The following is a 144,179-nucleotide window of genomic DNA, read 5'->3' as shown; positions in this document are numbered from 1 at the left end:
TTAACAAAAATATCTTACCAGCATTTAGCAGCTTTTGTTGTTCATCTAGGGCCATCCCAAATTTTTCAGGTACCGATTTGCCCAAGTGGGGCATTACTCTATATTACGAAGAGTAAAACATCACAACCTGAAAAAGAAGAAAACTGTTATAAATAATTGATTTGATATTTTGATTCGGTATCATTTCACGATGAAATAAGAAAAAAGCAAAATAAAATTCTATTCAGTTTGTGTTTTTTTTAATGAAAGTTTGCATTAAAAATAAATGATATTGTTAAAAACGTATAGGTACGCCTAAAATATCCGAATTATCGTTTTAATATTAAAGAAGTGTATGTGAAGTTAAAACTCATATTTTAGCAGAAAATGGTTTTGCTCATTTGAAGCACAGTTGAAACCCTTAAGTACTTTTACTATTTTTTTTACTCAAAAATTGCTTCGAGTAATGTATCATTAAGAAGTGTTGCATTGGGGACTGACTTTCTACGTATCTTTCTGGCATGATTTCATAATGCTGAAAAAGAGGTATTCTTGTTGAAAATTATTGAGCCTCTAGCTACTGATTCGGATTACCAGCGGACATCGAACGCGCATCGATTCACACTCCGTCCCACCGGAGTTTCCCTCACTACCGATAGATGCTAGGAGATGGTCCGTCAAAATTATATTTAACCCTGGAAGATCACACCTATTTTTTTTTACATAAACCTCACACATGGGTGTCAGATACCCAATGATTTTTTGTGAAGAAATAAAAAAAAAGTAAATATTTTATGATTTCCAGAGACTCTCTAATCACTATTGAATAGTGCAATACATACGAATAATTAAATCAATAATTTTATTTTCTCTCTCTTAATTGTAGTAACACAAAAGAACAAAATATTAGAAATACCTAAAAATAATTAAAAAACATTTTCTAAAAAACCGCAAACATAATTCAAAATATTTTAATTTAATTTAACAACAAAATGGGCTTTCTAACTAAAATATAACACCTTTTGATTATAGAACTCATATTCATTCTTAGCCAGGTATTTAAGTTTCACTCATTTTAGTAACTACACTAATAAGACAGTGTGGCTCTATGCTCCATGCATTATGCTTTATAGCAAGCCGAGTATGCACGCTTAGCTTTTCCATCTTTGCCTTTGCAGAAATAACACCTAGTTTTCTTTACTAAATTTGTGGGATGTTGTGTTGTTAGGTCATTAACTTGAACGCACACTTGATCGCAAACCTCACACATGGGTGCTACATACCCTAGCCTGTATTTAATAAATTCTCGTGATTGGAAATATTGCTCAAATGAGACCGCAACTACACACTCGTCCTTGGCAGACTAGAGACTGAATTTACATAAAGCAGCATTACCATTGAAATGCAGCTGCGCAAGCTACATGCAGTTAAGTGTCGGAACGGGTATCTCACACCCAAGTGTGAGCCTACAGGGTTAATAGAAAGCGGATCAACACACTTACTTACTAGCCAACGCCCACCCTTGGCATGTTAGCCATTTGGTGGCGCGCTTACCAGTATAGACGAGCCGTTTCTCGTAGGCGATCTTCATCCTTCTCGGGTGGGTCTGTTATCAGGGCTGGGCACACTGGGAGGTGAGCAGCATCCATCTGTGACTGATTACATAGTTGGACAGTTGTCATTTCGCGGACGCTGATACGATAGTTGTTCTGAACACGGCTACACTAATGGGTCTCGGCAAGTCTCGGCAGCACCGGCTTGTATTTGCTGCTCTTTTATCTTCTCTTTGATTCCTCTTCTAATGGTGGACTTTGCTGATGTGTACGATTGGAAACTAGGGGGCTGTGGAAGAGTAGTGCCTTCTTTTGCAAGTTCATCCGCCGCTTCATTCCTTCAACACCGACATGACTAGGGATCCATTGTAAAGTAATCAGCCACTTTTTTTCCAGCAAGTTCGATAGCTGGATGCGGCAAGATATTGTTTTGGCACAGTCATTATATCGATTTGTCGACAGGGCGAGGATTGCGGCTTGGCAGTCGATGCAGAAGGAAACTTTTTGGGGTGTTGGAAATTCTCAAGATTTTTAGCAGCTTCGTGTATAGCGGCAATTTTGCTGTCGTAGTTGGTGAGAGGGGCACCCACAGCTATGGAGCCTTTGGAGAACGTTGAGACATATCCTGCTCCTATTCTTCCCGAGTCCAGCATCGAGGAGCCATCGCAGTAGATGTGAAGCCACTCATGCGCTGGGTACTTGGTGTGTATTGTTTCTAGGGCGGCTTTCCGGACCAACACAAAAAGTTAGCTCTAGCTTAATAATCGATATGGCAGAAACTCATTGGTCACCAGCCGTTGGCCAACCGGATTCCAATAACTTGAGTTAGAGAAAAAACGGAGTCTTACGAGTCGCTGGTTTAAAACATTGGATGCCACGCCGGAACCTGGAGTTTTCCCGCGCCAATCGTTTACTGAGGTGCAGAGCGTAAGTTTACTTATGACGTACGAAAACGTCACCGGCGCTAGACAATGGCAAATTATGATGTTAATTAACGTCATTGGCACTGAATGAGTTAAGCTAGGGTATTGAGCTAGTGGAAACCAATTGGTCCGAGTCGAAGCCAGTCTCGGAGCTATTCCGAATTGATGAATCGCTCGCGACGTTTGTAATCGTGTATTGAACGATTGCTTCCAATTTCCTTTTGGGGATTTGTTGATATGTGTATATAGATATACTAACATGATTCAGAATTAATGAATCGCTTGCGACGAATGTAATCTTGTATTGAACGATTGCTTCCAACTTCTTGTAGATACTAACGTCACCGAATTTTAATATTAATAAATACAATTTTGTTTTTATTCACAAATAACTGCCAAGGCGACTTCCTTCGAACCGGAGCGAAGAATAGAATATTACCAAATGTATCTAAAGAAGTTCTTAGATACCTGTACCAAAGAGTGTCTTAAGAAAATCGTAACTTACCTGGTCTATTTTACGGTTAGACAATTTTCATAAAAGCATTCATGACTCTTTAAATCGCATAAAATTTTAAAGTCTTCATAGCGTATTTCGATCCTTATTAAATAAAAACAAAACCAAAAAATAAATTCAAATCGGCTTTATCTGTAAGGTCTCATTCAGGATAAAAGATCTCTTTGATATCCCCCGGTGTAAGGCTTTGCCGCAGCCGTCGCCCTTAATTGAACTCTTAGTAGGTAACATCAGTTGCCAGTTGCACGATACATTGACTGTGAAAACCACTCGAAACCCTTGAAATCCTTTAGCTTGTTATTTCTCAACTGTGATAATGGCTCTTATGTTTTTTAGTGTCCTCTAAGCCCAAAAAGAACACAAGCACGTTCTTATAGTATTTCTTTCTAGATATTTCGATTGCTGGCTTGGATTTCGAATGATGGATGATTTACACAATACATTTGTTGGTTTTACTGGACAAATATATTGAAAGAAAAGACTTGTAGAGAACAAATGTTTGTTATTATAGGACGATATTTCTGTTAAAACTTATGAGCTTCGTAATAGAAAATGAGGTGTTTGTTCTAAAAAAATTTCAGTTGGGTAAAGCGTATATGACTCTATATCTTTGTAGAATAACTTCTTATTATTAGGAATTATAATTTTACTTTGCAGATACTTCAAAAGATGGGCTACTTTTTTTATTAAATTTGTGAAAAAATTAGAAAAGCTCATTTTTTTCCCTTTTTCGTTGCTATATCCTATATCCCGGCAGCTATGATTGTAGAAAAATTATGTGGAAACAAAGAAGTTTCGCAATTAAATTCCCTTCAAGATAGAATTATTGATCACAAATTGACAAAATAATTATTATCGTTGCAAAATTAGCCAACTCTATTTACAATCTACATATAGAAATAACAAATTGTTATAATTATCTAACTTTCATTTATAAATGGATTGTTTGTTTTAATTTCCTTTGTTTTTAATAAGGAAATAATCTTCTTCTTGCAGTACCGTCTCCTATCGGAGGTGGGCTACCATCACAGCAATCTTAACTTTGTTGGCTGCAGCTCTGAACAATTGTATTGAACTGCACCCGTACCACTCCTCTAAATTTCGCAACCAGGAAATTTTCCTACGTCACACATTTCTCTGTCTCGAGATTTTTCCTTAAATTATGAGCCTTATAATTCAATCAAATTGTGTTTTGACTAGGAAAGTTTTGGTGTAGTTCTGATTTCTTTCATTATATAATACATATTTTGGGCTGCTGAATCCGAATATGAGGTTTGCGGACAAAATTTCGTTACGGAACATTGAGGAAATCGAGAAAAAAGCGAAAAAGTTCTGCTTTTTCCCGCTTTTTTGCTTAAATCTCGGAAACTATTAACTTTTAGTACATGGGCTGTTAACACAAATTAAAGTACTTAAAATTCTCTACAAATGTCACAATTTTTGAAGTTATACTTCTTTAGACGCGATTGAGAGTAAAATTTCATAATACTGCGCGCATCCGCACAAACAAAGTATGGCGTTTGGTTGCTAAATCTTTCTAGTTATGTATAAATATATCAGTGCAAGAAAAGGTGTGAAAAGAATATATTAGTGTTTTTAGTAAATATATTTATTATAATTTTTGTGTCTTTGGATTTGTCTTCCTCAGGAGTAAGATGAGTATTATTAAAACATTTTATTGCATATTTATTCACCTTGTTTGTTTGTTACCGTGAATTGTCATTAGGTACGTCCGAACCGATATAGACACAGTCCTCGTAGCGCATTTGGTATAGCATTCGGCCAGAGATCGAGAGGTCTTGAGTTCGAATCCAGTGCAATCCTATACTTTTTTTATTTTTTTTTTTTTTTGAAAGCGGCAAGCACAAAATTAATTTGGTGTTTAAAAAAAATTAAAACAAACTGTTTAAAGTATATTTATTTTTAAGAAATCATATAATAGAAGCATAGTTTCTTACGTGCGTACAAAGTACACACACATTCTTTAATTTTTCAGGCGAACCTCTCGGTTTAAAGTGCAAGTTGAAAATTGCCAATTTTTAACGGTCTCTGCAAAACCTACTTTTTACATTTCAAAACTTTATTTTTTATTAGAGTGCTGTCATTTGATAAATTTACATCTTCCATCCTGTGGAGGATGCTGATATTATAATTATCACAACAGCTCTTGAGATGGCACCGTCTAATTAACATGTGACAGTGGTGTAGTCCTAATGCAACAAAATTATTTTCTCTAAAACCAGGAAAAGGAAAGGTTTCGTAAAGCTTCTACAACCCTTATTTGGCTGTTGAAAAAATCATAATGGACCATATCTTATTCCTACTTACTACTTCTGCATTGATGCTACTTCTGCATTGCTTAATCAGGGGAAACTGAAATTTCCTAAAGTCCTGCAGAAGAACACAGACTTGCAACCAACCATGATTTTAAAAACCCCAATGCACATCAGGATGAGGTTGCCACAGCAGGAAACATGTTTCTTATGGCTCTATATGGAAGAAAAAAAGAGACCAGTCTGAACGAGTTCAGATACAGACAATACGTATCTTCATCATACAAAAATAAGACCAACATTGCCTCATCACCCCTTACCGAATCTGCTGCACGAGAACATTCACTTAGAGTTTACTATCAGGTGCAGCAATGGTTATCTTTATATCAAGCCACACTTGACGAGCACCTAAAAGGTTCAAGTGAGTGGGGTTGAAAAAAAACTACTAGTAGTCTCGTGTCAGTGCCAACCACTTTGGACCCTGCACCAAACTCACTACTACGGTATATTTCTTGTAAATGTAAAAAAGCGGCCAACGCAATTGTGGATGCAGGAAGGTGGGTCTACATTGTTCCCCAATTTGCACATCATGCGAAGGCCTCTGTGACAACGTTGAGCCCCCGTAAGATAGCCTCGATGTAGACGTAAAAGAGACTGAAGTAAGAGGCAGAGGTATGTAGAACCTCCACAAGTTATTTCGTAACCATTCATCTCTTCTTGATATAGGATCACAAGTCAGTATCTCACTACCTCTTTTATTTTTCAGGAGAATGACCTCTGACGCTGACGATGGAGCAGTCAGACCCTGAGCCAGGACATGATGCCATCGAAGAACCTTACCACAATGCGAAAGGTATGTTTAATCTAACAATCTATTTTGCAATCGTCATCTCTCCTTTAGAACTGACACCATCTCTTTTATTTTCCAGAACAAGCAGAATATATCGGGACCGATCTCCACCGGAGAACCACAGCCAGGACCTTTTGAAAGACAACGGTTCATATAAATTTAATATTATAGAACATTTCGTATTTTAATTTTTTAAATTGTAATATTAATAATCACGATATTTTAAGTTTTATTTTGTTAAAGTCCTACTTTTTGTAATACCGAATTTGTACAATTTCGACTTTTTTTTTAATTATTTGTGCAGAAAACTAGAAGAAATTTATCAAATGGCAGCATTTTAATAAAAAATAAAGTTTTGAAATGTAAATAGTGAGTTTTGCAGAGACCGTTAAAAATTGGCAATTTTCAACTTGCAATTTAGACCGAAAGGTGCGTCTGAAAAAATGTAAATATTGATATTTGTAGAGAATTTTAAGTACCTACTTTAATTTCTGTTAACGGACCATTTACTAAAAATTAAAAGTTTTCCAGATTTAAGCAAAAAGCGGGAAAAATCAGAAATTTTTCACTTTTCTGACGATTTACTCAATGTTCTGTCAGGAAATTTTGTCCGCAAACCTCATATTCGTATTCATCAGCCCAAAATACATATATAATGAAAGAAATCAGAACTACCCCAAAACTTTCCCACTAGGGGGTCGTGGAGTACAAATTGACTGAATTATTAGCAGGGTGTACGTTTCCCCTCTCATTATGTGGCCTAGATATTCCAGTTTTCTCGGTTGTGTGGTTTTTATGACTTCGCATTCCTTCCCCATCTTTAGAAAAACATCTTTAGTTATTACTCTCTCTGTCCATGGTATTTTCCACATTCTCCTGTATCACCAAACTCGAATGCCTAAAGGTGTTTGATTTTTATTTTCTTCCAAGTCCAAGAGTCCATGTTTCCATGCCGTATATCAGAACGGAGAGAACATAGCACCTTAACCTCTCTTTCTCAATTTCATATTTATATGTTCGCCTCTTAATTTTTATTGTCTGGTCATAATTATCAATTAATCAAACCCCTAAATATTTGTAGGACGTAACTTTCTATTTGCTTATTATTTATGATTAAATTCACATTAGTGTATAGCTAATTTGTTACAATCATAAGTTTAGTCCATTTCATGTTCAGTTTTAGACCATACTTGTTGGTATGAGTGTTTATGTTTTTCTGCAAATACTGTAAATTTGCTAGGTTATCTGTTACTATTAGCGTGTCATCAGCGTATCATATATTGTTAATTAATTCTCCGTTAATGTTCATACCAATGTTTTGTTCTAGGAGCGCTTCCTGACATATTGTTTCGCTATATATATATATATATTGAATAGTAGTGGAGAAAGCACACAACTTTGACGCATACCTCGACGAATCTCAATTTCTTCGGTTAACTATTTATCAACCTTGAGTTTTGCTGTTTTGCTCCAGTATAACCTGGATATGATGATAAGGTCGCCACTGTCGATGATTTTGCTTCTTAGGATTTTATACAGGGAATAATAAAACACTTAAATTTTATTCGAACCTTCCTACAAATTGCTATTGCTAATTACCACTTTAATAAGTATGAAAATTTAGACTATATTCATGTTTACTCTGGCTATAAAAGTTTTCATTCAGAGAATATGCGACGTTTACTGTTTTCATATTCTGGCTGAGATCAATCCTGCGACAATAAAAGCAATTCGATCGTTGAACATCATCAACCCCAACAAAACAACAATATTCGCGGAAATTAAGCACTGGCGACAATTCCGAACTGGCACTATAAACAGATATAAGTTAGTCTGATTTTCACGTCAGTGTTCCCGTTCGTCGGAAATTAAATCTAAATTAGTGCAAAATATCCAAAATTACTTTGAATATGAGCGACAGAGTTTACAAACATAATTATTGGAAATAAAAATACAGAAAGGTTCAAAATTATGGAATAAACTCATTTTTTCGGGAATCTGCCACTGTGGAGAAAAATCCCGAAACAGGTCGATTTTTATTTTTAAATTATGATTTCTGACATAACATATGATATAATAGTGACGTCATCCATTTGGGCGTGATGATGTAACCAATACTTTTTTAAAATGGGAATAGGGATCGTGTAGTCGCTCATTTGAAAGGCTATTCAACTTTCTATTCAGTAATATAAACATTAACATCATTATTTATACAGGGTGGCTGGCCAAAAAAAATAATTTTAAATTAAATTAATTAACGCAAAAAAAATAATTTATGTAATTTTTTTAACTCAACATACATTTTACTGCTGTCAGAAAAGAAAAAAAAATGTTTATTTGTCAAATAAACATTGTTTTTCGCTTAAATTAAATGTTTAAACTGCCAAAAGGCAGGTGGGTGACTGTTTGGCTTTTAATTTAAGCAAAAAGCGATCCATTTATGAAATAAACATTATATTTTATTTAACATAATATACATAATAATAAACATAATATTATATTTTGTGCCAGCAGTAAAATGTATTTTGAGTTAAATAAATTAGGTACATTCTTCTTTTTGCATCAATTAATTTAATTCAAAAAAAATTTATGGTCACCCTGTATAAACAATGATGTTAATGTTTATATTACTGAATAGAGAATTCAATAGACTTTAAAATGAGCTACCATACGGCCCATATTCCTATTTAAGAAAATCATCGTTGACATTAACATTATGGCATAACCATATGTCAAAAAATCATCAGGTAAAAATAAAAGTCGACTTGTCTCAGGCTTTTTCTCCAAATTGGCTTATTCTCGAAAAAATCAATTTATTCCATAACTATAAACCTCCCTATATGTAGTGCTATGGTAATATTTTTTTATGGTTATTTATTTTTTTTTTATTTATATATTGTTCGTTGAAATCACATGGGTTATTAGTGTGAGACCACTTGTTTCAGTCCATGCTTCTACTACGTCATCATTTGCGTCCGATTCTATGTAGCCCCAAAATAAGTTGTAACTGTTAAAGTCTCTCATTATAAGCTGATTGGGTTCTGATTGGAACTTATATGAGGGTGAATATACAGGGTGGGCATTACTGTGACAAAGTCCAATTACTCGTTTGTCGTAAGAGATACGAAAAAAGGTATCTAAGTAAAAGTTGGGGTACAGATAAGACCATAACTTATAAATATTTTCAAATATAGGTAGAGGGCCACTCGTATTGACAGGGTGACACAAACCACAAACTTATGATTTGCTAAATAGAACACCCTGTATATTTTTAGATGTTTGAATTCTCCCCGATGCCTTCTTTAAAAAATATATTGGGTTTTGTAATATTATACGAGGTAGTTTAAAAGATAATTACGTTTTTTGTTAATTTCGTAGCAATATTCACTCCCTGTATAATTGTATTGATTTGACATAAAAATTTCTATTTATGTTCAAACGATTTTAAATATAGTCTACCATTTTTAAACATTACTAATATAGCGAAATGTTTAATTTTAGTATACAGGGTTGGTCGAAACTCGAAATGAGTATTTTCTGCGTTGTCTTAAATAGAACACCCTGTATTTTAGTGTCGTAATGAAATGATATTTTATGGTACTTTCTTATTTCTTAAGCATTCCCTATACCTTAGTGCTTTAGTTTGTAAGTTATTCGTAATTCCTTAAGCTAGGAACTATAAAACTATTATAATATCAAATGTTTAAGCAAATTTAGTGTCATAGCCAACTAGATTGAATATTGTATGTTTTTATTAATATTTTACGCACCGACAACGTAACAACGTAGGTATTTTGATATCTCATACAATATTAATAATGGCCAGTCTAGATTGATATGTATTTTTTTTGACAAATTATTTTTGATTGAATATTTTCACGGCCTCCTAATAAAATTTCACGTAATTTTTGTTGTAACGAATGTTTGGCTTAAAGAATCACGGATCACTCACAAATTAAAGCACTTGGGTATAGGGAATGATTAAGACATAAAAAAGTAATATAAAATAGCATTTCACTATAACACTAAAATACAGGGTATTCCATTTAAGAAAACTCACCAAAATGCTCATTCCGAGTTTCGAACAACCCTGTATACTAAAATTAAACATTTCACTATATTAATAATGTTTAATAATAGTAGACTATATTAAAAATCGTTTGAACATAAATAGGAGTTTTGATGTCAAATCACTACAATTCAACAAGGTGTGAATTTTGCTACGAAATTAATAAAGAAAACGTAATTATCTTTTAAATTACCTCGTATAATATTACAAATCCCTATATTTTTTAAAAGAAGGCATCGAAGAGAATCCACAAATGTAAAAATATACAGGGTTTTCTGAAGCTATTTTCTTGTGGCATTTTTATAATCAAGTATATTCAAATGGGAAATAAGCCACAATTTTACCTAAAAATGATTTTATTAACGTTTCGACGCCCAAGTCGGGTGTCGTTGTTAAAATACAAAATAATACTAAATAAACAAAAATGTTGTTGCTTAGTAAAAAATTCTTCTAATAATTTATTTAATCTGACTCATTTATATCGGCAATTCAGACACGTATTATACATTTTAAAGTAGACGACTTTAAAATGATATTGCCAATATTGATGAGTTGCATTCCTGGGACGACTTTACTAAAAGATAGTTCATTCAATTACATGAAATCAATCCCAACTCAAGAATATCCGCCACAAAAAATCATAGCATGTGATCTGTCTTTAAAAAGACAACCAAATGCAACGGTGGCACTGAAATTCTCGCCTTAGAGATTCCATAGTAAATCAAATATTCATATAATAAATCCATAGTAAAGCAAATATTCCACTTAGACCTATTTGTAGTACCATCAATTCTCCTTGTAGTGAACTATCAAAAATTTTTATTAAATATTATAAAACCATTTGCAAATAATAATGACACATTTATAAACAATACACAACATTTTTTAAACAAATTCAAATCCAAATAATATTTTAGTAAGTTTTGACATAAACAGTTTATTTACAAATGTGCCATTAGATAAAACTTTAAACATAATGAAAACGAAATTAGAAAATGATAATACATTAACAACTAGGACAAGACTAAATGTATCAGCTATAATGGAGTTATTGACATTATGTACTAATAATACCTATTTTCAACTAAATAATGAATTCTATAAACAAAATTTTGGTCTCGCAATGGGCTCTTCTTTATCTCCATTATTGGCTAATATATTTATGGAGGATTTCGAAACTAATATCATTTCTAAACAAAATTTAAAACCCACAGTATGGTGGAGATATGTAGATGATGTGTTTTCCATATGGCCTCATAGATCGGAATTGTTGGATACTTCTTCTTCTTCAGCCTGTGTTCGTCCACTGCTGGACATAGGGCTCTTCCATTTGCTTCCATCGATTTCTACTCTTGGCAATTCTTGGCAATTCTGCGTTGTTGGATACGTTCCTGAATATTATAAACGATCAAGAAGAGACAATAAAGTTTACAATGGAAAAGGAATACAATAACACCCTACCTTTCCTCGATGTTTTGGTCTCAAAGAAGGATACTGGATATGAGACTAAAGTGTATAGAAAACCAACACACACCAACAGATATCTCAATTACAAATCAAATCATAACATCAACGGTAAAAAGGGAATCATTAAATCCTTATATGATAGAGCCGAAATTACTTGTTCTAAAGAAAATTCATTTTTAGAAGAAAAACAATTGTTAACATCTGTTTTATTAAAAAATGATTTTCCCATATCGTTTATAAATAAGGAATTGTCAAGATTGGATCGAATGGAACAGAACAACTTAGAACGGGATCCTACAACATTCACAAGAAATAATACGAGGAAAATATCAATACCATATGTAAAAGGACTATCCGAGAAACTTAAAACAATAGGAAATAAATTCAACATATCAACAACATTCAAAACAACAAACACATTGAGATCTATTCTATCTAAAACTAAACCTAACAGTGAACAAGAAAGAACAAAGAATTTTATTTATAAAATACCTTGTGAATGCGAACAATTTTATATAGGTGAACCGTCAAGACCATTAGACGTTAGAGTAAATGAACATCAGTCTTATATAAAAAATAGAGAATTTGATAGATCTCAAATATGTCAACACGCATGGGATAATGAACATAGAGTTCAGTGGAGAGATTCAAGTATAGTCCTAAAAGAAGCAGATAGTAAAAAGAAAAAAATCAAAGAAGCGGCTCTAATTATGCTAAATGAAACCAATTGTGTCGCAAATTACTCGGTAGAATGCAGTAGGATGTGGTTACCCATATTAAAGGAGGAAGTCAATAGAAAGAAAATACCACAATTAGTAAATCAGTAACATCGAGTTAGTACATATTTAGTATTTTAGTATTATTTTAATTTTAAATATCAAGTCAGAATTTGGTATTAGTTTTGAGAGTAAACTAAATGTAAACCCAAATACTTACGATTTCGGGATAGTATCGCGAGGTTTTTCCTGGTTTTCCCTCGTGATTTACTATGGAATCTCTAACGCGAGAATTTCAGTGCCACCGTTGCATTTGGTTGTCTTTTTAAAGACAGATAACATGCTATGATTTTTTGTGGCGGATATTCTTGAGTTGGGATTGATTTCATGTAATCGAATGAACTATCTTTTAGTAAAGTCGTCCCAGGAACGCAACTCATCAATATTGGCAATATCATTTTAAAGTCGTCTACTTTAAAATGTATAATACGTGTCTGAATTGCCGATATAAATGAGTCAGATTAAATAAATTATTAGAAGAATTTTTTACTAAGCAACAACATTTTTGTTTATTTAGTATTATTTTGTATTTTGACAACGACACCCGACTTGGGCGTCGAAACGTTTATAAAATCATTTTTAGGTAAAATTGTGGCTTATTTCCCATTTGAATATACAGGGTTTTCTATTTAAAAAAACATAACCTTGTGTCACCCTGTCAATACGGGAGGCCCTGTATATTTCAAACTATTTTTAAGTTATAGTCCTATCTATACCCCAACTTTTACCTAAATAACTTTTTTCGTGTCTCTTACGACAAACGAGTAATTGGACTTTGTCACACTAATGCGCCACCCTGTATAATGGGCTTGTTTGGGAGTTTATATGCCGAAGTTATAGTGTACTCTTTAAGCTCAATAGTTATCATGTCTTTATCATTTTTGTTCGTTGTTTCTACAGATACTTTGAGTTTTCACGAATAGCGCGCTTCCATGCTTGTAGTGTTGTAGGCCCTCCGCACATGGGTCGATCGAAGACACGTCTCGAAGTTCGCGCGTCTTGCTCGTCTTGTACAAACCCTGCGACACAAGTGATTGCTCTCCGCACACTAGTCGATTCAGTTTGCACATATCTTCCAACCAGGAAGAACGTATTTTTTATAACAAATGGGTGATCAACTTCTGTGACAAAGTCCAATAAATCTGTTATTATACAATATATGAAAAAAAGTTGTTAATAAAAGTTATAGACACCTTTAATGTACACATTTTAAAATTAGTGAGAAATATACAGGGTCCTCCATAATACTTTGCCAAACCAAAGTTATGTTTTTTAAAATGAAACACCCTGTATTTTATTCAAAATCTGGTGTCTCTACATTTTTCTGATTCTATAAATATAACACTTGTCTAGGATTATACTGAGTGTTTCAAAGTTACGAGCACTTTTATTAAAAAATCATACTGATTTTATTGCCCTATATCTTTCGAACGGTGTAATATAAACTTATTTTTTTAATGCTTTTGACTGTCAATATTAAAGTAGTTTTGCAGCAATGTACAATTTTTTTTATAACTACACAAATTGTATACAGGGTAAGTCAAAATGTAAATACAAGATTTTCTTCATAATTTTAAATGGAACACCCTGTATTTTATATTATTATCGAAAAGTTCTATCACTATACTTACATATCTTTTAAATATTCCCTATACCTAAATTTATTAGTTTTTGAGATATTTTAGTTTTATTGTTGATAACAACATGTATTACTTAGTTATTAATATCAATACTTTAATTTATCAAAATTTATTTAAAAAACTAAATTAAATAAAAAAATGTTCATCGTACTTCTTATAGTATAAAAGGTGTTCAAAATGACCTCCCATAACGTCTACACAAGCATGGAGACGAGTTTCGAAAGACCTACTGATGTTTGTAAGCATTTGTTGTGTGACACTTTGAAAGGCGTTTTGAATCCTTATTTTCATATCGTCAACTATTGTTGGAGGTTCCCTATAGACTACGTCTTTAATATAACCCCAAAAAAAGAAGTCACCTTCGTTTAATTCTGGTGATCTGGGTGGCCAGTGAACTGGCCCATTTCTTCCTATCCATCTTTCAGGAAATAGTTCATCGAGTTCATCATTGACAAGTGCGTTGTGGTAAACAGGGGCTCATGTGTTGGCGGATGTTTAATGGTACATTTTCAAGTAGAATAGGTAAATGATTCACTAGAAAATTTAAATAAACCTCACCACTTACCGATTCCTCAAAGAGAAAAGGACCTATAACGTAATTGCCTATGATTCCACCCCAAACATTTAAGGACCATTTCGTTTGACTATGTGTCTGAGCACAGTACGGATTGGTTGTGAAATAATAATGAAAATTGTGTCTGTTTACACTACCATTTTTGTGGAATGTTGCCTCGTCTCCAAAAAAAAGGACAAACTCAAAAAAATCTCTCAGTATAACTATTTGTTTTTGTGACCATTGATAAAATTGTACTCTTTTGTATATGATATGGGTGCATGTTGTTTTTCTTGAGTATATTCTGGATAGATCCATAACATATCTTGCTCTCTTGTAATATTTTGAATACTTGTATGAGGATTTTCTGTAACAGGCAGTAAAACATTTAATTCATTTTCATCCGTAATAATGATTTTTGTTTTTTCCTTTGCTTCATAAACAGAGCCAGTACGATTAAACCTATCTAATAAGTTGTCAAATGCTCTCTTATTTGGTTGCTGATGCTATGGACACCGTTCCTTATAAATTCTTGTGGCAACTAATGAGTTTTTGAAACACTCTCCTAAAATCCATATCATGTCTGTCATTGCTTCACGACTAAAATTCATTGTTAGGTAACAATTATAACAATATGGCAAACAATTACAATCAATAACAAAAGTAAAAACGTACAGATAATTAAAATCTTACATCTGACAGTTCTTGTGTCAATTATTTCAAAGCCACCTTAAACAAGAACTTGCAGCAATTTATAGTCCCATTTCTTCCCGAAAAATTAATATCATTTTGTTAGTAAATATAAAATTGTCGTTATTGTATAGAATTTACCATAAAATTGGAGAAAAAATGAAATGCAGTCTAATTTTAATTACCATTAACAAACTCATTGGAGGTTTCTAATATTATGGGTAATTAATTTACTGTAATAAACGTATCTATGAGTTATCGACAATAAAACTAAAATATCTCGAAAACTAATAACTTTAGGTATAGGGAATATTTAAAAGATATGCAAGTATAATGAAAGAACTTTTTGATGGTAATATAAAATACAGGGTGTTCCATTTAAAAATATGAAGAAAATCTTTTATTTGCATTTTGACTTACCCTGTATACAATTTGTGTAGTGATAAAAAAATTGTACGTTGTTGCAAAACTACTTTAATATTGACAGTCAACAGCAGTAAAAAAATAAGTTTATATTATACTGTTAGAATCATACAGGGCGATCAAATCAGTATGATTTTTTGATAAAAGTGCTCATAACTTTGAAACACTCAGTATAACCCTAGACAAGTGTTATATCTTTCTAATCAGAAAAATGTAGAGAAACAAGATTTTGAATAAAATATAGGGTGTTCCATTTAAAAAAACATAACTTTAGTTTGGCACCGTGTTATGGAGGACCCTGTATATTTCTCACTAATTTTAAAATATGTACATTAAAGGTGTCTATAACTTTTATTAACAACTTTTTTTCATATATTTTATAATAACAGATATATTGGACTTTGTCACAGAAGTTGATCACCCTGTATATTAACCAAAACGACTATTTCGACCTGTGAAAAGTACGGTATTATTAATACATTTTTATAGTCTGGGCTGATTATCGAAGAATAGGCCATTTTTGGGAAAAGTTATTTACCAGCAATTTTATTGCTGGAATCGAATTATAAGATCCTATATATTAATAATATAGGTATTCAAAGTCCTCAGATAGTATGCTACTTTTTTTATAAACAAAATGGTGCCCGAAAATCGTGTTTTTTTCAATTATTGCTCTATAACTCCGAAGATTTTAATTTTACAACAAAAACACTCAAATAAAAATTCACCACGATTAAATTCTGCATAGAGGCGCGTTTTTCCCAATCTGCTCCGATGAAAATTTTCCTCGGAAAATACGGGTTTTCCCAACAAAATCTTTAATTTTCAAATAAAGTTTTAGGTAAGTAATTATCTACCAATAATTAAATAATTTGGTCACTTAAAAGCCTTTTTGGTTTAGATTACAGTTCCAGAAGCTGATGAAAATTAAACGAATATTTTAGCAACAATTCAATTGTTAATTAATAATTTACGGTCGCAATAATAACCAAAATAATTAAGATACACTGATCAAACTTTGAAATCTTATAAAAATGAGATGCCTATTTAATATTTTGTTGACAAAATAATATTTTTTTATTTTTTTGCATAATCTTTAAATGTTTTAAAAAAATAGTTATAAACAAATTAACGTTTCTCAGAAAGTTTTTATTATATTGTAATTTTAGAAAATAGTTAAAATGCGCATTTCAAATATATTGAAAATGTATGCTTTAAAACTTTTTTGCAACCATTTGCAAAAATGTTATGAAACAGCAAAGTAAACATACGATTACTATGGTGTTTATAATTTTTTTTAATTCTTTCAAAGCGTAGAAGTGAGTTTAAAGTACAAGCTAATTATTTACAAAAAAATATCGATTATCTGTTTAATGGTTATGTCTTAATTAAAGATTATAAATATATTTTTTTGTAATTTACACGCGCGAAAGTAGAATAATACAGTACTGTAGCTAAAAGTTTCACTCGGAGCGACGACCGGCCCCCGAGACGTACACTTTTATAAATAATGTATGCTGCGTGTCAGTCGCTTCGAGTGAACATTTTAGCTACGACTCTGTATCAGGCCTACTTTTGCGCTAAAAATTACAAAAAAAAAGTATTTTTAATCTTTGATTAAAATATAACCACTGCACTAATTTTTGACATTCTTTGTGAGTAATTAGATTGTACTATAGACTCACTTTTAAGCTTTGAAACAATTAAAACAAATTATAAACAACGGAGATATCGTATATTTACTTTGCTTTTTCATAACTTTTTTGCAAATGGTTGGAAAATTTTTTTAATGCATTCATTTTCAAGACCTATGAAATACGCATTTTAAGTATTTTATAAAATTAGAATATAATAAACAATTTCTGAGAAACGTTAATTTTTTTATAACAATTTTTTTTAAACGTTTAAAGATTATGCAAAAAAATGAAAAATTTATATTTTGTCGACAAAATATTAAATAGCCATCACACCTTTATAATCTTTCTAAGTTTGATCAATGTTTCATGATGATTTTGGTTGTTATTGCGACTGTTAATTGTTAATTAACAATTGAATTGTTGCTAAAATATTCGTTGCATTTTCACCGGCTTCTGAATTTATAATCTATAGCAAGAAAACTTTTATTTCGCCAAGCTATATAATTATTGATAAATAATTACTGGCCCAAAAAATTTATTTGAAAATTCGAGATTTTGTTGGGAAAACCCACATTTTCAGAGGAAAATTTTCGTCGGAGCAAATCGGAAAAAACATGCTTCTATGCAGAATTAAATTGGAGTGAATTTTTATTTGAGTGTTTTTGGTGTTAAGTTAAAATCTTAGGAGTTATAGAGCAATAATTGAAAAAAATACAATTTGTCGGCGCCATTTTGTTTATAAAAAAAGCAGCACACTATCTGCGGACTTTGCATACCTATATTAATAATATACAGGATCTTATAATTCGATTCCAGCAATAAAATTGCTGGTAAATAACCTTTCTTTGTACTTTACTAATTAGACCAGCGTATTATAACTATTTTTTTTTCAAAATTTAAAGATTATGCAAAAAAAAGAAAAATTTATATTTTGTCGATAAAATATTAAATAAGCATCTCATCTTTATAATCTTTATAAGTTTGATCAACGTATCATGATTATTTTGGTTATTATTGCGATCGTAATGTGTTAATTAACAATTGAATTGTTGCTAAAATATTCGTTTAATTTTCACCGGCTTCTGGAATTAGAATCTATACCAAGAAAGCTTTGATGTCACCAAGCTATTTAATTATTGATTAATAATTACTTACCTAAAACTTTATTTGAAAATTAGAGTTTTTGTTAGAAAAACCCGCATTTTCCGTGGAAAATTTCCGTCGGAGCAAATCGTGAAAAACATATCTCTATGCAGAATTTAATTGCGGTGAATTTTTATTTGAGTGTTTTTATTATAAAGTTAAAATCTTCGGAGTTATAGAGCAATAATTGAAAAAAATACGATTTGTCGGCGCCATTTTGTTTATAAAAAAAGTAGCACACTATCTGCGGACTTTGCATACCTATATTATTAATATATAGGATCATTTATTATAAACACACACATAGATACCTCACTCAAAGGTAAAAACGAATTCAGTGTTAAACTCCGCCTACTTACACCTCTTTACCCCTCAAGCCTAAGTACTACCTGACTGTATGGTGGCGACATTAATTGAAATCTTTGCCAAGATCGAAAAATAAATTTGAGTTACCTGCTCCAGCCATTGTCCAGTGCAATAGACGACAATATAAGGGTGGCATTCAGCATTTTCACAAATAATTTTAACGTGCTTGTAATCTATATTATGGAATTCCGATTTTACTTCAGAAAAAACGCTAAAAATTGATTAATGAAAACAGTAGAGGATTTTTAAAAATTATTTATTTATCAATACACTACAAAGGAATAACAAAATATAAAATACATAATAAAATTAGCAGTGATAAATTACATGTCATGTAAATTACTTTTTTGTAACTTTTCAAACAAATTAATTTCCAGAATTGATGCAAACTAAAATATTTCAAGCTAAGATACATAATTTATTTCCAGATTTAGTCCATTCACTCACGGTAAAATATTGCAAAAAACCTCCTAATTTTAAAGAATCGCTTGGATTGACATGAAATTTGGCTTACGCCTAGCTAAGATGTCAAAGAAAAACAAATGATGTACCGATGTGTGCTTTGGCCCTATGGTTCAGTATCACCCCTTCTCGGGAGTGAAAAAATATATGTTCAAGATAAGTTCAGAAGTGCCTAAAATCACTAATTCTAAGCAACTTTTGTTCTATAGAGTTTTTTTCACTACGTCAATACTTATTTCGAGTTATTGAAAAATAAGTTCTTTTTCGTCAAATTCCATGTTGAATATTTCAACGTGAAATAATAAAAAAAATGAAGCACTTTTCGACGAAAACTCATTACAACTTTTTTTAAAGTGTTTAAAAAAGGTTTATTTATATTATTTTTGTTAAGTTTCTAGCGTCAAAAGTAAGCAAGTTATGATCAAAATATATTTGGCTCTTATTTTTTTGTTAAAAAATCGTGAAAATCACCCCCTAATTAGCATCCTAAATGAAATTAATCGTTACAACTTCACAAGATCACAACTTGCTTTACTCGTGCATGTATTGTTTCATCGGTTCAAAGTGGAAATTTTTGAAGGAGCTCTAGTTGAAAGGGCTTGAACTAGTCAAAAATCACGAGTGTATGCAAATTTTGAACAGCCACATCTTAACCAATTTTTGCCTTACAGAAAAACAAAAAATCCAAAATATTCAGAAAAGCAAAACCTACATTTTTTTTACTCTTTGTGTTTTTGGGTGTCACTAATAAATTTTAAGTTATTTTGAAAAAAAACATTTAAAAAAAATTGTTAAAAAATAAGCCCTTTGAACAAATGAAACTTACAGATCAGTATAAATAATACATAAGTAAAGTAACTTGGGAAGCGGTAACGATTAATTTGATTTAAAATGCTAATTGGGGGCTGATTTTCCCGAGTTTTTTTGACCAACTTTATTTTGAGCGTAACTTACTTTTTATGCTAGAAACTTATTAAAAAACAAAAATGAATATTTTTTGAACACTTTAAAAAAGTCGTACTGAGTTTTCCCCAAAAAGTGTAAACTTTTTTGGTTATTTCACGTTGAAATATTTGCTTTGAAATTTGACAGATATGAAACTATTTTTCATTAGTTACAACTTTGCTTCTACTGGGTCTAGAGAGTTCATACATACACCATTTTTTTCTCTTTTTAGAAGCTATGTTTTTACTGGAAACCTTTTTTTCGGTAAAATACATATTTACTTTTTCAGTTATTTGCAAAAACCCACCTAAAAAGTGTTTTTTTTTTGTTGAAAAATGAACATATTTACTCGCAAATACCTCGAAAAGTATTAACTTGCTTAGAATTACTTTTCTTCTTTCCTATATGTATTCCAAAATTTCGTGTCAACCCAAGCGGTTATTTAAAATTTGGAGTAAAAACCGTGATTCAATGGTATTATTGGTTTCTATTATAGTTTTCTACTGTAGTTTTAGCTATAGTTTTATAATAGTTAAGATTATATTTAGAAAATTGTATCATGTTGTGACTGGCTGTATGGCATTTACCAATTCCAATTAAATAAATAAATGAAAATGTTATAAAACTAGACAATAATACTACTATAACTACAGCTAAATTAATCGCAATAGTTGAAGTATTCAAATATCTACATTATTAATTTACCGAAAATAAAACCTAATATATAGCTATAAATTTTTACAAAATAACTGCAAATATCTAGGAACCTGGGTAAATAAAAACGATGACCAAAATGTATCTATTAGAGAAATCAGGACACGCATTTAAATTGCAAGACAAGCATTTATAAAAATGAAAAAAATGTTTGTTAATCGAGATCTTCCTCTGTAGCTGAGGATAAGAGCCTTAGGATGCTACGTGTTCTCGACTTTGTTACATGGAATGGAAAGCTAGACACTAAAAGTAGACAATATAAATAATTTGGAAGCATTTGAGATGTAGTGCTATAGAGGGATTTTGAAAATACCTAGATCTAACGAGTTACAAATGCAAAAGTATTAAGAAGGTTACAATGTTACAAAAGGATTGCGAGGTGATAAAGAACATCAATACAAGAAAGCTGGATTTAGGCCAAATTACCAGAGGAGCGAAATATGAGATATTAGGCTCATAATGCAAGGTAAAATTAAGGGTAAAAGATCCATAGGTAGAAGAAGAATTTCCTGACTGAGAGACTTAAGAGAGTGGAATAGTTGCAGCTCAATAGATATTTTCAAAGCAGGCGCCAATAAGGTACGGATAGCTGTAGTGATGGCCAACCTTCGATATGAGAAGTAACTTCGACAAGAAGAAGAGGATATAAATGTTGTTCTGATAGTAACATTGTACTACAAAAAATTGACAATTTATCTAGAAAATGCAATATAGAAGTCTGTGCAAAATAAGAAATTGTACAGAGGTGAACTAAAATCAATATGATTTACTGTTCGATCGCATACTTTTTACATTTAAAAATTATCTAAGGACTTTCTAGAATTAAGACATCGATGTTTTAAAAAAAAGTAGTGGTGAGTACCAAATACAATAGATTATTATCTTTCTTTGAAAAAATACCACAAATTCCCAACGTTCAAAATGAATAATGTAAGTACATACATATCTTGATAAAGTGACAGGGAATTTCCAACATATAAATAGTTGAAGGCCATTTGCCTAGGAACAATAGGTAAAAGCTGGATTAAACAGACAGGATTAGAAAGTTTAAAACATCACTAATGAGATCATATTTAAAAACAAAGTAAATAAGTATATTTGAATGTTAATTCTTTTCAAACTAAGATCACAGTATAAAGAGGGAACCTCTATATACTGTGATAAGATTGTAAAATTAAAATATTGGGAAAAAAAGATATATATTTATTATTTCTTTTTCTGAAGAAGTACTTTCATTGTTGACAATATTGAAACATTTTATTATTATTAAAAGTCGAGAACAATTAAAAACCACGTTAATATTTATATGAAAGCGCTTTAAAAATGAAGGTATATGACTCTTGAGAAGAATTAATATTTTTTAACAAACTTGGTATACGACTCATAATATCTGACATCTGATTCTTTTATTTTTAGTTTTGAGACATGCAAGTTTTTATCAATAATACATTTTTCCCTAAACTTAATAAAAAAGTTTTCTATATGATTCCAAGGTTTTAAGACATACTGATATTGTTTTCCTGATATTATAAAATACTTGTTAATATCTACTGTATATAGAGACTAAAGCTAATAGTGTAGTTTAACATACAGTTAAGTCCACGGTTATTTACCCGTGCGTCATTCATACCCGGCGAGATAAAACATATACTTTTTATCTAGCATCATTCTCTTCCACGCATGAAACTAAAGACAAACCAGCTACCGCCTGTTATTAAGTAAAAACACATGTTATTTTTATGAACGCACTAAACTCAGTACATTGAAAAGATCTAGGTAGAAAAAAAGACGTTTTCATATTTTAAATACAATTTGTGACGTTTCTGGTTTGTTTACTTTTGTGGCTGTCAGTCTGTTGAATTTTTTGCTGTTTATTTGTCGAATTTTTGCATTTTGATGTTTGTTTACCTTTACTTTTATCGAAAATAAGTAATTTTCTGTGAATCTTTTCCCTTTTAGTTTTCTGTTTGCTTTCATTAACGTTATACCACTGACAAGTTTTAAAAAGTTTGATTTTTACCAAAAATTTTATAATTTTCCTTTTATGGTCTTCGCAGCTTTTAAGCCAATTAGTAGTTAATAAAATATGGTTAGTCACATAGGTTTCAATTTTTTCGAAAACTGCATTATCTACTTTAAATAAATTAAAAGCCTCGTGAACCTTTTCTAACAATATTGTAGTAATAGTAACAAACAAATCTGATGGTCTCTGAAGAAACTTTATTTCTTCATTTGCGCCATAATCTCTGAAAAGTAACATTAATTCGTGTTTCTGTAATAGAATTTTGTTGTCTTTTAGCAAGTCTTCCTGGCATTTACCACAATTCAAGTTCTTTATAATCTTATAGTAAATATAACCAGCGACATATGTAACAGCACACGTTTCTAAATTTGTTATGCTACATTTGCTGGAATGTGCCGTGCTTAAAATTTGGTTGTCATTATTTTCCTTTTGCATGTCTAAAGATTGTTCTACATGAACTGTTTGGGTTTCAATGGACTCGTCAGATATTTCGACGCTGGTTACTTCGTGGGTTAAATCTAAATTATCAGTTTGTGCTATTTCACAATTTCCATTGTCTAAAGCAATTTTTAGTTTAATATTTGTGTTATGCTTAATGGCAATTCTTAACTGACTAACACTAGGTGTTGGATTGTAACCACCCCGATTGCGCACAATAGAGAAAAAATTTTCTAGAGGATCTTGGTTCAGAAAAGATGTTAAAAGATATGACACATTATATTTTTGAAGTTCTTCCCACAAACATAAAACTGACAAAATTGTCCACTGAAAGCCGTGTAGACAGTGAATATTATTTCTCTCTTTCTGATTTTCAAAAACTTTAATTTTTTTAAAATATTCTAAACCTGCTTTTAAGTTTTCAGTTGACTTGCTTAAAGTTGACATTGGCTTTCTGTTTGGGTTACTATCACTACAATATTTGCTGTTAAGACCATCAAAAATATTATTTATAATTTTTAAAAATTCGGCAGTATGAGGAGCCGTTTTGGTGTGTAACTGGCCTACAGATTTTGCTGTTGATATTGCTGAGGCAACTGAGTTGGAAAAAATTTGGGCTGCTAATTTTACACGCATTTTTTGGAAATTATTAGGGTTTATGTGAACGTCTGTTATTTTCACCATGCATCGTGCTCTCACATTGGTTCTATCGATGTTGTATGTGTATTCAATATCTTGCCACGATATCTGGTTAGAATCTGCAAAAAACGTCAACTTTTTGTTAAGAAAATTATTTCTTAGACTTTTTAATAAGTGGGGTGTATCAAAAACAGTGAAAATCCTCTGATTTCCTATTTCTATTGCAGGCTGATCCTTACATGCGCCTAACAGCTTAAATAAAGCTCTATTATTAGATGCTTGATCACACACTAACACTTTTGGTATATACCCAATATTTTGTAATTTTGAAACAACTTCAACTACAATGTTTTTTAAGTTGTCGCTATGTATTGGACCACCTGTAACAAAATAGCAAATCGGAATCTTCCAGTTATGTAGCAAGCCGCGCATCATGAAAACCAGACCTGTGTTGGCAAGTTTGTTTGTTCTTCCTAAAGCACCTAAATCTTGAAACCCTTCTATAATGTCATCTAATTTATTGTACTCCAATTTTTTTTTCAAAGAAATTTCATCAAACATTAACACACAAATTTTTTCCAACTCATCCATTGTCTCTGCTTTTTTCTTCAACTTGTCAATTAAGGAAGTGTTTAAACCAGTTCTTAATTTTATGACACGCAACCAAGTTTGAATTGTTTTTACTGAAGGTAATATAAAGTTAAGAGATCTAATTAAAAATTTGTAACAACTAGGAGACTTATAATAAATGGCCAGAGCTAAATCCTTTTCATTGTGACTCCATTGTGAACGAGTTTTGTGTGAAAACTGCATATTAACAAATATGTGCACGTATTTGCTTTTATTTTCTAACAGTACCTGTAACATGAAATTGGTTGCCGATTTTTTGTTTTTTGTTGTTCTTCTACAACGCTGACTGTTCTTCTGACGGCACTTCTTCTTTAAAGCATTTACTTGATAGTCCAATTTTTTTACCTTCTCCGTCAATTCAGTTTCAAGTTTTGTGGGCAAATTAATTTCAAAACTGGAAATATCACTGAGACTACTACTTGATCTCTTAGGCGATGGAGTTGACCTAACCATACAATCGTCACTTGTAGATCTTTTACGTTTCGTACCGCAATAAACGTATGTAGAGCATACTGGTGGGATATCACCTAAAATAGGTGTAATCATTGAAATATATGTGTAATTTTAATTAAAGCAAAACAAGCATCATCATTATTTCTGGAGTGATAGTAACAACGCATTCATATTTAAAAAAAAATCTCTTTTGATTTAATTGTATAAAAATATTTAAATCATTCAATATCCACTGATATTATATAAAATATATTTTAATAGTAGTATTCTCATTGACAAAGCGCATTAGGCAAACATAAAAATATTTATAAAATTGAGTACTGACCTAAATCAGTTGTTAACTGTGTAAATTTTAGAGGAACAGCATTTTTCCTTAATAACTTTCTTTGGCCACTTTGGTAAATATGTTCCACTGCAAAATGATGCTGGCAAATTACCCTCTGTATAAGGTCAGTGATATCCATCAATAAAATATCAATGTTCCCGCAGTTTTTTTGCCAAATTTTTGTACGCTCTACGTCTTTCAGTGGAAATTTAAAGAAAGATATATTATTATTTGTTCCATCGTTTCTTTCAAAACATCCCGCGTAAACACACTTATGAGTTACAGAGGCCATTTTGTCTAAAATATGAGTCCTTTTTTTATAAAATTCCGCTCTAATTTGTCACAACACCTGCCTGTCACAGATAATACACCTATAGGGTAAGTTCGGCCCTGACACTACTCCTACCTCCTCGCAAGTCAGAGAGAGAATGAGAAATCTCGATACGGTTTTCGAGTAGCGCCATCTAGTTGTTGATACGTCTTTCGGTTACCAAGAGGTGAGCTATCTATGGGTTTTTTTAATCAATGATAGGATCTTATAATTCGATTCCAGCAATAAAATTGCTGGTAAATAACTTTGAATTTTGCTAATTAGCCCAGGCAGAGTATTAGTATAATTTGTATAAAATGAGCATTATACAGTTGAGGGTATTTTTCTACTTCCTCGACGAATTTTATAACACCCAGAAACAGAAGTTCAATGTTTTCAGAATTTTATATTACAAACAATATATTTCCACAAATCTAATGGTACTACAATCAACGAACATAACATTCACCGATCTTAAAAAAAAATCTAAAGTATAATTTAGCGCAAAAATCAACAAAAAACGAAGGAAACACATAAAATAATGACTGGAAACGTGCGTCTCACTCGAACTTTCTCGTGCACTTCAGATCGCACGGAACGACAGTCATGCAAGACGAGTAGATTTGCAATCCTAAACGCTCCGTGTACGGAGCTCAATGCCACAACGAAGGAACTTGAGTGGCAGGGAGAGATCTGCGCGACTGGAATCGGGTCGATTACTTCGAGCGTCGCCCCATGTGCGGACGGCCGTAGATATCTTCGCAGTCAGTTTCACATCTGAAGTTGTCGGTCTCGCTGCAGTTAGGTCTCTGTAGGTTTCCTGGAAGCACAATACCTCACATTTTGTCTTCTATTTGAACACCACATCTTCTTTGGCTGTAGTCATCTTGCTCAAGATATTTATGTTCGCTACTATCAGAGTTGGTTCTGAGAAGAATCTTTGTAGTTTAATGTTTGTCATCAGCTTTGGTTTTATCCCGATGTTGAAAGAATTGGTCATCTATTAGGAGACGTTTCTGGGGAACGCCGGAAGATACCGTCTTTCATGTAATTCATTTGAAAATTAACTAAGAAATTTCTCTGTAAATAGTTTTTGGTTTTCTCTGTCTTATTTGGCAAGTACTTGTGATATTCCCGTGTGTTTTAAATTACTGCATTTTTAACTTGTTGAATCCATTGCCATAATCCTTTCCTGCGTCTAAGTCGCAGCTTCTAAAAATACAGCTCTGGTCTGCCAACAGATCCCGCTTTTACATCCCCGAAGGCTTAGTGCCGTGTAAGCACTGGATGAATAGGGAACTTGCACTAAAAAATTTTTTTGCATAAAATTGTTAATTTATGTTTTAAAACGTTATATTCAAAATATTACGTCTTAACAATGAATAGTGTACGTACAACATCTGATCAAAGTTCCGCGCCTAAAATTGCCGTTTCAAACAACTTCAAAATCGAGAGCTGGGGTCTGACGTCATAGCATATAATGCAGTTTGCCCATAGATAAATAATATAGTTGAAATATCTTGTTTTACTCTGGGGCAAAAATGATTTTTTCTGTGAGAGGCCAAATATTAACATTTTTTCTCTGTTGACATGTATCAAAAAGTTCTTTTTTATGAAATTACTTTTGTCGTTTCTTGTGTTGAAGAACAAAGAAGAAACAAGTAACTTAAAAATAAACAAAACTTTTAGTAATAAAAGTAAGAGTAACTAATAAGTATTGGTGCTACTATAGTATGCGGTCTACAGTCGGGTTTCTACTATAGCTTGCGGTCTGCCGAGGGATGCGGTGTAAGTATAAGCTGAGATGATAAAGATATTAACTTGTAAAATTACAATAATGATACTTATTATTTATGCATATTATTAACTTTGTAAAGAAGGATTCTGTTGGCTATGTACACGTTCTATTGGTACGTCTGCTAATCACCATAATCTTTTCTCAGAAGGCTTTGAACACAATACTGAACGGCTCCAGTAGGTACTAATAAACATTACAATAAAATATAATCTTTGTTATAATGCAAATTACACCGTAATTTTTTCCAGGATATACGAAATCCTTCGATTAGAGGTAAGTAGATCAAACCCACGGGGTAAACCTTATACTATAATATAATTGTACCAAACTATAGTTATAAACGGTTTAAACATGCTTATTAACAACTCTTACTTATTTGCCTTGACACCTCGCATTTCTCCAATAGAATAGCTTTCACTACTTTTTATAAAAGTTGCCACCATGAAGACATCAACGGTAGGTAAATTGTCAGACTTACCCTCGGTCGTCATATTATGCGTTTTAAACTCTTTACAAAGTAGCACTCAACTTTATCAATTTCAGTTTAAAACTAAGCTGATTGGGGAACTACTTATTACAATATACAAGATTTTTTTTGTATTAAACACAAGCTGTGTTTAGACTACTGAAATCTGGTCATCAGTTGACCAATTATCAGTTCTTCTTTAACTTATATTACTAAATGATACATAATCTAAGATCTTAACCCTATGGTGTCCTCTTATTTTTTTTAACAAGTATGAAATTTTAAAACTAAAACTAACACACAATACAACACTATGCTCGACTTTTACACTAACACTTTACACTAACTCAAATGGTTTTCTTCGTTTGAGTCTTCTTTCTAGCCCAGTATTATCGAGGAGCTGGATGGCCTCAATGTTTACATGACTATGGAGCCGTTGTTCGTGACTACCTGCCATCTTCTTGATAACTTTGTCTACATCTTCCATCTCAAGATCCTTGTGGAGGTCGACATTTCGGATATACCAAAGAGCATCAACGATATTCCGTAATACTTTATTCTGGAATCTCTGGATAATCTGAATATTACTTGAATTGGCACAGCCCCAGAGTTAGCAACCATACATCCATACTGGTCTAAGTATTTGTTTGTATAAAAGTATTTTGTTATATGTGGACAATGCAGAGTTTCTTCCCATCAGCCAATACATTTTTTTGTAACGGATACCTAATTCTTCCCTTTTCTTTTTAATGTGGACTTTCCAGCGAAGCCTTGCATCAAGTGTGATACCTAAATATTTTGCAGAAGATGCATATGGTATTTGGGCATCATTTATTCTAATTGGAATGTTTTCGATTTTTTTATTTGTAAAATTGACATTAATAGATTTAGATTCATTTAATTTGATTTTCCATTTTTTAGTCCAGTTGTGTATTTTATTGATTGCCAACTGTAATTTTTCTGCTGCTTCTTCGCTGGTATCACCTACTGCTAAGATAGCGGTGTCACCTGCAAATGTGGCTATAGTATCATTTTCCATTTCAGGTATATCGTATGTGTATAACAGGTAAAGAACAGGACCTAATACGCTTCCTTGAGGGACTCCTGCTCTGATTTCTTTTAGATCAGTTTACACGTCTTCTTGCTTAATTCTGAAATATCTGTCAGATATATATGATTGTAAAATTTCTGAATATTGTTTAGGCATAAGAATTTTGAGTTTGTAGACTAAACCTTCATGCCAAACTTTGTCGAAGGCCTTAGCTACGTCTAAAAACATTGTAGAACAGACTTTCTTTTCTTCTAATGATTTCTCAATTATGTTAGTCATTTATGTACCTGATCAATCGTAGAATGTTTATTTCTGAAGCCAAATTGGTGGTTTGGAATCATTTTTTTCTCTTCTATTATTGGTTTTATTCTTTTTAGCAGAAGTTTCTCAAAAAGCTTCGACATCACTGGTAAAAGTGATAATGGTCTATATGAAGACACTTCATTTGGTGATTTTCCTGGTTTTGTTATCATTATAACCTCAGCTATTTTCCATAAATTTGGAACATATCTCAATCTAAATGCAGCATTGATGATGTTGGTCAATTTGACTATGGCTTTACGAGGCAGGTTTTTTAGTAATTCTCCAGTAATTAGATCATATCCTGGTGCCTTCTTAGGATTTATATTGTCTTTTATTTCATCAGCTACTTCCTTCGGGGATGTTGGTCTGATTCTCTCCTCTGTCTGATTAGGCTCTATCGATATTTGATCATTATTTTGGTCATCATGCGGTTTAAATGTATTTTCTAAATATGTGGCAAATCTCTCTGCCTTTTGCTCATTACTTCTAGCCCAGCTACCATCTTCTAGTTTAATGGGTGGAGAATGGGTTACTGGTCTTTTTAGCCTTTTTGTAGCTTTCCATAGAGAGTACTCTGTGCTACTATTATCCGTCAACTCTCTCAGGTAATAGCTGATTGACTCATTTTTTATATTTTGAATCTCTCTTTTAAGTTTTTGACTAGCATTGTTTAAATTTGTTTTATCTTGGGGTGCTCTGGTTTGTTGCCACTTCCTTCTAAGTTTTCTTTTCTCTTTAATTAACTTTTTAATTTCTTTCGGATAGTTGTTTCCCTTGACGTTTGATCTTATAGTAGGAGTACTTTCCCTTGCTGATTTTTGTATATTTTGTACAAGCAACTCAACTTCCTCATCTAGTTGTTCAGGTTTTTTTAATGGTACTGCTAGTTCAATTCTATCTTCAAGGATTGATCTAAAACTTTCCCAGTCTGTTAGTTTATTTGTTAGTATTGGGTTACAATCCTTTCTGATAATCGTGTCACTCACAGTGAGTATTATGGGTGAATGATCTGAATTCATATCCCAACCTTCATTAATATCTACATAGTTGGATGAAATATTTTTAATAACAAAGAAATCAATTAAGTCCGGTATTTTGTTTGTATCTGTTGGCCAATAAGTCGGTCTACCTGTTGATATTACCTCACATTTCTGTTCTTTTATGGCTGCCAGTAACTCTTTTCCTTTAGTTGTTGTTAATCTTGATCCCCATTGGGTGTGCTTTGCATTAAAGTCACCTCCAATGATATATCTTTTTCGCAAACTTTTCAAGTATTCTACATACTGTTCTTTTTTAATGGAATGCCTAGGGGGACTATAAATTGAGCTTACATTAACTTCGCAATTAGTTTTGAGTTTGAAACATACCGTAGTTGCTTGTATGTGTTCTGTTTCATATTTTAGCTCCTCATAATGTTCAATGTTATCTTTTATTATTAGTGCGCTGCCTCCTTTGGCTGCATTGTCAGGATGTATAGTGTGGTATACCCTGTATCCTCTAAGCTTTATAAAAGATTGTTTCGTGAAATGTGTTTCAGCTATGAGACATAAATCAACTTCTTCTGTATCTAGGATAGTTTGCAGTTCATTTTTATGTTGTAGAAGCCCATTGGCATGTCATTCCATGATTCGTAGTTGCTTAGCCATTTCGAATTTTCGGTATAGCTCCTTTAGCGCTATGTTCCAATCTAGTAACGCGTATATCTATTTGTGTTATTTTGTCATCTATCTTAATTAGTTTTTCTAATATTATTTTCAATGTATTCTCGGTTTCCAATTCTTGGTCCGTTTGTTTTACATTATTAACTACATCACTGTATTTTCTATTTGCAGTGACGTTTTGTGCTTTTGGCTTTTCCTTCTCATTGGCCCTTTGTGGTGGTTTTGGTAGACTGGCCTTATTTGTTCTCTGATTTCTCAGCTTTTGTATTTTTTTGGCCACATAACATCCTCGGTAGCTTGCAGGATGATTTTCACCACAATGGATACACTTTGGTTCCTCTTTTAGTGGTTTCTGACAATCTTTGGTAAGGTGCTTACCGATGAATTTAACACATCTTGGTTCCTTATTACAATATTTCCAGGTATGACCATAGGCCTGGCATCTTTTGCACTGTGGTACCAGCTTCAAGCTCTTCAATTTCTACTCTCATGCTCAAAATGTCAGTTATTCCAAAGATTTTGTTTATATCTTCATCTTGTCTGAACGTCAGGATGAACATATCAAGAGGTTTTTTAGTTCTCCACTTCAATTTCTTATCAGCTTGTATAGCTTTATATCCTCTTCTTTGTAGCTCCTTTACTATGTCATTAGGCTGATAGGAATGACGTAGTTTCTTAACCATTACTCTGATTGGTCTTTCTTGTTTATTTTCATATGTGTGATAGGAAAGTTTACTCGTGTTTAAACTGTTTATTAGTTTTCTATACTCATTACTGTCGGGTGTATTGATTTTTATGACTTCACTGTTTATTATTTTCATGGTGAATTTAATACTAGCATCGACTAGAGTCTTACTTAAGTTGGCAGCATCTTCGAAACCTTCTACTACAACCGGAGGTGGCAGTTTTGGCTTTTGAATTTGCTTTACAGCTGTTGCTTTCTCTGGAGAGGGAGGTGATAATGAAGTATCCATTTTGCGTTTTTTGGTCCTCCTGTTCTCTTGTCTTATCCACTCCGTTTCGTTGGCTAAATCTTCTTCATCGGTAAAATATTCAGATTTGTCTGCTTTGGTTTTTGTTTTATCGGCGCTTGCTGTTGACCCTATATCTTGTTGGGTATTCTCAAGCTTTGCTAATCTTTGCTCCATTGTGATAATTATTTGATTTAGGCGCTGATTATCTATATTAAGTTTTTGAACATTATTTTCTGATTGAACCCATGCATTATATAATGCTTGTTCATTTTGCGAACGTTGTGCATTTTCTGAAAATAAAACGTTCTTTTCCTGGACTAATATTACCTCAGTTGGCGTCTGATTAGGAAACACTTTAAAATAATAATTGTTCCTTTATTTTTAATAAAAATAAAAGTAAAAACTTACTTATTAATCGACTTTTGGTTTCTGGTTTCGTGATAACATAACGACCATTTAATTGGATCGTCGGACATCACTCACGATAAATAATATCCTTAATAATATACTAATTTAACTACTCGTTGATAAGAACGTCTCGGATACAACCTTACCGTTCGGAAGTCTATTTGTTACTAATATACAAGATGAACATAAATAATACCCAGGAATTTTCCATTAAAGAGGATTAAAATGTAATATACCCGTGATACCTACCCTAATAGCGTTGTTTCCGACTGCTTAGCCCGGTTGACCGTGGCCCGTGACGTCGGACCAATAGAAGGATGTTCAGGAGCCTCCTAAGATATTTGAATTTTATAGCATTTTCAAAGCGTCGTAATTACCGTACGAGTTAAAAATATTTGTTTTTTTCGCATGAAAGCGTTTTAAGATCATGCTACCTTACGTTTTTTAATATCATTTTAATATTTAAAAATTTATGCAAGTTCCCTATTGAGTACAACTGACGAGAGAAGGCGAAATGTGAGTTTCTGGCGTCTGTAAAATGTATTATGGAATGTTTTAATGCAATTCATATTAAACAAAAATAAAAATATTTTGAGGATATGTAATTTTACTTCCATTTATTATAACATGAAAGTGTGAAGCGGATATGAGCAAGCCCTTCTTCGCTACTGGGCGAGTGCCCAGGGCCCCACAATCGATTGGGCCCCCTAGTCTCTACTCGTTTACTAAATGATAATCGAATTAGTTCAGAGAAATAAGGAAAAAAATATCATGTTGGTGACACAACCCCCTCCAGGCCAAAACCAAATTTTTTGAGTAGTATGGACATCTATGTTAATAACCTATATGTTTCTTGCAGCCGCTTTTGATGATATACATAGTTATAAACAAATGAAGATCAAAAAACGGTAAATTTTCGTTTTTTTCGTCTATATCCAAAAAGCTAAGTATGTTAAACAAATTTAAGAGCGAAAAACTCATAAATCGTCAAAAAAATTTCAATATGGCGTTCGCTGAATATGTCTATCCTTATTGGTTGCTAAGAAAATTGCAAAATAATTCATAAATTTTGAGTTTTTATAAATATTCATAACTTATGTAAGAATTACCTTAGAACGTTCTTCTTACACGGAATGCTGAAACTTCTGGTGTTTAAATCATAACCTAAATTTCAAAGCAATTGGTTAAATAAGTTAAAAGGTATTTAATTAGTTTATCCGAAATTATTTTTTTTGCAACGCTGTAAGTCAGAAAATGATGAAGTTACAGTAATACTTTGGATAGTTTATGAAAGAAGAAGATTTATACTATTAATTTAATTAAAAAAGATGACAAAAAATAATTCTAAATACTGCAGAATTATTTTGCAAAATCATATGAATTAAAAAAAAAAGGGGTGCTAACTTCATCCCTAATTGTCCTAGGACAATTATTTTTCTTTCTAAATGTGTATAAAAATTCAGTCTTTCCAAATATGAAAATAGATAGTTGTATAACAAGGGAGGAAAGTGCTACTTTTCGTCCCGAGAATGAAGTTTACTGTCCGACGCGTAGCGGAGGGCAGTAATCATTCAAGGGAGGAAAAGGCACTTTACTCCCATGTAATACATATGATTTTTCCACCTTCTTCAAATAACAAGTCACTTTTTCATTTTTACTTAATTTATTTATGTAACTAACCAACAAAATTTATTAGAACTAAAACTAACAAGTACGTACAATATAACTGTCAACTGTCAAATATTAGTCAAATTAATAATGTAAACATTGTTAAATCAAAATAACAATTTATTGTTTTTTGCCATTCTGCAAAATACAGAGTGTTTTATAAATAAACGTGAAAATGTATAGAAGCTTACGTAAAAAAAATATATGTTGTACACGGCGTCAATAAGTTACATTTCATGAATGAAATACCATGACGTCACTTTTACTTTTCCTCCCTAGGGAGGAAAAATATTTTCTTCCCTAGGGAGGAAAAGTACAACTTTGCTCCCTACAATCAGGTCCGGAAAGGTATACTTTCAGTAGAGGTAGGTGGAAAAATAATTTTCCTACGGGTTACGGTTAAAAAGCTATTATAATTGTTTTTAAGTAAGCAAAAAATCGACCTGTTTTGAAAAATAATTTAACACTGTTTAAAATTATTTTTGTCATTTTTTTAAATTAACTCAATAGCGTGGCGCAGTAGTAAGAGCGCCTACCTTTGAAACGAAAGGTCGGGAGTTCGAATCCTACCAGGGGCAGAAATTTTTCATTTACATATTATAAATTAATAAATGGAAAATAGTTTCTGTCCTTGTGGGATCGGTACTCACCGGAGGGACCGCAGACGTTCGGAAACAATTAGCGTCTCTTTGCAAAGACAATGACGTCGACTTTGCAAAGTAACAAGACACTTACTCAACACACATACTACACATTACTCCCCTGACTTAGTGATACGTTATACAATTACGTGGCTAAAGGTTCTAGTTCTAAACCAAAGCCAGAATCAGAGGAAAAAAAACTCAATAGCATAAATGCTCTTCTTTCATAAACTGTAACAAGTCTTAGTGTAACCTCATAATTTTCTTACTTATAGTGTTGCAAAAAAATGAATTTGGGAAAAACAAATTAAATAACTTTTAAACTATTTGACCAATTGCTTTGAAATTTAAAATATAATTTAATCACCAGAAGTCTCAACAATTCGTGTAATAAGAAGGTTCTAAGTTAATTTTTACATAAGTTATGAATATTTATAAAAACTCAAAATTTATTATTTATTTTGCAATTTTCTAAGCAACCAATACGGATAGACATATTCAGCGAACGCCATATTGAAATTTTTTAGACGATTTGTGAGTTTCTTACTCTCAAATTTGTTTAAAATGATTAACTTTTTGTTATAGACGAAAAAAGCGAAAATTTACCGTTTTTTTATCTTCAGTTGTTTATAACTACGTATATCATCAAAACCGGCTGCAGGAAACATAAAGGTTATTAATATAGATGTCCATAATACTCAAAAAATTTGGTTTCGGCCTGGGGGGGGGGGGTCACGAGAAAAATCTTATTTCTCTGGACTAAATCGGTTATCTAAGCATGGAAAAATATACTAGACCAAGAAGGATCTATTTTTAGGTGGATGTGAGAGGTGGCATTCTCTGGATAAAGTGGCGGATAAAGTTAGGTGATAACTTCGTTAATAATAATTGACTTATGCTCCTTCTCAAATATGCCCGGAACATTAATAAAAAAAAAAATATTTAAAAATTTCAAAAAATTTCGTTTTTTTTTCTAATTTCTTTGCTTATAACTTTAAAACGATTCACTTTGAAACAAAGTCGTATAGGAATAAAACAAAGATAATTAAATTTTATATCAGCTACTGTTGGCTAAAAATATCTTAACACCCTTGCTGCAAAATAGCAATAAATATAAAACATGGGGGCAAAACAAGCCTGTCCTTATTCAATGTTTTTCCATCACTTAGGTTACACTTGGAGCCATCCTAATTCGCTTAGAAAATATTTGTAATGTACTTAAACCGTCCACCAAATTTTATTAAAATTGACTTACAAGATTTTGCATAATAATTTTGCAATCTAAACTTTTTTTAAAAATAAAATTTTTTAAAACCTTGCACAACACAAACTAGAACATACACAGATTTGTCAATTTTTTTTACATACAAAGAAGCACTCCGCCTATCTAATGCACTTTACAGAATTAACATCAGGTTATTTCAGCAGCATCAGCAATGTTTTAAATTTATAAACAATTTTTTGGCTTATAAACAAATTTGTGCTGTGTCCAGGAGGGGGTGCTACGGGCTCCTTTATTTAGATGGACTTACCCAAGTTTTTTTATGTATTTTGACCCATAGATCACGAATTTTTTGGGTAACAGTTGATCCGGATGTCGATAAGATTGTTATAAACAATGAACTTGAGGAATTACATAACATCGATTTTTTGCAAAATAAAACATTTTTTTGTATTTCTTGGGTAGTTCTAAGCAAAAAATGTTCTAGCAAGTATTTTCGTAGGATGCATAGTTTTCGAGATAAACGCGGTTGAACTTTCAAAAAATCGAAAAATTGCAATTTATGAACGCGAATAACTTTTGATTAAAAAATAAATTAGCAATTCTGCCGACAGCATTTGAAAGTTTAAGTCAAATTATACCGGTTTTAAATATTTGCATTGCTAAAAATTGCTAAAAAAGTATATTAGATAGGTAGAGCACCTCTTTATATGTAAAAAAATTAGCCAACTTCTAAGTGGTCTATGTTTTGTTCAGAAAGATATTTTAAAAAATTTGAACTTTTTTAAAATCATTTATATTGCAAATTTATTATGCAAAATCTATTAGGTCGATTTTAATGAAACTTGGTAGACCATATAAGTAAGTTATAAGAATTTTTTAAGCGAATTACTAAGATTCTAAGTGTCACCAAAGTGGTTAAGGAACATTGAATAACAACAGGCGTATTTTGCCCCTATATTTTCTATTTATTGCTATATTGCAGAAAAGGTAATACCTTAAGACATGTTTGACCAGTTGTACATCATACAAAATTCAATTATCTTTATTTTATTTCTGTAAGACTTTGTTCCCAAACGAACCCTTTTAAAGTTATAAGCAAAGAAACAGAAAAAAATCGATGTTTTTCGAAATTTTTAAATATTTTTTATTTTTTTGTTCCGGGCATATTTAAGAAGGAGCATAAGTCAATTATTATTACTGAAGGTGTCACCTAACTTTATCTGCAAAAATCCGAATGCCACCTCTCACATCCAAAAATGCACGTTTTTTTACAGATTAGTCCTGGTCCATACGTGAAATATAAAAAAAATATGATGAACATGTTGCTGGTATGAGCACATTGTGTGAATGTTAGGATACAAAGAGTCTAATGCTGATAATCTTATTGAAGGTTCCTTCAATAAGATTATGAGAATTAGACTCTTTATATCCTAACATTTGTAAAAAAATATATATTTTTAGCCTGAAAACTCTGAATTCCGAAGAGTTTGCTGAAATATGCAGACGTAAACGAGAAAGAGTTAGAAATGGAAGGTCTGAATTTAACAGAATACTTGAAAATGAAGTATTGTAATGAAGTAAAACAAAGCAAAAAATGAAGGAAATGATAGTATTCTGGAAATATGTCATCTTTTAAAAGAGAACAGAATAGAAGACATCTTTCCTAATGTAGAAATGGCACTGAGAACCTTTTTAAGTACAATGGTAACAAACGGCAGTGGAAAACACTCTTCCAGATTAAAGGGATTAAAAAAGGAATTAAGATGTTCCAGAGAAATTTGTCGTTAATGCCGATGGAGAATGTGACATGTTCGAAAACATAGACTTTGAAGATGTGATTAACGATTTTGATCTACTCAAATCTAGAAGCCTTCCTCTTCAATCAGCATTAGTACTTATAAGGACTAATCGTGGATGCTAGTAGCTTTGTGTGTATTACATTATTTTAATTATCTATTCATAACACATAATATCTATTTTACTGTAAAATAATACAATATAATATATAATAAGCGAGTCTTCTACAGCTGTCGCTGCTTCTCGCATCCTAATCTCCAGCGATTTCTGTCGAAGCAATCTTCAGTTTTCAGTTTTTAAGTCTCTGAAATACAAATAAAGCTAAAACTTTGCATATCTATCTATGTTGTTTTTCTATTCTAAGAAAATAGTGCTTTATTAAAGGCCAGGGGCCCCATTTTAACCATGTGCCTAATAGGTTAACGACGGCTCTAGATATGATTTATAGACAGTTTGGCTTGCGTAATGGCTTCGGAAAAGTAGAAGCTCTGTATAGTTGTTTCAAAATTCTTTCCCAAAAATTTCGAGTCGAACAAAAAGATCGTTTCGTCGCATTTATACACTTCATTTCACACTGTGAGAAAGCTTTCAAAAAAGTTAAACGTAACATTCTCATGAAATGCCAAAAGACATTAGAAATCGACAAAAATGATGTTAACATAGTGAGAAATCTCTATTCGAACCAATAGGCTGTGGTAACATGAGATGGAAATAGCACGGATGAACAAAAGATAAGTAGAGGAGTAAGGCAAGGTTAAATAATTTCGCCATTACTATTTAATATATAGCCCGAAGAGTTATTTACACAAGCACTTGAAAACTGTGCAAAAGGGATTAAGACAAATGGTGAAAATATAAATACTGAAATCACTGAAAGTGGTAGAGACCTGTAGATGCTACTAAATATAACTTGTGATAATGGGAAACAGCTTGGTTTAACAATAAGCATAAAGAAGTCAAAAACCATGGTTATCAGTAAGAGGGGTAAAGTCATAACCAGGATGCATATAAGAAGTGAAGATATTGAAAAAGTCGACAAAATGAAATACTTAGAAATCTGGATCACTGAAGATCTAAATCCGAGGTCAGAAATTCGATCAAGAATAGAGCAATTAAGAACAGTATTCTTGAAGATGAAGAAATTTCTGAGTAACTTATGACTTACATACCCTATATTTTTATTTAAGATGCCGAAGCTTGGACTGTTAATGCTGACTTTTTTTTATTTAAACAATATAAATACACCTAATCTACAAGATTAATCAGTATTTTTTCTTTAACCTAATTTCCCTAAAAATGTTTGTAAACTAGATGTCACCTGGTCCATCCTAGCTTTTTCTACATGAAATGTCCACCTCTTTGTTGTGACTACACAGCACAGCACTGACTCTGCTTTTCACTAATTGCTCACGTATTTGTTGTGGCTACAATACAATGCATAACACTAACTAAGCCCGGCACAACTTCACACATTACACGAGCTCGAACGGTTTAGTCCTCTTGAGCCTTCGCATCTGGGGTTCGTTGACAAGAAGCTGAAGCGCTTCATGGTTGGGATGCTTATGGAGCCTGTCTTCATGTCTCCTGGCGACTTTCTTAATTTCATTTGTAATAGATTCGATTTTAAGATCTCTACGCAAATCGTCGTTCCGAACATACCAAGGAGCACATACAATATTCCTTAATATTCGGTTCTGCAACGTTTCTAAATTTCGGTATTTACTTTTTTTGGTACAGCCCCATAATTGTAGGCCATAGGTCCACACCGGTTTCAATATCTGTTGGTAAATTAGTACTTTGTTCTGGATGGAAAGTTGAGAGTATCTACCTATTAGCCAATACATTTTTTGTACTTTATCTTCATCTGTTCAGTTTTCTTTTTAACGTGCTCCTTCCATTTTAGTTTGATGTCGAGATTTAAACCCAGGTATTTCGCTGCTTTTTTATTAGGAACAACGTTGTTGTTTCGGATAATTGGAAGATTATTTATTTTCTTGTTAGTGAAGTTAATATGAACTGACTTCTATTCATTAAACTTTATACGCCATTTTTTGGACCAGCCTTCTATGCCATTAATTGCATTTTGTAAGTTAATCGTAGATTCCTCTATAGTTGCTCCTATTGTCATGACTGCTGTATCATCAGCAAATGTAGCCAGTTGGATGTTTTCCCTCTCCGGAATGTCAAATGTGTACAAAATGTATAGTATTGGTCCAAGAACGCTATCTTGTGGAACCCCTGCATTTATTTGCTTTAACTCAGAGTACTCGTTTTCCATTTTAACTCTAAATGTTCGCTGGTGTAGGTATGACTTCAATATTTCAACGAGTTGCATAGGAAATATTTTCTTTAGCTTCATTAACAGACCGTCGTGCCATACTTCGTCAAATGCTTTTGCCATATCCAGGAATACAGCCGAACAAATTTTGTCCCCTTCCAGTGCTTTTTCTATTTCAGTTACTATTCGATGGATCTGGTCAATTGTGGAGTGTTTATCACGAAATCCAAATTGGTGAGTTGGAATAATATTTTTTTTTGTTCAATTATATGGATCATTCTTCGTAGTAGTAATTTTTCAAACACCTTTGAGATTATGGATAGTAAGGAGATTGGCCTGTATGGTGTTAATTCATGGTTATCTTGTCCTACTTTTGGTATCATTATAACCTCTGCAGTTTTCCAAAGGATGGGAACATATCCAAGCCTAAAGGATGCATTTATAAGTGTAGTAAGATTTACTATGGCTTTTTTAGGTAATTTTTTTAGTATCTCGCCATTGATCAGGTCAAACCCAGGCGCCTTTTTGTGTATTGATGTTTTTGATTAATTTTTGAACTTCTTTTGTAGTAGTCAGTTGTATGTTAACAGAATCAAAAGCTACTGGTTCATCGTCTATATGAGTTTCCCCAGGGTTTGGCTGAAATATGTTTTCTAAATAATCAGCGAACGCATCCACTTTCTCTTTGGGATTTCTTGCCCATGTTCTCTTTTCTTTTCGTAAAGGAGGTACATGCTGAACTGGCTTATTTATCTTTTTGGCTGCCTTCCAAAGGGAGTAATCGGTGCATTCATCATCAGTTAGTTCTCTCAGGTACTTATTGATTGATTCGTTTTTAATTTTCGAGATTTCCCTTTGCAGCTGTTGTGCGAGCCTACTTAGCTTATTTTTATTTTCTGTAATTCGAGTTCTTTGCCATATCTTCCGAGCCTTTCTTTTTTCCTGTATCAAGTCTCTAATTTCTTTGGGGTAATTGTTTCCTACTGTTTTTCTTTGGATTATAGGTGTGTTGTTCCACGCTTCCTGCTGGGTGTTTATCATAAGTAGCTCGGTTTCTTGTTCCAATTGTTCTATCGTTTGAAAAAATCCATTGAACTCAATTTTCTCATTAATTTCTGATTGGAAGTTTACCCAGTCCGTAAACTTATTGGTCAACGCGGGTTTCATTTCAGTGGTAACAATTTGCTCACTAATTGTTAGTAGAATTGGAGAGTGGTCAGATATAAGCTCCTCTACATCCTCTACCTTTATAAAATTTGTTGCTACACCTCTGGATATGAAAAAATCTAGGAGGTCTGGGATTCTGTTTGCATCACTTGGCCAGTAAGTGGGTTTCCCAGTAGAGTGCCATCTACAATTGTGTCCGGTCACAACATGCTGCAATTCTTTACCTTTAGGTGTTGAGGGTCTGGAGCCCCAACAGGTATTTTTTGCATTAAAGTCTGCGCCAATTATGTATTTTTCACCCAAGGTTGACAAGAAGTTAGCATAGTCTTCTCTTTTGAGGTTATGTCTAGGAGGGAAATAAGCAGCTACAATGTTTAGTGTGTATTTCTTAGTTTTAACACTGACAGAGGCACATTGTATTTCTTCGGTTTCAATTTTTTCACGTTCCCAGTAGAGAATACTATTTTTAACAGCGACAGCAGCTCCGCCTCTGGCTGAATTTTGTGGATGTATGGCATGATAGATTTGATAACCTTGCAGTTTAATAACTGATTGTTTAGTTAGATGTGTTTTTGCAATTAGGCATATGTCTATTTTTTGTGTTTGTAGGGTTACTAATAACTCTTGCTGGTGTTGTAAGAGTCCATTTGTATTCCATTGGAGTATCCTAAGGTCCGGGGGCATTATAGGCTTATTATGATTGGCTTCTGATATTTTCAAGTCTGTCCAGCCTTTCAAGTACTTTTTTGTTAAATTCTTCTTGTTTGCTCATTTTCTCCATTATTGTTTGCAGCATTTCAGTTACTGTGTCTGTATTATTTTCAGTTTCTGGTTGTGCTACTTGAGTATAAGATACTCCAGCTCTTCTTAAAGTTCGGTGTCTATCTTCCATATTTTCTATATTTAATCTGCTCTCGGGAGCCTTGTTATTTATATTTTTATTTCTTAGTGTTTGCAGAGCTTTTGCAGTGCTACATCCTCTATAATTAGCTGGATGGTGATTGCCGCAGTGAACACATTTTGGAGCTATATTTTTGGGTTTTTTACAGTCTTTTGTTAGATGTTTTCCAATGCATTTGACACATCTTGGTTCCCTTTTGCAGTAATACTGTGTGTGTCCATATTCCTGGCAGCGCTTGCCTTGCGGCAGTAATTTAGGTTTTCTGAAACCCTCTATTTATACTCTAATATTTAATATTTCATTAATGGCATATATTTTTTTATATCTTCATCTTTATCAAAGGATAAAGTAAAAAGCGGAAGTGGCGTTTTATCTTTCCCGGTTAGTATTTGATTTACCTCCAGTATTTTGAAGCCTTTGTTCTTTAGGTCTTTTAAAATTTGTGCAGCTTTGCATGACTGGTGTAAGTCTCTTGCAACTACCTTGACAGGTCTTGACTGTTTGTTTTCAAATGAAAACCATTCCATTTCCGTATTGCTTAAGACTTCAGTTAGACTCCTGTATGCATCTGAGTCAGTGACATTGATTTTCATATTCCCTCCAGCCAACATGGTTGCTTGGAATTGTATCTTGTTTTTATGTAGATAATCTGACAATTCGTCATAGTTTTGTACTTTATTAATTATAATTGGTGGAGGTTTTATATTAACCAGTTGCAGTTTGTTACTTTTGGTACTCGTTTCAGGGGATTGTACCTGCGGTGAGTTGCTAGCTTTTCTTTTTTTTTTTGAGTTTCTAACCCTAATCCATTCTGTCTCTCTGCTTAGTTCTTCTTCATCTGTATGATATTCGGTTTGGTCTTTTTTAGTGTTCTCAACTGGTTCTATCTTATTTTGAATTATCTCAACTTGTATTTGAAGCTGTTTAATAGTGACTTCTAATTTTTCTCTTAATTGTTTTTCACTCATCCAAGCATTATACAACGCCTGCTCATTTTGACTGCGTACTTGATTTTCGTTGAACAAAGCTTGGTTTTGTTGAACTAGCAGCGCCTCGTTCGAGGTAGACTGCTGCGTGTACCCATCCATTTGACTATTCTGATTATCAGTCTCAGTAGAATAAATAATAATTTAACAAATATTTATTAAATAAAAATTAACTACTGATTCAGTTTATCACTAATCACTTGCGATATTATTAATTACTCGATAAAAAAACAGGGCTTCTTAGAGAGGGTCAATGGGATGATAGAAGGACGTGGAAGTTAGACATCGGACAACGTCGAAAGACGTTCTAAAACCGATACATTTATATATAAAGAAAACATTCTTCACTTCAACGGTTTGGAAAAGATGTATTTTTAATTGTTTATAATTGTTTATCAATAGCCTTTAATTACAGAACTGAAAAACTGAGTGTAAACACGTCCGTTTCGTTTCGCTGCTCGATTAAGAATGCTGACTTAATGATGAAACTGGAAGCTCTTGACCGATCATATTACGAAGGAAGTCGTGGTAGATGACAAATAAATATCCTGGCTGAAAAACTTTCATGACTGGACCGGAAACGGGTCAAACACCCAGACGCATAAGAAAAACAGAAGATAAAGAAGAAGGAAAGACGAATTTGCAATGGTTATAGCCAGTCTTTGTTAGTGGAGTGGGCACTAGAATAAGAAGAAAAATGTTGTTTCGCAAATATAGTTCGTAGATTTTGACTACGTATAACTTTTTATACTAAATTTACAATCAAGGTGCAGCAGAAATAAACAAACCAAGACAAGTTAAACGCTACTAGGAGCACTCTCGAATCATAATTTACAATGTATAAACATTATTAATCCCAAATCTTGATTTCCAAAGTTTATACATTTAGTCTGGGCTGATTATCGGAGAATAGGCCATTTTTGGGAAAAGTTATTTACCAGCAATTTCATTGCTGGAATCGAATTATAAGATCCTATATATTAATAATATAGGTATGCAAAGTCCTCAGATAGTGTGCTACTTTTTTTATAAACAAAATGGCGCCCGAAAATCGTGTTTTTTTCAATTATTGCTCTATAACTCCGAAGATATTAACTTTACAACAAAAACACTCAAATAAAAATTCACCGTGATTAAATTCTGCATAGAGATGTGTTTTTCCCGATCTGCGCCGACGAGAATTTTCCTCGGAAAATGCGGGTTTTCCCAACAAAATCTTTAATTTTCAAATAAAGTTTTAGATAAGTAATTATTTACCAATGATTAAATAATTTGGTGAATTAAAAGGCTTCTTGGTTTAGATTATAGTTCCAGAGGCTGGTGAAAGTTAAACGAATATTTTAGCAACAATTCAATTGTTAATTAATAATTTACGGTCGCAATAATAACCAAAATAATTATGATACACTGATCAAACTTTGAAATCTTATAAAGATGAGATGCCTATTTAACATTTTGTCGACAAAATATAATTTTTTTATTTTTTTGCATAATCTTTAAATGTTTAAAAAATATAGTGATAAACAAATTAACGTTTCTCAAAAAGTTTTTATTATATTATAATTTTAAAAAATAGCTAAAATGCGCATTTCAAATATCTTGAAAATGAATGCCTTAAAACTTTTTTGCAACCATTTGCAAAAAAGTTATGAAACGGCAAAGTAAACATACGATTACTAAGGTGTTTATAATTCTTTTTAATTCTTTCAAAGCGTAGAAGTGATTTTAAAGTACAAGTTAATTATTTATAAAAAAATATCGATTATCAGTTTAATGGTTATACTGTAACTAAAGATTATAAATATATTTTTTTGTAATTTACACGCGCGAAAGTAGAATAATACAGTACCGTAGCTACCCGCCCACATACACAACTCGCGCGAGTTTAAGCGTGTCAGTCGCTTCGAGTGAACATTTTATCTCCGGCTCTGTATCAAGCCTACTTTCGCGCTAAAAATTACAAAAAAAAAAGTATTTTTAATCTTTGATTAAAATATAACCATTGCACTAATTTTTGACATTCTTTGTGAGTAATTAGATTGTACCATAGACTCACTTTTAAGCTTTGAAACAATTAAAACAAATTATAAACGATGGAGAAATCGTATATTTATTTTGCTGTTACATAACTTTTTTGCAAATGGTTGGAAAATTTTTTTAAAGCATTCATTTTCAAGACCTATGAAACACGCATTTTAACTATTTTTTAAAATTAGAATATAATAAACAATTTCTAAGAAATGTTAATTTGTTTATAACAATTTTTTTTAAACATTTAAAGATTATGCAAAAAAATGAAAAATTTATATTTTGTCGACAAAATATTAAATAGGCATCACACCTTTATAATCTTCCTAAGTTTGATCAATGTCTCATGATTATTTTGGTTGTTATTGCGACTGTAAATTGTTAATTAACAATTGAATTGTTGCTAAAATATTCATTTCATTTTCACCGGCTTCTGAATTTATAATCTATACCAAAAAATCTTTTATTTCACCAAGCTATATAATTATTGATAAATAATTACTGGCCCAAAAAATTTATTTGAAAATTCGAGATTTTGTTGGGAAAACCCACATTTTTCGAGGAAAATTTTCGTCGAAGCAAATCGTGAAAAACATGCCTCTATGTAGAATTAAATTGGGGTGAATTTTTGTTTGAGTGTTTTTGGTGTAAAGTTAAAATCTTCGGAGTTATAGAGCAATAATTGAAAAAAATACGATTTGTCGGTGCCATTTTGTTTATAAAAAAAGTAGCACACTATCTGTGGACTTTGCTTACCTATATTAATAATATATAGGATCTTATAATTCGATTAAAGCAATAAAATTGCTGGTAAATAACCTTTCTTTGTACTTTACTAATTAGACCAGCGTATTATAACTATTTTTTTTTTCAAAATTTAAAGATTATGCAAAAAAAAGAAAAATTTATATTTTATCGATAAAATATTAAACAAGCATCTCATCTTTATAATCTTTATAAGTTTGATCAATGTATCATGATTATTTTGGTTATTATTGCGATCGTAAATTGTTAATTAACAATTGAATTGTTGCTAAAATATTCGTTCAATTTTCACCGGCTTCTGGAATTACAATCTATATCAAGAAAGCTTTGATGTCACTAAGTTATTTAATTATTGATTAATAATTACTTACCTAAAACTTTATTTGAAAATTACAGTTTTTGTTAGGAAAACCCGCATTTTCCGAGGAAAATTTTTGTCGGATCAAATCGTGAAAAACATATCTCTATGCAGAATTTAATTGCGGTGAATTTTTATTTGAGTGTTTTTGTTGTAAAGTTAAAATCTTCGGAGTTATAGAGCAATAATTGAAAAAAATACGATTTGTCGGCGCCATTTTGTTTATAAAAAAACTAGCACACTATCTGCGGACTTTGCATACCTATATTATTAATATATAGGATCTTATAATTCGATTCCAGCAACAAAATTGCTGGTAAATAACTTTTCCATGAATTTTGCTAATTAGCCCAGAGTAATTATTGTAAATTATGATTCGGGAGTGCTCCTATAGCCCAATAAATGACCGTTTTGGAGTGTAATTTCCAGGGGCAACTCCGAATTGCATGAAAATGTGGATTTAGGTTCTATTTACCCTCCACTTCAAAGTTGAATTTGTGCCGTTGGTTGCTTTTACTTGGGGGGTGACATTTACCCTTTCTCGGGGGGTGAAAAACGCGTGTTTAAAATAAGGCCGGAAATAGATAAATTTACTTATTTAAGCACCTTTTGATCTATAAAGTTTTTTACGTAAGTCAATACTTTTCGAGTTATTTGCGATTTAAAATGTTGATTTTTCGACAAAGAAAACTACGTTTTCAGACCGTTTTTCCCAAATAACTCAAAAAGTAAATATTTTATCGAAAAAAATATTTTTAGCAAAAGTGTAGCCTATAAAAAACGAAAAAACTGGTGTACCAGTAAAGTCTACAAATTGAGTAGAAGCAAAGTTGTAGCTCATGAAAAATACGTTCTTATTCGTCTAATTCCAAATCGAATAATTCAACGCGAAATCACCGAAGAAAGAAGCGTTTTTGGGGAAAACCTTATTAACATTTTTAAAGTATCGAAAAAAGCTTATTATTTGTTTTTTTACAAAAATTTACAGCATCAAAAATAAACGAGTTACACTGAAAAAAAAGTTGACCCCTTTTTTTGTAAAAAAAAAATCGTGAAAACCTCCCTCTATTTAGCACCCTAAATGAAATTAATCGTTTGGCTTTACCATCTATTTTAACTGTATGTGTATTGTTTATATGATCTGTAAGTTTGATTGGTTTGAAGTGCTTATTTTTGAAAACATTTGGTTTTATAGTAAAAAAAAAAATTTCTAAAATTTTTTGAAAAATTTCATTTTTGCAAAATAACTTAAAAAGTATTAGTGATAAGAAAAATCTTAAGCAGTAAACAAATGTAGGTTTTGCTATTATAAATATGCTAGTTTCATTTTGTTTCTCCGTAAGACAAAAATTGGTTAAGATATGGCTGTTCAAAATTTGCATACACTCGTGATTAGTGACCCATTCAAGCTTTCTCAATTATAACCCTTTCAAAAATAAACACTAAACCGGTGAGACTGACAGATCATATAAAAAATAGATAGGTAAGTAAATTGTTTGTAAAGCGGTAGCGATTAATTTCATTTGGGGAGCTAAAAACGGCGAGATTTTCATGATTTTTTACAAAAAAAAGAGGGCGAACTTTATTTTGAGCGTAACTCGCTTATTTTTAATGCTAAAACTTTTGTTAGCAATTAAAACAAAGCTTTTTATAAACACTTTAAAAAAGTTTAAATGAGTTTTTCCCGAAAAGTGCTTAATTTTTCGGTGATTTCACCTTGAAATATTCGATTTGGAATTAGACGAATAAGAACGTATTTTTCATGAGCTACAACTTTGTTTTTATTTGATTGATAGACTTCACTGATACACCATTTTTTTGTGTTTTTTATAGGCTACACTTTTGCTAAGGATATTTTTTTCGATAAAATATTTACTTTTTGAGTTATTTGCGAAAAACCGTCTAAAAACGTAGTTTTTTTGTCGAAAAATCAACATTTTCAATGGCAAATAACTCGAAAATTATTGACTTACGTAAAAAACTCTATAGAACAAAAGTTGCTTAAAATCAGTCAATTTATTCATTTCCGGTCTTACATTGAACGTATGTTTTTTCACCCACGAGAAGGGGTGATTGTCACCCCCCAAGTAAAAGCAACCAACGGCACAATTTCAACTTTGAAGTGGAGGGTAAGTAGAACCTAAATCCAAATTTTCATGCAATTCGGAGTTGCCCCTGAAAATTACACGGTATCGCCGAAGTTCCCGTTCATTTACTGGGCTTGTAAATTTAATATAGTTATATTCGACAAAAGAAAAATAGATTATTTTAATTATTTTTCTGTCATTTGGACCGCGTTATGTAATAACGGATTAACCGCCAAAAGTCCAAAATCGAGATAATAGCGCCATCTTGGAGCTAGGGTGCAAATCTATGTATAAAAATATGTTTTTTGTAAAAAAATTAAAAAAAAAAGCTGTTTCTAAATGCCTGTATTAAGCGACATTTTTTATTTTGGAAAGAAATCCTTTGTAAAAGGTATAAAATTTTTTTTTTTTATTAAAAATCCCTTAAAAGGGCTACATCACAACAAAACGTTTTCGATTTTTATAAAAAATCATCATCAGTGTTCGATAAACTGGATGCTAGCTGAGCCACAAAAGAAAAATATCTGGGTAAAAACCCTTTACATATAATATAGATGCCTTAAAAGTGCATACTTCGATAAAAAGGCCTGTGATGGTCACATGGCAAACAGGATAATGCCCTAAGGTAAGGTATACAGGTTTCCCAACGCGTGGGATCAAAATTGAGTTGATCACATTTCAATGACTTAATGGCATTAAGTCATTGTAGTTCACATTGTAGTCATGTGAGTTGCCATTAAGTCATTGAAATGTGATCAACTCAATTTTGATCCCACGTGTTGGGAAACCTGTATACCTTACCTTAGGGCATTATCCTGTTTGCCATGTGACCATCACAGGCCTTTTTATCGAAGTATGCACTTTTAAGGCATCTATATTATATGTAAAGGGTTTTTACCCAAATATTTTTCTTTTGTGGCTCAGCTAGCATCCAGTTTATCGAACACTGATGATGATTTTTTATAAAAATCGAAAACGTTTTGTTGTGATGTAGCCCTTTTAAGGGATTTTTAATAAAAAAAAATTTTATACCTTTTACAAAGGATTTCTTTCCAATTTTGTGATTGATGGTATACAGCCAACTACAGGAAAACCTTTTCTTTTCCTTGTGGATTTTTTATTTTATTAAAAAAAATCTCACACTAGGATTTGTAATATCGAACTAAATGCCAATAATGGTACATAATCCATTGTCATAAACAAAAATCCGCATCTTTGTAAGTGTAATAACGAATCAAGCGCCACAAATAGTCGGTTAATTCTTTATTACAAAACACAACATATTTACTAACGTTTAAGATATCGAATTAAAAGACATCCTTTGTCAGGTAACATCAGATTAAGCGCTAAATATGTCTCTTAATCCGGTATTCGGATCTTAACTCATGCATATCTTAAAAAATCATTAACGAATTAAGCGACATTTGATCGAATAACTTTTAAAATATAAATTATTTTAAAAAAAATTTAAACACATGTAAAAGTCTATTTACATTTGAATTAATATATTAAATATGAAACATGTCAGTACTATATTTTAGAAATAGCACCAAAAACAAATTTAAAATCTTTAAACCGATTTATCTCAAAACTACATTTTGGCGCTTAATCCGCTATTACATAACGCGGTCCATTTAATGTACCTTATTTCATAATGAATAGTAGGCCAGGAACCAAAGCTTTTCACCTCGCAATTTTTACAGAATAGATCGATTTGCTTGAAAATTTGAGAATAAGTAGTAAATAGTCCAAGGATCAAAATATATATGATTCCGAAAGGCTCTTTTACCATGGGGGTGGTTGCCACCCCATCTCGGGGGTGGAAATTTTTGATTATATTTTGAATGCAAAAGTTGATAAAAACATTCATTCTACGCAACAAATGTTCTATACATTTTTTTGATAAAATTAATAGTTTTTGATTTATTCGCTATCGAAAGTGTTAGTTTTGTCTAGAAAAAATCAATGTTTTTCGATATACTCATTTACGACTCACTCAATTTTTGCCGTAGAAAAAATTCTTTCAAACCAAGTTCTTAGGAACAAAATAACCTACAATTTTATATTAAAACATTTTTTCGTATCTCTGATGCTAATCTTTCTATTCTGAAGAAAATGGCATTTTGTACCAAACTATAAAAATTCGTTATTCGTTTTTAACTCCAGTTTTTTAAAAACTAATCACTCTAAGCCAGTCAAACTTCTAGAATATATTAATAATACACAAATAAATTCGACTGAATAAGGTCAATGACTAAAACCACCGCTAACTTACATTATTATGCTTCCAATTTGATTTCTCCTTTTAATTATTTCAAAAAAATATATTGATTTTTAACTGTAACTTTTTCATATTTTATCTTAGAAAATTTGTTGAAAGATAATTTTGTAGGTTTTTACAAGATCTATAAGTTTAATAATATTAAATCTTTTTAAAATCCTCAGTCGCAAACACAGGTGACTTTGAAAAGGTTGGTAAAGGTGGTTTTAGTATCTTATTACAAGTTTTAATTGTCAATAGCTCACTCAATTTCTGCCATAGAAAAAATTTTTGCAAATCAAGTTCTTGAGAATTAAATCTGCTACAATTTCATATTTAAACATTTTTTCGCATCGCTGATGATATTCTTGCTATTCTGAAGAAAAAGCTATTTTTTCCAAACTACAAAAATTCGTTATTCGCTTATCACTCCATTTTTTTTAAACTAATCATTCTAAGCCAGTCAAACTTCTACAACCTATCAATAGTAGATAAATAAAAGAAGACCAGATTATTAGGGGGTTGCTTGCGATCACTTTTTCGCTGAAAAAAATAGGTATTGACATTCTTTTCATTGTAAGTCACTTAATTTTTGAGCTAGAGACTGTCTTTTATTTCTGGAGATAGATATTTTTAAGTACTTTAAACTAGTTTTTAAAAGTTGTCCTCAAAAAATGCATAGTTTTCCCGTATTTTGACTTTGAAACTACAATATTTAGCATTTGACGAAGAAGAGCCAGCATGTAATAAAGTACAGCTCGATTACTATTGGTCTTAAAGAAAATTTAAATAAACGGTTTTGTTTATTTTTACAAGAGGTACATTTTTGTTAAGTGAAGTTATTTTCATAAAACAAAAACTTTTGGGGTTATCAGAAGAAAACTTATTAAAAACATTGATTTTTTCGATATAAAACACTTTCGATGGCGAATAAATCGACAACTCTCAACTGCGTTTTAAATCAACGTTTTTTGGCTTAGAATGAACGTTTTTACCAACTTTTGCGACTAAAATATAATGAAAAATGTCCACTCGAGAGATGGGGTGGCAACCATCCCCATGATAAAAGCGCCTTTCGGCATGATATAGATGTTCATCCTTGGATTATCCTCTACTTATTCTCAAGTTTTCAAGCAAATCGATCCATTCTGTAAAAATTGTGAGGTTTTGTTCTATTTTAAGCTTCATTACTTGGACTATAGTTAAATATCATTTTAGTTACATCTACAAAAATAGCCATAAACTTCGTCTCGTTTATTAATAGAACCATATATCAATTATTGTTATTACGACAATAGCTCTTTGTTATATTTGTATTCAGTGAATACAATAATAAAACCTCTAAATTAAACGATCCTAGTTAATTTGAAAGGGACAATTATATGTATCAGAATTATTTAGATTGTACAATAGATATTAGAGTTTAATAATGAATTATGTTGTATTAAAATTTTCATGAGGAGTGTAATATTAAATTTATTTAAGGTTTATTTTTTACAAAAAAAAATTATACAAGAAATTTACAAATACATATATACCGGTTAATATATTATAATATATGTTTAATTTCAATAGTTTTTATGTTATGTGTTGGCGTCATTGTCGGTAATTCATCTACAAATTCATTTTCTTCAATAATTAATGTTAATATGTCCACCATGTTGCTGTAACTTTCACTACCACAATAGGTGAACAATTGAGGTCTGCATTTCGGCAACCTCATGCACTTCCAGTTTTCATTGCATCTGCTAAAGATGAAGTTCATAAGCTTGGGGGTACGTGAGGCTTGGAAGTTTCGATTTATATCCAAATTATCCATGCTTTTTCTAGCAAAATTATCCATAATTTTTTGGAAATGAATTTTAGTCGTCAAATATTTTAGTCGTATTTTATGTTTTAAAGGGAAAGACGCAAATTGTCCCCTGTCAAAATTTTCAATGTGTTTTAAATGTATTCGTTTTTTTATAATCCTGAGAAAACTAATAAATATCTTTGAAAAATTTAAACCCAGAATGAAATATCACGTCATTTCCGAGGGCCGAAAGTCCCTTAGAATAAATAAAAAGTTTCTTTTGACTGAAATATTTGCAACTAAAAATCACACTAAATTTTCTATTTTATTTTTATTTTTACCCCTGTAACTTATTAAAATAAACATTAAAGAGGTTTTCAGGAACTTTCCGCCCTCGGTAATAATGAAGTCTTTCATTCTGCGTTTAAATTTTTTAAAAATATTTATTAGTTTCCCCTGGATCCGTAAAGAATGAATACATTTAAAACACATTGAAAATTTTGAAAGGCGACATTTTGCGCATTTCCCCTTAAGGGATAGCCCTCGCCTGTCAAAATTTTCAATGTGTTTTAAATGTATTCATTTTTTTCGAATCTTGAAAAATCTAACAAGTATTTTTGAAGAATTTAAACGCAAAATGCAAGACTAAGTTATTACCGACGGCTGAAAGTCCCTTAGAATAAATAAAAAGTGTTTTTTGAATGAAATATTTGCAATAAAAAGTCACTCCAAATTTTCTCTTTTATTTTGACCCCCGTGTATTAAAATAAACGTTATAGAAGTTTTCGGGGACTTTTGGCCCTCAGTAATAATGTACTCTAAATTCGCAATCAAGATGCAGTAGAAATAAACAAACCAGAACACGTAAAATGTTACAATAATCACTCCCGAATCATAATTTACAATGTATATACTTTGTAAATCATAATTTGGGATCAACTTGATTGTGAATATAGAATAGTATTTGAGGGTGAACATGAAAGAAGAGAGGAAAAGATTATTTAAAAAAACAACGCGAATAGATGCCTTTAAAGTAAAAACAAATGAAGAGCAATTCCGAGAGGTCTTAGCGGATAAGTTCAAATATGATCCTTCACATAATCAAGATGAAATTGACGAAATTAACAAAAACATCAATAAGAACCTTCTCGAAGCCGGACTACAGGTCGCAAAGAAAACAAGTACTAAAGAAGACAAAATAAGCAACGAAACTAAACAACTAATGACGGAAAGACGACAACTACTAACGCAAAACAAACGCCATACTCAAGAATACATAGAACTTAATAAAACAATTAGAAAAGAACTAAAACGCGACTTACAAAAATGGAACGAGAACATAATAGAGCGAGTCATTGAAAACAACAGAGGCTTAAAATGTCTAAGACCCGCATTGGGTGTTCAAAAAATCATTAAAATTAAAGACGCCAATAGTAAGGAAGAGAAGGACAAATATAAAATAACAAAAATAGTCGAAGACTTCTACAAAAGCTTGTCCAGCTCGCAAAGCCAGCCTAATGAATTAACAAAGGAGAACGTCAAAAGAAAAAGAAAAAACGTGGGATCAGAAGTACTACCAAATATAAAGGGATTCGAAATAGAAAGAGCTTTAAAAGAACTAAAAAATAATAAAGCTCCAGGACAGGACGGTATAATTGCCGAGCTCTTGAAAACAAGCAAGACAGTAACAATCCCTATACTAACAGAGCTATTTAATAAATGTCTCCATAATAGCAAGATCCCTAAAGACTGGAACGAAAGTCTAGTAATACTTTTACACAAAAAAGGGGACAAATGTGACCTACAGAATTATAGACCGATATCGTTGCTCAGTCAAGTATACAAACTATTCATGAGAATTATTAACAACCGGTTGACCTACAAAATGGACAATTACCAACCAGTGGAACAGGCTGGCTTCCGCAAAGGATATAGTACATCAGACCATCTGCTGACAATGAGAACATTGATAGAGAAGGCAAATGAATACCAACTACCCGTATTTCTTGCCTTCGTAGACTATGAAAAGGCGTTTGATAGTATCGAGATGTGGGCCGTAGAACAAGCTATTAATAATTGTAGAATAGATTCGAGATATAGACAACTAATACATAATATATATGAAAATGCAACTATGATAGTACAACTAGACGAAAATACAAATCCCATCCCTATTAAGAGAGGCGTGAGACAAGGAGACGTAATATCGCCAAAGCTTTTCATCCCAGCACTAGAAGACGTCTTCAAAACGACAAATTGGTCAACATATGGCATTAACGTTAATGGCAAGAAGCTAAATCACCTCAGATTCGCTGACGACATTGTGATTATAGCGAGCTCATTCGAGGAACTGCAAATTATGATGAAGGAACTCGCAGGCAGCTCCCAATACGTCGGTCTAAAAATGAACATGAAGAAAACAAAAATAATGACAAACACAGATGACCCCAGACGCATAACTATAAATGGCAGTGAGATAGAAAAAGTCCAGGAATATATCTACCTAGGCCAAATCCTGAAACTTGACAAAGAAAACCAAAGTGCGGAAATTAATAGGAGAGCAAGACTAGCATGGGCAGGATTTGGAAAACTTGGTTGGATACTTAAGAACCGCAAAATACCTCAATATTTGAGGACCAAAGTTTTCAACCAGTGCATCCTTCCTATCATGACATATGGGTGTCAAACCTGGACCCTAACCAAGGCAAATATGAATAAACTAGCTACAACAGAAAGAGCTATGGAAAGAGCAATGTTAGGTATACGACTGTCAGATAAAAAGAGGAGCGACTGGGTAAGATCAAAAACAAAAGTCGAGGACATAACAACAAAAGTTGCCAAACTTAAATGGAGCTTTGCAGGCCACACTGTTAGACAAAAAGACCAACGTTGGAATGCCACGATACAACATTGGAGACCTTACCAAAGTAAACGACCGAGAGGAAGACCACAGATGAGATGGGTTGATGATATTAAAAGAGTAGCCGGAACGAATTGGAAATATGTTGCTCAGGATAGAGACCGATGGAAGGAGTTGGGAGAGGCCTATGTCCAAACGTGGACGATAGAAGGCTAAGAAGAAGAAGATTTGAGGGTGAATATAGCAATGGAAAGAAATGGCAGAATTAAAGGAATACAATAACATACTAGCAAAAGAATGGGAAAGATATATGACGGAACTGTTTAAAGTTAAAGGAAAGGAAAATAATAATCAAAACAATAACCTACCTGAATTAAGATACGAAATAGAAATCAGTTTTCAGGAAGTAGAGATAGCCATAAATTCACTCAAAAACAGAAAGTCACCAGGGCCAGACGGAATAACCAACGAGCTTCTAAAATACGGAGTAGAAAGTATAACCCTAGAGATGACAAAACTTATACACAAACTAATATTGCACTGCAAGATACCAGACACATGGAGAAACAGCATAATGATACCAATGTTCAAGAAAGGAGACAAAGAAGACCCCAACAATTATAGAGGTATAAATCTACTGAACACCGCACTTAAGCTAACTACAAAAGTCCTAACCAACAAAATCAATAAACTAACAACTTTATCAGATGAACAACAAGGATTCAAATCCGGAAGATCCTGCGTAGACGCCGTATTTGTACTGAGACAAATCACAGAAAAGGCCATTAAGTACAATAAACCAGCATATCTATGTTTTATAGACCTGATAAAGGTTTTCGATCGCATCTAAGTCGAAGACGTCTTACATTTACTGTATAGAAGAAACGTGCCAATCAATACTATACATCAAAAAACATCGAAAAACCATCGAAAACATCTATTTTCATAATCGAATACAGGTAAAGATAAATGGAAAACTAACGCAGTTTATACCAGTACAAAGCGGAGTCAGACAAGGTGACTCATTAAGCCCACTGCTCTTTAATATAATAATGGACGAAATAATAGAAGGAGTACGTAAAAGTCATGGTTACAGAATGGGGAACAAAGAAATACAAATATTGTGTTATGCAGACGACGCCGCAATAATCGCCGAGACAGAAGACGATCTCCAAAGATTAACACACATCTTCAATACAACAGCCAAGAAATACAAAATGATAATATCAGCAGAAAAAACCAAATGTATGACAACATCTAAGTACCCACTACGATGTAAAATCGAAATTGATGAGAAAATAATAAAGCGGAAAGGTTTAGATATCTGGGAATAGATATAACCAGTTACGGAGATGTTGAAGAAGAAGTACGACAACAAAGCTTAAAAGCAAGTAAAGTGGCGGGATCTCTTAATGGCACAATCTGGAAGAACAAACACCTAAGACAAGACTCAAAAGCAAGAATCTATAAAGCAGCAATTAGACCTATAATGACATACACGGCAGAGACAAGACCTGACACATCTAAAACAAGACGACTACTAGACACAACAGAGATGAAAATACTTCGACGAATATCAGGGAAAAGTCTGTTGGATAGGGAGAGAAACGAAAACATAAGAAGATCATGCAATGTAGAAGACATAAATAGATGGGTGACAAAACGGAAACAGGAGTGGAACGAACACATTAGTAGAATGGCAGAGAATAGGATAGTACGAATAGCACGAGATAGATAAGTCACCAAATGGACGAAGAAGTATTGCCAGACCAAGAAAAAGATGGTGCGATAACTTAAATAATGTAAGAGGCTAATATTGAAGAAGAAACAGGCTTTAAAGCCTACATACAAGAAGGAAGAAGAAGAAGAACAATAGTATAGTTTAAATTTTTCAAAAATATTTATAAGGTTTCTCAGTATTCGAAAAAAAAACGAATACATTTAAAACACATTGAAAATTTTGACAGGCGACATTTTGCGCCTTTCCTCTTAAATAAAAAGATAACCCCTCTCTGTGGATTAGTAGTCTTTGAATCCAAAATTTGTGAGTTTGAATCTCATCTGGGTGGAGAATTTTTCTATAAAAATTAACAAATAAAAATAATTTCTATCCTTGTGGGATCAGTATTCACCTGAAAGCCCGCAGACGTTCGGATACAACTAGATAAAGACAATGAAGTTAACTTTACTAAGTAACAAGACATTTACTCCACACATGCACTACACATTAGACTATAACCTGATTGCGAAATCAACTCTACCTTGCTAATGGCCTTAGTTGTCGAGGCAATTAAGTTAAAAAATATCACAATATTATTTTTATGGAATATGTTATGTTTTTTCAAACTGATGGATGACCTGTTTTTACCTCGATCTTGTAGGCCAACAGCGACGCTTTATTGAAAATTCTGAGGGTGGCGTTTTTACCCTCTGTATTTATTAAATTCTGACTATTTTGTGTGTTTATGTATTATTTGCTTGTGTATTAAGCGTTTATGTATTATAACTTTATGTATAACATGCGAGAGGTGTTTTGATAATTTAAGGAGGACGCTGGTAATCTGGGCGAATATATGAAGAAAAGGGAAAAGTAGAGGGAAAGAGAGGACCAGGAAGGCGAAGGATTTCGTGGCAGAAAAATCTACGTACGTGGTTCAACACAACCACTACAAATCTTTTCAGAGCAGCAGTGTGCAAATTACAGATCGCCATGATGGTCGCCAACATCCGAAACGGGTAGGTACTACAAGAAGAAGAAGAATATGAAGAAAAGACGAAATACATAGTAGCTACCAAAAACCGAAGGCTTAGAATTAGAAAGATAATCACTCTAAATAATCACAACTTTGAAGTCATAAAGAAGCTTAAACATCTTGGGGAGATAATCACAGATGACAACCAAGTAGAAAAAGAGGTCTCAGAAAGAATAACTAAAACTACTGGATAGAAAACATTATATAGTGGAACCCCGATAAGTCGGCCTCCAATAACCCGGAAGTCCGACTAACCCGGACCGATTTTCATCAGACAAAACAAACAATTTTTCACTTTGACTGATTTTTTACCAAGAAATAAACAATACTGCATACAACTGTATGTAATTTAGATGTACTGTGCATATGTATTTCATGTTTTTGCATTTATAATGTGTATTTGTTTATTATTTTTATGATTAATTATTTATATGGGAAATAAGCCACAATTAAAATGAAAAAATAATTTTATTAACGTTTCGACGCCCAAATGTTTGCTCTAAACCCTTTCTCTTCGTTGGAGGACTGTAAAAAGCCAACGAGGGTTTTTAGCACTTTTCGTGATGTCCTATCTTCAGTGTGTAGGAAATCCACAGTAGTTAAATATGTTTTAATAGTTTCTTTATTTTAGCGCATTCCACAGCACTAAGCGAAGGTAGATTCCACAATAAAATAAAATTTTGCTCGTTGAAATTATTTTGATTGATTTTTATATTTATTTTCAATTTTTTATATTTTATATTATTTTTATTATTTTATTAATTTTTACCATATTCTCCGGCTAACCCGGATTTTCGATAACCCGGATCGGCCGTGGTCCCGATTATTCCGACTTATCGATGTTCCTCTGTACTCTTTTTCAATATTAATGAAATCTACACTCTTACAAAAACATTCTAATCTAACATTGTATAAGTCAATTATTTACCCCCTTGATACTTATGGCAGTGATACCTGGACCCTTAAGAAACTGGAAATAAATACGCGGCTGGTATTTAAAATAAAGGTTAAGACATTATATCCAGTCTCTGAATAGTATCAGGTTCGTTTCAAGACGACAGATTTGTACGATCCCTTGAACCGTCACGAAATCGAATGGACTGTTTTAATGCGCAGAATCGCCCTTCAACGGTTTTCTTTCGATCCCGAACCGATTACCGGTACGCAACCCTCTTGAAACGCATTTGTGTACCATTTCAAGTTCGAGTTGGCCTGAGCCATTTTCAGTACGAGTACCACAATACCACTAGTAGTTTGCTAGATGTTTAGAAATTATCATTTTTAACATGTTCATTAAACGTCACTTCAACTTCAAAATCTTCCTCGGAATTGATATCTGACATAAAATCGCTGTCTTCTACGAAAAAAAAAATAGTAAATTATCCATATTTTTAACAATAATTTAAAAAAAAAAAGAATTAATAATTATTTAAACAAAAATCAAGATTCACAGGTACTAATAATAGCGTGGATTGTGGATTATTCTATTATTGAATCATCAGCTGATCTCATAGCAGCGACCAGTAAAAATGAAAACAATCCTAACTGCGCAAGTCAGTACAAATGGTTTCTGCTTGAAGGCATGTATCAAAAGGACCGTTCAGTTACCGATTTCGGAACGGTACATGGATCGCTTGGAACAACACAGTGTACGATACGAATCATCCTTCATGTTTGCTTGGAACGCATTTTTTGTAATGCGCATGATGAGGGCAGTACGAAGGACCGTTTTCATGTCACTTGGAACGCGCCTATGGTAAACATAATCATACAAAAAAAGACGGTGTAAGATGAGCAGGTCATGTGGTAAAATTAGATGACAACAGAGTATTAAAACTAGTATTTTTGAAAAACCAGATGTTAGAGGATCAGTAGGCAATTCCAAGAAAAGATGGAAGGATAATGCCAAAAAAGAATCTAGGACCTGGTGTAACGATAGAAATTTAAAACACAAGATCATAGATGAATTGTAGATACTTAGGTGTGCAAATATCTAGCGAAAGGCATCTGTGGCAAGAATCAAAACAGCTGGCAACAAAAGCAGCGAGAATATCTGGTTTCCTGAGGGATATAATCTGACGGAATAAATATATGAGCACCGAAAGCAAAGTCCGCATTTATAAGACATGTGTTAGACCCGTACTCACATACGCAGCTGAGACAAGGGCCGAGACAACAAAGACCAAACAAATAATGAGAACAACAGAGATGAAAACCCTAAGATCCGTAAGAGGTATCACACTCAGAGATAGAATACGAAACGAAGACACATTGAGAGAGCTAGGCGTTCAAGACGTAGTGAGATGGACAATAGCGCGACGAGGCATGTGGAGGGACTACGTAGATCGGATGGACCCTGAACGTATGGCGCATTGGGCGAAAACACAGAAGCCCAACACCAAGCGACCCATAGGAAGACCCAAAAAACGATGGTACGAGAGTTGGAGCTCCGGATCGCAGCAAAGACTGTAACAGAAGAAAGAGGACATAGTCCTATTACAAGAAGAAGAAGAAGAAGAAGATCATAGAAGATGAAGGGCGGTAGTGAATGAGGCTGACTCTCCCGAGTTGTGAGACAAGACAAGAAGGAGACTTTGAAAATACCAATTAGCACCTTCGCTTTTGAAATCTAGTGCATAAAAAATCAGATCAGTCCTCATATATAATACATATATTTACAACTAAAAAAAATTTTTATAAATAACTCAATTTAATATGATACGGCACTGATAGATAGACATCTATGTAAATAACTGAACTGGGTATGTACTTAATTATTTCAAATATTTTAATGCATATCGGTTTTATATTTTACATAGCAACAAATATGATACCTAGAATTTTTTTGGCATTTTTGTTATTTTACTATATTAATGGAGAACCCGTAAGTACTTATCTATATTTACAACAATCTAATCTCTGATTATTCGGATTTTTTTTTCTAATTAAATAAATAAATATTTTGTATAAAAAATAAATAGGTACATTATACTTATAGACAAAATAAGGTCAAAGTATGTTCCAAATGATAGATCTCAACTTAGTATAGTATAGTTGATCCAAAAGATGGCATAACCCAGACATCCAAAGTGAAAGTTATCCTTCAACACCAAATTGTTCTGTATGGTCCACACAATGTCCAGAAAAAAGTCACACCATTTTGAGCGTCCGGTTTGGGAGGGAGATGGGAGAGAAGCCGGTAAATTAGTAGTTTTTTTACGTTTTTCGTCAATATTTCTAAAACTATGCGTTAGCGTAAACAATGTTATATACAAAAATGTTCTACATCAAATTTAAAACAAAAAATGTTCTATACATAATTGTTATAGAATCAACGGTTCCAGAGTTACGAAGGGTGAAAATTCGAGGTTTTCGATACTTTTTATATTTTTTGGGTAATATTTATGATATAACTATACCAAAAACCCAGACATCCAAAGTGAAAGTTATCCTCCAACACCAAATTGTTCTATATGGTCCACATAATGTTCAGAAAAACGTTCAGTTTGGGGGGGAGAGGGGGGAGAATTCGGTAAATATAAAAAGTATCGAAAACCTCCAATTTTCACCCTCCGTAACTCTGGAACCGTTGATTTTATAACAATTATGTATAGAACCTTTTTTATTTTAAATTTTATGTAGAATATTTTTCTATAGAACATTCCTTACGCTAAAGCATAGTTTTAGAAATATTGACGGAAAACTTAAAAAACTACTAATTTACCGACTTCTCCCCCATCTCCCCCCCAAACCGGACGCTCAAAATGGTGTAACTTTTTACTGAACAATATGTGGACCATATAGAACAATTTGGTGTTGAAGGAAAACTTTTACTTTGGATGTCTGGGTTAGGCCTTTTTTTGGACCAATTATACTATACTACCTCCGTAACTTTGGAACCGTTCATTTTAGAAGGGTTATGCATACGGCTTTTTTATTTCAAATTTAATGTAGAACAATTTTGTGTAGAAGGTTGTTCATGCTAAACCGCTTAGCTTTAGAAATATTGACGAAAAACGTAAAAAACTACGAATTTGCAGATTTCCCCACCTCTCTCCCCCAAACCCGACGCTCAAAATGGTGTGACTTTTATCTGTCCTATATGGTCCACATTATGTGGACCATATAGAACAATTTGGTGTTAGAGGATAACTTTCACTTTGGATGTCTGACTTTGGGTCTAACTATACCATACTAACTAGAGAATACATTTATTCTTATAATCCAATTTTGCTAGCATTAATTCATGTTGTAAACGAAGAAAACCACTTGGATGAGTAACCTAAAAAAATAATATCATGCATACCTATACGTGGTGTTGATGGCAACGAATGACTGATCAATGATATATATATAATATATTATATTATATAATATATATATATATATATATAATAATATATATATATATATATATAGATATACATATATATATATATATATATATATATATATATATATATATATATATATATATATATATATATATATAATAGCTACAGCAAATGTTACCGTGGATATCCACTAACCGCAAGAAAAGAGGTAGGTATACCAAGAAGATCATGGAGACGAGAAGTAAACAGTGTAATGGAGATAGAGGTCCACAACTGACTAGAATGATAGCAAGCGTTGGAGACCAAGATGCGAGAATCAGCGACAGCTATAAATAATTCGATACTTTTCTTGAATGGACATTAATCTTTTTCGTCGAAATTCTGCTCATGACCGTTTGCTGACAGAATTAGTCACCACCACCAAGAACTTTCTTTCTCCCCTTCCTTATACCCTTTCAGGTGTCGGATTTGGGTTTAATTTAGCTACATATTCACCCATCCCTTCCATTCTTTTCTGTCTTGTTCTATTAGTTTCATTTCTTCTAGCGTTTTCCGTTTAATTTTTCCTGCTTCTACTATTTGCTGTATCCATTTTTTCCTCGATCTGCCTTTTTTCTTTTTTGTAATATTCCTTGTTTCTTGAATTTTCCTTGTTAGTCTACTAGGTTTCATTCTCATCAGATGTCTATACCAGTTTAATTGTCTCTTTATTACTTTATTCATTATTGGTTCCTGTTTAGTTATCCCTCTTATTGCCTCATTTCCTATTCTATCCCATTTGGTCTTTCCGGCTATAGCTCGTAAATGTCTCATCTCAATTGCATTTATCCTACTATTATGCTTTTTCTGTAAAGTCCAATTTTCGCTCGTATACAGTATCGTCGATATCACAATCGTATTATATATTTTAATTTTTGTTTCGTGGGACAATTCTTTTTTCCTTAGAACTGGCGCTAGTGCGTAGTACAGTTTGTTTGATTTTTTAGTTCTGTTTGTTATTTCGAGGTCTATTTCCCATCATTGGTAATTATACTTCCAAGGTAATCATATGCGATAACTATTTTCAGTTGAGTATTTTTGCATTTTATATTTACTTCGTTTTCTTCCTTTTCGCCGATGGCCATTATTTTACTTTTCTCGATGTTTAATTCCATTTTTAATTTCTCTATTTCTTCTGTCCATATGTTTATACGTTTTTGCTTTTTGGTCACGGAATCTGCTATAAGGACTATGTCATCCGCAGAAAATAAGGCTTCTATTTTTATTGGCTGTAATCTTTGGTATCCTATTGTTGTCTGTATAACCTACAGTGTTTCTTTTTGCGTTGTGTCTCACACTGCACTTTCCTTTAACTATTTTTCTTATTTTTTATATTTTATTATTTGTTAATACCACCTAATTTTTCATTTTTATGAGTGCTAAATTTTTCACGTTATTCACTTTCGATTTCCAGGACCGGATACCACCGGTCCACCAAGAACAACGAGCCTATTTAACACGACAATTCCCGACGTCTTTGAGGAAGAGAAAATACTTCTGTTTAATATCTAATTCAAATCGTAAACTGAAGTTAGTTTACGTAGTATTCTAGATATATGTCAAAATATACCGTCATATAGTACAGATTGTCAAACACAAACACAACTGAAATATTAAAATGAAAATTACGCTGATGAAAATATAGACCAGGGTGGATCTGTTGTGTGGTGAATGTAAGGGGTGTGGCATTCTGAGTTTTGTAGAAAAAGTTGTGTAATAACTTCAATAATAATAGTTGACTTGAACCACCGCTCGTAATTCAGCTATTTCTTTTAAAGGAAGCGGCTTCTTGAGTTTTCCAACACCGTCCTCTGAATTTAATTTAAACTAATATTTACCGAAATATTCTCTTTGGTCATAAGCCAAAAAAATTTTTTATAATTTATAAAAAATACGGAGGAGTAATAACAATAAAATTATTCCAGAAAGCCACTGCGCATCCGCTAGGAAAAATATTCTAATTCGGATTTTTTGCACAATCTTACTCAAAAAGGACTCCTTTTAACAAATTTGCATGTTGCCAGGACCAAAAGGTGGTCAAAAATTTTTTAAACGTTTTTTTTTTGTTTTTTTTCCTAAAATTATTTTTTTTCATGGAAATTTTTTTTTAGGTTTTTTGGATCATTCCAAACAGAAAAGGTATTTAGTGACTTTTCTCTAAAAATGATAGTTTTTGACATATAAGCGATTAAAAATTGAAAAATTGCGAAATCGGCCATTTTTAACCGTCAAAAACTATGTGAAAAACTGAAAATTTGAATGTTGCCAAGGTAGGCAGATATTCTTTAAACATCGATTGATGAAATCTCGAAGAGATTTTTGCAATACAATATTCAAAACTCCTTTGTTTTTTAATTGCTAATCAAGCGTGCGCGACACTATTTTCCACCGACAGTATGGTGCAAATGAAAGAAATAAATTCGTTATTTCGTAAACTGGCGACTTTAAGGAAAAATACCGAAACAGGTCGATTTTTATTTTTAAGTTATGATATTGTGGCATATATGGTATACTAGTGACGTCATCCGTCTGGGCGTGATGACGTAATCGATAATTTTTTAAATGAGAATAGGGGTCGTGTGGTAGCTCATTTGAAAAGTTCTTCAATTCTCTATTCAGTAATGTAAACATTTATATAATTATTTATACAGGGTGTCCTTCTACTTCTTTTTTTGTCAAATAATTTAATTTAATAAACATTTTTGGACACCCTGTATAAATAATTATGTAAATGTTTATATTACTTAATAGAGAATTGAAGAACCTTTCAAATGAACTAGCACATGACCCCTATTCTAATTTAAAAAAACCATCGATTACGTCATCACGCCCAGACGGATGACGTCACTAGTATACCATATATGCCACAATATCATAACTTAAAAATAAAAATCGACCTGTTTCGGGATTTTTCCTTTAAGTCGCCAGTTTACGAAATAACGAATTTATTCCTTTCGTTTGCACCATACTGTCGGTGGAAAATATTGTCGCGCACGCTTGATTAGCAATTAAAAAACAAAGGAGTTTTGAATATTGTATTGCAAAAAGTTCTTCGGGATTTCATCAATCGATGTTTAAAGAATATCTACCTACCTTGGCAACATTCAAATTTTCAGTTTTTCACATAGTTTTTGACGGTTAAAAATGGCCGATTTCGCAATTTTTCAATTTTTAATCGCTTATATGTCAAAAACTATCATTTTTAGAGAAAAGTCACTAAAGACCTTTTCTGTTTGGAATCATCCAAAAAACCTAAAAAAACTTTTTTCCATGCAAAAATAATAATTTTAGGAAAAAACAAAAAAAAACGTTTAAAAAATTTTTGACCACCTTTTGGTCCTGGCAACATGCAAATTTGTTAAAAGGAGTCCTTTTTGAGTAAGATTGTGCATAAAATCCGAATTAGAATATTTTTCCTAGCGGATGCGCAGTGGCTTTCTGGACTAAATTGACTTTTCTTCCCTGTCAAATAGGCCGAGAATATTAATAAAAAAACAAAATGATTAAAAATGATTAAAAACGTCGTTTTCTCTACTTATCTTGCTTATAGCTTTAAAACGATTAATTTTGGAGCAAAGCCGTAATGAAATAAAATAGCTACACTTAAATTTTCCATGAGACACGACTGGCTAAAAATGTTTTTATTTATTATCTTTGCTGCAAAATGGCAGTAAATACAAAAAAGTGAGGAAAATGAGAATTTTTTTAATGAACGTGTGTCAACACTTAAACTACACTTATAGGCTATTGATTACATTCAAAATAAGACAGCTAAAAGGAACTACAACGTTAACGGGGTTTTATTATTTCATATGATCAATGGACATCTAAATGTGAAAAAACCGCGGAGTGCTACCATTTAAAGGGGTGCGTTTTTGAGAAATGGGTGAATTATTCCCTGGGCACAGGTTACATTAGGGTGAGTTCTATGCACTTTTGGTACAAACATATCTACATAAAAATTGTTTCTGGTTAAATTTCCTATCTAAATATCACTTTTTAAAGTCAATGGTACTTTTTTTTTACAAAAATATGTTCAAAAGAAAAAGCACAAAGATACCCAAAAGAAAGGAATTTTGTTTTTTTTTTTCCCATAACTTTTGTCCACGAGGATATAGGTATAGACATTGCTTTACAGAAAAAAAACCTGCATATCTCTTCTTTAAAATGTTGTTTAGTAGAGGTAATTAGGATATATAGTTTTCGAAATATGATTTTTCAAATTTCACCACTCACAGCAATTTTGGGCAATTTTTCTTGTTATTTTGCAAATATTGTTCTGTAACTTTTTTCTACGTTACTTTAGGTATATGCAATGGTATATGCAATAGGAATAGAAATGAATTGTTTTTAAAATGGTCTACTGTATAACGTTGTATGATTTTTTTTAAAGAGATTATGGTTTTTCAAGCTTTTATACTTTTAACAATTTTTTATAATTTAATATAAAAATAAAATAATATTATTATATAATACATATATTATATTATAATATTATATTACACATAGTATATATAATATAATATTATATTATATACTATATTTTATATAATACCTAATATAAAAAAAATATTTTTTACATTTTTTACAATTATTTTTGAAATTTCTCATTATACCTTTTTTTCTTTTAGATTTAGGTATATATTATATTATACAATAAAAAAAGCTTATTTTGTTTACTTTAAAATGGTGTATTACAAAAAATTCTAGGATTATTTTTTAATAAGATATTATTTTTCAAAATGTAATAAGTACTTGCAACGATTTTTGATTTTAGGATTCTATTTTTAATTTCTCATTATAACTTTTTTTTTCTTGTACATGAATATACTATATATTGCTCAATAAGGAGGGCTTACTTTCTGTTCTTTAAAATGGTGTATAATCTATATTTAAATCATGGAAAGCGAGTGATTCTTTGATATTTCTTTACCTGTATTATTTAAAATTATTTCTTTTACAAAAATTACATAAACATTAGTCTTAGAGAATATCACTCTAGTTAAAATTATTTAAACGTTGACATGTAAAAAAATTTTAAAATCAACATACATCTCTTCGTTAGCATTTGATTCAATATCTTCCTTTGACACCTCAGTTATCTTAGATTTCCCACAATTAGTACCCATTCACATCCACCCTTTGCAGAATATTGAACAACTAATTCCTATCTTCCTACAACCGCAGTTTTTTGTACATCCTTTGGTACATTTACATGCTATTTTTTCAAGCAAAGTAAATATTGGAATTAATCCATATTTTGAAGTTTGCCCGGCCGAGTCAAGTGGATCGAAAGTATTACCTATAAAAATAAGATTCAATCATAACACACAATCACATAAAAAAGTTATAATGAGAGATTTAAAAAATAATCCTAAAATCAAAAATCGTTGCAAGTACTTATTACATTTTGAAAAAGCATACCTTATTCAAAAATAATCCTAGAATTTTTTATAATACACCATTTTAAAGTAAACAGAATAAGCTTTCTTTTTTATTATATGATATATACCTAAATGTAGAAAAAAAAGTTATAATGGGAAAAAACTTAAAAAATATAAAAACTCGTTAAAAGTATAAAATATTGAAAAAGATAACCTCTTTAAAAAAAGTCGTACAACAATATACAGTAGAACATTTTAAAGGTAATTGATTTCTATTCCTCTTACATGTACCATTGCATATGCCTAAAGTTACGTAGAAAAAAGTTACAGAACAATATTTACGAAATAACAAGGAAAATTGCCGAAAATTGCTGTGAGTGGCGAACTTTGAAAAATCATATTTCGAAAATTGTAAATCCTGATGACCTCTACCAAACAACATTTTAAAGAGAAAATGCGTAAGTTTTTTTTCTTTGAAGCAATGTCTATACCTATATCCCCGTGGACAAGAGTTATAGGACAAAAAACAAAATTTCTTTCTTTTGGGTTTCTTTGTGCTTTTTCTCTTAAATATATTTTTGTAAAAAAAAGTATTATTGACTTTAAAAAGTGATATTTAGATAATAAATTTAACCAGGAACAATTTTTATGTAGACGTGTTTGTACCAAAAGTGCATAGAACTCACCCTAATATAACCTGTGCCCAGGGACTAATTCACCCATTTCTCAAAAACGCACCCCTTTAAATGGTAGCACTCCGCGGTTTTTTCATATATAGAGATTCATTGACCATATGAAATAATAAAACCCTGTTAACGTTGTAGTTCCTTTCTATAGTACCTAATCAATAGCCTATTAGGTCCTTCATAAATTTGAAAAAATGTATAGTATAGTAAAACTTTCATTAAAATTGATTGCATACTATTGCATACTAGAAATACATTTGGCATACTAATTTTGCAATCTAAATAAAAAAAATTAAAATTTGTTAAAACCTTACACAACAAAAACTAAACCGCATAGAAGACTGCCAATTTTTTACACATAAAATAATGTATTTTTACACTCCCATATACAGCGCACTTTATAAAATTCAAATTAGATTATTTGGGGCAACGGGAGTTTTAAAATCTCTTTGTAGATTTTAAACAAGCCTATGATTCAATAGATAGAAAAATTCTACCTAACATATTGGAAGAATTTGGCATACCATTAAAATTAATACGACTAGTGCAAATGACAATGACAGAAACAGAAGCACAGGTATGTATTCAAGAACAGATCACTGATGCGTTTACGATAACGCAAGGACTGAAACAAGGCGACGGACTGGCTCCAACGCTTTTTAATCCTGTTCTTGAATATGTAATTAGGCGGTTGACGGTGAGCGGAAATAACATACTTACAAACAAATCTACCCAATTAGCAGCATACGCAGACGATATAAACATAATGAGCAGAACAATGAATGCAGCGGAAGAAACCTACGTTGAGTTAAAACAGGGTGCAGAAGCAGTAGGGCTAGCAATAAATACAAATAAAACAAAACTACTCATACAAACCAGATCAAATAGACCGGCGCAACAACACTTTATTGACGATATAGAACATGTGAATAGATTCACGTACCTAGGAATGGATCTGGTCGCAAGCAATGAAGAAGAACCGGAAATAAATAGACGGCTTGTGCTGGCAAATAAAGCCTATTTCGTGATGGGCCACATATTCAAATCGCGAGACGTATACCGGAAAACAAAACTCCGGGCAAAACTATAAAACATTAATCAGGACCATAGTAAGTTATGGCTGTGAAACATGGGTGGTGACACAGAAATCTGCCAGTGCATTAGATGTGTTTGAAAGAAAAATATTACGTATTACGTAGGATACTGCGCCCAATAAGTGAAAATAACAACTGGCGAATTAGGTATAATAGAGAAATATACGAGCAATATAGCGAACCAACTCTAGCACAATACACTAAACTGCAGAGTTTACGGTGGGCAGGGCACGTGGTCCGCATGCATGAGAATAGAATCCCCAGAAAATTGCTAAATGCAAGAATGCAGGGAAAAAGACCTGTTGGAAGACCTAAAAAGAGATGGGAAGACGAAGTCGATGAGGATGACAGGAACTTCCTGGGAACTCGTTTATGAAAAAGAACAGCGGTAAATTGAAATGATTGGAGAAGCTTGTTGAAGGAGGCCAAGGCTCGATTTGGGCTGTAGTGCCATTAGATGGATGGATGGGAGTTTTTAAAAATTATAAATAGTTTTTTACTAATAAACAAATATAATAGCTTGGTAAATACGTGTATAAAACTCCTCTGGAAAGACTCGGAATGATGCTTCTTTTAAAAGAAAAGAAAGTTGAATTACGAGCAGTGGTTCCTAAGATACTACTTGTCAAAGTTGACCAGAAATTACGACAAAGTTAGATATAAGCCATAGGATGGTAATCCCTACACCATTCCCTTTCTATTTCGGAGATGTTTATGCATCCAAAATTGAACATAGACCTCCCCTAATTGCTTCCAGTTTTGTAGGTCTTACAACCAATTCTCAGCAATATTTTTGACGTCGTCTGTTCATCGTGTAGGTGCTATCAGAGGTGTAGAGGTTCATCTCTACTTCTTCTGTCTGCTCGTGATCTCCACACTGTAATTTTTTGGGTCCACCTTCCGTCCTTCATTCTGGCTACATGGCCCGCCCAATTCCACTTCAGCCATGCTACTCGCTCTATGACATCGGTGATGCCTGTCCTTCTTCTAATTTCCTCGTTTTCTAATCATTTTTCTGAGAGTCAGCCCAACTAGTGAGCATTCCATTTTTCTGTGGGTCACATTGGGCCACTCAGTTGATTTCTTCTATTATTTGTGGAGCCATTACAATTTGCATTCACGTTCTTTTCCAGATATACAGTGTGTTTGTTCATAAAGTATCTGCGAGTGTAAGAAAGGTGTTTAGGAGATAGGCGCAAACATTCGGCTCCAATGCTATTTAAGTAGGGATCATTTTTTTCGAATCCTGAACAAACAAATAAGTAGTTTTGAAAAATTTAAACGCAGAATAAAAGATTACGGTATTACCGAGGGCACCCTGTATAAACAATTATGTAAATGCTTATATTACTTAATAGAGAATTGAAGAACCTTTCAAATGAACTAGCACATGACCCCTATTCTCATTTAAAAAAACCATCGATTACGTCATCACGCCCAGACGGATGACGTCACTAGTATACCATATATGCCACAATATCATAACTTAAAAATAAAAATCGACCTGTTTCGGGATTTTTCCTTTAAGTCGCCAGTTTACGAAATAACGAATTTATTCCTTTCGTTTGCACCATACTGTCGGTGGAAAATATTGTCGCGCACGCTTGATTAGCAATTAAAAAACAAAGGAGTTTTGAATATTGTATTGCAAAAAGTTCTTCGGGATTTCATCAATCGATGTTTAAAGAATATCTACCTACCTTGGCAACATTCAAATTTTCAGTTTTTCACATAGTTTTTGACGGTTAAAAATGGCCGATTTCGCAATTTTTCAATTTTTAATCGCTTATATGTCAAAAACTATCATTTTTAGAGAAAAGTCACTAAAGACCTTTTCTGTTTGGAATCATCCAAAAAACCTAAAAAAACTTTTTTCCATGCAAAAATAATAATTTTAGGAAAAAACAAAAAAAAACGTTTAAAAAATTTTTGACCACCTTTTGGTCCTGGCAACATGCAAATTTGTTAAAAGGAGTCCTTTTTGAGTAAGATTGTGCATAAAATCCGAATTAGAATATTTTTCCTAGCGGATGCGCAGTGGCTTTCTGGACTAAATTGACTTTGCTTCCCTGTCAAATAGGCCGAGAATATTAATAAAAAAACAAAATGATTAAAAATGATTAAAAACGTCGTTTTCTCTACTTATCTTGCTTATAGCTTTAAAACGATTAATTTTGGAGCAAAGCCGTAATGAAATAAAATAGCTACACTTAAATTTTCCATGAGACACGACTGGCTAAAAATGTTTTTATTTATTATCTTTGCTGCAAAATGGCAGTAAATACAAAAAAGTGAGGAAAATGAGAATTTTTTTAATGAACGTGTGTCAACACTTAAACTACACTTATAGGCTATTGATTACATTCAAAATGAGACAGCTAAAAGGAACTACAACGTTAACGGGGTTTTATTATTTCATATGATCAATGGACATCTAAATGTGAAAAAACCGCGGAGTGCTACCATTTAAAGGGGTGCGTTTTTGAGAAATGGGTGAATTATTCCCTGGGCACAGGTTACATTAGGGTGAGTTCTATGCACTTTTGGTACAAACATATCTACATAAAAATTGTTCCTGGTTAAATTTCCTATCTAAATATCACTTTTTAAAGTCAATGGTACTTTTTTTTACAAAAATATGTTCAAAAGAAAAAGCACAAATATACCCAAAAGAAAGGAATTTTGTTTTTTTTTTCCCATAAATTTTGTCCACGAGGATATAGGTATAGACATTACTTTACAGAAAAAAAACCTGCATATCTCTTCTTTAAAATGTTGTTTAGTAGAGGTAATTAGGATATATAGTTTTCGAAATATGATTTTTCAAATTTCACCACTCACAGCAATTTTGGGCAATTTTTCTTGTTATTTTGCAAATATTGTTCTGTAACTTTTTTCTACGTTACTTTAGGTATATGCAATGGTACATGCAATAGGAATAGAAATGAATTGTTTTTAAAATGGTCTACTGTATAACGTTGTATGATTTTTTTTTAAAGAGATTATGGTTTTTCAAGCTTTTATACTTTTAACAATTTTTTATAATTTAATATAAAAATAAAATAATATTATTATATAATACATATATTATATTATAATATTATATTACACATAGTATATATAATATAATATTATATTATATATTATATTTTATATAATACCTAATATAAAAAAAAATATTTTTTACATTTTTTACAATTATTTTTGAAATTTCTCATTATACCTTTTTTTCTTTTAGATTTAGGTATATATTATATTATATAATAAAAAAAGCTTATTTTGTTTACTTTAAAATGGTGTATTACAAAAAATTCTAGGATAATTTTTTAATAAGATATTATTTTTCAAAATGTAATAAGTACTTGCAACGATTTTTGATTTTAGGATTCTATTTTTAATTTCTCATTATAACTTTTTTTTTCTTGTACATGAATATACTATATATTGCTCAATAAGGAGGGCTTACTTTCTGTTCTTTAAAATGGTGTATAATCTATATTTAAATCATGGAAAGCGAGTGATTCTTTGATATTTCTTTACCTGTATTATTTAAAATTATTTCTTTTACAAAAATTACATAAACATTAGTCTTAGAGGAATATCACTCTAGTTAAAATTATTTAAACGTTGACATGTAAAAAAATTTTAAAATCAAAATACATCTCTTCGTTAGCATTAGCTTCAATATCTTCCTTTGACACCTCAGTTATCTTAGATTTCCCACAATTAGTACCCATTCACATCCACCCTTTGCAGAATATTGAACAACTAATTCCTATCTTCCTACAACCGCAGTTTTTTGTACATCCTTTGGTACATTTACATGCTATTTTTTCAAGCAAAGTAAATATTGGAATTAATCCATATTTTGAAGTTTGCCCGGCCGAGTCAAGTGGATCGAAAGTATTACCTATAAAAATAAGATTCAATCATAACACACAATCACATAAAAAAGTTATAATGAGAGATTTAAAAAATAATCCTAAAATCAAAAATCGTTGCAAGTACTTATTACATTTTGAAAAAGCATACCTTATTCAAAAATAATCCTAGAATTTTTTATAATACACCATTTTAAAGTAAACAGAATAAGCTTTCTTTTTTATTATATGATATACACCTAAATGTACAAAAAAAAAGTTATAATGGGAAAAAACTTAAAAAATATAAAAACTCGTTAAGAGTATAAAATCTTGAAAAAGATAACCTCTTTAAAAAAAGTCGTACAACAATATACAGTAGAACATTTTAAAGGTAATTGATTTCTATTCCTCGTACATGTACCATTGCATATGCCTAAAGTTACGTAGAAAAATGTTACAGAACAATATTTGCGAAATAACAAGGAAAATTGCCGAAAATTGCTGTGAGTGGCGAACTTTGAAAAATCATATTTCGAAAATTGTAAATCCTGATGACCTCTACCAAACAACATTTTAAAGAGAAAATGCGTAAGTTTTTTTTCTTTGAAGCAATGTCTATACCTATATCCCCGTGGACAAGAGTTATAGGACAAAAAACAAAATTTCTTTCTTTTGGGTTTCTTTGTGCTTTTTCTCTTAAATATATTTTTGTAAAAAAAAGTATTATTGACTTTAAAAAGTGATATTTAGATAAGAAATTTAACCAGGAACAATTTTTATGTAGACGTGTTTGTACCAAAAGTGCATAGAACTCACCCTAATATAACCTGTGCCCAGGGACTAATTCACCCATTTCTCAAAAACGCACCCCTTTAAATGGTAGCACTCCGCGGTTTTTTCATATATAGAGATTCATTGACCATATGAAATAATAAAACCCTGTTAACGTTGTAGTTCCTTTCTATAGTACCTAATCAATAGCCTATTAGGTCCTTCATAAATTTGAAAAAATTTATAGTATAGTAAAACTTTCATTAAAATTGATTGCATACTAGAAATACATTTGGCATACTAATTTTGCAATCTAAATAAAAAAAATTAAAATTTGTTAAAACCTTACACAACAAAAACTAAACCGCATAGAAGACTGCCAATTTTTTACACATAAAATAATGTATTTTTACACTCCCATATACAGCGCACTTTATAAAATTCAAATTAGATTATTTGGGGCAACGGGAGTTTTAAAATCTCTTTGTAGATTTTAAACAAGCCTATGATTCAATAGATAGAAAAATTCTACCTAATATATTGGAAGAATTTGGCATACCATTAAAATTAATACGACTAGTGCAAATGAAAATGACAGAAACAGAAGCACAGGTATGTATTCAAGAACAGATCACTGATGCGTTTATGATAACGCAAGGACTGAAACAAGGCGACGGACTGGCTCCAACGCTTTTTAATCCTGTTCTTGAATATGTAATTAGGCGGTTGACGGTGAGCGGAAATAACATACTTACAAACAAATCTACCCAATTAGCAGCATACGCAGACGATATAAACATAATGAGCAGAACAATGAATGCAGCGGAAGAAACCTACGTTGAGTTAAAACAGGGTGCAGAAGCAGTAGGGCTAGCAATAAATACAAATAAAACAAAACTACTCATACAAACCAGATCAAATAGACCGGCGCAACAACACTTTATTGACGATATAGAACATGTGAATAGATTCACGTACCTAGGAATGGATCTGGTCGCAAGCAATGAAGAAGAACCGGAAATAAATAGACGGCTTGTGCTGGCAAATAAAGCCTATTTCGTGATGGGCCACATATTCAAATCGCGAGACGTATACCGGAAAACAAAACTCCGGGCAAAACTATAAAACATTAATCAGGACCATAGTAAGTTATGGCTGTGAAACATGGGTGGTGACACAGAAATCTGCCAGTGCATTAGATGTGTTTGAAAGAAAATATTACGTATTACGTAGGATACTGCGCCCAATAAGTGAAAATAACAACTGGCGAATTAGGTATAATAGAGAAATATACGAGCAATATAGCGAACCAACTCTAGCACAATACACTAAACTGCAGAGTTTACGGTGGGCAGGGCACGTGGTCCGCATGCATGAGAATAGAATCCCCAGAAAATTGCTAAATGCAAGAATGCAGGGAAAAAGACCTGTTGGAAGACCTAAAAAGAGATGGGAAGACGAAGTCGATGAGGATGACAGGAACTTCCTGGGAACTCGTTTATGGAAAAGAACAGCGGTAAATTGAAATGATTGGAGAAGCTTGTTGAAGGAGGCCAAGGCTCGATTTGGGCTATAGTGCCATTAGATGGATGGATGGGAGTTTTTAAAAATTATAAATAGTTTTTTACTAATAAACAAATATAATAGCTTGGTAAATACGTGTATAAAACTCCTCTGGAAAGACTCGGAATGATGCTTCTTTTAAAAGAAAAGAAAGTTGAATTACGAGCAGTGGTTCCTAAGATACTACTTGTCAAAGTTGACCAGAAATTACGACAAAGTTAGATATAAGCCATAGGATGGTAATCCCTACACCATTCCCTTTCTATTTCGGAGATGTCTATGCATCCAAAATTGAACATAGACCTCCCCTAATTGCTTCCAGTTTTGTAGGTCTTACAACCAATTCTCAGCAATATTTTTGACGTCGTCTGTTCATCGTGTAGGTGCTATCAGAGGTGTAGAGGTTCATCTCTACTTCTTCTGTCTGCTCGTGATCTCCACACTGTAATTTTTTGGGTCCACCTTCCGTCCTTCATTCTGGCTACATGGCCCGCCCAATTCCACTTCAGCCATGCTACTCGCTCTATGACATCGGTGATGCCTGTCCTTCTTCTAATTTCCTCGTTTTCTAATCATTTTTCTGAGAGTCAGCCCAACTAGTGAGCATTCCATTTTTCTGTGGGTCACATTGGGCCACTCAGTTGATTTCTTCTATTATTTGTGGAGCCATTACAATTTGCATTCACGTTCTTTTCCAGATATACAGTGTGTTTGTTCATAAAGTATCTGCGAGTGCAAGAAAGGTGTTTAGGAGATAGGCGCAAACTTTCGGCTCCAATGCTATTTAAGTAGGAATCATTTTTTTCGAATCCTGAACAAACAAATAAGTAGTTTTGAAAAATTTAAACGCAGAATAAAAGATTACGGTATTACCGAGGGCCGAAAGCCCTTGAAAACTTATTGTAATAAGTATATAGTTATTTTCCTAACTAGTGCAGAAAGTGATACTTTCACGCACGAGACTGCCATTGACGCGATAGAGAAGTTCGGGTAAGCAGTCGAGTGCGAGGAAGACACCTTCCGCATGAGTTAGGAACAATATTTTTTCTAGGGCCGTTCGTTTGGAAAAAAGTCACAAAAAATAGTTATATCAATTTTTACTTAGAAGTGAAAATACACAAATTAATTCTTTGACAAGGTTGTCAAAACCAAACTTTCATTATAATGGGTTACCACGAACGACGATATTGGTTTCCATGACGACGATTCAAAACCATTGTAATTGTCTACTGTTCTGACTTTTAGAGCTCTAAAATTCTATATTAATTTTAGAGATCGAGTGCAATTTGTTGTGATTATTTCATGAATAAAACTGTTCAAAACCAAAAATTTATTGTAATTTATTTATGTAATTACAAATTAGTACAATAAAACACACAGTTGTTTTAAATATTTGACGGTTGAAAGTCATCACTTTTATAATTATTTTTAAAACATTAATTGTCATTAATGTCACTGAATGTATTTTTCATAGCAACGAAGGGTATCTGACGTAATATACTTGACAACGGAAAATTATCAGTAGTAATTACACAAGAGCTCTAAAATTATTGAATTTTTCCCGAGTGACACTGTGACAGTTTTAATTTCACGAGCCAAAGGCGAGTGAAATTATGTCAAAGTGTCACGAGGGCAAAAATTCTATATTAATTTTAGAGTTCGAGTGCAATTTGTTGCGATTATTTCATGAATAAAACTGTTCAAAACCAAAATTTTATTGTAATTTATTTATGTATGTACAAATTAGTACAATTAAACAGAAAGTTTTTATAAATATTTGACGATTGAAAGTCATCACATCTGACGTAATATGCTTAACGACGGGCAATTATCAAAAATTATGGATTTAATTCAGATTTCTGTAGCTTTCTATTGGTCAGAATCTCCTATGAATGAAATAATCAAAAATTATCAGTAGTAATTGCAAAAGAGCTCTAAAATTCTATATTAATTTTAGAGATCGAGTGCAATTTGTTGCGATTATTTCATGAATAAAACTGTTCAAAACCAAAATTTTATTGTAATTTATTTATGTAAGTACAAATTAGTACAATTAAACACAAAGTTGTTATAAATATTTTACGGTTGAAAGTCATCACTTTTATAATTTTTAAAACATTAATTGTCATTAATGTCACTGAATCTATTTTTTCATAGCAATGAAGGGCATCTGACGTAATATACTTGACGACGGGAAATTATGAAAAATTATCGGGTATAATATCACAAGAGAGTGAGAATAAATTGAAAATAATGCGACAGTTTTTCGAAAATTTGTTGTCTGGCAATAGACACGAGAGCCCGCAGGGCTCGAGTGGCAAAGTTAATGGTGACAATGTCATTGTCAAGTAATGTTTATGTACATATCCATACCAGATAGAATTTTACTACACGTAATTTGCCGTATAAAGAGAAAAAAGTAAGGATAGCCTGCAGTAAAATATTTGCGACTGCACCATTAAGAGGTAGTATACAACAGATATTATTGTTTAGTTATTCTCCCCCTTCCTCCATTTTATTCGGTCATATTTTCTTTCCACTTAAATACATGTATGTTGATAATTCAATAATAACTAACAAAATGAAAATGCTATAATCCGTGTTGGTTACAAGAAATAGTGTTGACCAACATATTTTCATTATCTCCTACATTTTTAACATTCTACCGTTAAAGTATTTTCATAATACGGAAAGATCAATTTCGAATCTAATAAAGTAGAAAAAATCTTTTAGGAAATGTATGAAAAGTTTTTTGCTGGTAACCCACAAAATCGGGCGATTTATATTGCTAAAACGTCGACCAAATATATCAAAAAAACTTTTGTGTAAGTTGATTAAAATGGCAAAAAATATGAGTATGGTTATAAAAAATGTAAAATGCTTTGTGCTACAAGGTGATTTTAAAATTGTGTTAACTCAAACGAGCTTTTATCTGTTGTTTACAAAGTATACAATGAATTTCATTGAACAATTATTATAATATTAATAACACCTTTTGACTGCGAAAACGTTCACGTCAAAGATAAATTTTGGAGTCAACATTGATGTAAATGAATGATTTACGTTTAGAATATAATAATAGAGATAAAAATAAAAAATGTAGACAATTAAAAAATATTTTAAAATAAAGGTTAAAATAATGAAACAAAGAATAATGCATGTAGCTGCAGCACTGCATGCAAGGGGATGTATGTATATGGTGTGCACCCAAGGGACACAGCCAGGTAACAAAGCATAGTTTATTTTTAAATTATGTTTTTTATATTTTTTGTCTTTGGCCTTCTATTTGATTATAAATTTTTAATTATCAGAAGTAAATAAATATTTTTTAATATGTTTTATATTAGGTAGATATCTCAACATGGAATCAGAACACTTTACATACAGATATATATACAGAAAAGTATAAATATAAAGGGTGTCCAGAAATTCTCATCACAAACGAAGACCGGATATTTCTCAGATAATTTTAATACAATTCCATCTAATTCACCTAGTCCGAAAATGCTTCCTAAGGGAGCTAGAACCCTTTGAAGACGCCGCCTTGTAAATAGTTTTATTTAATATGTCCAGGACGCTTCTATTTAGAAATACGAAATGTGGTACGCCTATTTATCCTCCAGAGACAAATCGATTCCATCAATTACTAATTTCTTGTACCGGTCATAAGCGTCCGTTTTGGGTGGGGCAGCGGTTATTTTATAGCATAACTTTTTTGTCTTTAAGTTTTAAGCATTTTTGACACTGGATTATTAAATTGTGAGATATTATAGTTTTAAAAGATACTTTAAGTCGGTAAGATGCTTTGTGTTTTAGAAAAATCGATTTGAAAATGTTTCGTTTTTTGAATTTGAAAAAAATTTAAAAAAAAAGGTGCATTTTACCGACTTAAAGCAAGAGTAAATTTTAGTACTAGAATACCTTATAACGTTTAAAAATCCAGGGTCAAAAATGCATATAAATTAAAGACAAAAGCGTTATGCGACAAAATAACCGTTGCACTACCTAAAACGGATGCATATGACTGGTTCTAGAACGTTTTAGTTTTTCTATAGTATATTATTCAACGAGCATGTAATGATGGCTATTAATCACGACGATGAAGTAATTCATCAGAGTTAGTAATAGCCATTACATGCGAGTAGAATACTATACTTTTTCTACGACCTTTTTTATTTTAATTAGTAAAAAATATACTTATCAACTACTCGAGATTAAAATTATCATTTACAAAAATAAATTGTGTTTACCAGTAGTACACGGCTGAAAATTTGGTTGCTTACTATTATCGAATGCTGTGTAATGTACCTATTGTAAAAATACTGCATGAAATAGTCAATTCAAGTTATATTCGTTTCCGAAAAATTATAAGCACAAATTTGTAGATACTGTCAATGTATCTAATAAATAGGAAATGGCTTATTATCGGTGGGCGCAATAGATAAAGTTATAATCTAATTTAATTTAATCAAACAAATGGAAAAGAGAGAAAACAAAAGTAAAAAATGTAACTGAACATATAACAGGGTTAAAATGGAGATTTGCGGGCCACAAAATAGGAGACAGGAAGATAAAAGATGGAATGCTGAAATATAAAACTGCAGACCGTGGATAGGAAGAAGAGGAAGAAGAAGACCTCAGATGCGATGGAAGGAAGATATTGTAAAAGCTGCAGGAACTAACAGGAAAAGCGCAGCCAAAGACAGACGGAAATGGAAAGAGTTGGGGAAGGCCTATGTCCAAAGTTAGATAGAAATGGGCTAAACAAGAATGTACATCTATAATTAACCATGTATACGTTATAGTCAAAGCCCGAATTTCAGGCACTCCTAGGATTGACTAGGCAATCGCAATCCTCAGGTATGACTGACGGTCTTAGTCAAAGTCCGAAATAAATTACAGTTTCGGCCTTTGACTAGTCAAACCTAGGAGAGACTACGTTGGTCATGCAAAGGTCGAAATTTAATTTTATGAAATCGGGGTTTGACTAGTCAAACCCCGATCGGCTATTAAAATGTCGTTATTTGCTAGATTAGGTTTAATAAAACGTCATTTTTGAATTTTAATGTTTATTATTTTTATATTGTCGTAATTAAAATAAAAAAATTAGTGTTTCTTCTCACATGTAGATGCATTATGGCATTTGGAGTTGCACAATACGTTAGACCTTTTGCACTTACATAATTTTGAAGAGCGTTTCTTATTGCAGTAGCATTTTATAAATCCTTGTCCTCCACATTTAGAATCTTTTGTACTAATTTCTCTTAGAGACAGAGACAGCTTAACGTCTGGAACATCATCGAAATTAGGAAATTCCTCCTTGCATTCTCTTATTTGATTTCTTGAAAAAAGTGTGTTTATTGTTCCGTATTTCGTACCAACTCTCTATAAACCGTCAATTGTTTTATCTTGTATGATACTCAAAATATTTCAAGCATCTCCTTTGGCTCTATCAAAGCTGGGGATAGGTATAGTTAAGTACAGTTTTTCCGATCGAAATTGGAGGACATTTTTTTTCACTTAATTGTTTCATAGCATTAGGCTGGTCATGAAGACCTTTAATCGCATTTCCTTTATTTATTTTAATCTTTTCTGTCTGTGCACAACGTATGTTCGAACGCGTGCCAAGGAGATGATCGAAATATTTTGGGTATCATACAAGATAAAACAATAATTGACGGTTTATATAGAGTTGATACGAAATACGGAACAATAATCACACTTTTCTCAAGAAATCAAATAAGAGAATGTAAAGAGAATTTTCATAATTTCGAAGATGTTCCAGACGTTAAGCTGTCTCTAAGAGAAATTAGTACAAAATATTCTAAATTTGGAGGACAAGGATTTATAAAATACCACTGCAATAAGATATGCTCTTTAAAACCATGTAAGTGTAAAAGGTCAAACGTAGTGTGCAACTCTAAATGCCATAATGATAATGCCTCAACATGCGGGAATAAACACTAATTTTTTTATTTTAATTACGACAATATAAAAATAATAAACATTACATTTAAAAAATGACCTTTTATTAAACCCAATCGGATTCGTATTTAAAATTTTAAATTTACCCCCCACCCCTCTCCGTGGGTAGTCGTGTTTTATATCATTCGATAGATTTTTGAAAAATATTGAGCACGTATTTTTTAGTTTTTCGATGTGTCATTCATTTCGCGAAATATTCGCTTTTTTCTTGTGAAACTTTGGGACTCACCCATTTCCTTACGCCCTGCTCAAATCGTCAAGATACGTATCCATACAAGGCCGAACCCCGCTCCGTGTAGCAGCTCGAATGGACACGCTATGAGCTCCCCTACACATAAACCGCAAACCGGTTGATCGAAGAGGGTAAGCGCCGAGCAGGGTTCGCCGACGTATCCACTATGTGGAGCTGCTACACGGAGCGGGGTTCGGCCTTGTATGGATACGTGACTTTAGATTTTTAAAATATACACTCTTGTGCATGTACTTAACTTACCTTATCTTAATCTGACGATTTCGAGTTTTTCTAAGGATAGATTTTTTTTCGGGCCCCCCTTAACGAACTCCCCTGTGTTAAGAGCCAATATATGGTAGAGCTACATTTTTAGGGTACAAGGTTTCTCCCTATGTAATAATCTGACGCGCTCGAGTAACTGCAGAAATCCCCGCTTGGGCTCCCCTACCATTATTGGATTATATAGTTGACAGTATTCAAGCAGTCTCTTGCCGTTATTGTTCCTCGTATCTTCCCCATATTATTGAACTATAAAATATTAGTCCCATAAAATTTAAAAATCTTTTTAAAAATTTTGACATTTTAGGGGGATTATAAAGGTATGATCGAAAATATTCACATCGAATATTTTAATGATAAATTAGCTGCTCCTAATGCAACCTTTAAGTTTTTTAAATACAACAGAACTCAGTTTGCAATAAATGTTTCAATTTGGGTACTAGAAGATTTAGATGGAAGAGATATAGAGGTGAGTCTTTTACTATAATTACTACAGCAGTATTAGCATAGATATATTAACAATTAATCAGGCTAGTTATATGCCACTCAATGCATCGGGGTGTAACGCCAATATCAAGTACGGTGGTCTAGCTATCTTTGCCTGTCGTACGAGTGTGAGCGTATCTACCAAGAGGTGGACGTAATGGAACGACACAGACACAGAGGCGGCGGCCATCATATGCTAGAGAGAGAAAGCTAAGCGCCGGTAGAGAGAGATAGATAGACCACCGACCCGAACTACTCCGCGTTACGCTATTTTTCGGACCTTGTCTAATCTACGTGTTATTATATCTATGACTATTAGTCGTGTTTGCAGCTAAATATATTTTTTAAATTTTTCGTAAAATTCCTTAGAAAATTTCCTGAGATGTGGGTATTTCGTCGTATGCTGAAAATTCCATGGACCGATCGCGTGAGAAATGAAGAAGTTTTAAGGCGTATGAATAGAAAACGTGACCTCACCGCAATTGTCAAGAAACGTAAAACATCTTATCTTGGACACATATTTAGACACGACAGGTATAACTTCCTTCAACTTATTGTAGAGGGAAAATATAAGGAAGACGCGGCCCGGGTAGACGACAAATGACCTGGCTGCGTAACATCAAAGAATGGACAGGATTAGACTTTCAAAGTGTAATAAGAAAAAATAAATAAAAATAAATTTCGACCACGAGTCAGGATCTTGTTAACCGAGACACGATAGTACCAAGCGGCGCCGCTAGGAGGAGCACTCCATCAATGCGTCTCAGAATACTTTAACGAAACGTGGTCATTTTGTACTCTAAACCGAGTAAAGTATGAAAAAGGAAAGAAAATAATCGTTTTCGTTTTGATTCAATTCGAGTCTCTTGCCATCCTCTGACACCGTGTTTCGGGGTCTCTACCCCTTATCAAAGAGGCTATGCAAGTAGAATAAGAAAAGCCCAAAATAGAGAAGACTTTGCAGAAGTCATCACCAACCCTCGCTAAGAAGACGGCACCCAAAGAAGAAGAAGAAAATTCCTTTATTTATATATTTCGCCAGGTCACCATTTGTTGCTTGTATATTTCAATTTCACTTGTTTTGTAAGTCACAACATTTTCATCCTGGTGATTTACAATTTCCTTCTCACATTGTCTAATAAGATAGGAAAAGATTTGTTGTGTTTCTAAGTAGTGATGAGAAAAACAAGAACAAGACCAAGATCAGGCTAGTCTTGGTCTTGGTCTTGTTCTTGCAAGCTTGGCCTTGGTCTTGGTCTTGCAGCTAAAAGGCAGTCTTGGTCTTGGTCTTGGTCTTGCACTAGCCGGTCTTGTTCTTGGTCTTGGTCTTGCTGCAAGAGTCTTGCTGGTCTTGCTTTTTTGGTAGTAATAATTTGAACCAAACAATTTCTAATAAAATGTACATTGAAATAAATAAAGGTGTGAAGAATGAAACTATATTTTTGCTTTAAAATTTTAACAGAATGTAGAATGTAGTTTCAAACGGACACCAGTTTTAACATTATACATTCACCTAATGACCTAATTATTTCTCTCTATATAAAGAGATTAGAATATATTTTTATAATGGTAATGTTTATCAGTAGGAAAAACCTGCATTTACAACCCTTGTTGCAATTTCCGGCCTTATTTTGTGTCAAGTTGTGTTTTGCATGCTGTCGATACCTGCCGCCTGCCTTCAGACCACGCCTTGAGTCTGGATTATTGTTTATTGACCCTGTATTTTAATAAAATGTTAAAGAAAAAGAGCTTCTTAAAGGTGCCACAAATAGTCGGTGACCTTCAATTCACGGATTTTACGAAAATGTATAAACGGTTTATAGTTGTTAACAGATAATGATCTGCTTCTTTCACTCGAACACTGTAGTATTTATCCTACGAGGGTCAAATTTAAGAATATAAATTAAATTTTTTTAAGAGAACACAAAAATCAAATATTTTTTACTCTATTTAATCATTATTTAATATAATTAACTTTTTTTATAACCTAACTAAAGCATACTTTTTAGTAAATACGTACATATTTACCATACCTATTTATAGACCTAATACTATAAAATAATAACTAAACCTAATGGGGAGTTATAAACGCTTAATTCTGTAATTTGTTATCTTGCAGTTCTTTAATTTTATTTAAACTACGTTGCTCTCGTAACACGAGTTATTCGCACTTTTTATTTTCACATATTTTTGGATTGAATACCCATTATGACATTTAAAAAGTTGAAAATATTCGGATGTGGGTAGTAAAAACTAGAATTTAAAACACACTGAAATGATGCGCATGCATTTCAAGTGTGGCACATACTATTTGTACTACTGGCCCTTTCTGGGGAAAACCTAGATTCTTCCAAATAGTTTTCAACTATGAAATCAGTAAAATTCTTTACACGTTTGTCATCCGGGATTTTCACAAATAATTCAACTTCCAACTTTCGTTGATTGTAAAAAATTAATCCAAAAAATAATTTTAAAAATTTCCCAGTATCGGAATTTTTGTCATTATATTCAGAAACTGAACCTAAGCTTTTGATTTTGCGATACCAAGCTTGACACATTAAAATCGACAACCAGTTATTTTTTATTCAGGCCACAATGCTTTCACAGCATTGTGAATCCCTTTTCAAAATCTATTATGATATTTTTTGTATTCATTTTAAATTTAACGACATACATTTTTCCTCGATTATGCGAAAAGAATTGAAATAAGTGTCAGTATTTCTATTAGACAAAAAAGCGAAAACTACTGGTACATAAAAACCGTTTTTAATTGCATTTTTTTTAATGGATTACCCTATCTATAACTACATTTTTTGTCTTACAAGTAATTTCAATTGTCCTTGAACTGTCGCCGTTTGAAAACTTGCCTTCTGGACACTTTGAAGGTTGAGAAAATGCAAACCGTTTGACTTAATCAAAACGACTTAAAAATATAAATAAAATATTATGTATTTTAAAAATTCGATATTGTTTAAGGTTTCTTACAAGGTCAGTATATATTATTGAACTAAAAAAATAAAGTTAAATAATAAAAACCAATTTTTCTCAAAAAAGTGCAAGAGTCTTGCAGGTTGGTCTTGGTCTTGCAACCAAAAGGCGGTCTTGGTCTTGCTGCAAGACCAAGACCAAGACCGCAAGACTAAGACCAGTCTCGCTCATCACTATTTCTAAGAGATTTGGTTTGAGATAGTTTTCCTCCTATAGTATTTAAACATACTGTCTAGTTCTTCTATATTAAAAAGTTTTTTGGTTGTACCGCTATAGGCAGGTCCTCAGACTATGTATATGTAGGTCGTGTCTTCTGCCTTTGTTCTTGGCTTGTCATTTATGTATACAGTCGAACCAGCTTATTGGAATAGCCTTCGTGGCAACCAAAAATATTCCTATAACCGGGATATTCTAATAACCGATCACTGGTGACTAATAGTAGAAATAACTGTACCGAATATACGTATCTATTAATAGTACATAAGGTGCTTAGTACATACTATGTATCTACATACATACGTATATACATACTATATTATGGTTTTATTTTTTTTTGTGTTAATAATAGAGTAGTGTATCTAATTATTAATTATTTTATTAAAAATCTAAATTCCATCATATGTGCATGCATAACTAATACGTATGAAATGTATGCAATATGTAGATAATATACATATTTTATTATTATACATAGCACAGAATTACTTATTTTTCTGGAAAGATAATCGGTAAACTTAGACGAATTTATTTAAAATTTATTCGCTTGTTGCTCTAAATTATAATAATTAAAAAATTGACATTGGATTGGACTTAAAGAAAACTTATTATACAGTATGTCCCTGTAAGTTGTATCCATATGGAAAACTTTTTTATTATTAATTTTACGAAAAAAAAGTTATTCTTTATAAAAAGCTCTGCATGGTCCAAAACCTAAGATTTACCTAAGAAAAGTTGTTTGGAATTAAAAACTATATTCTAATATGCAATTACATCCTTCTAATTGAAAAAAAAAATTTTTTGAAAAATTATGAATAACTATCATTATTTTTTCAGTTATTTCAATTCTGATAACTCTTTTATTATTAATTTTACGAAAAAAAGTGATTCTTAATAAAAAGTTTTGGATGGTCTAAAACTTAAAATACAACCATCTTATATCAAATTTTATCAATTTTATACGAGGTATGTCAAAAAAGATAAATTTAGATCAAAAGTAAAGTACCTTTATACTTCAGAATATTTCAATTAGAAGGATGTAATTACATACTTAAAAATAGTTTTTAATTCTAAATAACTTTTCATAATAACAATTTTTGATATTGTGAAAAATAAACGTATTTTACTCTTGAGCGAAATTCATATTTTTTGACATACCTCGTATAAAATTGATAAAATTTCACATAAGATGGTTGTATTTTAGATTTTATATTATGCAGAACTTTTTATTAAGAATCACTTTTTTTCGTAAAATTAATAATAAAAGAGTTATCTGAATTAAAATAACTGAAAATAATGTTACGTTATCCATAATTTTTCAAAAAAAAATTTTCAATTAGAAGGATGTAATTGCATACTAGAATACAGTTTTTAATTCCAAACAACTTTTCATAATAGCAATTTTCAATATTGTGAAAAATAAAGCTACTTTACTCTTGAGTGAAATTCAAACTTTTTGACATACCTCGTATAATATTCAAAAAATTTGATATTTGATGGTTAAATCTTAGGTTTTGGACCATGCAGAGCTTTTTATAAAGAATAACTTTTTTTCGTAAAATTAATAATAAAAAAGATTTCCATATGGATACAACTTACAGGGACATACTGTACTATTAATACAATACCATAATTTTACAAGCGGTTAGGACTTTGAAATTAACTGTTTCTTAAGCCATTAACAGGCAACGCAATGGGTAATATAAATAGCAATAGCAATAAAAATTCTTATGCTGGGGCCACAGTAACGTTAATGTCTAACGTCCACTATCGTATTAATTAACACACCAAAAATGATGGAATAAACTGCTCGTTAAAGTGACTGGCCACACTTATTTTAGCGCGTAGTCAGCAGAAAACGCGTTTTTTAATCCAATAATTTCAAGATGGAGGTCGAAGCAGCTACGCTGTTATATTTTATGAGTGCTAATTATTATTTTATGAATTTATTATTTTATAAACGGATCAAGCAAAAACCAAGACTCAAAAGAAGATGGTGGATGATAAAAATGCACAGAAAACGAACACCACGATTGTTATGTGATTTTTGTCAAGAATCCCATAAACAAGGTTATTTTTCAAATACTGTTAGAAATTCAATTATTTTCTCATTACTCCACTCCCTTTTCGCAGAATAGTATGTACCTATTTCACAAAACAAAATTACTCTGCTGCGCTGAAAGCTAGAACTTGTTGAAACAGTGCAAGTGTAGCCACAACAACGCGATAAGTAACAGAGTAATTCCTTTGAAGTGTCGAAAGAAACCGCCACTCGATCTATCGCCTAACGTTTAACGGCATTAATAATGGCAATAACAAATTAGCGCACTAAGTCGTGGTTACACCTTTCTTTAATGTCAAATACTACGTTAATTAACGGCATTAGACGTTACTTTGGTCCCAGCATTACAAAAATGAAAAAAGTACCTAATGATCTGTGAATACTTTTGTCGGCTAGTATAATTATTGGTGCCCATAACGAAGTAATAAAGTTTTACCTGAGAGACCCTATAAACCAGACACTGTTTAAATTTGTAGGAAATTGTACATAAAAAGTTTTTGATATAACTGAAAAATATTCTAATAAGCGGTATTGTTTTAAAAAAACGTATTCCTATAAGCAGATACATTTATTAAGGAGTAAATTAAACGTTTCGGGACCTCAAATGTCTATTCCTTAAACCGGAACATTCCTATAACAGGGATTCTAATAAGCGGGTTCGACTGTATATTAAAAAGAGTTAGTAAAGTGAGCTCCCTCAGTGACGGCCATTTTTTATTGCAATTTAGTATGCACCAGGTTCTCTAAAGTACTCTATGCGGACTTTTTAAGGAGAGTACCCTCACATCTTCTTCTGTATGTTATAATAAAAACCGAATTGCGAAAGCTTCACTATCAAAGATGCTAAAGTCTACCTGAGTGTATTTTCCGAACCCTCATAGGATACCCACCCCTACCGATAACTAACAGCCTGATACCTAAATCAACCATCAAGTGAAAAATCGTCACTACTTCGAAAATATCTTCTTTGTGTTCTTCTTCTTCCTTTATGTAAGCAATGTTTCTTCTTCGTTTGCAAGTTATTGCCTCTATGGAAGATTATCGATGTATACTTCTTCTACCACTTGTTTATTTGTCCCTTGTGGTTTTAACGACTTTTGTGTCCACTACTATACTGAAAAAAAAATAAAAAAAAATGTAAAAAAAAATATTGTAAAAAATAAAATAAAATAAAAAAAAATATTGTTGCATATCATCAAAAAGAGATTAAAAACCTATCTACATTACCAAATACCTCAGGAACAAGCGGGGTTTGTAAAGGGTAAAGGTACAAGGGAACAAATCCTGAACCTGAGACAACTCATTGAAAAGTCTAGAGAATTTCAAGTACCTATGATTATATGCTTCGTTGACTACCAAAAGGCATTTGATTGTGTAAGCTGGATAAATCTGTGGTCAATTTTAATAGAAATGGGCGCACCAATGCACCTGGTGACACTTATTAAAAATCTGCACCAGTCTAATATAGCGACAGTACGACTAGATCAGAAGTTCTCAAACCAATTCAAGACCGAGAGAGGTGTTAGACAAGGATGCGTGTTGTCACCTGACTTATTTAACATTTATGGTGAACATGTCATGAGGATGGGTTTAGAAGGATGGGCCGGTGGAGTAACAGTAGCTGGTAGAAAAATCTCCAATTTAAGATTTGCTGATGACACAACACTTATAGCAGCAAATGAGCAAGAAATGTTTGATGTTCTGCGAAAAGTTGAGTACGAAAGCAATAAAGTTGGTCTGAAAATCAATAAGGCTAAGACAAAAATAATGGTGGTCGACAGATTTGACACTATTCAACTGACTAACATATTACAGGAATACCAGATAGTATACACGTTTGTCTATCTCGGGTCTAGTATAACTAACGATGGTAACTGTGAAGCAGTAGTTCGGAGACGTATTGGTATGGCAAAAAATGCGATGAGTCGCCTAACTAAACTTTGGAAAGACAGATCTCTCTCTCAAAATATCAAGATGAGACTGGTGAATGCCCTTGTATTCTCAATATTTCTATACGGAACAGAGACTTGGACTCTTCGCGCATGCGAGCGCCAAAAAATTGATTCCTTTGAGATGTGGTGCTGGAGAAGAATGCTGCGCATACCTTGGACAGCTCATAGGACAAATGTTTCCATTCTAAACCAACTCAATATTAAAAAAAGGCTGTCCACAATATGTCTGCAACGAATTCTACAATTCTGTGGTCACGTGGTTCGCAGAGGTGACGACAGTTTGGAGATATTAATTGTTTCTGGAAACGTTCCGGGGAGAAGATCAAGAGGACTATCACCAACTAGATGGTCTGACCAAATAAAGCATTCAGCTGGAAACTCATTCTGCGAAGCTCTTAGAGCAGCTGAAGATAGAGACCAATGGAGAAACATTGTTAGGAATATTGGAAGAAATCACGATCCTCAGTAATGGGGAAACGACAGGAGAGAGAGACTATACTGATGTGATTTTTCCATTCTTTGTTCTATTTAGTGTCCACTCGTTTATATTATGTTCTAAATGTACATTACATTTTGTTCTGATCTCATTACTCGTTACTCCTTATCCAGTCTCTCAACGTGTTTCCTGTGATTCTGCTGATTATTCGCATTTCTGCTGTTTCCATGGCTCTCTGTGTTTTGGCGGGTCTTGTATCTGAGGCACAGTTGAGTATTGGTCTTATACTGGTATTATGGATTCCTAATCACATATCACAGTTGATTTGTCGTTTAAGCCATATAGTGTTATTAACCCATTAGTGCATATAGTCCGTTTAAAAGGATCTGCATTTTAACACTAGAAACACCAGAGCGGTCATTTTGACTGCTTTCTATTTTTGACTCTCTGTATTACTTATTCCTAGTTGTTTTAGAAGGTTGATAATTTAGGACTTTTCCTAGATCTATTTGAGGATTATAATTCCTCCTTTACAATTACTTAGTGTAATTACTTTTTGAGATGTGTTAATATATACCTAGAAGCACCAGGGCGGTCATTTTGACTGCTTTCTATTTTTGGCCCTCTGTATTACTACTTATTGATAGTTATTCTAGAAACTTAAAAATTTAGGACTTTGCTACATCTATTTAAGGATTACAAGTTATCTTTTGCAGGTAGGTACTTAGTGTAATTACTTGTTGAATATGTTGATGTCTGTCTAGGAACAATGCGGTCCTCATTACGGAGGAGAAATACCAGATCTGAGCGATGATCAACAGATAAATTTTCACTTGCGTCGGCAATATGGAACCTATTTATGGAGAATTGTTTATTTTGATACACCTACAACTGGCTAAAATATATCTATCGACGAACAGCTTTTTCTAACAAAGGCAAGATGTCACTTCAACTAGTACAAGGCGTATAAACCCGATAAGTTTGGAATAAATTTCTGACTTACAGCTAATGCCTAGTCCAAATATTTATTGCACGGATTTCCTTACCTACGAAAAGATGAACAACGACCAGACAATCAACTTCTAGGGGAACATGTAATTAGCCGTCTAATGGGCCCATTTATGAATAAGGGAAGAAATGTCACGACACATAAAAAGTATTACGAAAGAAGGCTACTAGAAGGCTACTGGAACAATAAACCAAGCAAGAAAGGATATTCCTACGTCAATAAAAAACGAAAAGATGGAATTATACAAATTAAAAATTTTAATACACGAAGACTTGAGCTAACCAGTGAAACCCGGTGTACCAGAAAAATATATATAACACCGGTTTATAGCGTCCTGCGCCTTCCGGTTCCTATTCTCCAGCCGCGTCGATCTGTCCAATCTCCTGGTCGGAGATCTCTCTCAGACATGGCTTTCTGGATTCCACTTATCCAGGTTGTTTTCGGTCTGCCCCTTTTCCTCCTTTCCGGGGGTTGCCATTGCATTATTAGCTTTGGGAGTCGATGTTCCTCCATTCTTTGTACATGGCCATACCAACAAAGTTTTTCTATTCATAACATCTCGTGCCCGTTCATTCGTTATATGTGAGACTCTGGAGATGCAGGCCGATCTTCGCCAGAAGTCCATTTCCAGTGCAAGCAACTTCTGTTCTGTTCGCTTATTCAGTTGCCAGGTTTCACATCCATACAGTACCACGCTTTTAAAGATGCTATTATAAAGCTGTGTTTTCTTTTCTTTTGATATGGTTTTTGACCAAAGTAGCGAGTTCAAAGCTCCTATTACCTTCTTTTCTTTCATAATTCTTTCCTCTATTTCGAATTCTGTCCTTCCACTTTGTTGGATTCTCGTTCCAAGGTATACATAATCAGAGCTTGGCTCGATAACCATATCATTCTCTAGATGTAATTCACTTTTCTGTCCTCCTATACACATATATTTGGTTTTCTTCATATTAACGTATAGGCCCCATTTTTGTATTCTCTGTACCAGAAAAAAATTATCAAAAATGTTCTAGCGCTGAATTCTCTATACTCAAACAATATTGAAACAGGCATAGACAAAAAGGAAAAACCTAAAACCATTACATACTACAACCATACAAAATACGGAGTAGACGTATATCAGATGGCCATACAGTGCTCAACCAAATCAGCTTCAAAAAGATATCCGTTGCTGGCTTTTTTTAATATCTTTGATATGATACAAATAAATGCATGGATTCTGTATAAGGAAGTTACTGGTTGTCAAATATCTGGGCAAACTTTCCTATTTCAGTTATCAGAACAAAAGGGACAAGATCATCTCTGACTACGGGCAGGACAACATAAACGGAAACAAATCAGAGATACAACACCTCAATCAAATAATAAACGTAGGCAGTGACAAAAGCTACAATATCTCGGACATATGATGCGGAGCGAGAAGTATGGCATCCTATGACTCATAATGCAAGGAGGGGTGGATAGCAGAAGAAGCATCGTAAGAAGATGAATTTCATGGCTGAGGAACCTGAGGGAATGGTTATTGGATGCAGCTCAAAACAACTGTTTAGAGCTACTGACTCAAAAATTAAAATAGCTATGATGATTGCCAAACTCCGTAGCAGGGATAACACCTGAAGAAGGAGAAGTGGAAAACTGGGAACTAAAACTAAAATAAGACATGTGAACGTCATATACCTATGTAAAAAATTTGGGTGTAGGTATTGTACAAGCAAAATTAAAAAAAATTGCTACTGCATAAATTGTGCTTAAATAATTAAATAACTTATTTAAATTAACTAAATGTCTTTTGTTAGTAGGTATTAACTCAATATAGTTTTTTTTTCATTTAAAAAACGATACGAAATCGACTGGCGATAGAAAATTCTAATACCCGTCATTTTGACCGCTCCGGTGCTTCTAGGTATGCAAAAATGTTGGTGCTTCTAGTGTTAACCCCCACTATATTAAAACTGTGGGTCTAAGAGACCCTCCGGACATCTGCAAATGCTCTTGGCAGTGCGTCTCAAGCGTTGGAGGCGTTAAATTGTTTGTTTATTGGCTATTCTGAAAACTATTGATGATCATGGATGCTGCTTTGTACTCCATGACAAATGGTGGCTAAATATGCAATTTTGATAGACAGGCTATATTATTACTTAGTGTTTTTTGGTTACTTTTGTTACTTCAGAATATCATTGAGACAATTTATGCATTATTGTTTTTTATAAATAATGACATAGTTTGTGACAAATCATTTTTAAAAAGATCCGTTTAACAGGACTATATGTACAGAAGTCAACGATCGCATTATTTTCAGATTATCATTGTATCGGTTGCTGGAGTTGATAGAAGTGGACGATACTGATATAGTTGGTGCAGATATTTATACTCAGCCTCCTGGGGTAAATCTGGTCGAATCTGAGGAATACAGCGATGAATACGACCAAGAATCTGGTGGTATAAATCGTTTGCCAAGAGGTACTTTGAACCAACCTTGCCAAATTCCATTTAAAAATGACTTTGATGACAGTGAGGAAAATAATGCACACTTTTTGTTCCTCCACATAATTTTATTAAGACGAAATTCTTTCAGCGAGTCTTTAAGACTTCCTTTATCAATAAGATTGCAAAGAAAAAAAATCCAATGCACCATCCACAGCTAAACGTCAAAAAGCACAATAATAATATAGATGTTGATTCAAACCCTACCAAACCATACCACCTTCCTATGAATCTCATAATGCTGAGTCTCCAGTAGATTTTTTCCTGCTTATCTTGTTAATAAACAATCTTGGATAATATAGTTTCCCAAACAAATATTTATGGCTTGCAAAGAAACTAAAATCTAATTTTTTTCTTAGACGTGCTTTATCTTATATTTGGTGCTATGTTACTTAGCGGATATGCAATATGCCCCCAATAAACGTATGTTTTGCAATTCTTCTGATGGTCTTCCTATTATGCTAAAGGATTCTATACTCCAGGGAAATAAGATTTTTGTCGGGACACTTGAGCAGCCAGGTTGCAAATGGGTTTTTTGGGTACTATATACCTAATACATTATACATACAAAAATGCCCGTCACAGTTCGGACGAGAATTTTAGTTATTAACAAATAAGGATCAAAAATGGCAGTTTTTTCGTTTAAATCGCTACAGGTAAAAATAGCATAATTAAATATCTTATTTATAGTATTCTTCTTTTAGTAGATGAGCCAATGTTTAAAACGGCATTTTTTTAATTTTAGTCCGATCATTTGTTGCTTCGAAAATTGCAAAATAAAACTAAAATTTCGAAAATAAAAAATTTGCTATAACTTTCGCGAAAGTGACCTTGCGACTTTTATATTTCACAAAAAGTTGAATCAAAGAGTCCAGATATTGCACAAAAAATTATAAGACGATTCGTCAATTAGTTTAAATTTTATTCAATTTGTTTATCCCAAAGAGCTTCTTTGTAAGGTTATTGTTCAGAAAATAATAATTATATAGAAATTCTGTGAAAACCACACGAAAGAACAATAGTCTTCTTTTCAAATTATTGAAGAAAATCATTAAAAAGTAATTTTTGTCACTACGAAAATATTTTACTAAAGTAGAGTCATTTTTGGCTTGAAAATAATTTAAAGAGCTTTGTTAATATTGACTGTAGAGTAAATTTACCTTGGAATTTCAAAAGCTGGTATTTTTACAAAATTTTCAAAAAAAACTTTTCGCCTATGTTAATTACCGTCAAAGTTAGCCACTTTTATTATTTAATTCACAGTTACTTCAATATACATTAAATTCTCCTGTAACTGTGTTAGTTACCATACTACTCCGAAACGGCTTGACCGATTTTTATGAAATTTTACAAGTGTATCCTATGGGACTGAGAATAGGTTTTAATCTATTTTTCATATCGATAAGTTATAAGGAAGGTTGCCCCCTGATATTTTTTTTTTATTTTTTTGGACAAAATAGTCTATCTTAATTTTATATGATGTAGGATTAAAAAATACATACAACCCTTAATTTACACTTTTCCATCACCAACCCCTATTTGTTAATATCCATCTATATATTTACATCTATAAAATTCTCCTGTCACAGTGTTAGTTGTCATACTCCTTCGAGACCGCTTGACCGATTTTTTATAAAATTATATAATGTATCTTCGGTAGGTCTTAGAATCGGTCGTAATCTATTTTTATTATCCCTGAGTGATAAGGGGAACTCCCGCTAATATTTTGAAATGTTAGGTGGGGATTTACGTACATAACGTACTCTACAAGACTACGAGTACATACAATTTTAAAAAATTATGATCAAAATCCATCAACAATCTCTGGAGACATTAATGGCAGCATATATGTTTGAAGAATCAGTTTCATTTTTTGAGTGCACTGATTTTAATAATTCATTTCCACCGACCACACATCGATTTCGTTAGAACGTTATTTTTAAAGCTTTATTAACAACTCTGTTGAAGTTTAAAGTTTACTCAAACTTTTACACATAAACTATAATCCTTTAGCTTCGAAATGGCGCTAGTTGGGTTGCTTAATTGTTATAAACAAAGTAGCTGTCAATTGAATAAAAAAAGTGTCTAACTTTGACTGTAATTAACCTAGGCAAACAGTGTTTTTTTGAAAATTCGTATAAAAATACCAGATTTTCAAATCCCAAAGAAGTTTTAATCTACAGTTAATATTAACAAAGTTATTCAAATTGTTTATGAACTAAAAATGACCCTACTTTAGTAAAATGTTTTCGGAATGATAAAAATGACTTATTAGTGATTTTTTTTAAATACTTTGAAATCATGACTTTTCTTGTTTCATTTGGTTTTCACAAAATTGCTAATATTACGTTACTATTTTCTGAACAATATTATTGCGAAAAAAAGCTCCTTGGGATAAACAAATTGAATAAAATTTAAACTAATTGACGAATCGTCTTAAATTTTTTTTGCATTATACGAACTGTTTGTCTCAACTTTTCGTGCAATATGAAAGTCTTAAGGTCATTTTCAGAAAAGTTATAGCAATTTTTTTATTTTCGAAATTTTAGTCTTATTTTGCAATTTCTGAAGCAACAAATGATCAAACCGAAATTCAAAAACTTCCATTTTAAACCTTGGCTCATCTACTATGAGAATAACAGTATAAATAAGATATTTAATTACCCTATTTTTACCCGTAGCGATTTAAACGAAAAAACTGCCATTTTTGACACTTATTTGTTAATAACTAAATTTCTCGTCCGAACTGTGACGGGCATTTTTGTATGTATAATGTATTAGGTATATAGTACCCAAAAAACCCATTTGCAACCTGACTGCTCAAGTGTCCTGAACATGGTATATTTTTGCCTTATTTCCCTGTAGTACTATGAGGCTAAATCGATTTGAACAACTCATAAGACATCAACATTTCAATGATATGATAACAGTAACACTGAACAAACTCAGGCCAATTATCGACACTTTGAATAAAAACTTTCGAACAGATGGGGGCTTAAATGAACATTTATCCATATCCATATTCTTGTTCATATAGTCCTTTTAAACGGACTTGCTTTTGTTCAAAACTCAGCCTAGGTAATATTTTTGTTTAATTTATAATTATGTGCTTATGGAATTTTTTTCACAACTTGAACTTATTTTTCACTTTTCTTCTCTTTATGCAATAATGGGTTAAGGCAGCCTGTTAAATATTTGCTCTTTGTACTGATATTTGGTCACACTTCTGTGACTATCTTCCATTTTATAATTTTTAGAGGACTTCACGTGCCAATAAACGAAAATGTTTAATTTAGATGGTACACATTCTATTTTTTTAGAGTATAGATAAGGAGAGAATATTTAATTTCAAAAATGTTTTAGTCTTCCACCAAAGCTTTTGCTTTTTTGAGCAATACATTTAAGTTTACTGGAATAGAATTAAAAGTTCCGAATGTATGTACTATGTGGAAAGACGATTTGTACGGCATTAGGGGAATTATGACCAAATGCGGAGATGTCGATTTATGTAATATTAAGAAGGTAAGTAAAGAACCACTTTCATATACTTCTTCTTCTCGTTGTCCTTACGTCCAATAAGAGCGTCGGACGTTGCTATCATCTATCCATCTTTTACCCATTTCTTCCACGCCTTCCGCTATTCTGCCATTTCCTTCATCTCTTGCACTGTTTTCCCTCTCTTGGTCCCGATTTCCTGGATTTCTTACATCCACCCTTTTATAGATCAGCCCCTTCTTCTTTTCCCCTGCCTTTTGGCATCTGTTACCTTATTTACTAATCTGTTCTCGTTCATTCTCATTATATGTCCAAACCAATTCAGTTTTCTTTTTCAATTTTTTTCTCTCTTGGTTCCTTTCTTTCTGTCTTTTTAGCTATTTTTACTTTATCGTACTACATACGTAGTATAGTATAATAGATATTACTTTATCGTACTACATACGTTGTATAGTATAATAGATAAAGTTATAGGATCGTGCAAAAAAAATTTTTTCAGATTTAACTTTTTTTCGACGTTTTGAGTCCCCCTGAGTCTAAAAAGCAAATAAAAAAAACATGTCGGAAGTATGTACGTACGTATGTACGTACGTATGTCGCCACCGCCCAGCAAAAACTACCGGACCGATTTCGATGAAATTCGGAATTTGACATTTCCAAATTCAAAATGGCGGCCAACATGGTCGACGGCCCACCCGACACATTTCCCTACCTATCTAAAAACTTGTTTAAGATAAGTTTAATTTGAAAAAGTCGTTATATATCCTAATAAAGATGGGGCTATAAGAAGAATATTATCGTTTTTCAGAAAAAGTTATGGGTTGCCTATATTTAAGGGGTCAAAATTTGACATAATTTTGAACTAGATTTTCTCAAAAATGGCTCCAAGGAATTTGTTTATTTTTTTATATATTTTTGTTGTCCTCTCGGTAAATTGAATGACATTAGTCAGATTTCTTAACTCCCCATAGGAGGGGAGTTATGAATTTTTTATATAAAAATATTTGAGTGCCCGTAACTTTTTTTATAATAGAAACTGAAATTTGAAATTTTGCAGACATATATTGTACTTTATTATCTATTAACACAAAAAATTTTACAAAAATATGGCTTCCGGTTGAACCGGAAATGAAAGAAAATCTTAATTTTTTTAGATACGCCCTATATATTTTTACGGATTTTGAAAGAACGGAAAATTACCTTTCCAATTACATAAACCTAGTTGTTGTAGCTCAAAAACTCGAAAAGTTACAATAAATAGAAATTTTGCTATAATTTTGTGTGTGCCCTCTCTTAGGCGATCATAGCAGAGCATTATTATAGGGCAGTCAATGAGGGTATTTGGCTCCAAATTCTATCTTACTACATCGATGTACTTGATATTTTCACAGTAAGTAGCGAATAGCTCAAGAAACAAAATCTACCCTATATACTATGTCGCTTTTATTTTGGGGCGGTTCCCACGTCTTTAAGGGTCACGGACGTGGCTAGAGAACCTATTTCTAAGCAAAAACTGGTCTATACTTTTTTTTGAGAACTCAATACTTTTTGAGTTATGCGTTGAAAATTGGCCATTTCATTGAAAAATGACACCTTTTCGAACGGTTTTTTGTGAATACCTTAAAAACTATGTATCGAACTAAAAACACTATATAAAAATTTTTTTAGATTATAAATAACAAAGAGATTCGTTCCTTCGTAAATGTTCTATTTATAATACAAAAAGAGATATGGTAGGTGAAAAGAGTTTGTTTTTTGGTGTCTGCTTAAATTGATGTATTCAACTTAAAATAACAGAGGAACGGTAGGTTTTAGGTGTATAATGCTACCAACGCCTTTTGTAGTGTTTGAAAAGGCCTTTAAAACACGCACCGTTAAATGTCGATTACATTCAATTTAAGCGAGATATGGTGCAAAAAAAATATATGACTAATGTACTTTAAGGAAAAATGAGAAGTACATACATTTAACCCCTCATCCACCAGAATTTAAATGCATTTTTTTCTTCTGCAATACCTTTTAATATAGTGTTATTTCCACTTTCAAAAAGTTGAACGGGTTTAAAATGAATGGTTTTTGTAAAAAAATGTGATCAAATTATACAACGCATTTTTAAATTTTCTTAAAAATCTTCCTTTTTCTCCATGGAATTCGAAAATAAAAATGTTCCACCCCCGATAAGTGGTGGGAACCGCCCCCATGATAAAAGCGCCATAGTATATAGTCTAGACATTGAATTAGGAGATTGGACTACTCCCAAAATTTTATTAAAATCCATGCAGTAGGATAGAATTCGGAGGTAATATTTTGTTCTTAATCTCGCGCATGGACTGGCGTAATAGAAATAGAATCAAATGCGAATATTGTAAACTATTAATTTCTCAGAAAAATGAACTAATTTGAAATGAAAATATGACTATAATCTTCTATTCATTTGTGCAATAATCTATATATCTATAGTGTGTCCCCGAAATATGGCATCGAATATTTTCTCAAATGCAGGAATTAAAGATGTGTAGAACCATAAAATATTTTCAAGTATAAAAGGTGTTTCTAAAATATCAAAATAACGAGTAACTTTGTTATTTTTATAGAATGCCAGTATTTAGTACGATAACGATAATAGATCTGTACAATGAAGTTCTCGGGCGGCCCTTCCGTCCAGCGTTTTTCTTAGCTGCTTCATGTCTGCTACATTTATGGCACTTTCATCTCTTTTATTTGTAACCAATGTCTGGCTTGCATATAGAAGAGCTGGTACTGTGATCATGTTATAGACATGTATTTTTGTTTCTTGGTTGATTTCCCTTTTTCCCAGTATCCTATTATTTAGTACATAATATATTCTCGTTAGTTTCTTTGTTCTATTTGCAATTTTTAAGTCTAGCTTTCCGTCGTTCGATATTATCGTGCCCAGGTACTCGTAGGGTGTCACCATCTCCAATTCTTGTCCTTTGCAGAACACCCTTGTTTCGCCTCCAATCTAGTTACATATACTGTGGTGTAAAATAAAAGAAAAAATCAATTAAATTATATTTCATTTAGTTTATTTTGCTACAGTTTGTTTTAAATATCTTTCATCTATCCAACAATAAATGTAAGTTATTTAATTTTTCGAAGTTTTTAACAGTTAAAGTAGTAATTTTGGAATCTTTGCGAATACCCACAAGCCCGGTTTTTACTACAAAAGTAAAAGTAGGTGAACTAGCTGACCTAATTGAAGCTGGCAATGAGATAAGACAGCGGGATTCCCTGAGCCGTCTATTGCTGAACCTGATCATGGATAAAATAATAAAACAATAATTGAGAACTAAAGTAGAATACCGAATGGTAAAGAACAACTAAAAATATTCTGATATATTCAGACGACCCAACAATAATCTCTCAAAGTGGAGATGATGCACAACGTATGTTGCACCAATTTAGTGTAATCGTAAGAATATTTAACATACTAATTTCCCCAAAAAATACAAAATTCATTAATATAACAGCAATCTAGTAAAATGTACTGATCTGGAAAATTACCGACCAATCAGTCTGTTAAACCATCTTTATAAACTTTTCACGAGAGTAATAACCACAAGATTAGACAAGAAATTAGACCTGTATCAAAGTAGAGAACAAGCTGGATTCAGAGCAAACTTTGGAACCAACGATCACCTCCAAACAATAAAACAACTCATTGAAAAATCCATAGAATATAACAAGCCCTTAGTTTTAGCATTCGTAGATTTCCACAAAGCATTCGACTCAGTAGAACTCGACAGTGTTATAGAAGCACTAAACGAAAGCCGCATTGATAGCCGATATTCGAGGCTAATATGTAATATATATAAAAATGCCACAAGCTCGATACAACTACACGATAACAGCAAACAAATACAAATCCAAAGAGGTATCCGTCAAGGCGATACGTTGTCACCTAAACTTTTCATATCGGCTCTAGAAAAAGCGATCAAAACCCTTGAATGGGGTGATAAAGGAATAAATGTGGACGGAGAGATGCTACACCACCTAAGCTACGCAGACGATATAGTCCTGATTGCAGACGATTTGGGACAAATAAAGGAAATGTTGGAAGAACCTGGTACGGCATGTCATAAAATAGGCCTAAAAATGAATATAACAAAAACAAAATATATGACGAACTTAGTACCAAGGAAACACCTTGAAATACAAAATGAACAAATAGAACTGGTAGACAAATATATATATATATATATATATATATATATATATATATATATATATATATATATATATATATATATCTGGGTCACGAAATTAAGATAGGTAAGGACAATCAAACAACAGAAGTATCCAGAAGAATGATACAAGGATGGGCAGCATACGGAGCTCTTAGGGACATTTTTAAGAGTGACATTCCAACTAACATGAAGAAAAAATTTTCGACCAATGCGTGCTACCGGTGATGACCTATGGTGCAGAAACATTATCGCTCACAAAGAAAAACGCACAAAAACTAAGAGTAGCGCAGAGAAGAATGGAGCGATCAATGATAGGGGCCACTCTGCGAGACAGGATTAGAAACGAAGATCTACGAGCTAAGACCAAAGTCATAGACGTCATTGAAAGAAGCTGCAATTTAAAATGGAAATGGGCTGGACACGTTGCCAGAATGAAGGACGGAAGATGGACTCGCAAACTAGTTGAATGGAGACCAAGGGCCGATAAACGTAGCAGAGGAAGACCACCAATACTATGGCAAGACGACTTACGAAAGGCAACAAAAAACTGGATACAGAAAGCACAAGATAGAACACTTTGGAGACAAACAGGGGAGGCCTATGTCCAGCAGTGGATTGAGAGAGGCTGATGATGATGAGTAAAATGTAGGTAAACTTACTAGAGTACTAGGAGTTTAAACGTCATGACATGATCTAACTACCGAAACCTCAAAAGAGAAGTGGAAATCAAGTGAATAGAGCAAACAGAGCCGCAGATTTTCTGACTGAATCAATACAAGAATAAAAAACCGCTAAACGCCGTAAAAATTAGTGGCGCATACAATATTCCAGCTACAAAAGATCTGATATGAATATTACGTGGCGCGAAAATCTATTTTCATTTTGATGCAAAACAAAATTCTAGTTTTATGTTAAAAGATGTTTCCATAATATTTGCTCAATTTGAAGTAAAACGCGCCACAAAACAGTAACTTTGATACTGAAACGAGTAAGCGATGGACTACCCCAGCTAATTGAAACAATATTCGAAAATATTACCTCAATCAATTAAGATAGCCATCGTTACACCCTTAGCTTAGCTCAGTCACTCAGGTGTGTGTTCGTCTTGTCCTAACCTTAGATATGAACTATGAAAACTGGAATGGAAGCAAACAAAACATAGTTTTAACCAATCATGTTTATTGTTCATAAAGATATAATAAATAAAATGACTTAGTAAATTGCATTAACAAATGTATTCAAATTCTTGCCAAAAACTAACAATTCTGGATTATACTTATGGCTTTTGGTAGCTGATGGTATCTTCTTGATGTTGAATGGTACTGCTGCTGGTTCTGCAACTGGCTCTGGAGACGTGGATGTTGACTAGGCCACCAGGCCTACAGGTGTTGGTTGGTTGCAGTCAAGATGGAATGTGGTTGCAATCTAGATGACATGTCCCTCGTTGTTATATCGCCGGCGATTGAGGATTCCTGAAGCTCCTGGAGGGAGGACGTTGATTTTTATCCCAAAAACTAGAAGAGTAAAACACATATCAACGATCAAGAAGTTAATAACCAAAGTGTGCCAGTCTACCATTCTTCAAGATATAATCAAAAAGAGTAGCAGATGAAAAGAACAAATTACTTAAATGAAATCAAGATGAGGAGAATAGTTAAAATTTGATTCACACGTGCATATTAATAGATGAAAAAAAAATATAAAAACAAAACACATGATAGAACATTTGAAAGTTAGATATAAAAAATGTTATAAGAAGGAATGGAATGGATGGAATATAATAACTGTGAGAAATTTTTAAAAAAACTATATGTAACTCACCCCAAGAGGAAGATTTGTTGAAATAGAAATTATTTATTTTTGAAGCTGCTCTGCCTTTTAAAACATTACCCCTCCATTTTGAGAATGAGATATGGGGGTTGTCACTGTCATTAAAATGACATGACAACGAACCTTGGACCGAAATTTGAAATAAAGAACATGGAACACAAGACATGATACAATGTAAATAGGGTTGCCTATTATAGAACGGACGCCAACCAATTTTTAAAGGGGAAATGGGTAAACCAAATAGAAGAAGATAATTATTAATGAAATATTACAGGAAATAAGGTAAAATAATTATTTAAAAATAAAATATCAAAGATGTGACGTTTGCAACGTTACAATACAGTTTGAATTTTGAAACTCTTTTGTTTACTTCAAACTTAGCAAATATTAAGAAGAAATATTTTAAAATAAAACTGGAATTTTATTTTGCATTAAAATGAAAATACATTTTCGTGCCACGTAATATTCATATCAGATCTTTTGAAGCTGGAATATTGTATGCGCCACCCATTTTTACGGCGTTTAGCGGTTTTTTATTCTTGTATCAGGAGTTTTTCAAAGTTATTTATAAATTAAATGTATAAAGTTGAATGTAATGTTTCTCGATTACATGTTAAGCTTTATAAATGGTCGCCTTTGTCGCATTATCTCCCAAATGATCTAGTGTCCATCGAATGTACCGGGTGTCCCAATAAGAATGGCTCTCGGCCATATCTCAGGAACCGTTTATAGTAGAGCTTTGAAATAAAAAAATTTATAACAAAAGTTGCCTCAGGAAAAGCCTGGAAATTATTTTCATAATTGTGAGTCCACCGCTAGAGGGCGTAATTGAATATCAAAAATAAAAAAATCTAAATTTTACAAAGTTTTCCTAATGAAGGGGCACTGGAAATCCGATTATTGTATTCTTCATAAAATTCTGCGCATATTTGATTTAAAAAGTTTAACTCTACCTTTTTAAATAAGAGGTGGGGGTGAGTGGGAACCTTGTTATGAAAAAATGGCTGTAAGTCCGGTTCTGCTAAATCAAATTTTGAAAACTGGGTCTTGTTGAAGACAGATCTCTTTTATCAATGTAAGCGTGATAATTTTGAACCATCCTAATAAGTAATAAGCCAGCTGGGAGGCGTTATTTATTTTTTTTCAGAAATCTAGTTTTCTTTGGAAAATATTAAATACAAGTATGCATTTTTAATCATACTTTATAAAATTAGATTAAATTAGCAATAGAATAGCGAAAACCGCATGACGATACCTTTTTTCTATCTCAAGATATCTCGAGAAACGTGTAAATTTTATACATAACTGTTACTATCACCGGTAAACTAAGTTAATGAAAAGTAGTGTGCTGTGGAAAAAAACAAAATAACATTTTCCAGATGTCAACGTATAAAAATATAATTAATTAAAACAACAATATAAAGAGAAACAATACTATTAAAATTAAATATAACACAGAACAAAAAGAACTACTTAGTGACGACCTAAATATTCAAATTTTTGCCCATCATACACTACTCTAGAATACATTATCCAGAGAATACTAAACGCCATTCAAAGCATATCGAGAGCAGAAATTGAGACTGCTGTTCAATCTACTCTTGAAAGAGTAAATGTTTGCAACGAAAATGATGGGCAAAAATTTGAACGTTTATGTCATCACTAAATAGTTGTTTTTATTTCTTTGTAATAGGGCTTTTCAACGCTTCTCATTTGTTTCGAGCCTCTGTTATATGCCGTATAATCCTTGTATAATATTAATATACGAGATATGAACGAGGCTCGAAACAAATGAGAAGCGTTGAAAAGACCTAATATACGTTGACAGCTGGAAAATGTTTCTTTGTTGTTTCCATAGCACACTACTTTTAATGAAGTTCGTTTACCGGTGACAGTAACAGTTATGTTTTTAAATTTACACGTTTTGTAAGATATCTCGAGATAGAAAAAAGGTATTAACATGCAGTTTTCGCTATTCTGTTGCTAATTTTGTCTAATTTTGTAATATGGTATTAAAAATGCATGTTTGTATTTAATATTTTCCAAGGAGAACTAGATTTCTGAAAAAAATTAAATAACGTCTTCTAGCTGGCATATTACTCAGTAAGTTGGTTCGAAATCATAACTTTTACATTGACGAAAAAGATCTGTCTTCAACAAGACCAAGTTTGCAAAATTTGATTAAGCAGAACCGGACTCACAGCCAGTTTTTCATAACAAGTTCCCACTCACCCCCACGTCTTATTTCCAAAGGTAGACCTAAACTTGTCAAATCAAATATGCGTAGAATTTTATGAAGAATACGACGATCGGATTTTCAGTGCCCCTTCATTAGGAAAATTTTGTAAAATTTAGATTTTTTAATTTTTGATATTCAATTACGCCCTCTAGGGGTGGTCCCACAATTATGAAAATAATTTCCAGGCTTTTCCTGAGGCAACTTTTGTTATAAAATTTTTGATTTCAAAGCTCTACTATAAACGGTTTCTGAGATATGGCCGAGAGCCATTCTTATTGGGACACCCGGTACACTAGATCTTTTTCTATTCGAAATAGATTGAAAAAAAATATTGGGATGGCCGGTAAATGAATTCGGATTGCCCGTTGCCAGATCAAATTTAGCGTCGTAACCACTAGAACTACATAAACCATTTTGGGAATAATCGTTAATTGGATTATACTTTTGTAGCTTAATATCTTCTAAACAGCTTAACCGATTTTGATCATTAAACATAAGTTTGAAACGTATTGACAAGTAGTATCTGATGCATCTAAGGTCAAATATGATAACTGAAGCTATTACAGGAATGATTGAGTTTGAAAACCCGTTTTTTCCCATAGAAAATAGACTTGATCATAATTATGAAGCCTATAACTTAAAAATTCGAATTTTCCTATTCGAAAATTCGAATATACACCGTTAGATTTGTCTAAAGTCCTCCTACAAACGCTCAGTTATTGGCGCAATTCGTAGGTTGATATTTTGAGTAATTGTCGAAAAACCAAAATTTTCAAAGTTTAATTTTTCAGTTTTTCGGCTATGGTGAGCAGCGTGTATGTCACAGGTTGATCGCTTAAGCACCATTTGAAAGCTTAACTCAACCCTATTGATTTGGTGTATTTGCGGTTTTCCTGTCGCTTCTTGAACCGAAGATATGTACCCCCAAAAAATATGCCGTTTTGTACCTACCAAGTCCTATAGCTGGCTTATGGGTGGTCAAAAGTAGCAAACTACACCGGTTCTGAATCGGCCCTGACCCCCTCTTGAAACATAGGAAAAAATTCAGATCCGTTTAACTTTTCCACACACATATATACCTACATGCATACATACATATCCACTAGGGATGGCGGTTGTTGACAAAAAATCGGTTCTCGGTTATACCGGTTTTTTTACTTACGATTTAACCTGGCGGTTATAACGGGTCAAAAAAACAGGTTATTCCAGGTTTTTTTAATCAATAGCAAATACTCAATAGGTTAAAATTTTACCTTTATATTGCACCTTAGTTTGCTCAATTTTCCTCCAGAACAATTGCCCAACCATTTCAACGTATAAAAATTTTCCCAGGCGCTTTCACATTAACCTAAAATTGGGCGAAAGTACCCCAATCTGGCAACTCTGATCCGTCGCTCGTTAGTCGTTATAGACGGCGTCGGCGTGTATTGCGTTGTCAATTTTTTTATTTTACTTAAAAATAAATTTGATAACCCAATTCATCTTTCACTTCCATTACCATCAAAAAATTTCAGTAATATTTTTAATATGTTTGCATAATGCGTTTTAATTCCTAAGAATTATGTATTGTTAAAAAATTACAAATGGAGATTCCTAATCGTATTTCGATATTCACAATCATAAAACGTCCACTACACTGCTCGCGAAGTCGATCGAAGTTCAGCGATTACGTGAGTAGACAGGCACCTCATGCGACTTCGCTGTGCCTCGGCCTACTTCTATTCGGTGGCGGTTTTTGCGACCAAGTCAAGGGAAACGAAGTGGGTATCGTCCTGCTTGCATGTGTTCCTCGCGAAGTTGAACGAGTGTGTAGTAACGGGTACTTCGGACTTCGGTTAACTTTCCCGAAGTAACTTCGCGAGAGTGTGGTGCTTGCACGCACACTAGGTATACCACTCGCGAAGTCGATCGAAATTCAGCGAGTACGAGAGTGTAGAGAGGCACCTCATGCGACTTCGCTGCACCTCGGTCTACCTCCATCGATTTGCATGAAAATTGGTGAGTCGTTAGAGGATATCTCAAGGACCAAAGGTGACATTGTGCCAACTTGCGCTTTTACCCTGGGCGTGGATGCCACCCCTTCTCGAGGGTGGAAATTATTTTATTAAAAATAACCCCATAATTAGATAGGGGGACACATTCTAAGCAAAATTTGTTATATAAAGTTATTAAAAGAAATCAAAACTTTTTGAGTTATTAAAAATCAAAAATTTTAATTTTTCGTGAGAAAAATGCATGTTTTTAACCGATTTTTCATAAATAACTCAAAAATTATAAGTCTTTACAAAAAAGTTATTCTAACCATAATTGAAGCTAATAAAAAATGAAATAAACTCCTTACTAAAAAAAACCTTTTAATGTTAACTAAAAGTGAGTTATAGGTAATTGAATGTATATTTTTTCGGTGATTACCCAAATCTAAGTATTCAAGCTTAAATTACGGGAAAATGATGCATTTTATAACACAAACTTATTAAACATTTTTGAATGTACTTAGAAATATCTATTAAATAAGACCCCGAACAAGTTAATAGTATTAAAATTTATGCTCCAAAAATTTTTCAAACTATATCTTTTAAAAAAATTTCCAAAAAATGTTATGGTTTTTTTTAACAAGTCGGTTAATTTTTAAGATATCAGGTTCACCTAAAAACTATTTAAAAGATAATTCTAAAAGCTATTAAAACGCGTTGAAGCTAATGTTTTAAACCTCTTACTTTTTTAAAAATTAAAGGTCAATTGGCTACGGTTACCTGGTTCTCGCAGTAAAATTTAAGCTTTAAATGTTTCTATTTCAGTAATTTTTCACCCTACAGAAATAGTAGAACAGATAAAATATTTGACATAGAAAAAAATAAAATTTAGTTATATAATACTTTTTTTCTTCAAACGTCAAATAATGATGACATTATTAGCTAACTTGATCCTGTCAAAGTTTGATGTCTCCGTCGGCAGCAGTTTTTTTTCCCATTTCTTTACGGCGGAGGGAAAAATGTTGTCATGGCAACAATATGAAACATGTCAGAAAGCAACAATACAAATGTCATTAACAACAATTAAACATCATTTTTATTTATACTAATATTAAAAGTACAATTAGTTAATTAGCCCAATAAATGACCGTTTTGGAGTGTAATTTCCAGGGGCAACTCCGAATTACATGAAAATTTGGAATTATGTTCTACTTACCCTCCACTTCAAAGTTGAATTTGTGCCGTTGGTTGCTTTTACTTGGGGGGTGACATTTGCCCCTTCTCGGGGGGTGAAAAACGCGTGTTTAAAATAAGGCCGGAAATGGATAAATTGACTTATTTTAATTTTGTTCTATAAAGTTTTTTACGTAAGTCAATACTTTTCGAGTTCTTCGCGATTTAAAATGTTGATTTTTCGACAAAAAAACTACGTTTTCAGACCGTTTTTCCCAAATTACTCAAAAAGTAGATATTTTATCGAAATAAATATTTTTATCAAAAGTGTAGCCTATAAAAAAACGAAAAAAATGGTGTACCAGTAAAGTCTACAAATTGAGCAGAAGCAAAGTTGTAGCTCATGAAAAATACGTTCTTATTCGTCTAATACCAAATCGAATAATTCAACGCGAAATCACCGAAGAAAAAAGCGTTTTTCGGGAAAACCTTATTAAAATTTTTAAAGTATCGAAAAAAAGCTTATTATTTGTTTTTTACAAAGTTTACAGCATCAAAAATAAGCGAGTTACACTGAAAAAAAAGTTGGCCCCTTTTTTTCCTCCCTTTATTTAGCACGGAAATCACGGAAATAAAAGGAAATCCTCCCTTTATTTAGCACCCTAAATGAAATTAATCGTTTGGCTTTACCATCTATTTTAACTGTATGTGTATTGTTTATATGATCTGTAAGTTTGATTGGTTCGAAGTGCTTATTTTTGACACCATTTGGTTTTATCTTAAAAAAAATTTTCTAAAAATTTTTGAAAAATTTCATTTTTTCACAATAGCTTAAAAAGTATTAGTGATAAGAAAAATCTTAAAGAGTAAAAAATGTAGGTTTTGCTATTATAAATATGCTAGTTTCATTTTGTTTCTCTGTAACACAAAAATTTGTTAAAATATGGCTGTTCAAAATTTGCATACACTGATTAGTGACCGATTCAAGCTTTCTCAATTATAACCCTTTCAAAATTAAACACTTTAAACCGGTGAGACTGGCAGATTATATAAAAATAGATAGGTAAGGTAATTGCTTGTAAAGCGGCAGCGATTAATTTCATTTGGGGAGCTAAACACGGCGAGATTTTCATGATTTTTTACAAAAAAAAAAAAAGAAGGCCAACTTTGTTTTGAGCGTAACTCGCTTATTTTTAATGCTAAAACTTTTGTTAACAATTAAAACAAAGCTTTTATAAACACTTTAAAAAAAGTCTAAATGGGTTTTTCCCGAAAAGTGATTAATTTTTCGGTGATTTCATATTCGATTTGGAATTAGACGAATAAGAACCTATTTTTAATGAGCTACAACTTTGTTTTTATTTGATTGATAAACTTTACTGATACACCATTTTTTTGGGTTTTTTATAAGCTACACTTTTGCTAAGGGTATATTTTTCGATAAAATATTTACTTTTTGAGTTATTTGCGAAAAACCGTCTGAAAACGTAGTTTTTTTTGTCGAAAAATCAACATTTTCAATGGCAAATAACTCGAAAAGTATTGACTTACGTAAAAAACTCTACAGAACAAAAGTGGCTTAAAATCAGTCAATTTATCCATTTACGGTCTTATGTTGAACGTATGTTTTTTCACCCCCGAGAAGGGGTGACTGTCACCCCCCAAGTAAAAGCAACCAAAGGCACAATTTCAACTTTGAAGTGGAGGGTAAGTAGAACCTAAATCCATATTTTCATGCAATTCGGAGTTGCCCCTGAAAATTACACGGTATCGAAGAATTTCCCGTTCATTTACTGGGCTAAATGAGGCATTTTCAAAATTGAAACCGTGCAAAAATGTTCCCGACTCTTGATACGCATTGGTAATTGTTGATGATACTGATGGTCGAGCACAACTTTCAGCAATCATTCCCGATGTTGGCGAATCATGACTTAATTATTTTAATTTCTAACATCTAGACGACTTTGATAGTTGTCACAGTTAATTTCGAGTAAAAATAGCGTATGAATTGTACTATTTATGGTTGAAGATTGCTACGTTTGAAGAAAAAATAGTATACTTTATTCGGCAAAGAAGCGACTTATCTTGACTTGCCCTCTATTACGCGCCTCACTTCGTTCGGCGCGTAATATCGGGCGCGTCAAGAAAAGTCATGCTTCTCCGCCTCATAAAGTAATATACTATTACACATATGAGTATTTTTGGAGTTATTGTCAAAAGAAAAGTAAAATGACGATAATTTTAAAAATTCTGATTTTTTTAAATTATATCTTTTTTTTCAAAAATATGCATTATAAACCGGTGAAAATTGTTGAAATCATTTCTTATGCTAATATAAAAAAAAAATTTCTAAGGATTACTATAAATTTTAGTTTTTGTGGAAATGGCGTATGTTTAATTTTTCACTTTTTCCTAAAAAATTCGAAAGGGTCCTCTTATTTTCATCATAACTTGCTTAATTGTGATGCTATTAACTTCTTCTTAAGCTCATTTGATAGATGTTCTAAAGTACTTTGACAAATTTTTAGTAGGTATATTTTATAAAATGCATCGTTTTCCCGTTGTTTAAGCTTGAATACTTAGATTTAAGTACTCGTCGAAAAAAATATACATTCAATTACCCATAACTCACTTTAAATTAACATTAATTTAGTTCTTTATGCAAAGAGTGTATTCAATTTTTTATTATCTTCAATTTTGGTAATTATAACTTTTTTGTAAAAGCTCATAGTTTTTGCGTTATACGTTTTTACGAAAAAATAAAATATTTGATCTTCAATAACTCAAAAAGTGTTGATTTATGTTAATAACTTTATACAAAAAATTTTGCTTAGAATTTGCAGCTCTATCGATTTGTAGTATTATTTTTAATAAAATAATTTTCACCCCTGAAAAGGGGTGGCATCCACACCCAACGTAAAGTCGCAAGTTGGCATCATGTCACGTCTGTTCCTTGAGGTATCCTCTAACTGCTCACCAATTTTCATGAAAACCTTCAGTGACTGCACTATATGGTAAGGGCACATTATTAATGTTGATATTCTTGCAAGCTTAACTTAGTAAATATTATTCTATGCAAAGTAATACGAATTACACTTTGTACATTACTGTTTGTATACTTGGTAAGCGATGTGTTGATTTTAGGTAAATTAACAGCCTTAGGGGAATCTGGGATTAAACATTAGAGAAACTAAATTGTTACACGCTGGAGTCTGTATTTTGTTTATTTCAAGTACGTTACAAATCTGTAACAATTCCTCTATCGTTTTAATTTTCTCTAATGAAATATTTTCAATTTCATTAATTAAATTCCTACAAATAAGGAAAAAGTACTTATAGTGGATCTGGATCGAAAGGTCCAAATAATATGAAATGGTGTTTGGAAGCTATTATCTTGTGGCATTTTAGTGTTATTTAATATCTTTAATGGGAAAAACTCAATTTCAGTGGAAAATACTTTAAATTTTGTATTTCGAAAACAGTTTCCGAAGTGGAAATCAAAACAAATAAAATTTAATATTTTTGGTGGGAATAAGACACAATTTTAATTTAAATTTAAGTTTACTTGACGTTTATATTTCTACTTCGGACATCGTTATCAAAATACAAAACAATAATAAATTAAAAAAAAATAATATTTTAATTTTATCTGACTTATTCATATTAGTCCAAGTAATGAAGCTTAAAATAGGACAAAACCTCGCAATTTTTACAGAATGGATCGATTTGCTTGAAAATTTGAGGATAAGTCGTGGATAGGCCAAGGGTCAAAATCTATATGATGCCGAAAGGTGCTTTTACCATGGGGGTGTTTGCCACCCCATCTCGGGGGTGGAAATTTTTCATTATATTTTAGTCGCAGCAGTTGGTAAAAACGTTCATTCTAAGCAAGAAACGTTCTATATATTTTTTTGATAAAATTGACAGTTTTCGATTTATTCGCTATCGAAAATGTTAGTTTTATATCGAAAAAATCAATGTTTTTAATAAGTTTTCTGCTAATAACTCCAAAAGTTTTCGCTTTATCAAAACAACTTTACTTAACAGAAATGTACCTTTTCAAAAAATAAACAAAACCGTTTTTTTTTTAATTTTCTTTAAGACCAATAGTAATCGAGATATACTGTATTATATGTTGGGTCTTCTTCGTCAAATGCTAAATATTGTAGTTTCAAAGTCAAACGACGGGAAAACTATGCATTTTTCGAAGACAACTTGTTCTAACTAATTTAAAGTATTTAAAAATATTAATGTGATATTCAAAGATCGGTGTGCTCAAAGCAATTGATTAGATAATTAATTAATTAATTAAATTTAATTTTAATGATGCACTTATGATTTAATCACACTATTTAATTCTCTAATCTCAGGGTTTTATATTCTCGTGCTTCAATATCTCCTTTGCTTTACATATGATAAATAAGGTCAAAGACTAACGGAATAAAACACATATATGGTACAAAAACATCTATTGAAATAAATTCACCCTCAAAATATCCTCTAAAAATAATATCTCCTATTCTGATTATTGAAATACTCCTACCACTATCTAAAGTACTTATTGAAATTTGCGTTATGAATAATTCTACAAAAAAAATAAAACTGTCTCTCGGATGATGAGTTGTCCAAATTCTTGTCTCTGGTCGCCTACAATTTACTCTTAGCAGCCCCCTATGTAGTCAGCAATCTCGCAACAAACTATTGCAAGCCTATTGTCATCAATGACCCCCTACAGATGCACGTATCTTTCAAAAAACAATGCTAGCCTTTTCTCCTCTCGATAAACTGAATCTATTTCTCGTTCCGGCATGCAACGGTGACTCTTGGAATATAAGTAGAACAATATAACTTACAATGCTTTACGTGATGAGCCTCCGTCAGGACACTTATTTCAACAAACTCACAGCTATTCATTTATCTGCCTTACTACTTCAGGAGACTCTCAGAGATCACCACTATTCGACTTGACGATCATTTAACAACTATCGTCTAGAATCACATTCGTTTAAAGGCCAGCACTAAACAGTAACGTTGAAAAAATTATTCTACCGTAAAAATTAAATTATGTCAAAAATTATGAAAGTCCACTGACAACGATTCCAAAGAATTAAATTAAAATACCGTCAATGTCAGATTCAACACCAACTTTCCCTACCATTAGAAATTTCCTAAAACTAATTACATGCCAATCGGTTTTTAAGGAGATTACATTCATTTAAATTTCTAAATACAATTGTTCCCTCGCCGCAAAAGTCCATTTGGGAAACCCGGTCTCATTGTCCAAACACATAACCACTTCCTTATCATACTAACTGTACACAGAAAATACTTAATCCCTATTTAAATTTTGTTTACCTACGGCCATCCAAAGATAATTGACTTTCATTTCTTCGAAATGAATTTTGGTATATTTTTATTATATGTTTTAACTTTTCTAAAATATTAAGATCGAAACCATATTAATTCAAATTTTACATATCTTAACAATATATATCTCCAGAAATAAAAAAAGTCTCTAGCTCAAAAATTAAGTGACTTATAATGAAAAGAATATCAGTCCCTATTTTTTCAGCGAAAAAGTTTTCGGAAGCGACCCCCTAATCACTACCCTAATTAAAATTAGTCATTGACCTTATTTGGTCATTTTTATTTATTTATTAATAATAGGTTCTAGAAGTTTAAACGGCTTAGAATGATTAGTTTAAAAAAATGGCCTTCTCTTCAGAATGGCAAGATTGTATCAGAGACACAAAAAAATGTTTAAATAACAAATTATAGCTTATTTAGCTCCCAAGACCTGGTTTGCAAAAAATTTTTCTACTGAAAAAATTGAGTGAGCTATTGACTATTAAAACTTGTAATACCATGCAAAAACAACCTTTACCAATCCTTTCAAAGTCACCTCTTTTTGCGACTGACGATTTTAAAAAGATTTAATATTAATAGGCTTATAGACCTTGTAATAACTTACAAAACACTTTTTTATCAAACTTTCTAAAGTAAAAAATAAAAAAGTTACGGTTAAAAAATCAATATATTTTTTTGAAAAACATGAAGATTGAAACCAATAATTGGAAGCATAATAATGTAAGTTAGCGATGTTTTTAGTCATTGGCCTTAATCATTCTTATTTACTTATGTATTATTAATAGATTTTAGAAGTTTGACTGTCTTAGAATGATCAGTTTTTACAAAACTGGAGTTAAAAGCTAATAACGAATTTTTGTAGTTTGGTAAAAATGCCTTTTTCTTCAGAATAGAAAGATCAGCATCAGAGATACGAAAAAATGTTTTAATATAAAATTGTAGGCTCTTTAATTCACTTCGTTTGAACAAATTTCTCCTACGGCAAAAATTGAGTGAATCGTAAATGAGTATATCGAAAAACATTGATTTTTTCGATATAAAACTAACACTTTCGATAGCGAATAAATCGAAAATCAGTAAAAAAATGGAAATCTCGATTCCCGGGAATTCTTACAGATACATCTCAAATGAACTTAATCGTTACCACTTCAGAAGTTGATTTACTCTCGTATGTATTGTTTATATGATCTGTTGTAAGTTTCGTCGGTTTAAAGTCCTTATTTTTAAAAGGGTTGTAGATGAAAGTGCTTGAAGGAGTCACTAAACACGAGTGTACTGAACATTTTGAACAGCCATATCTTAACCAATGTTTGTCTTACAGAAAAACAAAAAAATACAAAATACCTATTTAGAAAACAAACTGTGACTTTTTTTACTATTTACGATTTTTGGTATTTTGAATAATTTTTAAGACGTTTTGAAAAAATACATTTTTTTCAAAATTAAAAATTTAAAAAATTTTATTTTAAAACCAATTTTTTTTAAATAAGCTCTTTGAATGGATGAAACTTACAGATCATATAGTCCTGTCGCCAGGGGGGGTACAACGGCCTCCTGTATTCAGATGGACTTACCCAAGATTTTTTTATGTATTTTGACCTGTAGAACACGAATTTTTTGGGTAACAGTTGATCCGGATGACGATAAGATTGTTATAAACCAAGAAGTTGAGGAATAACATAACAGCGATTTCTTGCAAAAGAAAACATTTTTTTGTATTTTTTGGGCCTTTCTAACCAAAAAATGTTCTTACAAATTTTTTCGTAGGATGCATAATTTTCGAGATAAACGCGGTTGAACTTTCAAAAAATCGAAAAATTGCAATTTTTGAACCCGAATTATTTTATTGTTAAAACAAAGCTATAAACACCTAGTGCTTGAGTGATGTTTTCAATGATTTCTCATTTAAAATCGAATGAGTAGGTAGAGGAGGTAAAAGTGCAAGCGGCGCTATTTCTACGTAGCATGCATTAAAACGCATGTATTAGGCACGGGAAACACTATGTGTTTATAGCTTTTTTTAACAATCAAAAAATAAATTTTTAGCAATGCAAATATTCAAAACAGATAAAATTTTACTTAAACTTTTAAAGGCGGTAAGCAGAATTGCTATTTTATTTTTTAATCAAAAGTTATTCGGGTTCAAAAATTGCAATTTTTCGATTTTTTGAAAGTTCAACCGCGTTTATCTCGAAAACTATGCATCCTAAGAAAAAATTTGTAGGAACATTTTTTTGTTAGAATGGCCCAAAAAATACAAAAAAATGTTTTGTTTTGTGAGAAATCGCTGTTATGTGATTCCTCAACTTCTTGGTTTATAACAATCTTATCAACATCCGGATCAACTGTTACCCAAAAAATTCGTGTTCTACAGGTCAAAATACATAAAAAAAACTTGGGTAAGTCCATCTGAATACAGGAGGCCGTTGTACCCCCCTTGGCGACAGGACTAATATAAACACAACATAACTAAAGCAACTTGTGAAGCGATAACGATTAATTTAATTTTAATTGCTAATTAAGGGATGATTTTCCCGATTTTTTTTGCCAAAGCAAAAGGGACCAACTTTAGTTTGAGCCTAATGTGCTTATATTTGATGCTAGAGACTTTTTTTATAAAAACAGAAATAAAGATTTTTAAACACAAAATTTTGTAATAAGTTTTCTCCAAAAAGGACTTTATTCTTTGGATATTTTACGTTGAAATATTCTATCTAAAATTTGGCGAATATAAACCTATTTTTCATTAGCTATAACTCTTTATCTACCAGGTCTATAGACCATATTCGTACACCATTTTTTTCACTTTATTAGACGCTATATTTTTGCTGAGAATATTTTTTTCGACAAAATACTTACTCTTTGAGTTATTTGCGAAAAACCGTCTAAAAACGTGGTTATTTTGTTAAAAAATGATCATATTCACTCACAAATAACTCGAAAAGTATTGACTTAATGAAAAAACTCTCTAGAACAAAAGTTGCTTAAAATGAGTTATTTTTATCTATTACCGGACTTATTTTGGGAGTATATTTTTTCACCCCCGAGATGGGGTGAAACCCACCCCCAGGGCAAAAGCACACATCGGCATAATATCACTTTTTTTCTTTGACTTTTTAGCTATGCGTATGCCAAATTTTATGTGAGTCCGAGTGGTTCTTTAAAATTTACAGCAAAAACCGTGAAAGAATGTACTATTTTAAACCTTCCAATTTTGGCGTTAAATCAGAATGTACCATATCGGTTAGCATAAATACTTTATTGTATTTGCGACGGATCTGATTCATTTTGCATCTACAATTATAATATAAATATTTATTTTGAATTAAAACTAAGTCTATGAAGAATTATAAAAGGTCATTAAACAAGAGCTAGCACTAATTCAAATAAGCTGACTAGACATTTGACTAAATTATTCACTGCACTTAAAACCCTCAACATCAATACATCAAATACATCAATACATCAAATACATCAACAGAAAGCGAACGTGCGTTTTCAAAACACTGAACAATGTATGTTTTCTTAAACATATTTCAAAAATAAAAACAACGAAAATTCAAATTACACAAAAATTTATAATTTTCCTATTTTTAAAATGTCCTTTAAAATTTTGAATTTTCTCTTAAATATTTGAATTTTTATAAATTTTTTTAATATTTCTTCAAATTTGTACGATTTTATAAAGTAATGCACTGAAAAAAAAACAAAAAATTAAAAAAACAATTTTTTTTATTTTTAAATATCTCGATTCCCGGAAAGTCCCGGAAAACCCAAATTACCGACTTCCGATTTCCGGGAAATCAAAATGGGCCAGGAAAATGGAGTTCTAATTGGTTCATTTAACATAATTGGAGCCGCTTCTTTGATATTTCCCTTTACACCATCTGTTTCTTTCAGGACTATACTTGAATCTTTCCACTGAAATCTATGTTCACTTTCCCATACGTCTGTATATTATTTGAGATATATCAAATTACCTATATCTAATATAAGATTGATGTTCACTTATAGGCCAGGGTAATAAGACAAAAATATACCCTGTTCGTGACACTTCAGCAGCCAGGGTACTGAAGCGTTTTTTCGACAGGTAGTAACTGTAGGAACAAATTATAACTATTTCCTGCGTAGGATCTGGCGACCATTTTTATTTATAAACAATTAACTGTCAAAAAACGGCATTTTCCTTTTTTGTCAATTCAACGGAAAACAGTGAAATTTATGATTTTTTTTGGTACAACTATCTTCGAGATTATGGAAAAAGCTTTAAAATGGCGTATTACAAAGTTTGATATACTCATTTATTGTTAATATAATTGCGAAAAAAGGTCGGAATTGCAAAAAAAATAGTTTTTCAATAACTGTTGTAAAAATTAGTGTACAGCTTTGAAATTTTGGTCAAATGAGGGTTCTTTGGTGCTTAATATGTGATTCCACGTGATTCCATGTGATATTATATTCCAGAGAGCATACTGAAGCGTTTTTTCGACAGGTAATACATATAGGATCAAATTATAACTATTTCTTGCGTAGGATTTGACGGCCATTTTTATTTATAAACAATTAACTGTCAAAAATGGCATTTCTCCTTTTTTTTTTTCAAATCAACGGGAAACAGTGAAATTTATGATTTTTTTAGTACAAATATCTTCGATATTATGGAAAAAGCTTTAAAATGGCTTATTACCAAGTTTGATATACTCATTTATTGTTAATATAATTGCGAAAAAAGTCGGAATTGTAAAAAAAATATTTTCTCAATAACTGTTGTAAAAATTAGTCTACAGCTTTGAAATTTTTGCCAAATGAGGGTTCTTTGGTGTCTAATATGTGATAAAAATTTCAAAGCGATTCATTTAATTGTTTAAATTTTATTCAAATTATTTATAATAGAGAACATTTTTTTTTGCAATAACATAAGTCAGAAAAAAATGACCTGAGAACCATTCCACAGGTGTCAAATGAAAGAGCATGAGCTACATTTTCAACATGGTTTAAAAAAGTGAATAAAAAATGCATTTATTAGTAATAAATAATTATGCAAAAGTATCGTCAATTTTTCTTTATAAACTTTTTGAATAACCTTTTTCAAAAACATTAACTTTTTTACCCTGTTTTAAGTGCACAACTACCAAGTAATGTTATCTATATCATAATTGATAAAAAATTGTAATAAATATGTATAATTTCTTATATAACAAAATAAAAAGTTTATGAGGAAAGATTTACGATACTTTTGCATAATTATTTATTACTAATAAATGCATTTTTTATTCACTTTTTTAAACCAAGTTGAAAATATAGCTCATGCTCTTTTATTTGACATCTGCGAAATGGCGTGAACGTCAATTTCTTCTGACTTATGTTATTGCAAAAAAATGCTCTCTGGGATAAACAATTTGAATAAAATTTAAACAATTAAATGAATCGCTTTGAAATTTTTATCACATATTAAGCACCAAAGAACCCTTATTTGACAAAAATTTCAAAGCTGTACACTAATTTTTACAACAGTTATTGCGAAAATAATTTTTTTGCAATTCCGACCTTTTTTCTCAATTATATTAACAATAAATGAGTATATCAAACTTTGTAATACGTCATTTTAAAGCTTTTTCCATAATCTGGAAGATATTTGTACTAAAAAAACCATAAGTTTCCCTGTTCTCCATTGATTTGAAAAAAAATGAAAAATGCCATTTTTTGACAGTTAATTGTTTATAAATAAAAATGGCCGCCTGATCCTACGCAGGAAATAGTTACAATTTGCTCTTATAGTTATTACCTGTCGAAAAAACGCTTCAGTACCCTGGCTGTTCGAGTGTCATGGGAAAAACCTTATTACCCTGGACTATTATTCTAACATTTAATGGTCTTATTAGCGTTTAACTTGTTTATGCGTATTGGTACAAGTACTGGCGTAGTCGCCATGAAAAATGAAGTGAAATTTACAATTTTCCTTGGGAATAAGGGCCAACTTTACTTTAATAGTTATTTATGATATAAGTGTTAAAAATAAAATTTTAAGGCACGCATGTGAAGGTTTACACGAGTTCACATGAGTATACCATACAATATTTTTTCTACAAACGTGTTAAAAATGCAATAATGCAGTTTAAATTAAATTTTAAAAAACCTTTAATACATTAAAAGGATATAGTTAGTCCATTCTTTCACGGTTTTTGCTCTAAATTTTAAAGAACCGCTTGGATTGACATGAAATTTGGCATGCGTATAGCTTACATGTCAAAAAGAAAAAGTGATATTGTGCCAATGTGTGCTTTTGCCCTGGGGGTGAAAATATATATGTCGAAAATAATTTCGGAAATGGGTAAACTGACTAATTTTAAGTAGCTTTTGTTCCATAGAGCTTTTTCGCCAAGTCAACACTTTTCGAGTTATTTGCGAGTGAATATGTTCATTTTTCTACAAAATAACCACATTTTTAGACGGCTTTTCGCAAATAACTCAAAAAGTAAGTATTTTGTCGAAAAACGTTCTTAGCAAAAATATAGCCTATAAAAAAGTAAAAAAAATGGTGTACGTGTTAGGTCTCTGGATCTCGTAGAAGCAGAGTTATAGCCAATGAAAAATAGATTCATATTCACCAAATTTCAAGTAGAATATTTCGACGTGAAATATCCAAAAAATTAAGCACTTTTTGGGGAAAACTCATTATAACTTTTTTAAAGTGTTTAAAAAAATCTTTACTTTTGTTTTTATAAAAAGTTCCTAGCGTTAAATTTAAGCAAGTTACGCTCAAAATAAAGTTGGTCCCTTTTGTTTTTGCAAAAAAAATCGGGAAGACCAACCCCTAATTAGCAACTTAAATGAAATTAATCGTTACCGCTCCACAAATTATTTTACCTATGTTGTGTTTATATGATCTGTAAGTTTCATCGATTCAAAGTGCTTATTTTTGAAAAAATTTGGTTTTAAAATAAAATTTTTAAAAAGTTAAATTTTGAAAAATATCCTTTTTTTCAAAATAACTTAAAAATTGTGAGAGACACCAAAAATCTCGAAAAACAAAAAAAGTCAGATTTGCTTTTCTGAATATCATGTATTTTTTTGTTTTTCTGTTAGACAAAAATTGATTAAGATGTGGTGTTTCTAAATTTGCATACATTCGTGATCAGTGACTCGTTCAACCCCTTTTAACTACAGCACTTTCAATAATAAGGACTTTGAACTGATGAAACTTAAAGATCATATAAACAATATATACACGAGTCAAGAAACTTGTGAAGTCGTAACGATTAAGTTCATTTAAGATACTAATTAGGGTGTGATTTTCTCGATTTTTTTACCAAAACCAAAAGGGACTAACTTTATTTTGAGCGTAACTTGTCTAATTTTGATGCTAAAAATTTTTTTTATAAAACAAAAATGAAGCTTTTTTCAAACACTTTAAATAAGTTGTATTGAGTTTTTCCCGAAATGTGCTTCTTTTTTGTTTATTTCACGTTAAAGTGTTCCATTTGGAATTTGACGAATATGAACCTATTTTTCATTAGCTATAACTCTGCTTCTACTAGGTATAGAATCGTGATATACACACAATTTTTTAAAATTTTTTACAAGCTATATTTTTGCTAAGAAAGCTTTTCGACTAAATAATTAATATTTGAGTTATTTGCGAAAAACCGTCTAAAAGCGTGGTTATTTTGTTGAAAAAATATAAACATATTCACTGCCAAATAACTCGAAAAGTATTGACTTAACGAAAAAACTCTATAGGACAAAATTTACTTAAAATTAGCCAGTTTATCCATTTCCTGACTTTCTTTGGACGAATATTTTTTCACCCCCAACAGGGGGTGAAAATCACTCCCAGGGCATAAGCACATATCGTCACAATATCACTTTTTTTCTTTGACTTGTTAGCTATGTGTATGCCAAATTTCATGTCAATCCAAGCGGTTCTTTAAAATTTAGAGGTTTTGCAATATTTTACCGTTAAAGAACGGACTAAGTATTAAATTGCATCGTTTATTACGAACCTTAGCAACCATTGTTGACTTAATTGTTTACGGAATTTTTATAGCATCTGTCAGACGTCTGTTAGTTTTTTAAAACGCGGTTGTGGATTTTTCGTTAAAATGCAAGAAAATATCGTAGAAAAAATCAATTTCAAGATATAGAGGCAGGGGTCAGTCGAGCTATCGTGGATTTGTTGCCGAGGAAATCCAGAATGCAATATGATATCGCTTATAATAAGTTTGAGAAATGGTGTGAAGCGAATTCTGGGAAATATACTGAAAATGTATTTCTGGTGTATTTTGAGAAGAAGGCAAAGGTGTGGAAGGCATGTACATCTGTACCATTTTCATCATACGTTGCACTACCTTTTGTCTCTTGTTCTTCTTCTTCTTATTCGTCTAGCTATTCACGTCCTCATCTGAACATAAGCCTCTTCAAGTCTTGCTTTCCATTGTTTTTTATTGTACGCTACTTGTAGCCAATTTTTCCCGGTAGTCCGTTTCAGATCATCTGTCCATCTCATAGGAGGTCTGCCTCTGGGTCTTTTGTGTTGATATGGTCTCCAGGTTAGAATTGTTCTGTGCCATGTGTTTAGATCGCTTCTAGCTACATGTCCAGCGTATTCCCATTTAAATTTTAATGATTTTTGTACCACATCGGTGACTTTGGTTTTCTGTCTTTCCATGTGTTTGTAAGTAAGTAAGGTATGCTTTATTGTCAAAAAATTTTAGCAATTTGTGGACAAAGCTTATACAAAATAAAAAAAAGTACAATATAAAGCAAAAAATAATAAAAAACTACAAACAAAACAAAAACAGAAACAGACACCAAGTAAATGGCGTGAGTTATACTACTTAATATAATTTTATAGTTATTAAGTACACATTAAAAAATTTAAAATTTTGCAAACAATATGTACACAACGTCAGAGCAAAAAAGAAAGCGAACAAGGAAAAGGGAAAGGGAAAGTAAATCAAAAGCTCTATGCCGCTGCAAATATGTACAAAAGTACTCGAAAGTAATAATCCTGCAAGTCAATTTGCTGAATTCAAATCGTTTATAAAAAAGTCATTCACTGTATAAAAAGCTCTCTCTAGCAAATAAGCTTTCAAGGCCTTGCAAAAAGTGGGAAATGCTGTAATAGATTTGATGTTAGATGGCAGGTGATTGTGCATTTTTCTCGAATTGTATAGTATAGAGCACTTAACCAGCTCAGACCGTGGGGTTGGCAGATAAAGATTATGCTCCACGTTTCTGAGGGGATAGTTGTGAGTGGGTCTCTCTGGACCTTCTGATGCATGTTTGCGGATTAAACAAACGGATTCAAAAACAAACAAAGAAGGAAGAGTTAATATTTTAAATTTTTTAAAGAATTCTTGGCAATGAACTCTGCTATTGAGTCTCAGGGAGTAACGAAGAGCTCTCTTTTGTAGTTTAAAAATACGCTCAAATTGAGTCGCACAACACGTACCCCAGAATGGAAGGGAGTACCGAAGATGAGACTCAGAAAGGGCATAATAAACGGTCCTAGAGTTTGACAAATTCATTTCCGTAGCAACTGATCTTAGCGCAAAACAAGTAGAACTTAATTTTTTGTGTAAGGCATCAATGTGCAAGTTCCATTTTAGAGACTTATCCACAATACGCCCTAAGAACTTCACCGATTCAACTACCTCTAGACTGTTGTTATTAAGTACTAAAGGTTGCATCATATTGTTGTAAGTTAGGACTTTGGTTTTAGAAACGTTAAATAACAGGAGATTCGAATCGCACCACGATTTAATGGTGACTAGGTCTGTAGCTATGGTATTGCGAAGATCCATAATATCCGTGTTACTCCAAGTAATACTAGTATCATCTTCAAAGAGACATATTTTACATTTAATGTTCAGACTAGAGATATCATTTATGTATATCAGAAAAAATATAGGGCCTAGAACTGAACCCTGAGGTACCCCACATTCTAATGGCATGCAAGAGGACATCTTCGTGTCGACCCTTACAAACTGACTTCTTTTATTAAGATATGATTTAAGCCATTTAAGAGCCTTTCCCCTAAATCCATAGTGCTGTAATTTGTCAGTCAAGATGTTATGGTTTACACAATCGAATGCTTTAGAGAAATCACAGAAAATTGTTGCTGTAGAGTGATGGTTGTTTAGATTGGAGTAAACATGATCGAAAAGGAAGAACATAGCATCATTCGTGCATTTGTCACTCAGGAATCCAAATTGATGTGGAGTAAGCAATTTGTATTTCAACAGAAAAGATAAGATTCTATTTTTTACCAGACTTTCAATTATCTTCGACAAAGTGGGCAGGAGTGCAATAGGGCGATAATTCGAAGCAAGATCTTTATCGCCTCCTTTGTGTATAGGAATAATTATCGCTGTCTTAAGGCAGCTTGGAAAAACTCCAGTTTCGAATGACCTGTTTATTAAGGTAGTAAGATGGTTTAAAGTGCAATCAGGTAGAGCAGAAAACATTTTAAGAGTGAGACCATCAGTCCCAGATGACGATTTATTTTTAATGTCATTTATTGTAGAGCGTAGTTCACCTAATACTATGGGTGTAAAAAAGAAACTATTTACATTCTTATGCGAAAGATATGAAATCGGATCCTGAGAAGGAGGTATAGAATTTGTTAAATTTTTTGCCACATTTACAAAGTAATTGTTCAGGGTCTCAGGAGAAGTCGGGATTTTGGTGGGAGAAGAAGTTTTATCTCTCAGTTCATTTACGATAGACCACGTTTCCTTAGCAACATTACCTGATTTAGCCAGCCTCGCATTATAATAAATTTCCTTGGCGGCCTTTATGGCTTTATGGTAAATTTTCCTGTAAAGCCTAACGTAATCATGGAAGGATATGTTGTCCGAGAATTTTTTTAGGTACGATAATGAGCGCGTGTTCTTTGCAGATATACGTAGACCTCTAGTTGACCAGGGTTTACGATGTTTAGTTTTGATGGGCCTAAGAGGAAAGGATTCGTATGCCAGACCAGACAATAGCTTTATGAATCTAGAAAACTCGATGTCGACATCAACAGAGCGGAAGTCCCAGTCAGTTGTTTGACATAGGTGTTTAAATGTTAGAAAATTTTGTTCTCCAAAGACACGGAACAATTTTCGTTGCGTGTTTTCACTATTATTTTTTTATTTTAACCAAAATGTAGTCAATACGGCTTCATGATCAGAGAAACCTGAGTTGAAAACAGTAAAGTCAGTAGAATTTGGAGCCAAAGACGATATGACATAGTCAATGATACTAGAGCTAGTTTTAGTTATTCTGGTTGGAGAATTTACATGCATACCTATACCAAAGGAAACAAAGATAGAATGAAGAGATTCTTGAGCAGCACACACACTGGAGTAGTCAATATTTATATCGCCACATAGAATTAATTTACTTTTTGAAGGAACATATTCTAGCAAGCTAAGTAGTTGTTGTAAGAAAATCTGCACATCCGCATCGGGAGTTCTATAAATACAAATAATGTAGAGGTCACAAGATTTCTGATAAATTATGGAGAATTCAAATACTTTTTCAATCAATAAATTATCAAATTTGGTCACTGCTGAAAAGTCATTTTGTGTAGACATAATCAAAGTACCCCCATGACATAATCTACTCCTGTTAAATCTGGATATAATAGTGTAATTTTTAATAAACACAGGTTCATCAACATTTAACCAATGTTCAGTTATGGCAACAATCTCAGGAAAATTTAGCTCTTTTAGTAATAGACCTAATTCATCAGTTTTGTGTCTTAAGGACTGAATGTTAATAAGAAATAAACTTAGCTTGCTATCATCCAAATTTTCAGAAGGCGCCTGATATTCTGTACGCGTCCATTTATTTAAAAAAAAATTTTGCTAGATGGGGAATTACTCGAAAAATATTTATTCTGACATTCCCTAATTTTCTGGAGTCGGAGGCGTATCTCAGTGGAAAAGAAGGTTCCAAAAGCCGAAAGATCGGCTTCAACTTCAGCAGTACTTGTTTTCTTGTCCTTAAGTGATATGCCTAGCATTGTTCTTTCCATCATTCTTTTTTATGACTGTCCATGTTTGTGCCCCATACGTTAATATCGGAATAATGCATGCATCAAAAACTTTAGATCTAAGATGTAGTTGAATTTGCTTATTTCTGAGTTTGCCGGATGCTACCCATGCTAACTTTCTTCTTCTTTTTATTTCTTCCGTTTGAACTTTCCTATTTAGTATTATTTTTTGTCCTAAGTACTTATACATATATTCTTCAAATTTTTCTATAACTTTATGTTTTGTTTATTATTGTCACGGTTTCTTCGGAGTGCCTGACTTTTATTTTGTTTAAATTCATTTTCAGTCCTATTTTAGAAGATTCGGTATGTAGTTCTGAAAGCATGGTTTGCAGTTTTTTTAGGTCAGTAGCTTTCAGGATTATGTCATCCGCAAATCGTAGATTACTGAGGTAGCAGACAATGATGTTTATTCCCTTATATTTCCAATTTAGGTTTTTAAAAACGTCTTCCAAAACTAATGTGAACAGTTTGGGTTATAGAGTGTCTCCCTGTTTGACTCCCCTGTTTAATGGTACAGGGTTTGTCATTGTATTTGGTATTGTCAGGTAGTATATAGCTGTAGCTTCGTTCATAGTTTTTTTTTGTCTCATATATATCATTAAATACTACTTTCAACTTGTTTTTAAGTTGTTCATCTTTATTTTTCAGTTTTTTTCTTACTTTATCATTAAAATTTATTTATTTATGAAAACATTAATACTCTCATACATATTATATTCAATTTTTTGACAGATTAATTTGAAAAGTAGTAGATCGAATCAAGTCTAGCAGCTGCTACCTCCTTAGAATATAATATCGAGAGCTGTATAGATATTTTCCAAACACTTTTAAGAATATTGGATTCTCAAAAGAAATTGAATACACTTGCGCCCTAACTTCGTTGTCAAAATGAAATAAAATGAGAAGTAATAAATAATATACGAAAATCGATATATACGTGATAAAAAAATCCGGTTGGTCTCGAAACATAAACAGATATAGAAAGAACTATGTATACCAATATAAAAATCGTAGTTCAATTTTAAGATAGGTAATAGACCAGGGCATTTACACATATTAATCCAGTGCAAAGCACCGGATTAAATCAATTTTTAAATACAGACCCTAGAGACATGCAACTTTTTGCATTGTGTTCAAAATGATGTCAGGAAAAAAGTCTACTACAGAAGAATGGGTGGAAATACATAATTGCATTTTAAAGAGTATTACATACACCGCAAAATGCATATACATGTCAAAATAAGTATATTAAGAGCCAAATTTTGTTACCTGGAGGTTCTAGGGATCGTTGAATAAGACTACGTAATCAGAATTGACCCCTGGAGCACCTGGTGTCCCAGGGTCACTGCTAAGACACGTCATCTGCAGGTTGGATAGTTTCAGGCACTAAATTGATGCAAACAGATTACTTGGAGGTTTTTGGAGTCGCTGAACACGAATATGCCATCAGAACTTACCCCCGGAGCACCTGGTGCTCAGTGTTATTGCTGAGGCATGTTATTTTCTGGAGTTTTGAGTGATTTCGGCACTAAATTGATGCAAACAAATTACAGTTGGAGTTTATGGGGCTGCGGAACACAAATACGCCATCAGAACTAACTCCCGGAGCCTCTAAAGCTCAAGATCACTGCTAAGGCCGGTATCTACAGGAATTTCAAAGGTTTTCGGCACTGAATGCATGTAAATCAGCGGTTCTCAATCTGTGGTACATGTACCACTGGTGGTACATATCATTATTTGCGGTGGTACACAAAACACACAAAAACTTAAAATAGTAGTACATAGTAAGTCTTGATTATACAATCTAAAAATATAGAAATATAATAAAAGAAACTTTAGATGGTACATGACTCGAAAAGATTGAGAACCGCTGATGTAAATAGATTACTAGGCGGTTCTTGGGGTCGCTGAATACGAATACGTCATCAAACTGACCCACCGGACTAACTGGTAACCAAGGTTACTGCTAAGGCATATCATCTTATGGAGTTTGGGGTATTCTTGTTCGGTAACCCCAAAAATACCCGACTAACCTTTTTTTACCAATTTTTTACATAAGATGACGTGCCTTAGCAGTGAACCTGGGCACCAAGTGCTCCTGTGGTCGGTTCTGATGGCGTATTCGTCTTTAGTGACCCCAAAATCCCCGACTAACAAAATCTGACCCTAAATACACCTCTTTTGATATGATGTTTATGTACTTTTGGATGCATCATCCTGAACATAATGCAAAAAGTTGCAAGTTTGTAGGTGCTGTATTTTTAAAAATCGATTTATTTTATGCTAGATGTTCTGGTCTATAAATAGGGATATATTATTTAAAAAAAATAAAAACAACAAAAACTTATTAGCGCTTAGTCTCTGGCTAAGATTAATGTTTAATATTTCAAAAACCTATCATGTGTTACATGCGTATTTATTCTCCCTTTAAATAAGCAATTTTGCTTGTTCATTGGTGCGTCGTTGTCTTTAAGAAAGATTGTCTCTTGACCTCTTGTGCCGTCAGCTGATATTTTTTCTACCACTGGGTAATTTGTCCATTGCTATTTTGACGACTATTGTGTCCCCCATTCTACAGATGTGATTGTTCCATTATTTTTCCTATTTAGTGTCCACTCCTTTATACCCTGCACATTACATTTTGTTCTGACCTCGTCACTCATTAATCCGTCTCTCAGCTACTTCGAGAACTGTATCAATATTTCCCAAACAACACTTTTAAGAATTTGTATTCTCAAAAGAAATTGAATACACTTGCGCCCTGCCCTAACTTCATTGTCAAAATGAAATAAAATGAAAAGTAATAAATAATATACGGAAATCGATGTATACGTGAGAAAAAATCCGGTTGGTCTCAAAACATAAAGAGATATACAGTATGGTCCAAATGTCTGGAATAAATTCGATATTTCTTAAATCGGCGACTTTAAGGAACAATCCCGGAATAGGTCGATTTTTATTTTAAATTACGATATTTTACGTAAATTACGTCATCCATATGGACGTGATGACGAAATCGATTATTTTTTTTAAATGAGACTAGGGTCGTGTATAAGCTCATTTGAAAGGGTATTAGTTGTGTATTCAGTAGGTAATGTAAATATTAACATAATTGTTTATATACAATGTCCAAAAAAATTTGTTTGAATTAAATTAATTGGCCAAAAAAAGAGGAATGTATGTAATTTATTTAATTCAAAATATATTTTTCTATTGTCAGAAAACAGAAAAAATGTTTATTTGACAAATAAGCATTGTTTTTCGTTTAAATTCAACGTTCAAACCAGCTCCCGCCAACCACCTGCCTCTTAGAAGTTTGAACATTAATTTAAGTGAAAAGCAATGCTTATTTGTCGAGGGGGAGTCTCCACAGAAACGGCACTGCACCATCTTGTACAGAGAGTGGAGTACGTTCTAGAATACCAAGAGGTGATGTTGGGTGCATTTCTCGATATTGAGGGAGCATTCGACAACACCTCCTACGAAGCGATCACAAGGGCGATCCGTCTAAAAGGAATAGACGAAACAAGCTGTAGATGGATAGACTGCATGCTGAGAAGCCGTGTGATATATGCTACGTTGCTAGGGGATACAGTGTCAGCTCAGGTAGCCAGAGGCTACCCACAGGGGGGAGTCTTATCTCCTCTATTGTGGAATCTGGTCATGGATGGCCTGATAGCTAGACTCGACAACGATAGGCATCACGTTCTGGGCTATGCGGATGACCTAGTCATCTTAGCCCACGAAAAATTTAATGGTACAGTCAGAGATCGAATGCAACAGGCTCTGACCGTAGTTACAGAATGGACTTCAAATGTAGGGCTTCACATCAGTCCTCTAAAGTCCAAAATCATGAAATTTACTAAAAGAAGGAATTCAGAGGAATTGGGTCCTCTAAGTCTAAATGGTATACATTTAAATCTGGTGAGTGAAGCAAAGTATCTCGGGATAATATTAGACTCAAGACTTACTTGGAATCAGCAGATAGAAAGAATAACGAAGAGAGCGGTATCTACGTTAATGGTAGCCAGACGTACTCATGGAAAAATGTGGGGTTTGAGACCAGACATGGTATATTGGACTTATAACATGGTAGTAAAACCCACAATTACATATGCATCAGTGGTATGGTGGCCAAAAGTGCAGCAAAAAAGTGCCATCATCAAATTAAGCAAGGTGCAAAGACTTGCTTGTCTCGGGACCACGGGGGCTATGAGGGGCACACCTACGGCAGCTATGGAGGCACTACTGGATCTCCCTCCTTTACATATAACAATAAGAGGTGAGGCGAGAATGGGCTATTATAGACTGCGAGAAAACCTGAGCAACGTACCAGTTAAATCAGGACATAGTAAAATAACGAATGAAATTAATGATGCCGAATGGATGATGATTTCTGACCATATGACATCAAGGTATATGCCTGAAGTACCTTTTCAAGTGGACATTTGCCCACGAGACGAATGGGACAGAGGAAACTCTCGACCCAGACTGCAGGGTTGCACCTGGTATACGGACGGGTCTAAAACTGCAGACGGTTCGGGCGCAGGAATATTCTATAGTGGTGGAAATTTCAACATTTCTATTCCACTGGGAGAATGTACCTCCGTATTTCAGACAGAGATTTTTGCAATCTTGCAGTGTGCAAGAGAAAACAACCTGAGGGCATTCGAACTGCAGCAGGTTAACGACAAGAACTTGATAGACTGGCACAACATAATAGTGTTATACTGGTATTGGTTCCAGGTCATCGGGGCATATACGGCAATGAAAGAGCTGATGCACTTGCCAAGAGAGCATCAGCTACAAAATACCTGGGTCCAGAGCCGGCCGTGGGAGTGCCAAAAAGCACCGTACGCGAACGAAAAAAAGCCTGGATCCGAAGCCAACATAACTCACACTGGGAGAGTGTACCCGGTCAAACACATGGCAAGATGTATATCGGACGGACATGTGCTAGTAGAGCTGAGTTACTGCTGAAAACAAGCAGGAATCAGCTCAGAGTCGTAACAGGTTTCCTCACTGGACATGCGCCAATTAAGGGTCACCTGCATACAATGGGGCTGTTTCATGGAGACTTGAGCTGCAGACTCTATAACAGAGAACCTGAAACAGTCAACCATATTTTGCAGGACTGTGAGGCATTGGATCGGAGGCGGCAAACACTTTTCGGAGACATCGAAATGACTCCAAAATTATATGGCACCCACCCACTAGACCTGTACAAGCTGGTACATGGTTCCAGAATTCTGGAATGGGTTTCATAAACAATGGAAGATGTACAATAAGCCAAATGGCTGCAGTACAACCGGTTCACAACAGACGGCTTCTAGGGAAAAAAATGCTTATTTGTCGAATTAACATTTTTCTTCTGTTTTCTGACAGCAGTTAAATGTATTTTGAATTAAATAAATTAGGTACACTCTTCTTTTTTGTCATTTAATTTTATTTAAAAAAAATTTGAACACTGCGTATAAGCAATTATATTAATATTTACATTACTGAATACATAATTGAATACCCTTTCAAGTGAGCTATCCCACGACCCCTAGTATCATTTAAAAAATCATCGATTACGTCATTACATCCATATGGACGCCAGTTCATCGTCGCCAGTTCATCACCGCCAATTCATCGCCGGCCGATTCATCGCCGGCCGATTCATCGCCAGTCAGTTAATCGCTAACTGATTTATTTCCGAATTTCCGACCTATTTTCGACAGTTGCATTTATTATTTATTTTTAATATTAATTAGGAATTCTAGGAAATGACCTAACCTAACCTAACCCAACCAAACACTACATAAATTTGAACATACTATTTCTACAAAAGCCATTTAACACTACAAATTTAGTACTAATTAGTATCAAATTTAGCGGAAGTAGAAACAAAACAGTAAATATAATATTTTTTATCTGTTTAATTGACACAAGTTTTGAACTGAATTTAAAGTCGTGTCGAGTTATCTCCCATAATACAAAATCAACTGACTAACTGGCGATGAAACGGACGGCTATGAAACGGACGACGATGAAATGGACTGACGATGAATCGGCGGCGTCGAAACGGCAGCGACGAACCGGGGCGGCGCGGCGATGAAACGTCCCATTCCGTGCAAATGAAAGGAATAAATTCGTTATTTCATAAGCCGGCGACTTTAAGAAAAAATCCAGAAATAGGTTGATTTTTATTTTTAAATTGTGATTTTTCGGCATATACAGGGTGTCCCGAAAAGATTGGTCATAAATTATACCACAGATTCTGGGGTCAAAAATAGGTTGATTGAAGCTCACTTACCTATATACAATAGTGCACACACAAAAAGCTACAGCCCTTTGAAGTTACACAATGAAAATCGATTTTTTTTTCATAGATCGAAAACCCTTTTTTTATTGAAAGGAGATTTTTTATTGAAAATGGACATGTGGTATTCCTATGGCAGCAACATCTTAAAAAAGAATTAAAGTGAAATTTGTGCACCCCATAAAAATTTTATGGGGGTTTTGTTCCTTTAAACCCTCGCCCCCCTCGAACTGTGTACGTTCCAATTAAATTATTATTGTAGCACCATTAATTAAACACAACATTTTTAAAACTTTTTTGCCCCTTAGTACTTTTTCGATAAGCCAGAGTTTATCGACATTTGAATATTTGTCAAATCCACCACATATTTGTATACGATTCTGTTAATAATCTTAAAATGTATTTATAACTTTCATTTTTAGGTATATTTTGAAAAAGAAGCCACATCTTGATAAAAGGTGACTTGTCAAAAAAAGAAAAAAAAGTTTTAAAAACACTGTGTTTAACTAAAGGTATCACAATAATAGTTTAATTGGAACGTACACAAACATTTGGGGGATTTATAGGAACAAAACCTCCATAAATTTTTTATGTAAAGGACCCCGCACAAACCTTATGGAAAGTAGGTCCCAGTGGATTTTGTTCATACTTTGGGAAAATACTCTTTGATTCATCCTGATAAAAAGTTCTCATGGGCACAACTCAATCGTATGAAGGATTTTCAAGATATAGAGGTCCAAACTCGGAAAATTATAAGATTTACGGCCTTTACGGGGTATTCCAATTCCGTGAGTTACTGGTTATTTGGCAACATGTAAAAGTTTGGATGAAGGAAAAGTACTAGTAGTCTAGGATTTTTTCCTGGCTATCCAATGGCGAACTTTACTTTGACCTTGACCTTCAACGGACGTCATCTTCTAGAGTTTCGAGGTGTTTTAGGCATTAAATTGATATAAACAGATTACTCATGGGTTTTTGGGATCGCAAACACGAATATGCCATCAGAATTGCCCTCCGGATGTCGTGGTGGCCAGGGCCACTGCAAGGGACGTCATCTTCTAGAGATTCGATGGTTTTCGGCATTTAATTGATGCAAATGAATTACTGGAGGGTTTTTTGAGGCCGCTAAACACGAATATGCCACCAGAACCGACTCCCGGAGCACCTGGTTTCCAAGGTCAATGAAAGGGACTCCTGGAGTTTCGAGGGTCTTTGGTACTGCATTGATGCAAACGGATTAATTATAGGTTTTTGGGGTTGCTGAACACGAATACGTGATCACATCTTGCCGTAGGCACAATGTGATTCGTGGGTCGGATCGATAGTGTAGGCATGTTCAGCAACCCCAAAAACCTAAGAGTAATCCATTTCATTCCTCCGAAACTCCAAAAGATAACTTGTCTTAGGTACCAGGATCTCTTGTGTCTGTGCTGATCACGTATTCGTGTTCAGCAACCCAAAAACCTATAACTAATCCGTTTGCATTAATGTAGTACCAAAGACCCTCGAAACTCCAGGAGCCCCTTTCATTCACCTTGGAAATCAGGTGCTCCGGGAGTCGGTTCTGCTGGCCTATTCGTGTATAGCGACCTCGAAAAACACTCCAGTAATTCATTTGCATCAATTAAATGACGAAAACCATCGAAACTCTAGAAGATGACGTCCCTTGCAGAGGCCCTGGCCACCACGTCATCCGGAGGCCAATTCTGATGGCATATTCGTGTTTAGCGATCCCAAAAACCCATGAGTAATCTGTTTATATCAATTGAATGCCGAAAACCCTCGAAACTCTAGACGATGACGTCCGTTGAAGGACAAGGTCAAAGTAAAGGTCGCCATTGGATAGCCAGGAAAAAATCATAGACTACTAGCACTTTTCTTTGATCCAAACTTCTACATATTGCCAAATAACCAGTAACTCACGGAATTTTAATACCCCGTAAATCTTATAATTTTCCGAGTTTGGGCCTCTATATAGATTCAAAGAATATTTTCCCAAAGTATGAACGAAATCCACTGGGACCTATTTTTCATAAGGTTTGTGCGGGGTCCTTTATCAAAAAAAAGAAGCCGCATCTCGATAAAAACTGGCTTATCGAAAAAATACTAAGAGGCAAAAACGTTTTAAAAACGTTGTGTTTAACTAATGGTACCACAATAATGAATTAGTTGGAACGTACACAAAAGTTTGGGGGGGTTTAAAGGAACAAAACCCCGATAAAATTTTTATGGGGTGCACAAATTTCATTTTTATTCTTTTTTAAAGATGTTCCTGCCATAAGAATGCCACAATCTCCATTTTCAGTAAAAAATCTGAAAGTTTTCAATATATTGAAAAAAATATATTTTCATTTTGTAACTTCAAAGGGCTGTAACTTTTTTATGAGCATATTTGTACTAAGGTAAGTTAGGTTCAATCGAACTATTTTGACCCGAAAATGTGTGGTATAATATAAGACCAACTTTTTGGGGACACCCTGTATATGGTCTTAAGAGTTAGGCTGGCAAGGTATTATATTTTCTCGGCTCTGCTTTACGGGATAGAAACAAGAGCACTTAACGCGTCACTGCTAAAAAGTTGGAAGCATTTGAACTGTGGGTGTACCTACAGAGAAAATCCTGAAGATATCATGGACCGAGCATTTAACAAACAACGAAGCCATGAGAAGAGTCAACAAAAGAATGGATTTATTGGTAACCATCAAGACACGAAAGCTTCAATACCTGAGGCATGTTATGCGTAATGAGAGATACAACATACTTCAATTATTTATACAAGGGAAAATCCAGGGCAAGAGTAGTGTAGAAAGGAGAAGGATCTCATGGTTTCGTAACTTGAGGTAATGGTACGGATGCATGTCAATCGAACTATTCAGAGCAGCAGCATCTAAGATCAGAATAGCCATGATAATTGCCAACCTCCGTCGCGGAGATGGCACGTAAAGAAAGCATAGAATATATCATACTAGTGATGTCATCGATCTGGGCGTGATGACATAATCGACGATTTTTTAAATGAGAGTAGGGGTCGTGTGCTAGCGCATTTGAAAGATTATTCAATGCTCTATTCAGTGATATAAACATTAACATAGGTACTTAATTATTTATACTAATTTTTTTTTAAATAAATTAGTTGACACAGAAAAGAATGTATGTAATTTTTTAAATCAAAATACATTTTTCTGCTGTTAGATAACAAAAAAAATGTTTCTTTGGCACATACACATTGTTTCTCGCTTAAACTGAATATTCAAGCTGCCATCTGCCTCTTGGTAGTTTGAACATTTAATTTAAGCGAAAAGTAATATTTATTTGACAAATCTGTTTTCTGACAGCAGTAAAATGTATTTTGAATTAAATAAATCGCATACATTCTTCTTTTTGTGTCAATTAATTTAATTAAAAAAAATTAACGTGTAAATAATTATGTTAATGTTTATATTACTGAATAGAGAATTAAATGAGACGCTTAGTGCAAGAGTGGCCTAACTGATTCTAACAATACTTTACATAATTAAAGAAAATGATCAGAAGCTATCAATGTCCGATTGTTTTAGTAATTGTCTCCCTTTAAATAAGCAATTTTGCTTGTTATTAGCGGGTCGTAAGTAGCCTTTATGAAAGATTCTCACATCATCGCTTGCTCAAATGTTGCAACTCTTCAAGCTACTATAAATTCTGCTCTTCTTACAATAAAAACCTGGTCCGACTCTAATTTACACAGTTCTTCAACACTTACTTCTTAATAACAGGCAACTCAGTACCGTTGATTCTGTAAAATTTCTTGGTATCTTTTAGACAGCAACCTTAAATTTTCCCTTCATATCGATTTATTAGTACGTTTTACAAGTAAGAGACTAGCCTCAGCTTGCTATGCAATAAGATCTGTTTCGAAGTATATCAATTCAACATCTTCCAAAATAACATAGTTTTCTGTGTTCGAGTTTAATCTTCGATATGGTCCTCCTTTTGGGGTTCTGGTACAGCTGCCCAATCCGATGTTATTTTCAAATTTTAAAAAAGAGCGATAAGATATCTGTTTGACCAACAATTACAGAAGCTAATTCAAAAATCAAAGGATTTTAACACTTCCTTTTTTATATATTTTAGAAACTGTTTACTTAATCCGTAAACACCTACAAGTCTTTTCAGCAAGACATGGTCATGACTATTCCACCAGAAATTCTACCTTTGACGTCTATTTACCGATCCCGTTCACTGAGTTAGTAAAGAAGTCTATATTATATTCTCCAAAAAACTATACAACCATCACCCTTTACAACTTAAATCTGCAACATTTGTCCCCAAGTTCCGTAAAATGACAAAACCTTATCTGTCTAAAAGACCCTCTGACACTTTTTCAAAACTAAACACAGCATCTGCCCCTTTTATTATTTGCTGTCATCGATGCACTGTTTCTTGCAATTGAAAATAATCATGTTTATGCTTTTATTTTATATTCTTACGATTTAGTTCTAAGACTATGTTAAATAAATTCTATTTTAGCAGATCCCTTGGTTTTGTATCTTTATTCATTGTGAACCGCCGTGAGAAGCTTTCTTTCATTTTTAATCTATTTCTCGTGATTCTAAGTATCACTCTTACTAGTCTTACAAGATTTTCTGGTATTTCGAATGTATATAATATGTTTCAAATTTTGACACATTTAAAACGATAGACAGCCTGTGATTCTTATATATTATTTGCTATCATCGATGTACTGTTCTTTGCAATTGAAAATAATCCTCTTTTTGCTTTTATTCGATATTCTTACAATGTTTTCCTTAATCAACTCCCTTTCTAGCGGACCCATTGGTTGTGTACTTCTATTCACTGTGAACTTTTCCTTATTTCTCGTAAGTAGTTCTTATTAGAGAATATTATATAAAGAATATTAGATTTAGATTTGAACAAGAACCGTCTTTAGATTATCACAAAAATAGCTGGATTTTTAATTTGTGCTATATTGAGCACTCTATATTAATGCATTTTACAGATAGAAGAGTAGTACAGCAAGCATACAGTTGCGACTTTTTTATTGAGTACATGTTTGTATCTACGAAGTTCACCACTAGATAGTGTTCTAGATAAATCTATTTATTATGACAATTTTATTATTTTTCAGGGCCTTTGGCAACTAACAAACTGTTGGTCAGAAGCAAGCTTCAAATACTTTCCTAAAAGCGTACCTCAAGGTTCGTACAAAGTAATTATGGAATCAAAATTGAAGGATGGAAGGGTTCTGGCCAGAATTGCTTGGTACGGAAAAGCCAGTTTGTTTTTCAAGGATATTCAAAATATGAACAGTACTTCAAAATATAACATATTTCAATGAATTTATTAATATTTTTGAGTTTTTATTGGTCAATTAAAAGCTAAGGAGGAGGGAGACATATTTTCAATAAAGCATTATACCTGAAGTTAGTCTTTTTATCTCGCAATCTTCGGTCAAACTTTGGCTACCGTTAAAAACAACCTTATACAGTTACACTTGAACTAGCGTTTCAAAAGTATTTGAAACTGTTTTTTACGTATGTCCACGTAAATATGCTATGAGAGTTCTGGCTCAATTTGTGCCTTTTTCCCATGTAAATTCCCATAGGAAAATCTAAGGTACATTCTGCCCTTTTGTGTACGTAGGTCCAAAGTTTAAATGGTCACGTGTCGGATGCTCTAGGAAGTTCTGTACCATGTTCAAGACCTATCAAGTTAGTTGCAAGATACTTACACCAGTCATGCAAAGCTGAACAAATTTTAGAAAGACCTAAAGAACAAAGGCCTTAATATACTGGAGGTACATCAAATACTAACCGGGAAAGATAAAACGCCACTTCCGCTTTCTATTTTATCCTTTGATAAAGAAGAAGATATTAAAAAAATCTATGCCATTAATAAAATATTAAATATGAGAGTACAAATAGAGGCTTTCAGAAAACCAAAATTGCTGCCCCAATGCAATCGCTGCCAGGAATATGGATACACACAAAATTACTGCAAAAGGGAACCAAGATGTGTCAAATAATGCATTAAAAAACGTCTAACCCAAGACTATAAAAAACCCAAAAACATAGCTCCAAAATGTGTTCACTGCGGCAATGACCATCCAGCTAATTATAGAGGATGTAGCACTGCAAAAGCTCCGCAAACATTAAGAAATAAAAATATAAATGACAAGGCTCCTGAGAGCAGATTAAATATAGAAAATATGGAAAATAGACACCGAACTTTAAGAAGAGCTGGAGTATCTTATGCTCAAGTAACACAACAAGAAACACAAAATAATACAGATACAGTAACTGAAACGCTGCACAAAATAATGGAAAAAATAAGCAAACAAGAATAATTTAACAAAAAAATACTTGAAAAGCTGGACAGACTTGAAAATATCAGAAGCCGATCATAATGAGACTATAATGCCCCCGGATTTTAGGATACTCCAATGGAATACAAATGGACTCTTACAACCCCAGCAAGAATTATTAGTAACCCTACAAACACAAAAAATAGACATATGCTTAATTGCAGAAACACATATAAATAGAAAATCATTTATTAAGCTGCAAGGTTATCAAATCTATCATGCCATACATCCACAAAATTCAGCCAGAGGCGGAGCTGTTGTCGCAAAACTACCTTATAAAGTTATACCTACCAGTGTTTCAAAAGTTTTTAAAACTGTTTTTACGCAGGTCCAAGCAAATATGCTATTAGAGCGTTTTTCCCATGTAAATTCCCATAGAAAAATTTAAGGTACAGCTGGTTCCTAAAAAAACTGATACGACTCTTAGTAAGATTTGACTATTTTGAGCAGTGTATTTGATTGGTGTGACATTATATTATATTTATTATGACAGACTGTCTAAGTCCGTTAAAATAAGCAAACAAACAACTGATTACATATTTATGTTAATAAATTGTAATAATTTTATTAAGGTCTAAATTTTAATATTATTTTGAATTTCTGTATTTTATAGAGTATATAAATGATAGTTTTTACATAAAATAGGGTTGTTGTTATCATTTTTATTATTATTAAGGAATAAAACAAACGACTTAACTCAACAATATATTAAAGCAAGAATTGTAACCAAATTAAAATATAACTGGGCACTATCAGAGGCAACAAAACATTTTAACATAAGCAGAACCACAGTTTTTCAATTAATAAAAAATGGAGGGAACAAGAAACTCTCGAAAGAAAGCGAGTGTCTGGAAGACCAAAACTATACTAAATTTAGGTATGTAAAAGTAAAATTAATATTGTGTAATAACTCCATCAGCAGTGATAACAGCTTGTAGTCTTCGGTTCATCTGCGTGAAAGGAACTATTATAGAATGAAATTGTCTTCTTCAGAGAGTTCTTCCCAAACCTTGCTTTCTTTCGCGAGTTTCTTGTTCTCTCCATCTTTTATTAATATTAAAAACGGTTGTTCTGCTTACGTTAAAATCTTTCGCTACGGCAGATAGTGACCAACCATCTTCGAATTTCGTTACAATTCTTGATTTTAGTTCTTTGCCAGCATGTGAAGCCATAATTTGAGGTTGAACAGAATAGCCAGGGAGGTAGTGTCAAATTTGACCGGAGCATTTTAGCATGGCTGGTTTCTTTTTATTTAGGTAGGTGTTCCAAAGCTTATTAACAAATGATGTGTCAGCTGGGCCAAGGGATTTTACTCAAGAAAAGGTGAAACATGAAAGTTGATGGACAAACGCTACAACTTAAATATCAAATATTTATATACGTTACTCAGAACAGTTAACAGCCTTGCTTACTTGGCACCTACCTTTCACTCAGGAGATTGGGGTTCAAATCCTGGCGCGGAAAATTCTTTTTGTTTTTTAAATTGAAATTTTATTTTGAAAAATATTTATTTTTATAATACCACGTTTTTATTATTTATGCGAGACAATATAAAAAATCTGTATGTCTTTTATAGAATTATATATAGAACTTATGAAATAGCATATACATTTGATCATAAATATTATGATTGACCTTAATAAGCAAAATTGTTGTACATGAACCCCTGAAGCTTCCTGAGTTAGTACGACCAATCTAAGTAAAAAAGGGGGTTGGCCTCCCCACCCCCCTCCCGACATTTTTTTATCTTTTTAGACAAACTGTTTTTTGCATAATTTTATGTGATGTAAAACCAAAAGATACATACAACCCTAATTTTTCACTTTTCTATCACCAACCCCCATTTTTTAATAGCTTTCTAATTATTTCCCTGTTCTCTATAATATATAAAAATGAATTTTTGTCTGTGTGTCCCTACAGAATCGTAAACTATGCATTTAATCATATGATGACCTCAAGCAAAGTTTTTGTACTTACATGAACCCAGGAAGGAGTTAATACTTAATAATATATACTTAATATATTTAATAATTAATAGAGTTAAAAGAGTTACCTAATACTTTTTTATTATTAACTAGCTGACCCGGCAAACTTCGTACCGCCTTAAAACTAAATAATGTTTGAATGTTTAATACCTAAAATTACCAGAAAGCCAAAAAATACTAAAAAATATTGCGTACCTATACTTTTTTCTATCAAATGCATAGTTTACGATTCTATAAGAGACATAGGTACAGACAAACATTCATTTTTATATAATATTATAGAGAATAGGGAAATATTTAGATTGCTATTAAAACATGGGGGTTGATGATAGAAAAGTGAAAATTTAGGGTTGTATTTTTCGGTTCTACAACATATAAAATTAGGAAAAAACAGTTTGTCCAAAAAAATAACAAATAATATTTCCCTTTTCACTTAGATTGTTGGTCTTACCAACTCAGGAACCTTCAGAGGTTCATGTACAACCAATTTGCTTTTTAAGATCAATCATAATATTATGACCAAAAATGCATAGTTTGCGATTCTATAAAAGACATACAGATTTTTTTATATTGTCTCGTATAAATAATAAAAACGTGGTATTATAAAAATAAATATTTTTCAAAATAAAATTTCAATTTAAAAACCAAAAAGAGTTTTCCGCGCCAGGATTTGAACCCCGATCTCCTGAGTGAAAGGTAGGTGCCAAGTAAGCAAGGCTGAGGATCGGTACGTATTTTTGGCTGCCAGCTATTCAAATGGGCATTCATTTTTTTCGAATCCTGAGAAAACTAATAAGTATTTTTGAAAAATTTAAACGCAGAATGAAAGATTACGTTATTAGCGAGGGCCGAAAGTCCCTGAGAACTTCTATAATGATTTTTTTAATAAGTTACAGGGGTGAAAAACTAAGCGAAAATTTAGTGTGATTTTTAATTTCAAATATCTCATTCAAAATAAACTTTTTATTTATTCTAAGGGACTTTCGGCCCTCGGTAATAATTTAGTCTTTCATTCTGCGTTTAAATTTTTCAAAAATATTTATTGGTTTTTTCAGGATTCGAAAAAAATGAACACAATGCCGTGATAATATTTTCCAAATCTATCTTTGTCTTACAACGCACTCAGCCGAATATAATATTGTCAGCATATATTGTCAGTCAGACACTGACAATCAGTGACAATTTTAAATATTTGACATTGCATCGGGAATATTTTGAGTTATTGATTAAATATTATTGATATATAGTCTATTTGATAAATAATTGATTTAAGACGTGAACTTAATAAAAAGTTATTTATTGTGTATTATTTGTGGAAGATCCAAGCAGAGAATACATCAGGATAATATATTCTGTGATCCAAGTATTTTGTTGTTAAAGATGTTCAAAGTTGTAAGCGTTCCATAACAATATATTATTAAAAAATCACTTTAACACTTTTCCTCTTTTCTCGATTGAGTATTAGTTTTTGTTGTACAAATAAATTATTACAATCACTGCATACATAGTTAGTGAAAAAATTATCACATTTATTAACTGAATTAATAATTTGCAATTATAAAAATAACAGTTATCCAAGAACATTCAAAGCCCATCTCTTTAAATTAATGATGACATTTTCAAGTAGAATGACATTCTAGTAATGTTTACATATCCATACTAGTGTGAATTTTACTACAAGTAATTTGCCGTGTAAAGACAGAAAAAGTAGGGATACACGTAAAATATTTGCGAATTATGTACCCATAGCCTTAACTGTTCTGAGTAACGTATATAAATATTTGACATTTCATTGTAGCGTTAGTCCATCAACTTTCATGTTTCAACTTTTCTTGGGTAAAATCCCCGGTTTTGGCCCAGCTGACACATCATTTGTTAATAAGCTTAAAGAAAAACCAGCCATGCTAAAATGCTCCGGTCAAATTTGACACTACCTCTCTGGCTAGAATAAGTTATCTGACAAATTTGAAGATTTGGCAGTGACATTGACAGTAAGTAAATATAATAAGTATTTATCCTTCAAAATACACTGCTCAATTTTCTATAAAATAAGCTTTAAGAGTCGTATCAGTTTTTTTTGGAACCAGCTGTACATTCTTCCATTTCGCATTTCGTGTACGTACTACCGCGGCGGAAGCTCTAGTAAGTCCTATATCATCTGCAAACTAAGATACCATTGGGTTCTTTTGTTTGATATTGGTTTTGTTACCTTCTTTCACTCCACCCAACTTTTTCGAGGTCGCTGCTCTTATGTAAATATCCACACCGAGAGAACAATTTCTTTTCTCCTAAAACACTGATTTCTTTGAGCTATCTTTCTTAAAAGTTAATGTATCATATTAACTTAAACATACCGCTTCGCATATAAAGAAACGAGTTTTTTAAACACAACTCAATAATTTCTCACAGATAATTTCTTCAATACTAAAAAATGCATTAATGGTTACATTTTAATTTTCTTATCATTCAGGTGTTGGTCATAGACAAGCTAACAACTCGAAGCGAAGTGCTAATTAATTTCGAATTTCCTTATCGTCTTTTTATTCTCAGTCACAATGTGATAAGGAAACGAGGTTTTAATGTGTTTATTATTTTTAAAGTCTAAGTTAAATCTAATTTAAACCGGGCAGTATCGTCGTGGTAGGGGAGCCCAAGCGGGGATTTTTGCAGTTACTCCAGCGCGTCAGATTATCATATGGGGAGAAACCTGATACCTTGCAGATGTACCTCTACTATATATTGGCATTTAACACAGGGGAGTTCGTTAAGGGGGGCCCGAAAATAAAAATATATCCTTAAAAAAACTCGAAATTGTCAGATTAAGATAAGGTTAGTTAAGTACATGCAAAAGAGTGTATATTTCAAAAATCTGACGATTTGAGCCGGGCGTAAGGAAATGGGTGAGTCCCAAAGTTTCACAAGAAATAAGAGAATATTTCGCGAAACGAATGACTGATCAAAAAACTAAAAAATACGTGCTCAATATTTTTTAAAAATCTATCGAATGATACCAAACATGACTTCCCACGGAGAGGGGTGGGGGGCAAATTTAATATTTTAAATACGAATCCCGCGATATTTCGCGTAATGAACATCAGATCGAAAAACTGTAAATACACTTATTCAATATTTTTGAAAAATCTATCGAATGACACCAAACACGACCCCCCACGGAGGTGGGGTGGGGGGTTACTTTAAAATCTTAAATAGGAGCCCTAATTTTTTATTGCAGATTTGAATTCCTTACGTAAAAATAAGTAACTTTTATTCGAAACATTTTTTCGAATTATTTATAGATGGCGTTATAATC

The 144,179-nt window shown here is 32.6% G+C and overlaps 1 protein-coding gene across 1 annotated transcript; it reads left to right on the top strand.

Moving 5' to 3' along the window:
- Window positions 1–60,827: 60,827 nt before the first annotated feature.
- On the top strand, window positions 60,828–137,943 carry LOC126885692 (uncharacterized). The gene is made up of 4 exons (XM_050652402.1): window positions 60,828–60,906; window positions 82,560–82,721; window positions 97,249–97,407; window positions 137,649–137,943. The coding sequence occupies exons 1-4, from the start codon at window positions 60,850–60,852 to the stop codon at window positions 137,856–137,858; spliced, it is 588 nt and encodes a 195-aa protein (XP_050508359.1). The 5' UTR covers window positions 60,828–60,849; the 3' UTR covers window positions 137,859–137,943.
- Window positions 137,944–144,179: the final 6,236 nt, after the last annotated feature.

This window comes from Diabrotica virgifera, chromosome 5 (assembly GCF_917563875.1).
Source record: "Diabrotica virgifera virgifera chromosome 5, PGI_DIABVI_V3a".
Taxonomy (NCBI): domain Eukaryota; kingdom Metazoa; phylum Arthropoda; class Insecta; order Coleoptera; family Chrysomelidae; genus Diabrotica; species Diabrotica virgifera.
The sequence above is the reverse complement of the archived record's forward strand: the minus strand, read 5'-3'. Positions and strand labels throughout refer to the sequence as shown.

What these genes read in the sequence shown, in the direction of transcription:
- LOC126885692 (XM_050652402.1), top strand. Translation starts at nt 60,850, where the DNA reads ATGATACCTAGAATTTTTTTGGCATTTTTGTTATTTTACTATATTAAT. An exon ending in TAGATGGAAGAGATATAGAG is followed by an intron (nt 82,722 to 97,248) that starts GTGAGTCTTTTA and finishes AAAATGTTTTAG; the next exon opens with TCTTCCACCAAAGCTTTTGC. An exon ending in ATTTATGTAATATTAAGAAG is followed by an intron (nt 97,408 to 137,648) that starts GTAAGTAAAGAA and finishes ATTATTTTTCAG; the next exon opens with GGCCTTTGGCAACTAACAAA.